We start from the raw sequence: 144,179 nt of genomic DNA on the forward strand, positions 1-144,179 counted from the left end.
ACAATAATAAAACAGCCTTTTTTGGAACAGCTTATCTTTGATATTTTGTAACTCTTCACTATATTATAAAACTTTCAGGTTATTACAAAGTTCCTATCATCTAGGGTATTGACCTTCAGATTTGATGAAACAGGTAACGTCCAACTTAATGTAATATACTTTTTATATAATAGATTAGTTCATTCAGTATATATTAATTGAAAACAAGCTATGTGTTAAGTGTTCTGCTATGCTCTGAGGATACAATAGTAAAAAGGCAGGCCAGGCAGAGGCCTTAAATACCCAGCCTAGTGGATGAAGGACACTCCTTGATCTGGATACAAGGAAGGACAAAAACTTGAGTACAGCTACAAACAGACTAAAAGGTGTATGAGCATTCAGAGCATAGAAGGCTAACCTTCATGTTACCAAAGCCTAATTTTATTGCAAAACACTTTTCTGAAAGGCCTGATAGCTCCATAAAATATTTATATTCTAACACATTTTAAATAGGACACAATTATATACCAAAATATAAAGTGGTTAAATCTACTCATAAAAATAAAGCAGCATCAGTAAAGTCAAGGAAGACCAGAATATCAAACACTTCAAACTGTTAAATGCTGATTAGATATTGAGAACAGAGAAAAGTTTGTTGGATTTGGTGACTGTCTAGACAAAGGCTTTCAGCAGTTATGGGATCCTAAACCAAATTCAGAGAATAAAGAATATGGGTGGTGAGAAAATGGAGGACAAGAGATAGAGACTAAACATTAGAGAAGTTTGGTAAAGAGAAGAGACATTTCTAGAATGGGTGATTAAGCTAAGTAAAATTATGGTTTGTTGCCGCTTGTTGTTTTCCTAGCTAAGAAAGACCTAGATAAGTTTAAAGATCTGCTTTTAAATAGGATGCATGCAATTTTTGGTTGAAAAAAACAATGCTTAACATGTATACTTTCCTAAAAAATATAGAAACAACAGCCTCATGATTATAAATATTAAACTTCACATTCCTCAGGGAATGCTCTTCTCAGTGGTCATTAGTCCTCTGATCTAAATAGTACCACAAGGCAAAAGCTATTTAGTCATATGATAATGAAATGAAGACTGCTTAGTTCTAGAAATGAGACTGTTTGGAAAGGTTAAACTAGGTAGAAGTTATTTATTTCCTAACTAGGTTTGTTTGGAGAACACGCAGATAGTATAATTTTAATATCACCATGACTTTTGAACTATTATTTGGGATCCATTTGCTTCAATGTCATTGCTTCTTCTAAACTAGGTTATGTTGGGAAAGGAAGATTGGAAAAAGCCACCATTCTTTCTAGTTTTTTTAAAATTTTGTTTAATATAAATTTCTTCCCCTAACTTAACTTGCAATCTGCATAATTCACCTATCTGTACTTTTACTTCTCATTCATCATAAAAATTTTGGTAATGAATGTTTTCCATTAATTAAATGTAATACATTTTAAACACTTTAAAATGTTGGGGGAGAGGAAAGATGGCAGAGGAGTAGGGGACCCTATTTCAACTGGTCCCCCAAATTGAGCTGGATATCTACCAGACCACTCTGAGCACCCATGAAATCAGCCTGAGATGTAAGAGATCTGGATCTCTATAAACAGAATATTGCAGGCAGTTGGTTTTGAGGTACGAAACGGGGAGCCATGATTCTGTGGGCAGATATCGGAAGATAAACGGCAGGGGGAGGGTGTCTGGCCATGGGAATCCTACACCACCGGTGAGTCACAGCCTCATTCACTAGGTCGGGGCACAGACTAACAGACCAGTAGCAGTGGGGAAAGGACTTTAAGGAAGCTGCCGGGGCAGAAACCTGGAGCGGTGGGGTCGTAGGTGCAAACTGGGAGTGGCTGGTGGTTTTAGAAGCACAGAGCCCCGACCTGAAGGCAGGACTGGAAGTTCTGTGGGGGCAGGGTGCACAACCCAGGACCCTGCAGTTTATAAGAGCATGGAGAGAAATGGAGACAGTGTGGTCTGGAGAGCTCACTGAAGAACAGACTGTGATCTCTCTGCTCTGAGGCAGAGGGTGGGAAACGCTCTCTTCTGCTCTGACTCACAGAAGAGACACAAAAAGCCACCAGGGAAAGCCACCAGAGAACAAAAGACCCCAAAACTGATTCCCACGGAGGCCATCCTCCACCACAGGGGGGCAGGGCAACTCTGCCCAAACAGGGTTGCCTGAGTAACAGTGCGGCAGGCCCCTCCCCCAGAAGATAGCCTGGGAAAAAAAGATGCCAGCAACTCTAAGGTCCCTAGAAAACAGGTGCATCTTGCTTGGGTTCTGGTCAATAATTTGATCTATATACATTCCCTCAACCACCGATCAACAGAATGACTAGGAGGAGGAACCCCCAAAATAGAAAAGACTCAGAGATTATGACTTATGCTGCAGATTTACAAATGGATGCAGATATAACCAAGATATTGGAGATGGAATTCAGGCTAGCAATTGTGAAGACAATAGCTAGAATGGAGAAATCGATTAATGGCAACAGAGAGTCTCTAAGGGCAGAAATGAAAGCTGAATTGGCAGAACTTAAAAATGCTATCAGTGAGATCCAACCCAATCTAGATAATCTAACAGCTAGGGTAATTGAGGCAGAAGAACGAATAAGCAACCTGGAAGACAATATAATAGATAAAAAGGGAAAAGAGGAGGCCAGGGAAAAACAACTCAGAATCCATGAAAATAGAATCAGAGAAATACGTGACACCATGAAGTGTTCCAATATAAGAACAATTGGAATCCCGGAGGGAGTGGAGAGAGAGATAGAGAGGACTAGAAGATGTATTTGAGCAAATCGTAGCTGAGAACTTCACTAATCGGGGGAATGAAACAAACATTCGCGTCCTAGAGGCAGAGAGGACCCCTCCCAAGATCAAGGAAAACAATTCAACACGCTGGCATAGAATAGCAAAACTTACAAATCTTAGAACCAAGGAAACCATCTTAAGGGCAGTTAGGGGGAGGAGATTCCTTATGTACAGAGGGAGGAATATCAGAATGATGTCAAGCCTATCCACAGAGACCTAGCAAGCCAGAAAGGCCTGGCAAGACATAATCAGGTACTAAATGAGAAGAACATGCAGCCAAGAATACTTTATCCAGCAAGGCTGTCATTTAGAATGGATGGAGAGATGCAGAGCTTCCAAGACCAGCAGAAATTGAAAGAATATGTGACCACTAAGCCGGCCCTGCAAGAAATATTAAGGGGGGGTTCTATAAAAGGAGAAAGACCCCAAGAGTGATATACAACAGAAATTTACAGGGGCAATCTATAAAAACAAGGTCTTCACAGGCAACATGATGACAATTAATTCATATCTTTCAATAAACACTTTCAAAGTGAATGGCCTAAATGCTCCCATGAAACGGCATAGGGTTGCAGATTGGATAAAAAGACAGGACCCATCCATATGCTGCCTACAAGAGACTCATTCTGAACCTAAAGATACATCCAGACTGAAAGTGAAGGTATGGTGGTCCATCTTCCATGCCAGCAGACCTCAAAAGAAAGCTGGGGTAGCAATTCTTAAATCAGACAAATTAGATTTTAAACTAAAGTCTGTAATTAGAGACACAGAAGGACACTATATCGTTCTTAAAGGGTCTATTGAATAAGAAGATCTAACAATTGTAAATAGCTATTCCCCCAGCATGGGAGCAGCCATCTACATAAGCCAAATGTTAACCAAAATAAAGAGTCCTATTGATAACAATATGTTAATTGTAGGAGACCTCAATACTCCACTCTCAGCAATGGACAGATCATCTCAGGAGAAAATCAACAAAGAAACAAGAGCTTTGAATGATACACTGGACCAGATGGACCTCAAAGATATCTACAGAACATTCCACTCTAAAACAATAGGATACACATTCTTCTTGAGCACACCTGGAACTTTCTCCAGAATAGACCACATACTGGGTCCCAAATCAGGTCTCAACAGAAACCAAAAGATTGAGATTATCTCCTGCATATTCTCAGACCACAAGGCTTTATATTTTTTATTTTATTGTTTTAGACCACAATGCTTTAAAAACTGGAACTCAATCACAAGGAAAAATTTGGCAGAAATTCAAACACTTGGAAGTTAAACAACACTCTGCTCAAGAATGTGTGGTTCAACCAGGAAATCAGAGAACTTAAACAATTCATGGAAATCAATGAAAATGAAAACATATCGGTCCAAAACCTATGGGATACTGCAAAGGCGGTCCTAAGGGGGAAATACGTAGCCATCCAAGCCTCACTCAAAAAAATAGAAAAATTCCGAATTCACCAACTAACTCTACACCTTAAAAAAGTAGAGAAAAAGCAACAAATGATGCCTAAGCCATGCATTAGAAGAGAAATAATGAAATTAGAGCAGATATCAATGAATTAGAAACAGAAACACAGTATATCAGATCAATGAAACTGGAAGTCAGTTCCTTGAAAGAATTAATAAGATTGATAAACCACTGGCCATACTTATCCAAAAGAAAAGAGAAAGGACCCAAATTAATAAAATTATGAATGAAAGGGGAGAGATCACGACTAACACTAAGGAAATAGTTATTAGACAGTTATTAGGAATTATTATCAACAACTATATGCCAATAAACTGAGCAATCTGGATGAAATGGAGGCCTTCCTGGAAACCTATAAACTCCCAAGACTGAAACAGGAAGAAATTGACAACCTGAGCAGGCCAAGAACCAGTAACGAGATTGAAGGAGTGATCAAAAACCTCCCAAAAAACAAGAGTCCAGGGCCTGATGGATTCCCTGGGGAATTCTTCCAAACATTCAAAGAAATAATACTTATTTTACTGAAGCTGTTTGAAAAAATGGAAACAGAAGGAAAACCTCCAAACTCATTCTATGAGACCAACATTACCTTGATCCCTAACCAGGCAAAGACCCCATCAAAAAGGAGAATTTTAGACTGATATCCCTGATGAATATGGATTCCAAAATCCTCAACAAAATCCTAGCTAATAGGATCCAACAATACATTAGAAGGATCATCCACCACAACCAAATGGGATTTATCCCCAGATTGCAAGGGTGGTTCAACATTTGCAAATCAATCAGTGTGATAGAACACATTAGTAATAGGAGGGAGAAGAACCATATGGTCCTCTCAATTGATGAAGAAAAGCCATTTGACAAAATACAACATCCTTTCCTGATTAAAACTCTTCAGAGTATAGGGATAGAGGGAACATTCCTCAAGTTCATAAAATCCATCCATGAAAAACCCACAGCGAATATCATCCTCAATGGGGAAAGCTGAAATCCTTTCCCTTAAGATCAGGAACACGTCAAGGATACCCACTCTCACCGCTATTGTTCAACATAGTACTAGAAGTCCTAGCAACAGCAATCAGACAACAAAAAGAAATAAAATGTATTCAAATTGGCAAAGAAGAAGTCAGACTCTCTCTTTTCGCAGAGGACATGATACTTTATGTGGAAAACCCAAAAGATTCCACCCCCAAATTACTAGAACTCACACAGCAATTCAGTAATGTGGCAGGATACAAAATCAATGCACAGAAATCAGTTGTGTTCTTATACACTAACAACGCAACTGTAGAAAGAGAAATTAGAGAAACAATTCCATTTCCAATAGCACCAAAAACCATAGGATACTTTGGAATAAACCTAACCAAAGAGGTAAAGGTTCTATACTCTAGGAACTACAGAACACTCATGAAAGAAATTGAAGAAGACAAAAAAAGATGGAAAAATATTCCATGCTCGTGGATCGGAAGAATAAACATTGTGAAAATGTCTATGCTACCCAGAGCAATCTATACCTTCAATGCCATCCCAATCAAAATTCCAATGGCATTTTTCAAAGTGCTGGAACAAACAATCCTAAAATTTGTATGGAATCAGAAAAGAGCCTGAATCTCCAAGGAAATGTTGAAAAAGAAAAACAAAGCTGAGGGCATCACATTGCCCGATTTCAAAGCTATATTACAAAGCTGTGATCACCAAGACAGCATGGTACTGGCACAGAAACAGACAAATAGATCAATGGAACAGAATAGAGAACCCAGATATGGACCCTCAACTCTATGGTCAAATAATCTTTGACAAAGCAGGAAAAAACATGCAATGGAAAAGACAGTCTCTTCAATAAATGGTACTGGGAGAATTGTACAGCCACATGCAGAAGAATGAAACTCGACCATTCTCTAACACCATACACAAAAATAAACTCAAAGTGGATGAAGGACCTCAATGTGAGACAGGACTCCATCAAAATCCTAGAGGAGAACATAGGCCGTAACCTCTTTGACATCGCCCACAGCAACTTCTTTCAAGATAGATCTCCAAAAGCTAGTGAAACAAAAGCAAAAATGAACTTTTGGGACTTCATCAAGATAAAAAGCTTCTGCACAGCAGAGGAAACAGTCAACAAAACAAAGAGGCAACTCACAGAATGGGAGAAGATATTTGCAAATGACACTACAGATAAAGGGCTGGTATCCAAAATCTATAAAGAACTTCTCAAACTCAACAGCCAAAAAACAAATAATCAAGTCAAAAAATGGGCAGAAGATATGAAAAGACACTTCTCTGAAGAAGACATACAAATGGCTAACAGACACATGAAAAAATGTGCATCGTCATTAGCCATCAGGGAAATTCAAATCAAAACCACATCGAGATACCACCTTACACCAGTTAGAATGGCAAAAATGGACAGGGAAAGAAACAACAAATGTTGGAGAGGTTGTGGAGAAAGGGGGACCCTCTTATACTGTTGGTGAAAATGCAAGCTGGTACAACCACTTTAGAAAACTGTGTGGGGGTGCCTCAAAAAATTAAAAATAGAGCTACCCTATGACCCAGCAATTGCACTTCTGGGTATTTACCCCAATAACACAGATGTAGTGAAAAGAAGGGACATATGCACCCCAATGTTCATAACAGCAATTTCTGCAATAGCCAAACTGTGGAAAGAGCCGAGATGCCCTTCAAAAGATGAATGGATAAAGAAGATGTGGTCCATATATAGAATGGAATATTACACAGCCATCAGAAAGGATGCATACTCAACTTTTACATCAACATGGATGGGACTGGAGGAGATTATGCTCAGTGAAATAAGTCAAGCAGAGAAAGTCAATTATCATATGGTTTCACTTATTTGTGGAACATAAGGAATAACCTGGAGGACATCAGGAGAAGGAAGGGGAAAATGAAGGGGGTGGGGAATCAGAGGGAGAGATGAACCATGAGAGACTATGGACTCTGAGAAACAAACAGGGTTTTAGAGGAGAGGGGGTTGGGGGGATGGGTTAGCCCAGTTATGGGTATTAAGGAGGGCACATATTGCATGGAGCACTGGGTGTCATATGAAAAGAATGGATCATGAAACACTACATCAAAAATAATGATGTATGGTGACTAACATAAATAAATAAATAAATAAATAAATAAATAAATAAATAAATAATAAAAATAAATAAACATTTTAAAATGTTGATCTTCCTATTAAGTTAGTGAGTTAGAAGGAGAGCTATGTAGTATTTTATAATATTTCCTTTTTATTTGAAGTTTGAGTTTACTTCCAATTCTGAGTCAGATAACTACACAGTTAACACAGGAGTCTTAATATATAGTAGATGTGCATAACATTGAATTTATAATGTGCTAGTATTCCACAATGCAATAATATAGGGAAAGGAATAAAGAAGAAATAATACTCTGAAATTAAAGGCTCTATTCTACTGACTTTCCCTGTTAAATTCCAAAGAGTACACATATCTACAATTCTCTTGAAAAGAAACAATGGAAAGATGAATTCATTTGTAGAAGGACATCTAGGCCTTATTCAATTAGAATCTTTGCAATTATATATATATATATATTTTAAAAATTCATGTGTCAATAAAAAGAATACCTATCCAATTAAATCAATGGGAAATAAATAAGGGGACTTCCTTCATTTTAGCTATTTTTGAAAAAAAGTGATCACAATATGATTTATACTGTTTTTTACTTATAGATTTTAACTTTATTAAGGATTGCTAAAAGAATGACTAGAATGTTAAATCAGTTACGTCACTGAATACCATGTTAAAAATAGAATCGTGAATGTTTTTGAGCAAACACTGTGGTGATATTGTGATGCATATGCAGGTATAGATGTGAGATACTGTTTCTTTAACACTTTATCATTTTATGACATTTTAATTTCCCTGTGAGTATGATTAATACTACTTGGAAATAATTTATCACTAACACTAATTCAAATGGTGGATCATTTCTAAAAATCAGTTGGCAATGAAACTGATATCCCGCTGATATCTTACTAGTTTAATGCATGAACATACACTTTCATTAATACCATATTTATCCTTGTTGACAGGTATTACATTTGTTGACTTAAAAAAAAAAGTCTCCCTTCCAGTTCAAAGACATCTTGGTCTTTAGAAAACTAAAGTATGCTAAAGCAAGAAAATGATGCATACAAGCTTGTTCTTAGCCATATGTTTAAAGCAATCAAAAAGTTGAAGTTACATCTCTGCAGTGTTTACTCTGCTATAAAAGGACTAATATAATGAATCATGTGGCACTGCAGAGAAGGAAGCTTTCCTTTTTTGTCTTCATTTTCTATTAAACTTGGCTTGCAATTTCAATGACACTGAAATTAGGTTATACATATAAGCTGAAATCAGGAATCACTTGCGAGGAAATCTACGTATGTACATGATTTAAATATCCCGTGTTGTTTATCTTTAGAAAATAAACTTTTCTTCTTGCTTCCATCCAGAAGGTTGGTCTTTTAAAAAAATATATCAATATACATTATAAGGTGCCTCCTTTCATAAGACAAAGATTCTCTGAAAATGTCCCAATGCTTCCAAAATCCATTTGCAACTAAACATCCTATACAATATGAACAGAAATAGATAGGCAATAATGCCAGGCTGATGTAAAAATTTTAAAAAGGGGACAAAAGGAGCCAAATTGTAAGATTGACTCATTTTTTCATGTATATGGCATTTAGTTGCAATGTTTTCTTTTTCTATCCATGTGGCAGGCTCAGTCTTTCACATGGTACTGCTAGCTGTAATAAATCCACCAAAGGTGTCATGAAGGAACTGAGACCCTGTACCTTCCCTCATTATTTCTAGGTATTAGTATTAATTGTTATAGTCAGTCTGTATATCAAAACCATGGGATGTCTGCCTTCCTCTCTCACAATAATGGCAATGATTTTTTTTTTTTTTGCAATTGTGATCTTTTCACCTTTTAACATACTTTAAGTTCTTTCCACATACATGGCACTGTGTTAGTTGTCAAGGATAATAAAACAATTAAGATATGGTCTGTAATCTTAAAGAGTTCTCTGATATCTAACTTCCTAAAACCACCTAATAATGGAGTAGAATAGAAGTACTAGTGATCAAGCAATATTAACAAATGGCATGTAGTGTGATTCAAAACCATGTTATGGTCTTCTGGTTAAGTCCCAACCTCCTCCAAAGACATACTCACCAAATGTAATTCCCTTTGCTGCAGTACATCACAACATGAAGGCACTTGAGAAAGGGAAACCATTTATTATTAGATTCCATGTTATTTTCTTCTAAATCTCATGCAGCAAGGCCTATTCACACCACCTAAGGTAAATTGGAATAGAATTTCCAGAAAGTTATCTTGAATTTTGGGTGTAAAACTTGAGCTGATCCATATTGAAAGATGTCATATGACTCAAGTTAAGTACCACTGAGTCAGAGGAAAATCTAACCATCAACACAGCTGGATCTAGGCTGCAAGGCTCAGAAGAGAATACTTGATGGTGAGGTCTAATAAGAATTAGTTACTGGTGGTTCCATCTAATAAAAGCCTGTGCTGTGATAATTTCTGAAAACTTACTGGGAATGTTAATATTTGTGCAATTCACACAGAAATGTGAAAGTCTACTCTTTGCTAGGATAATCAGTTAGCTCTTCCTCATTAATAACCCCTAAAATAAAATAGGTATGTCACATAGAAGAAATGTTTAACTTCCATTTATTTCAGACCTATTTTCATATATACATATATTACATTTAATCTTCATATATCCTCATTTTACAAAGGAGAAAGCTGAGGCTCTGAGAAGTCAAGTAAATTCTAAGCTCTAGTTTCAGCTAGTAATTGATGGGCCTGGTATTCTGCCAGTTTGGTCTGACAATAAATCCAAAGCTTTTTCCACTCTACCATGATGCATTGGAAAGAATGGTGGGCTGGTAGAGAGTGTCCCGGTCCTGCAATTCTTGCAGAAATGTGAAAGACTAATCTTTGCTAGTCACTTCTAAATGCCTTCATCTCTCATTTTGTGGTAAAAGAGAATTTGGGGAAATAATTAGAGCCTGCCCAGTTTTGGGCATTATATATTAATGTCTGGAAAGGGACAAAGAGAATTTAGTTTGTGGTGGGCAAAATAACGGTCTCCCAAAGAAGTTCACACTTCAATCCTGAGAACTTTTGTGTCACAGAGAGAGGTGACTATGTTTCAGAGAGATGTCATTGACATCTTTGAAGATGAAGGAAGGCGGACAAGAGTGAAGGAATGAAGATAGCCTATAGAAAATGGAAACAACCCTCAATTGACAACCAGTAAGGAAATAGGAACCTCAGTCATATAATGAAACACAAAGAATTTGGATAATCATGAAAATAGATTCTCCCTTAGAGCCTCTAGAAGGGAATGCAGTCCTGTCAGCATGCAGATTTTGACCCTATAAGATCCACATAAGATTTCTAACCTACATAATTGTTAATTTTTAAAAATATATTGTATGTTGCTAAATTTGTAGTAATTTTTTATGTGAGCAATAGAAAACTAAAACATAGTTATTCTTTCACACACACTCATCTTCCCCACATCCATATACATGCTGCTCTTTCTCCCACCCCCTCAATATGGTTATATTGTTTTAGTTGGTTGAATAGTTAGTGTTTACATTTTGTAACTTTGTAAATGCTACTAATAGCCGAGCCATGGAATGGATTTTATTTTTCCTTTCCCATGCAGTTAATTTCTTGTGCCCATAGTTAACTATCTACCTCTCTCTCTCTCTCTCAGCCTTTCTTCCCTTCTTCTCCCTCACTTTCTGCCTCTCTTTTTCTCCTTTCTTTTTCTCTCTCTTCTCCTCTCTTTGTCTATGTTTTTCCCACCAATTTGTCCATAAAGCAACTCCCCCAGTTTTGTAAATCTCCAATTAACATGTGCAAAAACAAGTATTTTATCAAAGTCATTTTCTTGCAGAAGTTTCTCCTGGAGCATTATGAAATATTTTTTTCTAATAAATACATTTATTGTAATATGAACTATAAAAATGCAAATATGTTAACGGCAAGGTTTGGCAAATTTTGTCTACTGAACACAACTCTATAATCATCGAAAACAAAAATATAGAACATTCTCATAACCACAGAAAGTTCCCTCATGCTCTTTACTGTCAATCTCTCCCTCCAGTCCAACCCCCACCTGAGGCAAACCCTGATCTGATATCTATAACCATAAATTAGATTATCTTTATGTAAATGAATACATACTTTATGTATTCTTTTATATTGGGTCATTTTCACTCAATACAACATTTATGAGATTAATGCATTTTATTGTGTATTTCAGCAGTTCATTCATTTTTTTTCTTTATCCCCCAGCTTGAGATATAATTGACACATAACATTGCATAAGTTCGAGATGTACAACATGTTGATTTGATACATTTATATATTGTATAATGATTACCACCATAGCATTAGCTAACACCACCATCCTAACACATAATTACCATTTCTTTTTTGTGGTGAGAAAATTTAAGATCTACTCTATTGGCAACATTCAAGTATATGATACGGTATTATTAGGTATAATCACCATGCTGTACGTTGCATCTCCAGAACTTGTTAACTTTATAGCTGGAAGTTTGTACCCTAAGCAGTATCTTCCCATTTCCCTCAGCCTCTGACAATCACCATTCTACTCTGTTTTTCTGAGTTCAACATTGTTAGAATTTGAATGTAAGTGATATCATACCTTATTTGTCTTTTTCTGTCTGACTTACTTCACTTATATTGCACTCAAGTTTCATCAAGTTGTTACAAATGGCAATATTTCCTTTTTTTTATGCCTGAATAGTACACACACACACACACACACACACACACACACACACACACACACATCTTCCTTATCCATTCATCCATTGGTGGGCACTTAGGTTTTTTCTATATTTTGGCTACTGTAAATAATACTGCAATTAACATGAGAGTGTAGATATCTCTATGAAATCTTGAATTCAATTCTGACATATACCCAGGAGTGGAATTACTGGATACTATGGTTTCTACTTTTTTATTTTTAATTTAAATTCCAGTAAGTTAACATACAGTGTAATGTTAGTTGCAAGTATACAATACAGTGATTCTAAATTTCAATACAACACCTGGTGCTTATCATAAGTGCACTCTTAATCCCCATCACATACTTAACCCATCCACCCACTCACCTCCCCCTTGATAACCATCAGTCTGTTCTCTGTAGTTAACAGTGTGTTTCTTGGTTTGCTTCTCTCTTTTTATTTTCCCCATTGCTCGTTTGTTTTGTTTCTTAAATTCCACATGAGTGAAATTATATGGCATTTGTCTTTCTCTGACTGACTTATTTTGTTTAGCATAATACTCTTTACCTCTCCATGTCATTGCAAATGAAGAACCCAATCTTTTTCATGGCTGAGTAATATTCCATTATATATATATATATATATATATATATATATATATATATATATATATATATATATATCTACCTCTTCTTTCATCATCTATCAGCTGATAGACACATGGGCTACTTCCATAATTTTGCTACTGTAGATAGTTCTGCTATAAATATTAGGGTGCATGTATCCTTTCGAGTTAGTATTTTTGTATCCTTTGGATAAATACCTAGCAGTGTAAATGTTGGATCATAGGGTAATTCAACTCAAATTTTGTGGAACCTCCACTGTTTTCCAGAGTGGCTACACCAGTTTGCAATCCAACAAACACTATAAGGGGGTTCCCCTTTCTCCATATCCTCACCAACACCTGTTGTCTCTTCTCTTGTTGATTTTAGCCATTCTGACAGGTGTGAGATGATATCTCATTGCATTTTAAATTTGTACTTCCCTGATGATCAGCGATGTTGAGCATCTTTTCATGTGTCCATCAGCCATCTCTTTATCTTCTTAGGAAAAATGTCTATCCGTGTTTTCCTCCCATTTTTTAAATTTAATTATTCATTTCTTCAGCATTGCGTTTTATAAGTTATTTATATATTTTGGGTACTAACCGTTTATCAGATATGTCGTTTGAAATATCTTCTCCCACACTGGAGGTTGCCTTTTAGTTTTGTTGATTGTTTCTGTGCAGAAGCTTTTTATTTTGATGAAGTCCCAATAGTTCATTTTTTGTTTGTTTTTTCCCTTTGCCTCAGGAGACATATCTAGTAAGAAGTGGCTACAGCTGGGTGATGTCAAAGAGGTTGTTGCCTGTGTTCTCCTCTAGGATTTTGATGGTTTCCTGCCTCACATTTAGGTTTTTCATCCATTTGGAATTTATTTTTGTGTATGGTGTAAGAAAATGGTCCAGTTTCATTCTTTTACATGTCGCTGTCCAATTTTCCCAACACCATTTGTTGAAGAGACTGTACTTTTTCCATTGGGTATTCTTTCCTGCTTTGTTGAAGATTAGCTGACCATATAGTAGTGGGTCCATTTCTGAGTTTTCTATTCTGTTCCATTGATCTATATGACTATTTTTGTGCCAGTACCATACTGTCTTGATCACTACAGTTTTGTAATATAACTTTAAGTCCAGAATTGTGATGCATCCAGCTTTGCTTTTCTTTTTCAAGATTGCTTTGGCTATTTGTTTTTTGTTTTTTTTTATGGTTACATACAAATTTTAAGATTGATTATTATAGCTCTGTGAAAAATGCTGGTGGTATTTTGATAGGGATTGCATTAAATGTATGGGTTGCTTTGTGTAATATACACATTTTAACAATATTTGTGCTTCCAGTCAATGAGTATGGAATGTCTTTCCATTTCTTGGTGTTGTCTTCAATTTCTTTCATCAATGTTTCAGAGTTTTCAGAGTATATATAGATCTTTCGCCTTTGTGGTTAGGTTTATTCCTAGGTATCTTGCAGTTTTCGTTGCATTTGTAAATGGGATTGATTCCTTAATTTCTCTTTCTGCTGCTTCATTATTGGTGTATAGAGATGCAACAGACTTCTGTACATTGATTTTTGTATCCTGAGACTTTACCGAATTCATGTATGGGTTCTAGCAGTGTGTGTGTGTGTGTGTGTGTGTGTGTGTGTAGTCTTTGGGTTTTCTATACATAGTATCATGCAAATAGTGAAAGTTTTACTTCTTCTTTGCCTGTTTGGATGCCTTTTATTTCTTTTTTGTTTTCTGATTGCTGACTTCCAATACTGTGTTAAATAACAGTGGTGAGAGTGGACATCCCTGTCTTGTTCCTGACAAGAAAAGCTCTCAGTTTTTCTCCATTGAGGATGACATTAGCTGTGGGTTTTTCATATATGGCCCTTATTATGTGTTGAAGTATGTTCCCTTGAAATCTACTTTGTTGAAGTTTTTTTTTTTATCATGAATGAATCTTGTACTTTGTCAAATGCTTTCTCTGCATCTATTGAAAGGATTATATGGTTCTTATCTTTTCTTTATTAATGTGAAGTATCATGTCAATTGATTTTCAAATATTGAACCACCCTTGCAGCCCAGGAATAAATCTCACTTGATCATGTGAATGACATTTTTTAATGTATTGTTGGATTCAGTTTGCTAGTATTTTGTTAAGAATTTTTTCATCCATGTTCATCAGGGTTATTGGCCTATAATTCTCTTTTTTACTGAAGTCTTTATCCATCTGGTTTTGGTATCAAGGTAATGTTGGCCTCATAGAATGAATTTGGAAATTTTCCTTCTTTTTCTATCTTTTGGAATAGTTTGAGAAGAATAGGTATTAACTCCTTTTTAAATGTTTGGAAGAATTTGCCTGTGAGGTCCTCCGGCTCTGGACATTCATTTCTTGGGAGTTTTTAACTGATTCAATTTCTTTGCTGGTTATCACTCTGTTCAATTTTTTCTTTCTTCCTGTTTCAATTTTTGTAGTTTATATCTTTCTAGGAATTTATCCATTTCTTCCATATTGTCCAATTTGTCGTCATATAATTTTTTGTAATGTCTCATAATTGTTTGTATTTCTGTAGTGTTTTTATTTCTTCTCTTTCCTTTGTCATTTTATTTATTTGGGTTCTTTCTCTTTTCTTTTAATTTTTTGAGGAAACTTCATACTGCTTTCATAGTGGCTGTACCAGTTTGCATCCTTATCAACAGTGCAGTAGGATTCCCTTATCTTTATGCCCTCACCAACACTTGATATTTCCTGTTTTTTTGATGCTAGCTTTTCTGACAAGTGAGATGTGATATTTTGTTGTGGTTTTGATTTACACTCTCCTGATGATTAGTGATGTTGAGCAAATTTTATGTACCTGTTGTCCATCTGTATGTCTTCTTTGGGGAAAAAAAATGTCTGTTCAGTTCTTCTGCTTATCTTTTTTTTTGAAAGATTTTATTTATTTATTTGAGAGAGAAGGAGTATGAATGGGGAGAGGAGCAGAGGTAGAGGGAGAGGGACAAGCAGACTCCATACTGAACACAGAGCCATAGGCCTTGATCCCACTACCCTGAGATCATGATCTGAGCCAAAACCAAGACTTTGATGCTTAACCAACTGAGCCACCCAGGTACACCTCTCTGTTTAACTTTTAATCAGTTTGTTTGTTTTCTTGCTATTGAGTTGCATGGATTCTTTATATATTTTGGATATTAACCCCTTATCAGGTATATGATTTGCAAATATCTTCTGCCATTCCATCGATTGCCTTTTCATTTTGTTGACTGCTTCTTTTTGCTGTGAAGGAGTGTTTTAGTTTGACATAGTCTCACTTATTTACTTTTGCTTTTGTTGCCTGTGCTTTTGGTGTCATATCCAGAAAATCGCTGCCAAGACCATTGTCAAAGAGATTTTTCCCCAGTGTTTTCTTCTAGGGGTTTTATGGATTCAGGTCCTAAATATAAGTCTTTAATCCACTTCCAGTTCATTTTTTGTGAGATGTGTAAGATAGAGGTCTAAATTCAACCTTCTGCTTGTGGTTATCCAGTTTTCCCAACACCATTTATTGAAGAGACTATCCTTGCCCCATTCAGTATTCTTGGATCCTTTATCAAATATTACTTGACTGTATATGATGAGAGGTTTACAACTGGACTCTTTATTCTGTTCCATTAGTCTATGTGTCTTTTTTTTATGTCAATGCCATACTGTTTTAATTATAATGGCTTGTAAAGTAGTTTAAAATATGAAACGTGATCCCTGTAGCTTTGCTCTTTTTTCTCAACATTGATTTGGCATTTTGGGGTCTTTTTTGGATCCTTACAAATTTTAGGGTCTATTTTTCTATTTATAAGAAAAATGTTATTGGAATTTTGATAGGGATTACATTGAATCTATAGACAGTTTTGGATAATATGGGCATTTTAACAATATTAATTCTTCCAATCCATGAACACAAGATATCTTTCCATTTGTTTGTGTCATTAATTTTTTCATCGAAATCTTATAGTTTTCAGTGTAAAGATATTTCACCTCCTTAGTTAAATTTATCCCTATTTTATATTTTTGATGTTATTTGAATGGGATTTATTTTTTTTCCCCCAGGGGTGCCTGGGTGGTGTAGTTGGTTAAGTGTCTGACTCTTGGTTTTAGCTCAGGTCTGATTTCAGGGTCGTGAGCCCATGTTGAGCTCCACATTCAGTGGAGAGTCTGCTTGAATTTCTCTCTCCTTCTTCTTCTGCCCCTTCCCCCTGAACTCTCTCTCTCTCACTGAAATAAATAAAGAAATCTTCAAAAGTACCTTTTTTCCAGATAATTAGTGTGTAGGAACACTTTTTTTTAAAGATTTTATTTATTTATTTGACAGGGAGAGACACAGTGAGAGAGGGAACACAAGCAGGGAGAGTGGGAGAGGGAGGAACAGGCTTCCTGCTGAGTAGGGAACCCGATGGGGGGCTCGATCCCAGGACCCTGGGATCATGACCTAAGCCGAAGGCAGACACTTAATGACTGAGCCACCCAGGCACCCCAACATGACTGCTTTTAATGTTGATTTTGCATCCTGCAAATTCACTAAATTTGTTGATTAGTTCTGGCAGTTTACTGATGGAATCTTTAGGGTTTTCTATATAAGAGATCATAACATCTGCAAAAAAAGACAATTTCACTTCCTTCCTTCCAGTTTAGATGCCCTTTATTTCTCTTTCTTTGCTCTAGTTAGGACATCTAGCATTATTAAATAGGACTGGTGAGAGTAGGCACCAAAGTCTTATTACGAATCTTAGAGAAAAAGCTTTCAGCCTTTCACCACTGAGTATGACATTTGGCTGTGGTGTTTATCATATACGGCCTTTATTGTTTTGAGGTATGTCCCTTGTATACTCAATTTGTAGAACATTTTTATCGTAGAAAGATGTTGTATTATGTCAAATGCTTTTTCTACATCTATTGATGTGATCATATGTTTTATATCTTTCATTCTATTAATGTGGTGTATCACATCTATCAATTGGTACATGTTGAGACATACTTGCATCCCAGGGATAAATCCCACTTGATTGTGGTGAATAATCCTTTTAATATGCTATTGATTTTCATTTGGTAATATTTTACTGGAAATGTTTGTATCTATATTCATCAGGGATATTGATCTGCAATTTTTTTTTTAATTTCGTGGTGTTTTTATCTGTCTTTTATCTATCAGGGTAATGCTGGCCTTATAAAATGAGTTTGTGAGTGTTCACTCCTCAATTTTCTGGAAGAGTTTGAGAGGGTTAACATTAGTTCTTTTAAATGTTTAATAGAATTCATCAGTGAACCATCTGGTCCTGGGCTTCTCTGTGTTTGGAAGTTTTTGGTTACTGATCCAATCTCCTTGCTCATTTTTGGCCTATTTAAATTTTATATTTCTTCATAATTCAACCTTGGTAGCTTGTAGATTTCTAAGTATAATGCATTTCTTCTAGGTTACACTCTTTGTTAATGTATCAATTCCTTATAGCAGTTACTTGCAATCCTTTGTATTTCTGTGATGTCAGTATAATGTTTCCTCTTTTATTTCTTAACTTATTGGATCTTCTCTTTTTTTCTCGGTTAATGTAGCTAAAATTTTGCCCATTTTGCTTATCTTTGAAAAAAACTCTTAGTTTCAACAATCTTTTCTATTGTTTTTCTGGTCTCTATTTCATTTTTTCTGCTTGATATTTTTACTCCCTTCCTTCCACTAGCTTTGGGGTTTGTTCTTCCTCTTCTGGTACCTTGAGGTGTAAGTTAGTTTATTCATGACATTTCTTTTTCTTCATGTAGTTGTTTATTGTTATAAACATCCCTCTTAAAACTGCATTAGCTGCATTTCATAAATTTTGGTATGTTGTCTTTCAATATTTGCTTGTTTCAAGATTTTTTTTTAATATCCATTTTGATTTCTTTTTTGTCCCATTGGTGGTTCAGGAGCATGTTGTTTAATTTCCACAGATTTGTGAATTTTCTAGATTTCTATACATATCAATTAAGTCCATTTGTTAGCGTTATCCAAGTCTTCTATACACTTGCTATGTTTATGTCTACCTGTTCTATCAATAACTGAGAAGGGAAGATAATAAAATCTCCAACTGTGTTTATGGATTTAATTTTTTTTCTTTAGTTTTGTTAGTTTATGTTTAATGTGTTTTGAAGCTCTTTGATAGCTGAAAACACATTTAGGATATTTATGTGCTCCTATTGAGTTGACTCTTCCATCAGTATAAATTTTTGTTTATATTCAGTAATATTCCTTTCTGCTTCTTTTTTATTTCTACTTTTAATCCACCTTGTTTTCAAATCTAGAGTACTTGTCTTTTAAACAACATATAGTTAGGTCTTCTTTTTTATTCAATCTAATGATATCTGCCTTAATTAGTGTGTTTGATCCATTTGTTTTTAATGTAATAATTGATATAGTGATTTCCAGTCTACTATTTTTTCTATTTGTTTATTTGTCTCATCTGTTTCTTTTTTTTCTATACTTTATTACTTTGGTTTTGTTTTTTTCTAGGTATCAACTATTTCTTAACATTATTTCATTGTATTTCCTATATTATCTTTATAGTATAATTCTTCTTATTATTAATTATTAGCTTTTGCTCTGGGGATTACAATATGTATTGGTACCAAAGTTTACTTAGAATAAAATTCTACCACTTTGCAATTCAATTTTACATTTTACAAGTATAAGAAACTTAAAACATTATAATTTCATTATCACTCCTTATCATTTGTGGTATTATTACACATTTTAATTTTCTATTTTGATATAAACATGACTTTACAATAATATTATGTTTTCTTTGAAAAGCCATTTTATTGATAAGGAAATTGATGTGTTATTAAAAGGAGTAGGAACACAAGTAATGCTGAACTTCTCATCAGTAACAATAGTGGCTAAAATACAATGCAATGACATCTTTAAGCAAAGAAAGCCAAAGAAAAGCCTGTCAAAACAGAATTATATTGAATTTAATGAATTTAATATTCTAATTCTAATGAATTCTAATGAATTTAATATTCATTAAAAATATCAATTGAAAATAAGGGTAGAATATGAAATTTTATCAATAAATATGATCTGAGATAATTTGCTGCCTACAAATTATGTTCGATTAAATATTTAAGGGAAGTTTGTCAAGCTGAAAGGAAACATTTGATGTCTAATTCAGATGTACAAAGAGGAATATACAGTAGTAGGTAAGGAACATAGCTGATGATAAATACACAATATGAATTATTTCTTTCCTCTCTTAACTCCTTTAAAAAGCAAATGAGAGGTTACTGCTTATGTTATCCTCTAGGGTATTGATGGATTCCTGTCTCACATTGAAGTTTTTCATCCATTTTGAGTTTATCTTTGTGTATGGTGTTAAGAGAATGGTCAAGTTTCATTCTTCTGTATATAGCTGTCCAATTTTCCCAGCACCATTTATTGAAGAGACTGTCTTTTTTCCATTGCATATTTTTGTTTCTGCTCTGTCGAAGATTATTTGACCATAGAGTTGAGAGTCCATATCTGGCCTCTCTATTCTGTTCCATTGGTCTATGTGTCTGTTTTCGTGCCACTACCATCCTGTCTTGGTGATCACTGCTTTATAATATAGCTTGAAATCGGGTAACGTGATGCCCCCAGCTTTATTTTTCTTTTTCAACATTTCCTTGGCGATTTGGGGTCTTTTCTGATCCCATACAAATTGTAGGATTGTTTGTTCCAGCACTTTGAAAAATGCCATTGGAATTTTAATCGGGATGGCATTGAAGGTATAGATTGCTCTGGGTAGCAAAAACATTTTAACAATGTTTATTCTTCTGATCCATGAGCATGGAATGTTTTTCCATCTTTTTGTGTCTTCTTCAATTTCTTTCATGAGAGTTCTATAGTTCCTAGAGTAGAGATCCTTTACCGCCTTGGTTAGGTTTATTCCAAGGTACCTTATGCTTTTTGCTGCTATTGTAAATGGAATCGTTTCTCTAATTTTTCTCTCTATGGTTGCATTGTTAGTCTATAAGAAGGTAACTGATTTCTGTGCATTGATTTTGTATCTTGCCACATTACTGAATTGCTGGATGAGTTCTAGTAATTTGGGGGTGGAGTCTTTTGGGTTTTCCACATAAAGTATCATGTCATCTGCGAAGAGAGAGTTTGACTTCTTCTTTGCCAATTTGAATACCTTTCATTTCTTTTTGTTGTCTGATTGCTGTTGCTAGGAATTCTAGTACTATGTTGAACAATAGTGGCAAGAGTGGGCCTCCTTGACGTGTTCCTTATCTTAAGGGAAAGTCTCTCAGCTTTTCTCCATTGAGGATGATATTCGCTGTGGGTTTTTCATAGATGGATTTTATGAACTTGAGGAATGTTCCCTCTATCCCTATATTCTGAAGAGTTTTAATCATGTAAGGGTCCTGTATTTTGTCAAATATTTTTTCTGCATCAATTGAGAGGGCCATATGGTTCTTCTCCCTCCTCTTATTAATGTGTTATATCACACTGATTGATTTGCGAATGTTGAACCACCCTTGCATCCCAGGGATAAATCCCACTTGGTCATGGTGGATGATCCTTTTAATGTATTGTTGGATCCTATTAGCTAGGATTTTGTTGAGGATTTTGGAATCCATATTCATCAGGGCTTTCAGTCTGAAATTCTCCTTTTTGATGGGGTCTTTGTCTGGTGTGGGGATTAAGGTAATGCTGGCCTCATAGAATGAGTCTAGAAGCTTTCCTTGTTTCTATTTTTTGAAACAGCTTCAGGAGAATAGGTATTATTTCTTCTTTGAATGATTGGTAAAATTCCCAGGGAATCCATCAGGCCCTGGACTCTCGTTTTTTAGGAGGTTTATGATCACTGCTTCAATCTCATTACTGGTTATTCTAGCAACTTCTTTCAAGATACATCTCCAAAGGCTAGTGAAACAAAAGCAAAAATGAACTTTCGGGACTTCATCAAGATAAAAACTTCTGCACAGCAAAGGAAACAGTCAACAAAACAAAACGGCAACCCACAGAATGGGAGAAGATATTTGCAAAGGACACTACAGATAAGGGGCTGGTATCCAAGATCTATAAAGAACTTCCCAAACTCAACACCCAAAAAACAATTTTTTTTTGACAAAGAGAGACACAGCGAGAGAGGGAACACAAGCAGGGGGAGTGAGAGAGGGAGAAGCGGGCTTCCCGCAGAGCAGGGAGCCTGATGTGGGGCTCGATCCCAGGACCCTGGGATCATGACCTGAGCTGAAGGCAGACGCTTAATGACTGAGCCACCCAGGCGCCCCCAAAAAACAAATTATCAAGTCAAAAAATGGGCAGTAGACATGAAAATACCCTTCTCTGAAGAAGACATACAAATGGCTAAAAGACACATGAAAAAATGTGCATCATAATTAGCCATCAGGGAAATTCAAATCAAAACCACATTGAGATATCTACCACCTTACACCAATTAAAATGGCAAAAATTGACAAGGCAAGAAACAACAAATGTTGGAGAGGTTTTGGAGAAAGGGAAGCCCTCTTACACTGTTGGTTGGAATGAAATTTGGTACAGCCACTTTGGAAAACAATGTGGAGGTTCTTCAGAAAAATTAAAAATAGAACCACCTTATGACCCAGCAATTGGGCTCCTGGGTATTTACCCCAAAGACACAGATGTAGTGAAAAGAATGGCCATATGTACCCCAATGTTCATAGCAGCAATGTCCACAATAACCAAACTATGGAAAGAGCCGAGATGCCCTTCAACAGATGAATGGATAAAGAAGATGTGGTCCATATATACAATGGAATACTACTCAGCCAAAGGATGAATACCCAACTTTTACATCCACATGGATGGACTGGAAGAGATTATGCTAAGTGAAATAAGTCAGGCAGAGAAAGTCAATTATCCTATGGTTTCATTTATTTGTGGAACATAAGGAATAGCATGGAGGACATTAAGAGAAGGAAGGGAAAAATGAAGGGAGGGAATCCTAGGGAGAGACCAACCATGAAAGACTATGGACTCTGAGAAACAAACTGAGGGCTTTAGAAGGGAGAAGGGTGGGGGGATGGGTTAGCCCAGTGATGGGTATTAAGGAGGGCATGTACTGCATGGAGCACTGGGCATTACACAGAAACTATGAATTGTGGATCACTACATCAAAAACTGATGATGTATTGTATGGTGACTAACATAACATAATAAAATAGAATTTTTTAAAAAAGCAATTGAGGGGCGCCTGGGTGGCTCAGTCATTGGGCATCTGCCTTCAGCTCGGGTCATGATCCCAGCGTCCTGGGACCGAGCCCCACCTCGGGCTTTCTGCTCCACGGGAAGCCTGCTTCTCCCTCTCCCACTCCCCCTGCTTATGTTCCCTCTCTCGCTGTTTCTCTCTCTGTCAAATAAATAAATAAAGTCTTTTAAAAAAAAGCAATTGAGAGTAAAATAAAGTCATTTTATTTTTTTTTAAGATTTTATTTATTTATTTGACAGAGAGAGAAAGCACGAGCAGAGGGAGTGGGAGAGGAAGAAGCACGTTTCCCGAGGAAGGATCCTGATGTGGGACTCGATCCCAGGACTCCGGGATCATGAGATGAACTGAAGGTAGATGCTTAACCATCTGAGCCACCCAGGTGCCCAAATAAAGTTATTTTAAATAAAAATATGATTTGTGCAAAGGAAAAAAAAAAACTACCTCACAGTATACACAAAAATGAATTCCAGGTGAATTATAGATCTAAATATGAAAGAGAAAATAAAAGTTCTAGAAGATAATATAGGATTATACCTTCATAATATTCAATAAAATTCCATAAACAAGGCACAAAGAGCAATAACCACAAAAGAAAAAAAATGATAATTTTAATTATATTAGAATAATAATTTCCTTTCTTCAAAATGCATCATTGGAAGAGTGAAAAGGAAAGCCAATGTAGGGAAAAGTATAAGCAGCAAAGGTGCATACACGAAACACATGAAAACTACACATCAGTAAGAACAATTCAGGAAAAGATTTAAGATGGCAGAGTAGTAAAAATAACCCAGGATGTCCTCATGCCTCGAACACAGCTAGAGAAATAACAAATCTTTCTGAAAATCCAGGAAATCTATCTGAGTACTGAAAGAACAAACTACACAACTAGAGGGAGAAAAGTGACCACATTGTGGGAAGTAGGAGAGACAGAGACATAATTTGGGGTAGAAAAGAATCCTGGTGCTGTAGAGGGGAGGGAGCCCTGATCAGGGAGAAAAGAAAGCAGAGAGAGAGTGAACAGAGTACAGGGTATATGAACAAGACAAACAGCTCCTCAAAACCATTAATGGGGAAAATGAGAAAGGGTGATTATTGCAAGTTTTCACAAGTATCTCAGCTCAAAGACTAAAGTTTTGGAAGTATGCACCATCGCCAGGTGAAGCCTGGCAGGTATAGAGGTGCTCCTGTGAAGAAGCATGGCAGAGGCCTAAGAGTAGACAGAGTGGTCTGAGGAATCACCTGAGAGAGACAGTTCCCCTTCTTGGAGTGCATTGGGAGAGGTGGCACTGCCTCTAAGGGGACAAAAGAGCTGTCAGGCACCATTGAACTGCTTCATTCATTAGCATGTGAGCAAAGCTACTTGCTGAAGGAAGCTAACCTGGACTCTGGCTTTTTGTTGTGCTTTACCATAAACTCCAAGCCCCTGTGCATTCCTGCAACTGTCCTTCTGGGACAAACCAGCACCAGCCACATTGCTGTGAAACCATCCCCCAGTGGACCTGCATGGGTCCTTGCTGTTCCTGGTCCTTAAAATTTGGAGTTTTGAAACCCAGCCAGTGTACCTGAGATAAGACACAGAAGCACTGCTCTAGTGGTGGGCAGATGGTTCAAACACAAAGAGCATGAAGGCAAGGATCTGGGGGATGCCTGGTACAAAAAAGGGGAGATTGTATGCTCTTCTGTGAGGCCTTCCTGAAAAGTGGTGGGCACTAACTCCCTTCTCCAGAGATGAAAGAGCCAGCTGACACCTTCTCCCCACCATCAGCCAGGGCTAACTTCAGTAAGTAACACAGTGCCCCAGAGTAAAGGCTTGAGTCACTTACACAAAGTCCCTCCACACTGTGTTCTGCAGGTGTTTCTGAATTAGGGCAAATCTGCTTGAGGGTCAGAGTAGCAGCAGGCCCCTCCCCCAGAAGACCACCACAAACCCCCCACACCAACCAAGCTTACTGACCAGAGAGTGCTGCAATGTTTAAGCTCTAGTGGAAATAGGATCTAACCTCTTTTAACAAGCAGACCAAAACACACCTAGTTAAAATTTGCCAAACACTAAACAAGGTACAAACACACACCACTGCAGGCAAGGAGAAAATCTGCAGAAGACTGACCTGAAGATCAGTGAAACACAACACACAAACAAAACACAACAGCAGAGTGCACATAACATATAAAAGAAACACTTTCTGAAGCACCAGGTCCTGGACAGTATAGGGTCTCTTCTTAATACAGCCATCAGTCTCTGAAGCAGGAAACATAATAGGCTTTCTTAACACACAGAAGACAAAGACCTAGACAAAATGCCAAGATGGAGGAACTGACCCTAAAAGAAAAACCAAGAAGAGGTCATGGTAACGGATCTAATCAAAACAGATATAAGTAAAATGCTGGAGCCAGATTTTAAAATAACAATCGTAGGGATACTAACTGGGCTTGAGAAAAGCATAGAAGACACCAGGAGTCCATTACCACAGAGATAAAAGACCTAAAAACTAAGCAGGCTGAAATAAAAACTGTTGTTACCAAGATGCAAAACTGACTGGATATAATGACCTAAAGGATGGAAGAAGTAGAGGAATGAATAAGTGATATAGAAGACAAAATTATGGAAAATAATGAAACTGAAAGGAAGAGGGAAAGAAAAATATTGGATAATGAATGTAGACTGAGAGAACTAGGTTGACTCCATAAGGCATAATAACATTCATATCACAGGAGTCACAGAAGAAGAAGGGAGGGAAAAGGGGGCAAAAGTTTTATCTGAACAAATCATAGCTGAAACCTTCTCTAATTTGGGGAAGGAAACAGACATCCAAATCCAGGAGGCACAGAGAAATCCCATCAAAATCGACAAAAGCAGGCCAACACCAAGACATATCATAGTAAAATTTGAAAAATAGAGAGATAAGGAAAAAGTCCTGAAAGCAGCGGGAGTAAAGCAATCCCTAACCTACAAGGGAAGACAAATCAGGTAAGCAGCAGATCTCTCCACAGAAACTTGGCAGACCAGAAGACAGTGGCCTGATACATTGAATATATGCAGCCAAGAATATTTTATCCAGCAAGTCTGTCATTCAGAATAGAAGATGAGATAGTTTCTCAGACCAACAAAAACTAAAGGAGTTTGTGACCACTAAACCAACCCATTAAAAAAAAAAAAAAAACAGTTAAAGGGGACTCTATGAATGAGAAAGAAAGAGCAAAATCAACGAAGACTAGAAAGGAACAGAGAAAATCTCCAGACACACCCACTTTACAGGTAATACAATGGCATTTAAATCATTTCTACCAATAATCATTCTGAATGTAAATGGACAAAATGCTCCAATCAAAACACATAAGGGTGTTAGAATGGATTAAAAAAAAAAAAAGACCCATCTATATGCTGCCCACCAGAGACTCATTTTATACCTAAAGACACCTACAGATTGAAAGTGGGGGGATGGAGAACCATCTCTCACGCTAATGGACATCAAAAGAAAGCCAGAGTATCCAAACATATATCAGAGAAAATAGATTTTATTTATTTATTTTTTTAAGATTTTATTTATTTATTTGACAGAGAGAGAGAGAGAGAGCACAAGTAGGCAGGCAGGCAGGCAGAGGCAGAGGGAGAAGCAGGCTCCCCGCTGAGCAGGGAGCCCGATGTGGGGCTCGATCCCAGAACCCTGGGATCATGACCTGAGCCGAAGGCAGACGCTTAACCGACTGAGCCACCCAGGCGCCCCGAGAAAATAGATTTTAAACCAAAGACTATAACAAGAGATGAAGAAAGACAACACATCATAATAAAGGAGTCTATCCACCAAGAAGATCTAACAATTGTAAATATTTATGGCCCCAACTTGGGAGCACCCAAATATATGAATAAATTAATAACAAACATAAAGGAACTCATAGATAACAATACAATAATAATAGGGGACTTTAACACCCTTCTTACAGCAATAAACAGATCATCTAAGCAGAAAATCAACAAGGAAACAATGGCTTTGAATGACACACTGGACCAGATGGACTTCACAGATATATTCAGAACATTTCATCCTAAAGCAGCAGAGTACACATTCTTTTCTAGTGCACATGGAACATTCTCCAGAATAGATCACATACTGGGTCACAAAACAAGCCTCAACAAGTACAAAAAGATTAAGATCATAGCATGAGTATTTTCAGATCAGAACACTATGAAACTTGAAGTCTGCCACAAGAAAAAGAAATTAGAAATACTACAAATCATGGAGGAGGTTAAAAAAAATCCTACTAAACAATGAATGGATTAACCAGGTAATTAAAGAAGAAATTACACTACATCAAAAACTAATGATGTAATGTATGGAGATTAACATAACATAATGAAAAATGTGTAAAATGTCAAAAAGAAATACATGGAAGCAAATGAAAATGAAAACAAAACAGTTCAAATCCTTTGGGATGCAACAAAAATGGTCACAAGAGGGAAATACATACTAATACAGGCCTAGCTCAAGAAGCAAGAAAAGCCTAAAATACACAATGTAACTTACACCTAAAGGAGCTAAAAAAGGAAAAGCAAATAAAGCTTAACCAGTAAAATAAGGGAAATAATAAAAATTAGAGCAGAAATAAATGATACAGAAACAACAATAAAAACCAGTAGAACAAATCAATTAAACAATGAATTGATTCTTTGAAAGAATTAACAAAATTGATAAACTCTTAGCCAGACTTATCAAAAAGAAAAGAGAAGAAATCTAATAAACAAAATCACAAATAAAAGAGGAGAGATAACATCCAACTCTGAGAAATATAAACAATTATAGAGAATATTACGAAAAATTATATGTCAACAAATTGGGCAACCTGAAAGAAATGGACAAATTCCTAGAAAGATACAAACCACCAAAACTGAAACACGAAGAAATATAAAACTTGAACAGACCCATAACCAGCAAAGAAATTGAATCAGTAATCAAAAATCTTCCAACAAACAAAAGTCCAGGGCCACATGACTTTCCAGGGAAATTCTACCAGACATTAAAGATGAGTTAATACCTACTCCTCTCAACTGTTACAAAAAATAGAAATTGAAGGAAACTTCCAAATTTATTGTACAAGGCCAGGATTACCTTGATTCCAAAACCAAAGACCCCACTAAAAAGCAGAATTACAGGCCAATATCCCTGATGATCATTGATACAAAAATTCTCAACAAGATACTAGCAAATCAAATCCAACAGGGCATTAAAAGAATGATTCACCAAGATTAAGTAAGATTTATTAATGGTCTGCAAGGGTGGTTCAATAGTCACAAATCAATCAACACGATAAGTCACATTAATAAAAGAAAGGATAAGAAGCATATGATCCTTGCAATAGATGCTGGAAAAGCATTTGACAAAATATAGCATCCATTCTTGATAAAAACCCTCAACAAACTGGAATAGAGAGAACATAACTGAACATCATAAAGGCCATATATGAAAGACCCACTGTTAATATCATTCTCAATGGGGAAAAACTGAGAACTTTTCCTCTATGGTCAGGAGCAAGACAGGTATGTACATTCTCACCATTGTTATTTAAGATAGTACTGGAAGTCCTAGCCTCAGAAATCAGACAAGAAAAAGAAATAAAAGGCATGCAAACTGTCAAGGAGGAAGTCAAACTTTCACTATTCTTAAATGACATGATACTCTCTATAGAAAATCTGAAAGTCTCCACCAAAAAATTGCTAGAACTGATACATGAATTCAGCAAAATCGCAGGATAAAAAAAAATCAATGCACAGAAACCTGTTGCAATTCATACACCAATAATGAAGTAAGAGAAAGAGAAATCAAAGAATCAATCCCATTTACAATTGCACCAAAACCCATAAAATACCTAGGAGTAAACCTAATCAAAGAGGTAAAAGATCTGTACACTGAAAACTATAGAACACTTATGAAAGAAATTGAAGATGACACACAAAGAAATGAAAAAAAAATCTCATGCTCATAGATTGGAAGAACAAATATTGTTAAAATGTCTACACTATTCAAAGCAATCCCTCATAAAATACACCAGCATTTTTCCACAGAGCTAGAACAAGCAATCCTAAATTTGTATGGAACCACAAAATACCCCAAATAGCCAAAGCAATCTTGAAAAAGTAAAGCAAGGAACTTCCATTCTGTTTTCCACAATGGCTGCACCAGTTTGCATTCCTACCAACAATGTAAGAGGGTCCCCCTTTCTCCATATCCTCACCAACATCTGGTTGTTTCTTGTGTCATTAATTTAGGCATTCTGACAGGTATGAGGTGGTGTCTCATTGTGGTTTTGATTTGTAATTCCCTGTTGATGAGTGACGTTGAGCATCTTCTCATGTGTCTATTAGCTATCTGGATGTCTTCTTTGAAAAAAATATCTATTCATGTCTTCCTCCCATTTCTTAACTGGATTATTTGTTTTTTGGGTGTTGAGTTTGATAATTTCTTTATAGATTTGGATACTAACCCTTTTTCAGATATGTCATTTGCAAATATCTTCTTCCATTCCATAGGTTGCCTTTTAGATTTGTTGATTGTTTCCTTTGCTGTGCTGAAGCTTTTAATCTTGATGAAGTCCCAATAGTTCATTTTTGCTTTTGTTTCCCTTGTTTCCAGAGATGTGTCTAGTAATAAGTTGCTACAGCCAATGACAAAGAGTTAACTACTTATGTTCTCCTCTCAATTTTGATGGTTTCCTGTCTTTTCACCCATTTGGAATTTAATTTGTGTACAGTGAAAGAAAGTAGTCCAATTTCATTATTTTGCATGTTGCTATATTTAATAGATCCATGGGAGTTAAGGGATGCCATTGTTTTTCTTGTTTTTTTGTTTGTTTGTTTGTTTTGTTTTTATATCTGCTTATAAACCTTCTGGTGGAAAGAATTCTACAGAGATTTTTGGGGTTTATTTTTGTTTGTTTTTATTTTTTTTACTTTCTACAGAAAGTGCAAGAATTTCACTTGGGCAAACTGATTTTATCCTGCAAGACCTAGGAGTTCCCTTACAAGATCTTTAGCCTAAGAGCTAATTATTATGCTCATTTCTTAGAGAAACATTTTTTTAGCTAAAATTCATACTGTGAAACTCTCTGGTATTCTGATGGCATATTATTTTACTTCTAATGTCTTTTTCAATGATTTTTTTCAACTTATGAATAACACAAAATTGAGAAGAATATCTAGCATAAAGGGTCACCCAAAGTTTTTGTCTCATATGGTCTAAATTGCTTCATTTATTATGACTGCACTTGCTAAAATACACTGTGCCATTATTATCATCATTCTCCTCCCTTCACTCTCATGTTTCCACCTATTTTTTGTCTTATTTTTTCTTGACTTAAATGTTCTAAATGAATACAGATTTGGGGATAGAAAAACCAATTGGCTTCTTCAAAACAATATATTTGCAATAAAGAAATGGCTACTCAATTTTCTGGTTGATACAGACTCAGGGTAGATAGCACATACTCTTTTATTCTTATTGGTCAAATTCTGTCCTGTTCTGACAATTTGCTAGGATTTTTCTATTTCATGTAGCAAAGCATGATGAATTAATTGATATTGTTTTTCTCACTCCCACTGTCCAGCCATACACTTAGTGTAACCCCTTCCTAGAATGTAAAAATGGAAGGGTTTTTTGTTTTGTTTTTATGGTTTTTATTTTTTATTTATTTTTTGTAGGGAATTTTTTTGGTGGAAGATTTAATTTTGGGCCTGGGTGGTGTTATGGATTCCTTTTTTTTGTTTTTGATTTTTTTCCCTCTATTAGTGTAAACTTGAGAAGAGCTACAAGCTTAAAGACAAAGTGCATGCTTTTGTCATAATCATGAATCAGGTTAGATTTAACTTCATGCTACAGCCAAACATAGCATAGACAACTTGTTTATGTATGTTGTGATATATATGTGTTGTGTTTCTACAAGTACTTTCTTAAAGCCCATCTGCTTGTTATTGGCTTACAATCTTAGAGAGATGACAGTAACATATATCTGCAAATCAAAACAAAGAATTAAACTAGTCAAATAGAAAATTACAGTCACAAATTCAGGCAGAAAGCCTTTAAAAATTAAATAGGTGTTAAGTTCAAGTAGTCGGGTACCAGACATTCTTGGGCCTTGTAAAACTTATGACAATTAAAAAATCTTTTACTGTCCAAAACAGAATACTGAGGTGTAAGGGTCATTGAACTAACCTAGGGAAGCAATTATAACTCTCTTATGAAATCTAAGCATGGCCTATATAGTTTAGGTTAAATTGTGAAACAGCAAAACTCCAGAAAAGCAAGTTAACAGACTTTTAGCTCTAGATGTCGAGCTTGGAAAAATGTCTGAAAGTGGTACACAAGAAGCAATCATAGAATATTGATCTTCCGGGTGAATTGAGGACTCTTATAAACAACATTTGGATAGAATTTTTCTTAATCCTACTTTAAATAGAGAGAATTTTAAGACTCCTGTCCACTACAACGTGAAAGGAATTTTTAGAAATATTCTATAAAAATCATCAGGCAAGATGGGGCACATTCAGGGTGGTGTGGCCATGATGAGAACTGGGTGTTATACACAATTGATGAATTATTGAACCCTACATCTGAAACTAATGGTGTACTCTATGTTGCCTGATTGAATTTAAAGAAAAAAGAGAAAAAATAAAAATAAAAATCATCTTAGCAGAAGGCATTAGTAAGGGGTATTTCCTGTGGTAGGAATTTGACTTGACTGTTCATAAGTATACAAAGTTAAAAGACAGAAACAGAAGTGATTAGAGCAATAGAAATGCAGTGAAGATGAACATGCCTTAAAGACTAAACTCAACACAAATACATAAGGAAATATTGAGATTTGGTTGTGATTATTTTATCAGCTGTAATTCAGAAATGTGACAAGTTCTTTTTCTTTATGTTGTGTGTGTGTGTGTATATATATATATAGTTGTTGCACTTACAGTTGTTAGTTATATAGTTACATATTTTGTATATGTACATAAATACATATGTATTTATATAAACATACATATATATAATATGTAAAAGTATGTGTGTGTGTGTATACAGGAATACTGACTTACCTGGCTCCTTAGGTATTTTAATAGAAAATGGCCAATATCGGGGCGCCTGGGTGGCTCAGTCGTTAGGCGTCTGCCTTCGGCTCAGGTCATGATCCCAGGGTCTTGGGATCGAGCCCCACATCGGGCTCCCTGCTCTGCGGGAAGCCTGCTTCGCTTCTCCCTCTCCCACTCCTCCTGCTTGTGTTCCCTCTCTCACTGTGTCTCTCTCTGTCAAATAAATAAATAAAATCTTTAAAAAAATGACCAATATCTGCAATCAGTCTCTCCCTTGGTGCCCAATTTGGGTAACACTTACCAAGGGAATTAAGAAGATAACTTATTCTCATAGGGTGACATTTCTTATCAGATCTCTCATCCGTTAAACTGTCATTTACCCATGTTCACAATACATATGTGGATCAAGGTATAATATTCAATTTTATGTTTCTTCATGAACAGATTTTTTGTCTTTTCATCCTCAGAGTTGTGCATTCAAAGACGTTTGAGTGGTAATTAATCAATACCATTTTGTTCTAATCATTTTCCCAAGGAAAAACCTGAAAATATTTAGTTTTGTAGGGACTTAAAACGTGTAAAATTAGTTTCTGGTGTCTATCAGGCAATTCTTGTAACAATTGTCCTTTCAGAATTCTGTATCTGCTGCTCCTAAATCATTAAGTAAGCTTTGGAATTCTTAGAAGTCTGGGGGTTACATGAAAGCATCTAGTATATATTGACTCTATGGATTATTGTTTATTTCTGTTTTTTTTTATTGTAGTTGTCACAAAATTTATTTCCCCCAAAACATAGCTTGGCACAAAATACTGTTTTATGGCAGGTATATAGAGTTCCACCCTGCTGCATAAAGCTTAGTGGGACTAAAAATCAGTGGGACTGAGCTTAGAGAGATTATTACAAATAAGCTATCTATTGAGACTATAAAAATGTGAATCTAAATGTTTGATTATGTGCCACAGAGATTGATTTATCATTTCTTGAAAATAGAAGAGATTTAACCCATTATTTGTAAACAGCAAAATAATTCTGTATATTTTTAATTCTAAATTCCTTTTATACTAAGCAAAGGGCACATATATTATCATCCCTTAGGTACATATACAATTCTTTATTTTGGATGTGTAACACAGTATCTTACCTAAAGGTAAGTTGGTGTTGATTTTTTTATCATATGATGGAGGAAGATGAAAAGTTGATATTTTCAGAGGGAGTTTATCACCTGCTCAGAGCACAGCTTTTATTGTCAGTTTGGCTTTATCAGAACCAGAAAGCACTGGAGGAGGTCTAAGATGGCAATATAGGAAAACCTTGAACTCACCTTTTTTCCATGAACACAACAAATTTATTGTTACATATGGGATAATTTTCTTCTAAAAAAGACCTAAAAACTAGATGAACAGCATTCCCACAACAAAAAGCAAAACAGTCACACTAAGAAGGGTACAAGAGACAAGGACATGGCCTTACCCTGGACTCCACAAATAGAATGGGATAAAAAAAAAATCAGAACTTCCTTTCAAGGAGTAAGGTATTTTATCCCACATCAGACACCCCAACTCTGGAGGCTGGCACAAGAAATATGAGCCACAAATATATCTGGTATTGAAAACCAATGGAGATTAAGACCAGAGAATTGTGAATCTATAGGGAATGGGGATCCTGCTCTTAAAGGTTTCTTGTGCAAACCTACTCACCCTGAGATCCAACAGAAAATCAACAAGCTGAAAGGTGCCTAGACCATAGCAGGGGAGAACCACTCATTAATTTGAAAATGGCTGCTGGAGAGGCAGGAAACTTCAGAGTCTATCTTGAGGCAAAAGTTCTGGCAGATGCCATGTTTGCAATCACATCCTAACTTGCTGGTGATGGAGCCAATAAGTGCCATTTTTGGCACTTTCTCTAATTTAGTAGCACTGATTGGTGGGCTCTGCCCTCCTCCTGCAGTAGCTAGAATGTGTGAGCACCCACAACCCACCCATCCCATGCAGCACCCAAGCCACCACGAGGATATGCAGGTATGTGAGTCCTACCCAACATGCAGAAATTGAGCCACAATTATGAGAGGTAAATGTCCCAAACCCCATCTTCCTTCCTTAATGTCTGAGATGCAAAATGTCCAGGCAAACACCCTGAACCCTGACCTCCTCACATAACAGCTGTGGTGTTACCACAGCTAGGGGGCAAAAAGCCCATGTGAGGAATGCCCATAGAGTGCCTGGCTCTGGTGGCTGTGGAAGATTATGTTTCTGGGCCAATGGAAGAGCTCCTACACAAGACCACAACTTCAAGACTGAGGAAAGTAGCTACTTCACTTAATACATATAGACAAAGGCAGAGAAACAGGCAAAATGTAAACAGGAATATGTTCCAAACCAAAATACAAAGCAAAACAAAACAACAAAAACCCAACAACAACAAAAAAATCCCCAGAAAAAGATTTTAATTAAATGGAAGTAAGCAACTCATTTGATAAAGAGTTCAAAGTAATGGTCATAAAAATGCTGACCAATTTTGATGGAAGAATAGATGAACACAGAGAGAACTTGAACAAAGAGATAAAAATATAAGAAAGTGCCAAGTAGAAGTTATACCTGCATGAAAAAATAGAGTAGAGAAGTTCAATAGTAGAATGTATAAAATAAAAACACAAATATGTGAGCAGAAAGATAAAACAAAGGAAAACACCCAAAGCAGCAAAATGATAAAATAAAAATAAAAGTGAGGATATTTTGAGAGACCTCTCAGACAACATCAAGCAGATAACATTCACATTATCGGGGTTTCAGAGAAAGAAGAGAGAGAAATGGCCAGAAAAATTATTTGAAGAAATAATGGTTGAAAATTTCCCTAATCTGAGAAAGGAGACAGACATCCAGGTCCAGGAATCACAGCAAATTTTAAATAAACTCAATCCAAAGAGAAACACATAGAGTCACATTATAATTAAAATGGTAGAAGTTTAAGGATAAAACCCTCTTACACTGTTGGTGGAAATGAAAGTTGGTACATCCACTTTGGAAAACAGTGTGGAGGTGCCTCAAAAAATTAAAAATAGAGCTACCTTATGACCCAGCAATTGCACTCCTGGGTATTTACCCCAAAGACACAGATGTAGTGAAAAGAGGGGACATATGCACCCCAATGTTCATAGCAGCAATGTCTGCATAAGCCAAACTGTGGAAAGAGCTGAGATGCCCTTCAACAGATGAATGGTTAAAGAAGATGTGGTCCATATATACAATGGAATATTACTCAGCCATCAGAAAGGATGAATACCCAACTTTTACATCAACATGGATGGGACTGGAGGAGATTATGCTCAGTGAAATAAGTCAAGCAGAGAAAGTCAATTATCATATGGTTTCACTTATTTGTGGAACACAAAGAATAACATGGAGGACATTAGGAGGAGGAAGGGAACAATGAAGGGGGGGAATCAGAGGGAGAGACCAACCATGAGAGACTATGGACTCTGAGAAACAAACTGAAGGTTTTAGAGGGGAGAGGGGTGGGGAGGATGAGTTAGCCCAGTGGTGGGTATTAAGAAGGGCACGTACTGCATGGAGCACTGGGTGTTATATGGAAACAATGAATCGTGGATCACTACATCAAAAACTAATGATGTATGGTATGGTGACTAACATAACATAATAAAATAAAATAAAATAAAAATAAAATAAAATAAAATAAAATAAAATAAAAAGAAATGCAATTTGCTTCCTGCATTACTAGCAATAAACAATCTCTTATATCATAGAAAAAATCTTAAAAGCAGCAGTATAAAAGCAACATTTTTAAATTATTATTTATTCATTTGAGACACAGAGTTACAGAGAGAGAGAGAGCATGAGCAGGGAGAGAGGCAGAGGGAGAGGGAGAAGCAGGCTCCCGGCTGAGCCAGGAGCCCAATGTGGAGCTTGATCCCAGGACCCTGGGACCATGACCTGAGCCGAAGGCAAACACTTAACCATCTGAGCCACCCAGGCGTCCCCCCAAAAAGCAGCATATTATGTACAAGGGAAACCCTGTAAAACTCAGATTTTTCAGCAGAAACTTTGCAGGTCAGAAGGCAGTATCATGACATATTGGAAGGGCTAAAAGGACAAAAAAAACTGCCAACCAAAAATTCTCTACCTAGGAAAATTATTCAGAATTAATTGAAAGATTGTTTTCCAGATAAGGAAAAGCGAAAGGAACATTATAAGAAATGTTAAAGGGAATTCTCTGAGCTATAAAAGGCAATAATTAAAAGAAGAAAACATACAAAAATAAAAATCTCACGAGAAAAGCTAAATAATATCAGTAGTGAATCACTTATAAAACAAGTATGAAGTGTAACAGACAATAGTAAAATTAATTAATAATATAATAATTAGTTAATGGATATATAAAATAAACATATGTAAAATGTGTTATCAAAAATATAAAATGTGAGAGGTAGAGTAAAAATACAAATCATTAGAATGTGTCAAAAACTAACTTACTCTGAACCTAAAAGAAATTGTTATATGCATAAGATGGTATATGTGATCCTCACAGTAACCATAAAGAAAAAACTTAAATACAAGAAAGAAAAAGAGAAAGGAATCTAAACATAACACTAAAGAAATCATTGAACCACAGAAAAGAAAAATTAAAAAAGGAGCAAAGAGAAACTATAAATTTAGCCAGAAAATAATCAATAAAATGCCAATAAGTACAAAACTATCAATAATTACTTTAAATGTAAATAAACTAAATTATCCAATCAAAAGACATAGTGTGACTGAACAAATTAAAAAAAAAAGACCCTTCTATATGCTGCCTACAAGAGACTCATTTCAAACCTAAAAAACTCACAGAATGAAAGTGAAGGGATAGAAAAAGAAATACTATGTTAATGAAAGCATAAAGAAAGCTAGGGTAAAAATACTTATATCACACAAAATAAGTTTTAAAACAAAGACTAATGAGACAAAGAAGGGCATTACATAATGATAAAGGGGTCAATCCAACAAGGGGATATGACATTTGTAAAATTTTAGGCATCCAACATAGGATCACCTAAATATATAGAGCAATATTAACAGACCTAAGGGAAAAATTGACAACAGTAAAATAATAGTAAAGGCCTTTTTTTTGTTAAGTTTTGAGTATAGTTGATAATGTTACATTAGTTTCAGGTGTATAACTTAGTGATTGGACAAGTTTATACATTATGCTATGCTTACAAGTGTAAGTACCATCTATCCTTATGCATGGTTATTACAATATTATTGACTATATTTCTTATGTTGTGCCTTTAATTACTATGATTAATTTATTCCATAAATGGAAGCCTGTCTCTCCCATTCCCCTTTACACATTTTTCCCAGCCCTCCAACTCCTCCTTTCTGTCAACCAACAATTTGTTCTCTGTATTTGTAAATCTGAATCTACTTTTTGTTTTAATTCAGTTTTAAATTCCACCTTGGGAATTTGAGTGGAATCATATGGTATTTGTCTTTCTTGGTCTCACTTATTTCATTTAACATAATACCATTTAGGACTATCCATGTTCTCTCAAATGGCACAATCTCATCTTGCATAATATTCATATATACATATACATGATTATTTATATATTTACTATATTACTATACTATACACCCAACACTACACTATACACCCAATTATACTTACTATTTACCCAATAGTAAAAACATTAAATCATATGGTATTTCTATTTTTAATATTTTCAGTAACCTTCATACTGCTTTCCACAGTGGCTGCACCAATTTATATTCCCACCAGCAATGCACAAGAGTTCTTTTTTCCTCCACATCCTCTAATACTTAAGTCTTGTCTTTTTTTTATTTTACCCATTCTAATAGGTGTAAGGTGATATCTTATTGTAATTATGATTTACATTTCCCTAATGGTTAGTGATGTTGTCATCTTTTCATGTGTCTGCTGACCATCTGAATGTCTTTTTTGGAAAAATGTCTATTTAGGGCTTCTGTCTATTTTTAATCAGATTGTTTGTTTTTAAATTTTTATTTAAATTCCAGTTAGTTTACCTACAGTGTACTATTAGTTTTAGTGATTCAGCACTTACATACAATACTTAGTGCTCATCACAAATAGACTCCTTAATCCCCAGTACCTATTTAACCCATCTTTCCACCCACTTCCCTTCTGGTAGCCATCATTTTGTTCACTATAGTTAAGAGTATATTTCTTGGTTTGCCTCTCTCTCTTTTTTTTTTCACTATGTTCATTTGTTTTGTTTCTTAAATTCCACATATGAGTGAAATCATATGGCCTTTGTCTTTGACGGACTCATTTCACTTAGCATAATACTCTCTAGTTCCATCTACATCATTGCAAATGGCAAGATTTCATTCTTTTTTATGACTGAGGAATATTCTATTGTATATATATGGGCACTTGGACAGCTGCATAACTTGGCTATTGTATATAATGGTGCTATAAACATCAGGGGCATGTATCCCTTCAAATTACTGTTTATTATTTGGGTAAATACCTAGCAGTACAATTAATAGATTGTAGGATAGTTCTATTTTTAACTTTTTGAGGAACCTATGTACTGTTTTTCTGAGTGGCTGCACCAGTTTGGATTCCCACTAACAGTGCAAGAGAGTTCCCTTTTCTCCACATCTTTGCTAAAACCTACTGTTTCTTGGGTGCCTGGGTGGCTCAGTTGGTTAAGCGACTGCCTTCGGCTCAGGTCATGATCCTGGAGTCCTGGGATCGAGTCCCGCATCGGGCTCCCTGCTCAGCGAGGAGCCTGCTTCTCCCTCTGACCCTCCCCCCTCTCATGTACTCTCTCTCTCTCATTCTTGCTCTCTCAAATAAATAAATAAATCTTTATAAAACCTATTATTTCTTGTGTTGCTTTTAGCCGTTCTGACAGGTGTGAGGTGGTAGCTCATTATAGTTTTTTTTAAAGATTTTATTTATTTACTTGAGAGAGAGAGAGAGCAAGCACAAGAGGGGAGAGACAGAGGATGAAGCAGAATCCCCACTAAGCAGGGAGCCTGACGTAGGGCTCAATCTCAAGACCCCAAGATCATGACCTGAACCAAAGGCAGATGCTTAGCTGACTGAGCCACCCAGAAGACCCCTCATTATATTTTTGATTTCTATTTCCCAGATGATGAGTGATGTTGAACATCTCTAACTGGACAGCAACATACAAAAGAATGAAACTGGATCACTTTCTTATAACATACACAAAAATAAATTCCAAATGCATTAAAGACCTAAATGTGAGACAGATTGAAATGGTAGAAAAGGATGCAAGTTGTAACCTCTTTGGCATTGGCCTTGGCAACCTCTTTCTAGATATATCTCTTGAGGCAAGGGAAAACAAAGCAAAAATAAACTAAAAATCAGTGGGACTGAGCTTAGAGAGATTATTACAAATAAGCTATCTATTGAGACTATAAAGATGTGAATCTAAATGTTTGATTATGTTCCACAGAGATTGACAAGATGGGAGAGAAAGAGGCCAACAACCCTAAGGTCCCTAGAAAACAGGTGCATCTTGCTTAGGTTCTGGTCAATAACTTGGACTCTGTACATTCTCTCAAACACCCATTGACAAAAATGCTAGGAGGAGCCCCCAAAATAGGAAAGACTCAGAGATTATGACTTATGCCACAGATTTACAAGTGGATTCAGATATAGCCAAGACATCGGAGATGGAATTCAGGCTAGCAATTGTGAAGACAATAGCTAGAATGGAGAAATCGATTAATGGCCACATAGAGCCTCTAAGGGTAGAAATGAAAGATAAATTGGCAGACCTTAAAAATGCTATCAATGAGATCCAATCCAATCTAGATAATCTAACAGCTAGGGTAAGTGAGGCAGAAGAACGAATAAGCGACCTGGAAGACAATATAATAGCTAGAAAGGGAAAAGAGGAGGCCAGGAAAAACAACTCAGAACCCATGAAAATAGAATCAGAGAAATAAGTGCTCATCCACCACGACACCATGATACATTCCAATGTCAGAATTATTGTAATCCCGGAGGGAGGGGAGAGAGAGGACTAGAAGATGTATTTGAACAAATCATAGCTGAGAACTTCCCGAATCTGGGGAATGAAACAAACAATCGTGTCCTAGAGGCAGAGAGGACCCCTCCCAAAATCAAGGAAAACAGGCCAACACCCCGGCATATAATAGTAATACTCACAAATCTTAGAAACAAGGAAACCATCTTAAGGGCAGTTAGGGGGAAGAGATTCCTTATGTACAGAGAGAGAAACATCAGAATAATGTCAGACCTATCCACAGAGACCTGGCAAGGCAGAAAGGCTTGGCAAAACATATTCAGGATACTAAACGAGAAGAACATGCAACCAAGAATACTTTATCTGGCAAGGTTGTCATTTAGAATTGATGGAGAGATATAGAGCTTCCAGGACCGGCAAAAACTGAAAGAATATGTGACCACTAAGCCAGCACTGTGAGAAATATAAAGGGGGGTTCTATAAAAGGAGAAAGACCCCAAGAGTCATATACAACAGAAACTTACAGGGACAATTTATAAAAACAACGTCTTCACAGGCAACAAGATGACAATTAATTCATTTCTTTCAATAATCATTCTCAACATGAATGGCTTAAATGCACCCATAAAACGGCACAGGGTTGCAGATTGGATAAAAAGACAGGACCCATCCATATGCTGTCTACAAGAGACTCATTTTGAACCTAAAGATACATCCAGACAGAAAGTGAAGGGATGGTGATCCATCTTCCATGCCAGCAGACCTCAAACGAAAGCTGGGGTAGCAATTCTTGTATCAGACAAATTAGATTTTAAACCAAAAACTGTAGTTAGAGACACAGAAGAACACTATATCATTCTTAAATGGTCTATCGAAAAAGAAGATCTAACAACTGTAAATATCTATGCCCCCAACATGGGAGCAGCTATCTACATAAGCCAACTGTTAGCCAAAATAGAGTCCTATTGATAACAATATGTTAATTGTAGGAGACCTCAATACTTCACTCTCAGCAATGGACAGATCATCTAAGCAGAAAATCAACATGGAAACAAGAGCTTTGAATGATACACTGGACCAGATGGACCTCATAGATATATACAGAATATTCCACCCTAAAACAACAGAATACTCATTCTTCTCAAGCACACTTGGAACTTTCTGCAGAATAGACCACATACTGGGTCACAAATCAGGTCTCAACCAATACCAAAAGATTGAGATAATTCCCTGCATATACTCAGACCACAATGCTTTAAAACTGGAACTCAATCACGACAAAAAATTGGCAGAAATTCAAACACTTGGAAGCTAAAGACCACTCTGCTCAAGAATGTTTGGGTCAGTCAGGAAATCAAAAAAGAACTTAAACATTTCATGGGAACCAATGAGAATGAAAACACATTAGTCCAAAACCTATGGGATACAGCAAAGGCAGTCCTAAGGGGGAAATACATAGCCATCCAATCCTCACTCAAAAAAATAGAAAAATCCCGAATTCACCAACTAAATCTACACCTTAAAGAACTAGACAAAAAGCAACAAATGATGCCTAAGCCACATATTAGAAGAGAAATAATTAAGATTACAGCAGAGATCAATGAATTGGAAACCAGAAACACAGTAGTTCAGATCAACAAAACTAGAAACTTGTTCTTTGAAAGAATTAATAAGATCAATAAACCACTGGCCAGATTTATCCAAAAGAAAAGAAAAAGGACCCAAATTAATAAAATTATGAATGAAAGGGGAGAGATCACGACTAAAACCAAGGAAATAGAAAGAATTATTAGAAATTATTATCAACAACTATATGCCAATAAACTGAGCAATCTGGATGAAATGGAGGCCTTCCTGGAAACCTATAAGCTGCCAAGACTGAAACAGGAAGAAATTGACAACTTGAATAAGCCAATAACCAATAACGAGATTGAAGCAGTGATCAAAAACCTCCTAAAAAAAAGAGTTCAAGGCCTGAGGGATTCCTTCGGGAATTCTACCAAACATTCAAAGAAGAAATAATACCTATTCTACTGAAGCTCCTTCAAAAAATAGAAACAGAAGGAAAACTTCTAAACTCATTCTATGAGGCCAGCATTACCTTAATCCCCAAACCAGGCAAAGACCCCATCAAAATGGAAAATTTCAGACCAATATTCTTAATGAATAAGGATTCTAAAATCCTCAACAAAATCCTAGCTAATAGGATCCAACAATACATTAAAATGTCCATACACCACGACCAAGTGTGATTTATCCCCAGGATCAAGGGTGGTTCAACATTTGCAAATCAATCAGTGTGATAGAACACATTAATAAGAGGAGGGAGAAGAACCATATGGTCCTCTCAATTGATGCAGAAAAAGCATTTGACAAAATACAGCATCCTTTCCTGATTAAAATTCTTCAGAGTATAGGGATAGAGGGAACATTCCTCAAGTTTATAAAAATCCATCTATGAAAAACGCACAGGGAATATCATCCTCAATGGGGAAAAGCTGAGAGCCTTTCCCTTAAAATCAGGAACACGACAAGAATGCTCACTCTCGCCACTCTTGTTCAGCATAGTACTAGAAGTCCTGGCAACAGCAATCAGACAACAAAAAGAAATAAAGTGTATTCAAATTTGCAAAGAAGAAGCCAGACTCTCTCTTTTTGGACATGACATGATACTTTATGTGGAAAATCCAAAAGATTCCATCCCCAAATTACTAGAACTCATACAGCAATTCAGTAATGTGGCAGGATACAAAATCAATGCACAGAAATCAGTTGCTTTCTTATACACTAACAATGCAACTGTAGAGAGAAAAATTAGAGAAACGATTCCATTTACAATAGCACCAAAAACCATAAGATACCTTGGAATAAACCTAACCAAAGAGGTAAAGGATCTATATACCAGGAACTACAGAGCACTCATGATAGAAATTGAAGAAGACACAAAAAGATGGAAAAATATTCCATGCTCATGGATCAGAAGAATAAACATTGTTAAATGTCTATGCTACCCAGAGCAATCTATACCTTCAATTCCATCCTGATCAAAATTCCAATGACATTTTTCAAAGTGCTGGAACAAACAATCGTACAGTCAGAAAAGGCCCTGAATTGCCAGGGAAATGTTGAAAAAGTAAAACAAACCTGGCGGCATCACGTTGCCTGATTTCAAGCTATATTACAAAGCTGTGATCACCAAGACAGCATGGTACTGGCACAAAAACGGACATATAGACCAATGGAACAGAATAGAGAACCCAGATGTGGATCCTCTACCCTATTGTCAAATAATTTTCGACAAAGCAGGAAAAAATATACAAAGGGAAAAAGACAGTGTCTTCAATAAATGGTGCTGGGAAAATTGGACAGCCACATGCAGAAGAATGAAACTCGACCATTCTCTAATACCATACACAAAGATAAACTCAAACTGGATGAAAGACCTCAATGTGAGGCAGGAATCCATCAAAATCCTAGAGGACAACATAGGCAGTAACCTCTTTGACATCGGCCACAGCAACTTCTTTCAAGATACATCTCCAAAAGCTAGTGAAACAAAAGCAAAAATGAACTTTTGGGACTTCATCAAGATAAAAAACTTCTGCACAGCAAAGGAAACAGTCAACAAAACAAAGAGACAACCCACAGAATGGGAGAAGATATTTGCAAAGGACACTACAGTTAAAGGGCTGGTATCCAAGATTTATAAAGAACTTCTCAAACTCAACACCCAAAAATCAAGTAATCAAGTCAAAAAATGGGCAGAAGATATGAAAAGACACTTCTCTGAAGAAGACATACAAATGGCTAACAGACACATGAAAAAATATTCATCAGCATTAGCCATCAGGGAAATTCAAATCAAAACCACATTGAGATACCACCTTATACTAGTTAGAATGGCAAAAATGGACAGGGAAAGAAACAACAAATGTTGGAGAGGTTGTGGAGAAAGGGGAACCCACTTACACTGTTGATGGGAATGCAAGTTGGCACAGCCACTTTGGAAAACAGTGTGGAGGTGCCTCACAAATTAAAAATAGAGCTACCTTATGACCCAGCAATTGCACTCCTGGGTATTTACCCCAAAGGCACAGATGTAGTGAAAAAAAGAGCCATATGCACCCCAATGTTCATAGCAGCAATGTCTGCAATAGCCAAATTGTGGAAAGAGCCGAGACGCCCTTTAACAGATGAATGGATAAAGAAGAAGTGTTCCATATATTCAATGGAATATTACTCAGCCATCAGAAAGGATGAATACCCAACTTTTACATCCACATGGATGGGACTGGAGGAGATTATGCTCAGTGAAATAAGTCAAGCAGAGAAAGTCAATTATCATATGGTTTCACTTATTTGTGGAACATAAGGAATAACATGGAGAACATTAAGAGAAGGAACGGAAAAATGAAGGGGTGGAAATTGGAAGAAGAGATGTACCATGAGAGACTATGGACTCTGTGAAACAATCTGAAGGTTTTAGAGAGGAAGGGGGAGGGAGAATTGGTTAGCTCGGCAATGGGTATTAAAGAGGGCACATACTGCATGGAGCACTGGGTGTTATACGAAAACAATGGATCATGGATCACCACATCAAAAAGTAATGATGTATTGTATGGTGACTAACATAACATAACAAAAGTTTAAAAAATAAAAAAAGAGACATATCTAGAAAAATGATTCTGCGGCCAATGTCAGAGAAATTAATGCTTGCGATTTAAGGATTTTTATGGTTTCAGATCTCACATTAGGTCTTGAATCCATTTTGACTGTATTTTTGTGCATTGTGTTAGAAGGTGGTCCAGTTTCATTATTTTACATGTAACTTTTCAGGTTTAACAGCACCATTTTTTCAAGGGACTGTCTTTCTCCCATTATGTATTCTTGCCTCCTTTGTCATTCATTAATCTTCCATATAAGTGGGTTTATTTCTGGTTCTCTATTCTGTTCCATTGGTCTATGTGTCTCCTTTTGAGAGATTATGATATTATTTTGATTATTACAGTTTTGTAGTATATTTTAAAATTTGGAATTGTGATACCTCCAGCTTTGTTTTTTTCTCAAGATTGCTTTGGTTATTTGGGGTCTTTTGGGGTTCCATACACATTTAGGATTATTTTTTCTAGTTCTGTTATAAATATTTTTGGTATTTTGATAGGTTTGAAGTAATTCTGTAAATTTCTTGGGGTGGCATGGACATTTTAACATTATTAATTCTTCAAATCCATGAGAATGAACTATCTTACCATTTGTTTTAGTCATCTTCAGGATCTTTCTTTTTTTATTTTTTATTTTATTATGTTATGTTAGTCACCATACAGTACATCATTAGTTTTTGAGGTAGTGTTCCATGTTTCATTGTTTGTGTATAATACCCAGTGTTCCATGCATTACATGCCCTCCTTAATACCCATCACCAGGCTATCCCATCTCCCCACCCCCTCCCCTGAATACCCAATTTTTGAATTCTTCAATATCTTTCATTCACGTTTTTTAGTTTTCAGAGTACGGGTCCTAAACTCTTAGGTTAAGTTTATTCCTAGGTGTTTTATTTTATAAGGCGATTATAAATGGTATTTTCTGATTTTCTCTTTCTGCTACTTCTTAACGAATGTATAGAAATGCTACTGATTTCTGAACATAAATTTTGTATCCTGCACCCGTACTGAATTCATTTATTATTTCTGGCTGCTTTTTGGTGGCATCTTTAGGATTTTCTATGTGTAGTTTCATATTGTCTGCAAATAGTGAAAGTTTAACATCTTCTTTACCAATGTGGATGTCTCTTATTTATTTTTCTTGTCAGATTGCTCTGGCTAGGACTTCCAGCACTAGAATAAATAAATAGCTTTTTTTTTTCTGTGTCCCAGCATGGCTGGGGCTGGTGCTGTTTGTGGACCCTCAGCTTACTGAGATTGCCAGTTTGCTGTGAAAATTAAACCCTCCAGTTATGGTGACTGGACTGCCAGTTATGGTATCCAGATCCTGTTCCAGTCTGGGCTTTTAAGATGAAGGGGAAGAGAGTGTTCCCATAGTTCCTTGGCCATTTTAAACTGTGTTTTTTTTTTTTTTTTATCCCAGCATGTTAGGGGTTGGTGTGAGCTTGCAGACACTGGGTTTGTTGCAGTCACAAGCTTGCTGTGATGATCAAACTCACCAGTTATTGTGCCCAGACCCTGCTCTGGTCTCGGCTTGTAAGGTGGAGTGGGAATGTAAACCATGTTATTCTCTAGTCCCTCTGGCCTACAGAGTGTTCTCACAGTTCCAACACTGTTTGGCAGAGTTTTAGCATTGTTTCTTTTATATGCTATGGCTTTTCTCTGTGCCTAAAGATACAGGAATCTGTTCTGGTCCTCCAGTGTTATTCCTCCCTACTGCTGTTCATAGCATTGGGGTTGGGGGTTTCCCTTGTTATTATGTTTCCATCTCTCTTACTGTTCTGTTTTGCCATTCTATCTGTGTTTGGTTCCTCAGAAGCTGTTCAGTCTGCCCTCAGTTATTTTTCAGAAGGGATTATTCTATGAAAAGGTGTAATTTGCTGTGATCCAGGACAGATCAAATGTTTGGTCACAAAACATGCCTGAATAAAGTTAACATTGAAATAATATCAAACATCTTTTCCAATAACAATCATATAAAAGTAGAAATCAATTATAAGAAGAAAAGTGGAAGGGGGACCTGTGTATCTCAGTTAGTTAAGCGTCTGCCTTTGGCTCAGGTCATGATCCCAGGGTCCTGGGATCAAGTCCCACATCAGGCTACCTGCTCAGTGTGGTTTCTGCTTCTCCCTCTCACTCTACGTTTGCCCCCTGCTTGTGCTCTCTCTCTCTCTCTCTCAAATAAATAAATAAATAAATAAATAAATAAATAAAATCTTCAAAGAAAAGTGGAAAAAACACAAACGTGGAAGCTAAACAACATGCAATTAAATAACCGATGGGTCAATAAAGAAATCAAAGAATAAAATAAAAAAAAATACTTTGAGACAACTGAAAATGGAAACTCAATGTTCCAAAATCTTTGGGACAGTCCAAAAACAGTTCTAAGAGGGAAGTCCATAGCAATACAGGCTTTATATCAAGAAACAAGAAAAAATAAATCATCTAACTTTACAGTTAAAGGAACTAAAGAAAAAGAACAAAGCCCAAAGTTAGTAGAAGGAAGAAAATAAAGATGAGAGTGTAAAATGAAAAAGAACAATAACAAAAAAATAAAAACAGTAGAAGGGATCAGTGAAACTAAGGGATGGTTCTTTGAAAAGATAAACAGAATCAACAAACTTTTAGTTAGACTCATCAGGAAAAAAGAGAGAGAGCCCAAATAAAATCAGAAATGAAAGAGTAGAAATTACAACTGATATCACAAGGATACAAAGATCAGAAGAGACTATAAACAATTACATGCCAACAAATCAGGCAACCTAGAATAAATCGAATAAATAGAAATAGTCCTGGTAACATACAATCTTCTAAGACTGAATCAGGAAGAAATTGAAAATCTGCATCAACCAATTAGTAATAATGAAATGAATCAGTAATCAAAAACTCCCAACAAATAAAAACCTAGGTCCAGATTGTTTCACAGGTGAATTCTACCAAATATTTAAAAATTTGAATAAGAGTTAATATCTATCCTTCTCAAATTTTACTCCAAAAAAATGAAGAGGAAAGAACATTTCCAAATTCCTTTTATGAGGCCCACATTATCCTGATACCAAACCAGACAAAGACACTGCAAAAAAAAATAAATAAATAAAAATACAGGTCAGTATCTATGATTTGTTGATTTGCTGATTTTCTGCTTAGATGATCTGTCTATTGCTGAGAGTGGAGTATTGAGGTCTTTTACAATTAACGTATTGTTATTAATAGGACTCTTTGTTTTGGCTAACAGTTAGCTTATGTAGTTGGCTGCTCCTATGTTGGGGGCATAAATATTTACAATTGTTAGATCTTCTTGTTGGATAGACCCTTTAAGAATGATATAGTGTCCTTCTGTGTCTCTAACTACAGTCTTTAGTTTAAAACCTAATTTGTCTGATATAAGAATTGCTACCCCAGCTTTTTTTTGAGGTCTGTTGGCATGGAAGATGGATCTCCATCTCTTCACTTTCAGTCTGGATGTATCCTTAGGTTCAAAATGAGTCTCTTGTAGACAACATACAGATGGGTCCTGTCTTTTTACCCAATCTGCAACCTGTGCTGTTTTATGGGAGCAAGGAATTAATATTGCTAAATGTTCATACTAGCCATAGCAATCTACAGATTCAATGTCATCCTTCTTGAAATAACAATGGTATTTTTCACAGAACTAGAACAGATAATCCCAAAACTTGTATGGAACCACAAAAGACCTCAAATAGCAAAAAACAAACTTCAGAAAGAACAAAGCCAGGGGTATTACACTCTCTGATTTCACACTATATTATAAAGCTATGGTAATTGAAACAACAGGGTACTGACACAAAAACAGACACATAGTTCAGTGGAACAGAATGGAGAGCCCAGGAATAAACTCACATTTACATGGCCAATTATTCTACAGCAAAGGAAACAAAAATACACAGTGGGGAAAAGACAGCTTCTTCAACAAATGGTGTTGGAAAGACTGGACAGTTTCATGCAAAAGAATGAAACTAGGCCACATTCTTACACCATATTCAAATATAAACTTAAAATGGTTTGAAGACTGAAATGTAAGACCTGAAATCATAAAACTGCTAGAAGAATAGATAGGCAGTAAACTCTTTGACATTGATCTTAATAATTTTTTTGGATATGTCTCTTCAGGCAAGAGCAACACAAACAAAAATAAACAAATGGGACTACGTTAAACTAAAAAGCTTTTGCACAACAAAAGAATCCATCAACAAAACAAAAAGTCAACCTACTAAATGGGAGGGGATACTTACAAACACTGTATCTGATAAGAAATTGATATCCAAAATATATAAAGCACTCATACAGGGGCACCTAGGTGGCTCAGTCGGTTAAGCATCTGCCTTCAGCTCAGGTCATGATGCTAGGGTCCTGGGATCAAGCCCTGCATTGTGCTCCCTGCTTAGTGGAGAGTCTGCTTCTCCCTCTCCCTCTGCTGCTCACCCTGCTTGTGTACTCTCTCTCCGTCAAATCAATCAATAAAGCCTTAAAAAAAAGCACTCATACAACTCAATAATAACAGTAACACGACAACAAACCTGATTAAAAATGGGAAGAGGACCTGAATAAACATTTTTTCCAAAGAAGTCATACAGTTTTCCAACAAACACAAGATGATGCTCATCATCACTAGTTATCAGGAAATACAAATCAAGACCCCAATGAGATACTATTTCACATCTGTCAGAATGACTATTATCAAAAGACAGATTTATAAATTTTATATAAATAAAATCATATAATAAGTAAAAAAGAAGACAAGAAATAACAGGTGTTGGCAAAGAGGTGGAGTAAAGGGAAACTTACTGCACTTTTGGGGGTAATATAAATTGATGTAGGCACTACGGAAAAAAGTATGGAGGTTCCTCAAAAAAAATAGAACAGTTGTACAATCCAGCAATTCCACTTCTGGGTATTTAAAAGGGGAAAAACACTAATTCAAAAAGATATGTGTACTCCTATGTTCATTGCAGCACTATTGAGAGATATGGGAGCAACCTAAGGGTCCATTGATAGATGAATGGATAAAAATGTGGTGTGTGTGTGTGTGTGTGTGTGTGTGTGTGTGTGTGTGTGTGTTGGAATATTATTTAGCCCATAAAAATGAAACCTTTTCATTTGTGACAACATTGATACACCTGGAGGTTATTATGGTAAATGAAATAAGTCAACTTCATATAATTTCACTTATATCTAAAAATCTAAACATCTAAAAATCTAAACAAAATAACAAAACAGAACAAACAGACTCAGATACAGAGAACAAACTGGTAGGTGTCAGAGGGGTAAGGGGTTGGGGGAGGTACAAAATAGTTGAAGGGGATTAAGGGGCACAAATCTTTAGTTACAAAATAAATCATGGGGATGTAATGTAAGCATATGGAGTATAGTCAACAATATTGCAGTAACTTTGTATATTGACAGAGGGTAAGCAGACCTATCAAGGTGATAATTTTGTAATGCATAAAAGTATCAAATCACAATGATGTACAGCTTAAACAAATACAATATTGCATTTCAACTATAGTTCAAAAAACCTGAAAGCATTATCTCTTGGATTGCAGTTCTATTTTAGGAAATGTAATCTATAGCAAAGGTAAACAATACTATAAAACTACTTGATCATATTCTTGTTATATTTTCTTTCACAACATATACAATATCTTTATTGTAAAAAAATAAATAACAGACTAAGTCTCTGTTTACAACAGATAATGTTCTTACATCAGATAATGTCTTTCTTAGATAATGTTCTAAGAAGTTACACAGTTGAGTAACTATCATGTTTTATGTACATATTTAAATCTCTACAATTGTATTATATATTGAGAAAAGTATTTTAATATTTAAAGTCATCAAGTATCAATCATTTAAAAACCTGCTCATTTATGAACTGTATAAGAAATTGAAATAAAATTTGTAAGTCTTGCATAAGGAAGCTAAAGATTGTGAATTGAGAATTCAAGTTTAATTAATGTTCATTTTGAAGGCAAGATTTATACACCATTCACTGATCAAGTACTCATATTGTTGATAACACATTTGAGTTCACTCTCTAATTTATTTGTTGTTGATGGAAGTTGATTAATATTACTACTTAAGATGATAATAATACTTTCATTCCATAAGGGATAAAAGCATTTACACTGGATTTATAAGATTATACATACGCAACTAGGATATGTGACTCATCCAACATAGAGTCTTATTTTTGGTACAGACACTAGAAATAATGAGCTAAAGAATTGGAATTTTGTCTTATGACCACATGCTGTTAGGGTCAATGACCATCAGTTTTAAAAATAACAACCAAGATTTCCATAATACTTGGAACTTAATAAAGCACTTTAATATATGTTTCATCATAGTTCATTCTCACAATAACTTTATGTGATGTATGGTATTAATAATCCCATCTTATAGGCAAGGATACTGTTATGAACTGAACTTTCATGTCGTGCACCACCCCCCAGCCCAATTCATATTGAAGTCCTCATCCCCAGTGTGATGACATTTGCAAATGGCACCTTTGGGAGGTAATTAAGTTTAGATGAATTCATGAGGGTAGAACCTTGATGATGGGATTGGTATCCTTATACGAGAAAGAAAACAAGGACATCTTCCTCTCCATGCACAGGGACTAAAGACAGATCATGTGAACACACAAAGAAAAGGTGGTCGTTTACAAGCTAGAACACAGGATCTCACCAGACACTGAATGTCTGGGCACCTTAATCTTGGATTTCCCAGCCTCTAAACTCTGAGAAATAAACTGCTTTTAAGCCATTTAGCCTATGATACTTTGTTATAGGAGCTCAAGCTGACTAAGACACATACTGAGGTCCAAAAAAGAATATTAATAGTTCTTTTAGATGCATAGCTATTATGTAATAGAACCAAGACATGAGCTCAAGTTATCTGACTCTACAATAGATGCAGAAAAAAACATTTGACAAAATACAGTATCTTTTCTTGATAAAAACCCTCAACAAAGTAGGGATAGATGGAACATACATCAACATCATAGCTATTAAAGATGCATAGCTATTATGTAATAGAACCAAGACATGAGTTCAAGTTATCTGACTCTACAATAGGTGCAGAAAAAAACATTTGACAAAATACAGTATCTTTTCTTGATAAAAACCCTCAACAAAGTAGGGATAGATGGAACATACATCAACATCATAAAGGCCATATACAAAAGACCCACAGAATAGATAACCCAGAAATGGACACATAACTATATGGTCAACTAATCTTTGACAACACAGGAAAAATATCCAATGGGAAAAAGACAGTCTCTTCAACAAAGGTGTTGGGAAAACTGGACAGAGACATGTAGAAGAAAGAAACTGGACCATTTTCTTACACCATACACAAAAACAAATTCCAAATGGATGAAAAACCTAAATGTGAGAGAGGAAACCATCAAAATCCTAGAGAAGAATACAGGCAGAAACCTCTTTAAACTCGGCTATAGCAACTTCTTACTAGACACGTTGCTGGAGGCAAGGGAAACAAAAGCAAAAATGAACTATTGGGACTTCATCAAAATAAAGAGCTTCTGCACAGTGAAGGAAACAGTCAACAAAACTAAAAGGCAGCTTGCAGAATGGGAGATATATTTCCAAACAACATATTTAATAAAGGATTAGTATGAAGAATAAATGTATAAAAAACTTATCAAATGCAACAACCCAAAAACAAATAATCCAGTTAAGAAATGGGCAGAAGACATAAACAGACATTTTTCCAAAGAAAACATACAGATGGCTAACAGACACATGAAAATATGCTCAACATCACTCATCAGGGAAATACAAATCAAAACCACCATGAGATACCACCTCACCCCTGTCAGAATGGCTAAAATTAACAACACAAGAAACAAAAGGTATTGGCAAGGATGGGGATAAAGGGGAACGCTCTTGCACTGTTGGTGAAAATGCAACCTAGGGCAGCCACTGTGGAAAACAGTATGGAGGTTCCTCAAAGAGTTAAAAATAGAACTACCCTATGATCCAGCAATTGCACTACTAGGAATTTACACAAAGGATAGAAAAATACAGATTTGAATGGGTACATGCACCTTGACGTTTATAGCAACATTATCAACAATAGCCAAGTTTTGGAAACAGCCCAAGTGTCCATCAGCCCAAGTGTCTATATATATATATATATATATATATTATATATTACTCAGGCATCAAAATGAAGTCTTGCCACTTGCAATGACATGGATGGAGCTAGAGTATATTATACTAAGTGAAATAAGTCAGAGGAAGACAAATGGCATATAATCTCACTAATATGTGGAATTTAAAAAGAAAACAGATGAACATATGGGATGGGGAAAAGAAAAAAAAAAGGAGAGAGGGGAACAAACCATAAGAGACTCTTAATAACAGAGAATAAACAGGGTTTATGGAGGGATGTGGGGCAGGGATGGACTAGATGGGAGATGGGGTATTGTATGTAAGTGATGAATCACTGAATTATACTCCACAAATCAATATCGCACTGTATGTTAACTCAAATTTAAATTTAAAAAAAAGTTATCTGACTTTAAATTTACATAGTAATCACAAGCAAAATTAAAGGGCCAGACAGATAATATGAGAAAATTGGTCAGTATTAACTGGAATATTTTAAAAATATAAACATAATTTGTATGTACAAAACATATAAGAACATACTTCACTTTCAAAAAGCAATAGGTGATTGAGGAAAATATGGCAGAGGAGTAGGGGACCCTATTTCAACTGGTCCCTGAAATTGAGCTGGATATGTACCAGACCACTCTGAGCACCCACGAAATCAGCCTGAGATGTAAGAAGATCTGGATCTCTACAAACAGAATATCGCAGGTGGTTGTTTTCAAGGCACAAAGCAGGGAGCCGTGATTCTGCAGGCAGATATCGGGGGATAAACGGCAGCGGGAGGATGCCTGGCCACAGTGATCCTACACTGCTGGTGAGCAACAGCTTCGCTTACTGGGGACGGGATGCAGACTGGCGGACCGGTGGCAGAGGGGAAAGGACTTTAGGGCAGCCCCAGAGGTGGAAACCCAGAGCGGTGGGGTCGCCCACGCGAACTGAGAGTGGCTGGCGGTTTTAGAATCACAAAAGGCAGAGACGTGCCCCAAAGTGGAGGCAGGACTGGGAGCGCTGCGAAGGGGTGCACAACCCAGGACGCTGCATTTTATAGCAACACAGACAGAAACAGAGACACTGGCCTGGAGAGCTCACTGAAGAACAGACTATGATCTCTCTGCTCTGAGGCAGAGGGTTGGAAACGGTCTCTTCTGCTCTGACTCGTGGCAGAGATGCAGAAAGCCACCAGGGAAAGCTGCCAGAGAACAAAAGACCCCAAAACTGATTCCCCCTGAGCCCATCCCCCGCCAAAGGGGGGCAGGGCAACTCCGCCCAAACAGGGTTGCCTGAGTAACAGTGCAGCAGACCCCACCCCCAGAAGACAGGCTCGGAAAACAAGAGCCAGCAACCCTAAGGTCCAGGTCCCTAGAAAACAGGTGCATCTTGTTTGGGTTCTGGTCAATAATTTGGACTCTATATATTCCCTCAACCACCCATCAACAGAATGACTATGAGGAGGAGCCCCCAAAATAGAAAAGACTCAGAGATTATGACTTATGCTGCAGATTTACAAATGGATGCAGATAGGGCGCCTGGGTGGCTCAGTTGGTTAAGCGACTGCCTTCGGCTCAGGTCATGATCCTGGAGTCCCGGGATCGAGTCCCGCATCAGGTTCCCTGCTCAGCAGGGAGTCTGCTTCTCCCTCTGACCCTCTTCCCTCTCGTACTCTCTCTCTCTCATTCTCTCTCTCTCTCAAATAAATAAATAAAATCTTTAAAAAAAAAAAAAAACAAATGGATGCAGATATAACCAAGATGTCCAAGATGGAATTCAGGCTAGCAATTGTGAAGACAATAGCTAGAATGGAGAAATCAATTAATGGCAACATAGAGTCTCTAAGGGCAGAAATGAAAGCTGAATTGGCAGAACTTAAAAATGCTGTCACTGAAATGCAATCCAAACTAGATTATCTAACAGCTAGGGCAAGTGAGGCAGAAGAACAAATAAGTGACCTGGAAGACAATATAATAGATAAAAAGGGAAAAGAGGAGGCCAGGGAAAAACAACTCAGAATCCATGAAAATAGAATCAGAGAAATAAGTGACAACATGAAGTGTTCCATTGTCAGAATAATTGGAATCACAGAGGGAATGGAGAGAGAGAGAGGACTAGAAGATGTATTTGAGCAAATCGTAGCTAAGAACTTCCCTAATCTGGAGAATGAAACAAACGTGTGCATCCTAGATGCAGAGAGGACTCCTCCCAAGATCAAGGAAAAGAGGCCAACACCCCTATATGTAATAGTAAAACATGCAAATCTTAGAACCAAGGAAACCATCTTAAGGGCAGTTAGGGGGAAGAGATTCCTTACGTACAGAGGGAGGAACTTCAGAATAATGTCAGACCTATCCACAGAGACCTGGCAAGCCTGAAAGGCCTGGCAAGACATATTCAGGGTACTAAATGAGAAGAACATGCAGCCAAGAATACTTTATCCTGCAAGGCTCTCATTTAGAATGAATGGAGAGATGTAGAGCTTCCACAACCAGCAGAAATCGAAAGAATATATGACCAATAAGCTGGCCCTGCAAGAAATATTAAGGGGGGTTCTATAAAAGGAGAAAGACCCCAGGAGTCATATAAAACATAAATTTACAAGGACAATGAATAAAGGTAAGGTCTTCACAGGCAACATGATGACAATTAATTCATATCTTTCAATAATCACTCTCAACGTGAATGGCCTAAGTGCTCCCATAAAATGGCAGAGGGTTGTAGACTGGATAAAAAGACAGGACCCATCCATATGCTGCCTACAAAAGACTCATTTTGAAACTAAAGATACATCCAGACTGAAAGTGAAGGGATGGAAATCCATCTTCCATGCCAAGAGACCTCAAAAGAAAGCTGGGGTAGCAATTCTTAGACAAATTAGATTTTAAACTAAAGTCTGTAGTTAGAGACAGAGAAGGACACTATCATTCTTAAAGGGTCTATCCAACAAGAAGATCTAACAATTGTAAATATCTATGCCCCCAACATGGGAGCAGCCATCTACATAAGCCAACTGATAACCAAAATAAAGAGTCCTATTGATAACAATATGTTAATTGTAGGAGACCTCAATATTCCACTCTCAGCAATGGACAGATCATCTCAGCAGAAAATCAACATGGAAACAAGAGCTTTGAATGACACACTGGACCAAATGGACCTCATATATATTCCACCCTAAAACAACAGAATACTCATTCTTCTCGAGTGCACATAGAACTTTCTCCAGAATAGACCACATCCTGGGTCACAAATCAGGTCTCAAACAATACCAAAAGATTGAGATTATTTCCCACATATTCTCAGACGACAGTGCTTTAAAACTGGAATGCAATCACAAGAAAAAAAATGGCAGAAATTCAAACACTTGGAAGATAAAGACCACTCTGCTAAAGAATGCTTGGGTCAACCAGGAAATCAAAGAAGAACATAAACAATTCATGGAAATCAATGAGAATGAAAACATCGGTCCAAAACCTATGGGATACTGGAAAGGTGGTCCTAAGGGGGAAATGCATAGCCATCCAAGCCTCACTCAAAACAAAAACAAAAACAAAAACAAAAAAAAACAGAAAAATCCCGAATTCATCAACTAACGCTACACCTTAAGGAACTGGAGAAAAAGCAACAAAAGATGCTTTAGAAGAGAAATAATTAAGATTACAGCAGAGATCAATTGATTAGAAACCAGAAACACAGTAGATCAGATCAAAGAAACTAGAAATTTGTTCTTTGAAAGAATTAATAAGATCGATAAATCACTGGATAGACTAATCCAAAAGAAAAGAGAAAGGACCCAAATTGATAAAATTATGAATGAAAAGGGAGAGATCACGACTAACTCCAAAGAAATAGAAACAGTTATTAGAAATTATTATCAACAACTATATGCCAATAAACTGAGCAATCTGGATGAAATGGAGGCCTTCCTGGAAACCTATAAGCTGCCAAGACTGAAACAGGAAGAAATTGACAACCTGAATAGGCAAAGAAGCAATAACGAGATTGAAGCAGTGATCAAAAACCTCCTAAAAAACAAGAGTCCAAGGGCTGATGCATTCCCTGGGGAATTCTACCAAACATTCAAAGAAGAAATAATACCTATTCTACTGAAGCTGTTTCAAAAAATAGAAACAGAAGGAAAACTTCCAAACTCATTCTATGAGGCCAGCATTACCTTAATCCCCAAACCAGGCAAAGATGCCATCAAAAAGGAGATTTTCAGACCAATATCCCTGATGAATATGGATTCCAAAGTCCTCAACAAAATCCTAGCTAATAGGATCCAACAATACATCAAAACGATCATCCACCATGACCAAGTGGGATTTATCCCTGGGATGAAAGGGTGGTTCAACATTCGCAAATCAATCAGTGTGATAGAACACATTAATAAGAGGAGGGAGAAGAACCATATGATCCTCTCAATTGATGCAGAAAAAGCATTTGACAAAATACAACATCCTTCCCTGATTAAAACTCTTCAGAGTATAGGGAAAGTGGGAACATTCCTCAACTTCATAAAATCCATCTATGAAAAACCCACAGAGAATATCATCCTCAATGAGGAATAGCTGAGAACATTTCCCCTAAGATCAGGAACACGACAAGGATGCCCACTCTCACCACTATTGTTCAACATACTGCTAGAAGTCCTAGCAACAGCAATCAGACAACAAAAAGAAATAAAATGTATTCAGATTGGCAAAGAAGTCAAATTCTCTCTTTTCGCAGACGACATGATACTTTATGTGGAAAACCCTAAAGACTCCACCCCCAAAATACTAGAACACATACAATAATTCAGTAATGTGGTAGGATACAAAATCAATGCACAGAAATCAGTTGCTTTCTTATACACTAACAATGCAACTGTAGAAAGAGAAATTAGAGAAACGATTCCATTTACAATAGCACCAAATACCATAAGATACCTCGGAATAAACCTAACCAAAGAGGTAAAGGATCTATACTCTAGGAACTACAGAACACTTATGAAAGAAATTGAAGAAGACACAAAAAGATGGAAAAACATGCCATGCTCATGAATCGGAAAAATAAACATTGTTAAAATGTTTATACTATCCAGAGCAATCTATACCTTCAATACCATCCCCATCAAAATTCCAGTGACATTTTTCAAAGTGCTTGAACAAGCAATCCTAAAATTTGTATGGAATCAGAGAAGACCCCGAATTGCCAAGGAAATGTTGAAAAAGAAAAACAAAGCTGGGTGCATCACGTTGCCCGATTTCAAGCTATATTACAAAGCTGTGATCACCAAGACAGCATGGTACTGGCACAAAAACAGACATATAGACCAATGGAACAGAATAGAGAACCCAGATATGGACTCTCAACTCTATGGTCAAATAATCTTCGACAAAGCAGGAAAAAATATGCAATGGAAAAAAGACAGTCTTTTCAATAAATGATGCTGTGAAAATTGGACAGCCAGATGCAGAAGAATGAAACTCGACCATTCTCTAACACCATACACCCCAAGATAAACTCAAAGTGGATGAAAGACCTCAATGTGAGACAGGAATCCATCAAAATCCTAGAGGACAACATAGGCAGTAACCTGTTTGACATCAGCCACAGCAGCGTTTTTCAAGATATCTCTCTGAAGGCTAGTGAAACTAAAGCAAAAATGAACTTTTGGGACTTTATCAAGATAAAAAGCTTCTGCACAGCAAAGGAAACAGTCAACAAAACAAAGAGGCAACCCACAGAATGGGAGAAGATATTTGCAAAGGACACTACAGATAAAAGGCTGGTATCCAAGATGTATAAAGAACATCTCAAACTCAACACCTAAAAAACAAATAAGTCAAAAAATGGGCAGAAGATATGAAAAGACACTTCTCTGAAGAAGACGTACAAATGGCTAACAGACACGTGAAAAAATGTTCATCATCATTAGCCATCAGGGAAATTAATATCAAAACTACATTGAGATACCACCTTACACCAGTTAGAATGGCAAAAATGGACAGGGAAAGAAACAACAAATGTTGGAGAGGTTGTGGCGAAAGGGGAGCTCTCTTACACTGTTGGTGGGAATGCAAGTTAGTACAGCCACTTTGGAAAACAGTGTGGAGGTTCCTCAAAAATTCAAAAATAAAACTACCCTATGACCCAGCAATTGCACTCCTGGGTATTTACCCCAAAGACACAGATGTAGTGAAAAGGAGGGCCATATGCACCCCAATGTTCATAACAGCAATGTCTGCAATAACCAAACTGTGGAAAGAGCCAAGATGCCCTTCAACAGATGAATGGATAAAGAAGATGTGGTCCATATATACAATGGAATATTACTCAGCCATCAGAAAAGATGAATACCCAACTTTTACATCAACATGGATTGGAGTGGAGGAGGTTATTCTCATTGAAATAAGTCAAGCCAAGAAAGTCAATTATCCTATGGTTTCACTTATTTGTGGAACATAAGGAATAGCATGGACGACATTAGGAGAAGGAAGGGAAAAATGAAGAGGGTGATATCGGAGGGAGAGATGAACCACGAGAGACTATGGACTCTGTGACTCAAACAGGGTTTTAGAGGGGAGGGAGATGGGGTGATGGCTTAGCCTGGTGATGAGTATTAAGGAGGGCATGTACTGCATGGAGCACTAGGTGTTATACAAATACAATGGATCGTAGATCACCACATCAAAAACAAATGATGTATTGTAAGGTGACTAACATAACATAATAAAATTTTTAAAAAAGGAAAAAATAATAAATGTGGTTTTTTTTTCTTATTTAAAAAAGGGGAGAGAGAGAGAATTTCAGGCCAATATCCCTGATGAACCTGGATGCAAAAATTCTCAATAAAATACTGCAAATTGAATCCAACAGCACATTAAGAGAATCATTCAACAAAATCATGTTCGATGGTTCAATATTCACAAATCATGTGACATAGCACATTAATAAAAGATAAGAACCATATGATCCTCTCAACAGATGCAGAAAAAGCATTTGACAAGTACAGCATCCACTCTTGATAAAAAACCTCAACTAAGGATAGAGAGAAAATACCTCAACATAACACCTCAACATCACAAAGGTTATATAGGAAGGACCCACAGTTAATATCATCTTCAATGGGGAAAATCTGAGAGCTTTTCATCTATGGTCAGGAACCAGACATGGATGTCCATTCTCACCATTGTTATTTAATATAGTATTAGAAGTGTTAGCCTTAAAAATCAGAACAAAAAGAAATAAAAGGCATCCAAAGCAGCAAGTCAAACTTCCCCTATTTTCAGGCCACATGATACTCTACGTAGAAAACCCGAAAGACTCCACCAGAAAAATTGCTAGAACTGATACACGAATTCAGTAAAGTCTCAGGATACAAAATCAATGTACAAAAATCTGTTGCATTTCTATACACCAATAATGAAGAAGCAGAAAGAGAAATCAAGGAAACCATTTACAATTGCACCAAAAAACCCATAAGATATCTAGGAATAAACTTAACCAAAGAGGTAAAAGATCTATACTCTGAACGTTATGAAACATTTATGAAAGAAAATTAAGATGGCACACAGAAATGGAAAAAGATTCCTTGCTAATGGATTGGAAGAACACGTTTTGTTAAAATGTCTATACTATCCAAAGCATTCTACATATTTAATGCAATGCCTATCAAAATACCACCAGCATTTTTCACAGAGCTGGATGAAATGATCCTAAAATTTGTATGGATCCACAAAAGACCCCAAATAGCGAAAGCAATCTTGAAAAAGAGAAGCAAAGCTGGAGCCATCACAATTCTGGACTTCAAATTATATTGCAAACCTGTAGTAATCAAGACAGTATGGTACTGGCACAAACAGATGCATAGATCAATGTAACAGAACAGAAAACCCAGAAATTGATACACAACTATATGGTCAACTAATCTTCAGCAAAGCTGGAAAGAATATCCAGTGGAAAAAAGACAGTCTCTTCAGCAAATGGTGTTGGGGAAATTGGATAGCAACATGCAAAAGAATGAAATTGGACCACTTTCTTACATCAAACACACACAAAAATAAATTCCAAATGGAAGAAAGCCTAATGGGAAACAGAAAACCACCAAAATCCTAGAGAAGAACACAGGGAGCAACCTCTTTGACATTAGCCATGGCAACTTACCAATAGATACATTTCCCGAGGCAAGGGAAACAAAAGCAAAACTGAACAATCGGAACTTCATCAAGATAAAAAGACCTGCACAGGGAGGAAACAATCAACAGAATTAAAAGGCAACCTATGGAATGGGAGAAGATACTTTCAAATGACATATTTGATAGTATCCAAATCTATAAAGAATTTATCAAACTCAACACTCAAAAACAAATAATCCAGTTAAAAATGGGCAGAAGACATGAATAGACATTTTTCAAAAAAATATGTATGGATGGCAACAGGCACATGAAAAGATGTTCAACATCATTCATCATCAAGGAAATACAAATAAAAACTACGAGATACCACATCACACCTCTTAGAATGGCTAAAATTAACAACAAAAGAAACAACAGGTGTTGGCGAGAATGGGGAGAAAGGGGAACCCTCTTACACTGTTGGTGGGAATGCAAACAAGTGTGGCCATTGTGGAATACAGTATGGAGGTTCCTCAAAAAAGTAAAAAATAGAACTACCTATGATCCAGCAATTGCACTATTATGTATTTACCCAAAGGATACAAAAATACTAATTCAAAGGGATAAAAGCACCCCAATGTTTATAGCAACATTATCAGCAATAGCCAAACTATGGAATGAGCCCAAATGTCCACTAACTGATGAATGTATAAAGAGGTGGTATATATATACAATGGAATATTAGGCATCAAAAAGAATGAAATCTTGCCATTCGCAACAACATGGATGGAGCTAGAGAGTATCATGCTAAGCAAAACAAGTCAGAGAAAGACAAATAGTGTATGATTTCAATCATATGTGGAATTTAAAAAACAAAACAGATGAACATGGGGGGGGTAAAGGGAGGCAAACCAGAAAACAGACTCTAAACTATAGAGAACAGGGCGCCTGGGTGGCTCAGTTGGTTAAGCGACTGCCTTCAGCTCAGGTCATGATCCTGGGGTCCCGGGATTGAGTCCCATGTCGGGCTCCTTGCTCAGCAAGGAGTCTGCTTCTCTCTTTGACCCTCTTCCCTCTCGTGCTCTCTCTCTCTCATTCTCTCTCTCTCTCAAACAAATAAATAAAATCTTTAAAAAAAATAAACTATAGAGAACAAACTGAGAGTTGTTGGAGAGGAGGTGGGTAGGGGACAGGTTAAATGTGTGATGGGTATTAAGGAGGGCACTTGTGATGAGCACTGGGTGTTGTATTTAAGTGATAAATCACTAGAATCTATTCCTGAAACTAATGTTACACTGTATGTTAACTAACTGGAATTTAAATAAAATTTTGAGAAGAAATGAAACTAAAAACTAAAAACTAAATAAATAAATCTCAGTAAGCAATTTGAGCCTGTTAGGAAAGCTAACTATTTTAGAGCCTAGGTTAGCCTTTGATTAAAGAAGATTTTCAAAAACAAAAGTCAGAGAGCTTTTATTGTCTGTGGAGTGGAAAGGTTCCAGAATTTCTTTTTTTATTATTTTAAATTTTATCATTTGAAATACATAACTTCAGTTTGAATTACCTTAATGTGGAACAGTAATTAAATCAGAAATACAGTGTTCAGTGGCACTGTTTTTACATTGAACTAGATTTGAATGTAGTGAGAATTAGGAATATGAAAAAACCTGCAATTTATGAATGTGAGAAAGTATTTAGATGCATGTCTCACATTTAAGATAAACAGCAGGGTTTAAAGGGCTATATATAAAAGTGCCTGGCTGGCTCAGTGAAGTGTGTGACTCTTGATCTCAGGGTCCTGAGTTCAAGCCCCATGTTGGGTGTAAAGATTACCTAAAAATAAAATCTTATAAAAATTTACAAAAAAAGCTAAAAATAAAATGAAAGGCTATATATAAGCATATTCTTTCTAAGAGGAATGGAAAAATTTTTCTGCCTGTGTCCAGTTACCTCAGTTCCTTTGCCTGAGACCAATGTTATAGTCCCCAAATGGGTCAATTAGGTTTGCTTTGTCCATGGTCAAAACCTGCACACAGAACATTGAACAGTTGTCCTCAAATAGCTGTTACTGTTCACATGGAGCTGTCAGCAAGCAAGATCATGTGTTCTATTTAGTGCCACTCAGATCCATGGAATGGATATATATATATTTTTTTACAGATTGTTATTTCAGATATGTCAATTGATCATAACAAGGAAAGAAAATACCTATGCATAAACCCATCATAAAATATAACCTTAACATGTCTTAAATAAATGTTGATGTTAGAGTCGTAAAGGGTGATGTGTGAGCCTTGTTTGCAATACACATTGATCCCTTTCATCTGAAGAATCAAAATAAGTTTTCAAAAGCAATTAAAGAACAAAGGAAACCGATATTTGGCACAAGAGACACACATAGTAAGGTCAATCACTTCCTGAATCAATTATAACTAACCAGTAGATCAATATGTTCTTTTCAAAGTACTAAGATTATATAAAATTTTATGGTAACATTTTCAAATGCATTAATGCTAGGAAACACTTTAGCAAAAATAGCACAATAAAATATAAGGAATTATGGAATAAGAAAAAATGGTAATTAAGTGAAGAAGCAGAAACTCTGGAGACAAAACCATATTAGTGAAATGCCACTGAACATCAAGAGTTCATTGTATCTGCTACAGTGTTAGTAGAAAACTAACTTTTAGTATTTCCCTAGAGCCAAAAAATGCTTGTTTTATGCAAGGTACTTGGGTTAATTTCTTTTCACTTCTTTATCTGTTTTTCAAATTGCTACAGGAAATTGTAGGAAGAATCTGGGGTGGGGAAGAATCACAGCTCTCTAGAAATAAGCAGACTTGGTACATAATCCTGATTCTGTAATTTTCTAGCTGTGAGATTTCAGAGAACTTAAATATGCAGACCTGCCTTCCTTTTTTTTTTTTTTTTTACTTACAGAGTAGAAATAATGATGTCTTCTTTATAAGGTTGTTGTGAGGATTTAATGAAAGTGCATAAAAATTCTTAACATAATGCATAATGATTGCTTGCTTAATTTTTTTAAAGATTTTATTTATTCATTTGAGGGAGAGAGAGAGAGACAGAGAGAACACAAGCAGGGGGAGAGGCAGAGGGAGAGGAAGAAGCAGACCTGCTGCTGAGCTGGGAGCCCAACATGGGGCTCAGTCCCAGGACCTCAAGATCATAACCTGAGCCGAAGGCAGATGCTTAACCGTCTGAGCCACTCAGGTGCCCTGTTTGCTTAATATTAATATTAGAATTAATTAGGATCGATATCTGACTTAATAATAATATTTGCTCTGGTTTTAGATTAGTATTACTGTTACTGTTAATATTAGAACTAGAATTATTTCTTATTTATAATTACAGTCAGTGTTTCCAATTTGGATGGGATTTATCCAGTTCTTTGTAGCTTAGAAATTCCCTCTATAACAACATTAGCAGATGGCATTTTGAAACAAGATATGGAACTTCCTAATTATCCTTGTCAAATTTTATTTTGTTGATTTTATTTTAGGGTAAGGGCACTATTTTCCTCAAATACAGAAATGATTAAATGTGGTATTAACATACTTTAAAGTAAAAATTAAAATGTGAGTGGCATATAGAAATCAAAATCACCAGTTCTGAGGTAAATATATAGAGTGACAAAAAATTAATTTTAAAATTTAGTTTATTCAATTTTTGTTTTTAAACCAGCAACTAAATTTAAGTTTGTCACCTCAAATCATCTCAAAAGTCATCTTTATTTTCTAAAAATGTTTTCACTGTTCAATTCTTTGTATTGTCATTTTTATATGTAAAAAATGCCATTATTTGGCAATTCTCACAAAATGGCCTTTTTTCCCTCTCTCACACACATTTCAAAAATATACAGACTACACTAAATGTAATCGGATATCTGTAACAATTTCCTGATGCTTTCCTATTAGCATGAACTGTTACTTATTGGTTTACACTGTGCCAAGCACTGTGCTATTAGAGTATTTTTATGACAGGTGTTACAGACTAAATGTTTGTGTTCTCATAATATTGACATGTTGAAGCTCTAATCCCCAATGTGATGGTATTTGGAGGTGAGGCCTTTGAGAGGTAATAAGAGTTAGATTTGGTCATGAGGTTGGGGTTTTTATGATGGAATTAATGTCCTTATAAAAAGGGAAAGAAGCATGAGAGCTATCTCTCTGCCATGTGAAGATACTGTAATAAGGCAACCAATTGCAGGTGAGGAAGAGAGCTCTCACCAGACACTGAATGGGCACCTTGATCTTGGCCTTCTTAGCCTCCAAAACTTCAAGAAATAAGTATTTGATGTAAAAGCTGCCCATTTTATGGTATTTGGTTATAGCAGCCTGAGCAGATGAAAACACCAGGATTCACATTTCTGTGTTAGTATTTGAATACTTGGATACTTTCCAAGGGAGTATAAATTAGCCATAAAGAATTTGGAAAATAAGAAAAATTCCAAAAACAAATAAAAAATAACTCATACAAACTGAGGGTTACAGAAGGGACGGAGGTAGGGGGATGGGGTAACGAGGTATGGGTATTAAGGAGGGCAAGTGTTGTGATGAGCACTGGGTGTTATACGCAACTAATGAATCATTGAACACTACATCAAAAACTAATGATGTACTATATGCTGGCTAACTTAACAGAATAAAAAATAATTAAAAATAAATAAAGTTTGAGAAAAAAATAACTCATAAACATTCTTAAAATGTTGGCTTATATTAACTCATTTTTTCTAAATACATCTACGTATACAAAATAGGTATTCACTTAATTGATTTACAAATTTAAAATTACACTGTTCACTGTTATTTTGAAATGCCTTCTTATATACTTAAAATACAAGCATACAAAATCTAAACCTGGACTATCAAGCTCCTCTCCTTCATAGTTTTATGAATGTGATAACTTTATGTATGTACATATATATCTGTGCCTCAGTTTCCATCTGTAAAATGGAAGTAATAATAATACCTATCATAGAGCTTTCATGAAAATTAAATGAATTAAAATCTGTAATATACTTCTAAGAGTTCCTGGCACGAGCAAAACTCTGTAGAAGATAAGCTGTAAACATCAGCATGACCATATTACCATGTCAAAGTTGTATTCTACAATGTAATATTTTCAAAGCCATATAATATCAGTGTAACTTAATGTATTTAAACAATCCATTAACACTGGACATTTCTGATAGTTCGAATTTTTCACTTTTGTATTATAGTGATGAACATCCTTACACCTAAATATTTCCTCATAGAACATATATCAAGCAATAATATGTGGAACTCATAAAAATGTCTGGGTCTCTGCATGATTATCCTGTAGCAAGCCCTACCAGTCTGACTATCACCTATAAAAACAGGGATTCCTGTCATCTTTTTAATTTTTTATTTGTAAATATGGACAGCCAAAGGGGTTAGATTTTATTACTAGCATAAGTACAGTTGATATTATTAAATTATTAACTCTTCCTAGCCAAGTAGAAGTTTTATTTCTCTATATGTTCAATTTGTTATGCATGCCCTGCAGATTTTTCTTTAGGTCCTTTTCATTTCTTATTAAGTACATTCTTAGTAATTTTGGAAAAACAGTTTTTGTTGTTGTATCTTCCCTATTTCTTCTCATCCAGATTTTGCCCTAACTTAAAGATTTCAAGTGTAATTATAGTGTTGCAGATAACTTGAATATCCTTACTGTAAGACAATTGCAAAAAACTCTAAAATGTTTTAAAAATAGTGATGTGACACAATTACAGTCAGTTACAGTGTCAGCTTCTTAAAACTAACATGCAGTAAATAATGCAGCAGCTGAACATTCTTGGCTCTTACAGTTTTCTCTATGCAACAACTGTGTAACATTAAACTCAAGAAAAAGAGAGGAGGAGTAGGGGAGCCTATTCCAACCCAGACCCAGAATTGAGCTGGATATCTACCAGACCACTCTGAACAACCATGAAATCAGCCTGGGATGGAAGAAGACAGATCTGGATCGCTACAAACAGAATATTGCAGGCGTTTGTTTTCGATGTCCTAAGTGGGGACCCATGATTCTGGGGGCAAATATTGGAGGATAAATGGAAGAAGGAGGGAGCCATCAGGTGAGGACTGGGAGCATTGCTGAGGGGTGCACAACCCAGGACACTGAAGTTTATAAAAGCACAAACAGAAATGGAGATAATGTAGCCTGGAGAGCTCACTGAGGAACAGACTGCAATCTCTCTGCTCTGATGCAGAGGGCTGGAAACAATCTCTTCCGCTCCGACTATTGGAAGAGGTGCGGAAAGCCACCAGGGAAAGCCACCAGAGAAAAAAAAGCCCCCCCAAACCGGTTTTCACTAAGTCCATCCCCCACCACAAGGGGCAGGGCAACTCTACCCAAACATGGTAGCCTGAGTAATAGTGTGGCAGGCCCCTCCCCCAGAAGACAGGCTCGGAAAACAAGAGGCCAGAAACCTTAAGGTCCCTATAAAACAGGTGCATCTTGCTTGGGTTGTGGTCAATAATTTGGACTCTGTACATTCCCTCAACCACCACTCGACAGGATGACTAGGAGAAGGAATCCCGAAAATAGGAAAAACTCAGAGACTATCACTTGTGCCACAGATTTACAAATAGATACAGATATAACCAAAATTTCAGAGATGGAATTCAGGGTCGCAATTGTGAAGACAATAGCTAGAATGGAGAAATTGACTAATGACAACAGAGAGTATCTAAGGGCAGAAATGAAACCTGAATTGGCAGAACTTAAAAATGCTATCAATGAGATGCAATCTAGATACATTAACAGCTAGGATAAGCAAGGCAGAGGAATGAATTAGTGATCTAGAAGACCAATTAATAGACAAGAAGGGAAAAGAAGAGGCCAGGGAAAAACAACTCATAATCCATGAAAATAGAATCATAGAAATAAGTGACACCATGAAACGTTCCAATGTCAGAATTATTGGGATCCTTGAAGGGGTGGAGAGAGAGAGGACTAGAAGATATATCTGAGAAAATCATAGCAAACAACTTCCCTAATCTGGGGAATGAAATAAACATTCATGTCCTAGAGGCAGAGAGGACCCCTCCCAGGATCAAGGAAAACACGTCAATGTCCCAGCATGTAATAGTAAAACTCGCACATTTTAGAACCAAGGAAACCATCTTAAGGGCAGTTAGGGGGAAGAGATTCCTTACGTACAGAGGGAGGAACATCAGAATAATGTCAGACCTATCCAAAAAGACTTGACAAGCCACAAAGGCCTGGCAAGACGTATTCAGGGTACTGAACGAAAAGAACATGCAGCCAGGAATACTTTAAATGGCAAGGCTGTCATTTAGAATGGATGGAGAAATGCAGAACTTCCAAGACCGGCAGAAACTGAAAGTATATGTTACCACTAAGCTGGCCTAGCAAGAAATATAAAGGGGGGTTCTATAAAAGGAGAAAGACCCCAAGAGTGATATACAACAGAAATTTACAGGGACGATCTATAAAAACAAGGTCTTCACAGGCAACATGATGACAATAAATTCATATCTTTCAATAATCACTCTCAATGTGAACGGTCTAAATGATCCCAAAAAATGGCACAGGGTTGTAGAATGGATAAAAATAAAGGACCCATCCATATGCTGTGTATAAGAGACTCATTTTGAACCTAAAGATACATCCAGACTGAAAGTGAAGGGATGGAGATCCATCTTCCATGCCAACGGACCTCAAAAGAAAGCTGAGGTAGCAATTCTTATATCAGACAAATAAGATTTTAAACTAAAATCTGTAGTTAGAGACACAGAAGGACACTATATCATTCTTAGAGAGTCTATCCAACAAGAAGATCTAACAATTGTAAAGATATACGCACCCAACATGGGAGCAGCCATCTACATAAGCCAAATGTTAACCAAAATAAAGAGTCCTATTGATAACAATACGTTAATTGTAGGAGACCTCAATACTCCACTCTCAGCAAAAGACAGATCATGTAAGCAGAAAATCAACAACAACAACAACAAAAAAAGAGCTTTGAGTGACACACTGGACCAGATGGACCTCATAGATATATACAAAACATTCCGTCCTAAAACAACAGAATACTCATTCTTCTCGAGTGCACATGGAACTTTTCCCAGAATAGACCACATACTGGGTCACAAATCAGGTCTCAAACAATACCAAAAGATTGAGATTATTCCCTGCATACTCTCAGACTATAATGCTTTAAAACTGGAACTCAATCACAAGAAAAAATTTGGCAAAAATTCAAACACTTGGAAGCTAAAGACCACTCTGCTCAAGAATGTTTTGGTCAGCCAGGAAATCAAAGAAGAACTTAAACAATTCATGGAAACCAATGAGAATGAAAACACATCGGTTCAAAACCTACGGGATACTGCAGAGGCGGTCCTAAGGCTGAAATACATAGCCATCCAAGCCTCACTCAAAAAGATAGAAAAATCCCGAATTCACCAACTAACTTTACACCTTAAAGAACTAGAGGCAAAAAACAAATGATGCCTAAGCCACACATTAGAAGAGAAATATTTAAGATTAGAGTGGAGATCAAAGAATTAAAAACCAGAAACACAGTAGATCAGATCAATGAAACTAGAAGCTGGTTCTTTGAAGGAATTAATAAGATCGATAAACCACTGGCCAGACTTATTCAAAAGAAACAAGAAAGGACCCAAATTAATAAAATTATGAATGAAAGGGGAGAGATCATGATGAACACTAAGGAAATAGAAACAATTATTAGAAATTATTATCAACAACTATATGCCAATAAGTTGAGCAACCTGGATGAAATGGATGCCTTCCTGGAAACCTATAAACTCCCAAGACTAAAACAGGAAGATATTGACAACCTGAACAGGCCAACAACCAGTAATGAGATTGAAGCAGTGATTAAAAACCTCCCAAAAAACAAGAGTCCAGGGCCTGATGCATTCCCTGGGGAATCCTACCAAACATTCAAAGAAGAAATAATACCTATTCTCCTGAAGCTGTTTCAAAAAATAGAAACAGAAGGAAAACTCGCAGACTCATTCTATGAATCCAAAATTACCTTAATCCCCAAACCAGGCAAAGACCCCAACAAATAGGAGATTTTTCAGGCCAATATCCCTGATGAACATGGATTCCAAATCCTCAAGAAAATCCTAGCTAACAGGATCCAACAATACATTAAAAGGATCATCCTCCACGACCAAGTGGGCTTTATCCCCAGATTGCAAGGGTGGTTCAGCATTTGCAAATCAATTAATGTGATAGAACACATTAATAAGAGGAGAGGGAAGAACCATATGGTCCTCTCAATTGATGCAGAAAAAGCATTTGACAAAATAGAGCATCCTTTCCTGATTAAAACTCTTCAGAGTAGAGGGATAGAGGGAACAATCCTCAAATTCATAAAATCCATCTATGAGGAACCCACAACGCATATCATCCTCAATGGGGAAAAGCTTTCCCTTAATGTCAGGAACTAGGCAAAGATGCCCACTCTCACCACTATTATTCAACATAGTACCAGAAGTCCTGGCAACAACAATCAGACAACAAAAAGAAATAAAACGTATTCACATTGGCAAAGAAGAAGTCAAACTCTCTTTTTGCAGATGACATGATACTTTATGTGGAAAATACAAAAGACTCCACCCCCAAATTACTAGAACTCATAAACAATTCAGTAATGTGGCAGGATACAAAATCAATGCACAGAAATCAGTTGTGTTCTTGTACACTAACAATGCAACTGTAGAGAGAAAAATTAGAGAAACGATTCCATTTACAATACAACCAAAAACCATAAGGTATCTCGGATTAAACCTAACCAAAGAGGTAAAGGATCTATACTCTAGGAACTACAGAATACTTATGAAAGAAATTGAAGAAGACAGAAAAAGATGGAAAACTTTCCATGCTCATGTATCAGAAGAATAAACATTGTTGAAATGTCTATACTGCCCAGAGCAATCTAAAACCTTCAATGCCATCCCCATCAAAATTCCAGGGACATTTTTCAAAGGGCTGGAACAAACAATCCTAAAATTTGTATGGAATCAGAAAAGGCCCCTAATCGCCAAGGAAATGTTGAAAAAGAAAAACAAAGCTGGGGGCATCACGTTGCCCGATTTCAAGCTATATTACAAAGCAGTGATCACCAAGACAACATGTTACTGGCACAAAAACAGACATATAGACCAATGGAACAGAATACAGAATCCAGATATGGACCCTCAACTCTATGGTCAAGTAATCTTTGTCACAAAGCAGGAAAAAATATGCAATGAAAAAAAGACAGTCTCTTCAATAAATGGTGCTGGGAAAATTGGATAGCTATATACAGAAGAATGAAACTCAACCATTCTCTAACACCATACACAAAAACAAACTCAAAATGGATGAAAGAACTCAATGTGAGACAAAAACTCATCAAAATCCTAGAGGACAACATAGGCAGTAACCTCTTTGACATCAGCCACAGCAGCTTTTTTCAAGATACATCTCCAAAAGCTAGTGAAACAAAAGCAAAAATGAACTTTTGGGACTTCATCAAGATAAAAATCTTCTGCACAGCAATGGAAACAGTCAACAAAACAAAGAAGCAAGCCACAGAATGGGAGAAGATATTTGCAAACGACACCACAGATAAAGGGCTGGTATCCAAGATCTATAAAGAGCTTCTCAAACTCAACACCCAAAAAACAAATAATCAAGTCAAAAAGTGGAGAGAAGACATGAACAGACACTTCTCCAAAGAAGACATACAAATGACCAACAGACACATGAAAAAATATTCATCATCATTAGCCATCAGGGAAATTCTAATCAGAATCACATTGAGGTACCACCTTACACCAGTTAGAATGGCAAAACCTGACAAGGCAAGAAACAACAAATGTTGGAGAGGTAGTGGAGAAAGTGGAACCCTCTTACACTGTTGTTGGTAATGCAAGTTCGGACAGTCACTTTGGAAAACAGTGTGGAGGTGCCTCAAAAAATTAAAAAAATAGCTACGCTATGACCCAACAATTGCACTCCTGGGTATTTACCCCAAAGGCACAGATGTAGTGTAAAGAAGGGCCATATGCACCCCAATGTTCATAGCAGCAATGTCCGCAATAACCAAAGTGTGGAAAGAGCCGAGATGCCCTTCAACAGATGAATGGATAAAGAAGATGTGGTCCATATATACAATGGAATATTACTCAGCCATCAGAAAGGATGAATACCCAACTTTTACATCATCATGGATGGGACTGGAGGAAATTATGCTTAGTGAAATAAGTCAAGCAGAGAAAGTCAATTATCATATGGTTTCACTTATTTGTGGAACATAAGGAATAGCATGGAGGACATTAGGAGAAGGAAGGGAAAAATGAAGGGTAGGGAAATCGGTGGGGGAGACGAACCATGAGAATCTATCGACTCTGAGAAATAAACTGAGGGTTTGAGGGGGTTGGGGGGATGGTTTAGCCCACTGTTGTGTATTAAATAGGCACGTGTGTGTTATATGAAAACAATGAATCGTGGCTCACTACATCAAAAACTAATGATGTATGGTATGGTGACTAATGTAACATAATAAAATTAGATTAAAAAAATAAAAATTGTGATGCATCTTCAGGTATGCAGTTATCCTATATATTGCACTATGCATGTGCTGTGGTATATTCAAATTAATAATAGAGAAAAATATTGAAGCCATTAAAACTGTTAAATTTAATATAATTTATCATGATTATGAGATTTAATACAAAAATGATTTAGTACACCATAATTTTATAAAACAAATGGCATAAACTTCTGCTTTTGGTTATCCCAGACTTAATTTTATGGTAGCAAATAAAAATAAAATGCCTTAATTAGCCATTCTATTTAGAATCTATTCTAATGAGGAATTTTGACAGTAATCTTGAGACAAGTTTGTTTACACACATGCACGTACACACATGTATATGTGCATGAGTACATTTGCTGGAGTTGTTATGTAAGTATAATTAAATATAAGCTGAGGAAACCCTGAAAAACTAATTCATTTGCATAACTTTTATATTCACATTTCATGGTCTTATACTCACAGCAATCCATTTTATAGGGAAGCGTTGATGTAGGGGGCGCCTGGGTGGCTCAGTTCGTTAAGCAACTGCCTTCGGCTCAGGTCATGATCCTGGAGTCCTGGGATCGAGTCCCACATCAGGCTCCCTGCTCAGCGAGGAGTTTGCTTCTCCTTCTGACCCTCCCCCTTTCATGATCTCTCTCTATCTCATTCTCTCTCTCAAATAAATAAATAAAATCTTAAAAAAAAAGAAGTGTTGATGTAAGTTAATAAACTTGCCCAAGTTCACAAATACAGATGTTGTCAGGGATCATGCACTTCTTAATTCTATGGCCAGAGTTTTTTTATTCTATCTCCCAAGAAACACACAGTTCATATTTCTTCAATCTTATTCCATTAATCTGAAAGCTACCCAGAGTTAATTTTGCAAATTGTCATGTTAATTAAAACTTCATCACAACCATAAGCAGGCTTTTGAAAAATTTTTGATAAATAACTTGAGGAGGATTTTTAAAATAACATGAAGTATTTGATACTAAGAAAAAAACTTGTCATGTTTTACAGAGACATTTCCACATTTTCTGAAGACCTAAATTTGTGTTATGTTCTATCAAGTACATGGAGAATGATAAAGGCTTTATACCTAACACTTTCTACTTAGCTATTGTTATGACTTGAATTTTCTAAACTATACAAATTTACTTGACTCCTAAGTAGGAGGTGTTCATTAATGAAAAATTGCAAGTCAATCCTCAAAACTTATGAGTTACAACTACATAAAAATAGCATCCAATGAGTTCAACATAATTAGTGACTGTGCTGTGAACAAACTACAGAAGTAATCAAAAGTGATTGGACACTTTAAGGAGATCCTAAGTGGCAACTCTTTTTTCAAAGGTAATCATGTTTTTGTTTTTAATTCCAGTAAGTAGAGAAATCTTCAATCATTACGCTAAATGAAGGAAAAAATATACTTCTATAATGAACAAATATTGCCTACAATAACAAAAGAAACAAAATGGACAGCCTAAAAAATTTAGGGCAGGATTTTCTTTTTAAGATAACTAACACTTCAAAAATATCAGTTAAAATTAAATAATTTGTATCTAGTACTCACTTTGTACAAGGAAATGAAATTAGCATTTATTTTCAGCTTTGTGTCTTCCACCCAGAGCTAGAAGCTTCAGTTTTATTAGTAGTACTAACAGTATTTATGAATCTGTACAACTCTTGGAGGTATATGGTATTATTCTGATCATATATCAGAAAATTAGGGCTCAGAGAAATGAGGAAACAAAGTTTTATCAACCTTTAGTACTAAATTTATTATATAGTAATATACATGTTTTTAATCAATGTATAGGTAAGAATATATCTTAGAAAAGCAAATTAAAAATTAATTTGTTTGACATTATAGTGTGAAGGTAGTTGCTGCTTAGTTTGAATAAGGCTGTTAACCTCTGAAGCAACATACATGTCATATTGGGCATCAAATCAATTTTTTTATTTTTATTTTCATGGTTACAAGAGCAGAAAATATTTATTTGCAAAGACATTATCGAAAATGGAATTAAAGCTTTCATATCTGCTTAAAATGCAAGGATAATTTTCTGACAGTGAACACCAAGATTATCTAAGGCTTTTTAGGTTAAATTCCAATTGTAGTAAGCTCTTCCATTCTAACAATCAATGAGTTCATCTTTGGCTAGTTTAACATATTTGATACAGCTTATATCAGAAGAATGGATCAGGAATATTTAATGTTAATGCCATCAGTATAGAAATACTTTTTTGAAAATATTCTGATGTGTTTTCAGGTGTTAGCAGCCATCTCTTTTCAAGTAAACTGACAGAGAGTTTGATATCTTCACTCAATTTTGGTAAAGAATTTCCTCCAGGATTTAAAGTCTGCAAGAATGTCAACCTCTACTCTCTTCTTCCTTATTGGGAGTTTGGCCAAGAAAGTTGTAATGGTGACTTTAAGATCTTGAAAGTTTTGTCTCATTCACATAGTTAAAATATCTGACAGGTGAATTATTCAGTGGGTAAGTTCTTTCTTTCATAGTGATCCAAGAGAATTTTGTTTTAGAAAAAATGAAATTTTCATCCTTTGTTTGAACCATCACTGCAAGACTTGTCTTGAAAGCCATTTAATTTCTACATGGTAGAGTAGAGCATAATATTCTTATTCCATATTTTATGAAAAAAATCTTTACAAATCAAGAAATTCAGAGATGTGCATCTGATTTTATTGATAACACTTATGGTCCTTGACAAAGTGTCATTTATTTTTTTTTAAAGATTTTATTTATTTATTGAGAGAGAGAATGAGAGATAGAAAGCATGAGAGGGAAGAGGGTCAGAGGGAGAAGCAGACTCCCTGCTGAGCAGGGAGCCCGATGCGGGACTCGATCCCAGGACTCCAGGATCATGACCTGAGCCGAAGGCAGTCGCTTAACCGACTGAGCCACCCAGGCGCCCGACAAAGTGTCATTTAATCTTATTGCAAAAGTCTTTGTTGCCAGTGCATGTCTCTGTAACAAAAGCAGTGAGTGGTAATGATATAAAGGGATTCGTATTTTCACGAAAGTAGCAAAAGCAGATGTAATACCAATCATTGCAAAGATCCATCTGTTCAGAGTATGATGCTTTTTTTCCCCAAATATTTGTTTGGCAAAATAACTTTTTATCATTTCCAAACATCAGTAGGTTTTGCAGTATCCAAAATGGACTCACAAAGTAAGATTTCTTCTTTTGAAAGTGTCAGTGTGCATATCATGAACAAAACCGATCTGTTGGCTATATTAGGAGATGTCTATTGCTTCATCTAGTTACACCATCAATGAGAATGTTAAAGTTGCCAATTACTTGATGATCTGCTTCAAGAACAGACCACAGCATTTAAGTAGGGAACCACTTCTGTTTTTTCCCTGTGTAATCTACAAACCATCCTGATGTCTTCCAGTACAAGACACTTTACTAAAGCCTTTGTAATAGTGTAGAACTCCAAATACTGGACAATCCATGGAAGGCTTAGTAACCCCCATGATTTTAAAGTAACAATAAACATATATGATATTTTAATACTGATATGATAGGAAAATATAGGTTATTTTTTTGGTGATAAAATCACAGGCACTACCAATCGTACTGTAGTTTGTTGCTTACATTCATAAGAAAAGAAAGTTAATGGAATACTTGGAATTTATCTGTATGTTTCCTGGGGACTTATAGATCCCAGCTAGGGAAACTCGGATCAAGAGGGATAGCAATGGACAAAACTGTTAGTCGTAATTATACCTCTTTTACATGCAAAGTGTTCTCTCAATTTTCTACAGAAGAATTATTCCTTTTACAGTTATTCACATGACTTTTTCCACTTTTTCTAGTGGGTTTAAGCTTGAAGTGAATTGTTTTTCTAATATATTGTTGGTTTATTTATTTTTTCTATCTAATTCTATTCTAAGATAGGAGAAAAAAGGAAACATTTAAGATTCCTTCCCATATTCAAACTTAGGTTCTAGTTAAGGTATATTTGAATTAAAGAGTTCAATGACCTCACAGGACTATCATGAACTTCAAGCGCATATAAGGATGCAAAATGAAAATTATGTAAAATTATCTAATATTTTTGTTATTTCTTCCCAACATAACAATATGTTGTTTTAACTGTTGAATTTTGTGAATATAAAATTTATTTAAATTCAAGTGTAAGTAGAACATTTTCTAAGTTTAAAAAATTCTTTGTGCAAGCACTTTAACTTTGATGAATCCTTTTCCATTTCTATAAAATGGGAGTAATAATAATGTCTATATCATAGGACTATTGAGATGATTAAATGAGATTATATAGAATTCTAAGCACACTGACTGGAACATAGTCAGTACTCAAAAACCCTATCACTCACTATCATCATAATTCTTACCATTGTTAGTATTACTTAAAAGGCAAAGAGAAGTCGTTGAAATATTTCCATCAGCACACTGAAATTTATGTTTTACAGAAATACAGGTGGTGATAGTGGTAATGGTAGATTTTGGTGATGTTTATATTTATTCTATTTTTAATATCAATGTATTACTAATGGCTGTCATTAGGACATTTTAATACTGTTTTCATTTTGTTTCACCACAAATAATACCAAGATGAATAGATTCATTGTAAAGAATCCTGATCCTAAGAATTTTATAGTTTTGATCCCAAAACATACAAAGAACACTTAAAAGTTAACAATAAGAAAACTATAAATCCAATTAAAATATGGGACAAAACCTCAATAGACACCTCACCAAAAATATATGCAGGTGAAATATAGGCATGTGAAAAAATACTCCACATTATATGTCATCAAGGAAATGCAAATTAAAACAAAACTGAGATACTATTCTATACCTATTAGAATTGAAAAATCTGGAACAGTGACAACAGCAAATGCTGGTGAAGATGTGGGTCAATAAGAAATATATACTTTTTTGCTAGTGGGAATGAAAAATAGTATAGCCACTTTGAAAGAATGCTTTCTGATTTCATATAAATCTAAACATACTTTTAGTATACAATCCAGCAAATTTAGTCCTTGGTATTTGCCCCCCAAAATGTTGTAAATATATCCACACAAGAGTCTGTACATGGATGTGAATAACATCTTTTTCCCATAATTACCAAAACTTGGAAACAATGAAGATGTCCTTCAGTAGAAGAGTTAATAAACTATGGAACATCTAGACAAAGGAATACTTTTCAGGGATAAAAATCAATATATTTCAGATACACTACAAAGTTGTAATAATAAAAACAATATGGTACTGGCATAAAAATAGAAACACAAATCAATGGAACAGAATAGAAAGTCCAGAAATAACCCCCATATCTATGGTCAATTAATTTATGACAAAGGAGGCAAAAATATACAGTGGGGAAAAGACAGTCTCTTCAATAAATGGTGTTGGGAAAACTGCACAGCTACATGCAAAAGAATACAACTGGACCACTTTCTTATACCATACACAAAAATAAATTTAAAATGTATTAAAGACCTAAATGTGAGACATGAAACCAAAAAATTCCTAGAAGACATAAGCAGTAATTTCTTTGACATCAACCATAGAAACATTTTTTTTGATAGGTCTCCTCTCTCAAGGGAAACAAAAGAAAAATTAAACTATCAGGGCTACTCCAAAATAAAAAAAAAATATTCTGCACAGTGAAGGAAACCACTAACAAAACAAAAAGACAACCTACTGAATGGGAGAAGGTATGTGCAAATGACATATCCAATAAGGGGTTTATATCCAAAATGTATAAAGAATTTATACAACTCAATACCAAAAAAAAAAAATTCAATTTTAAAGTGGGCAGAAGACATGAACAGACATTTCTCCAAAGAAGACATACAGATGACCAATGGATAGAAGGAAAGGTGCTCAACATCACTAATCATTAGGGAAATGTAAATCAAATCACAATGAGATATCACTTCACACCAGTCAGAATGGTTAGAATCAAAAAGACAAGAAATAACACGTGTTGACAAGGATGTGGAGAAAAAGGAATCCACAGGCACTGCTGATAGTGTGCAAATTGATACAACAACTATGGCAAACAGTGTGGAGGTTCCTCAAGAAATTTAAAAATAGAAATACCATATGATCCACTAATTCTACGACCAGGTATTTATCCAAAGAAAATGAAACCACTAATTCAAAAAGATATACTCACTCTTTTATCACAGCATTATTTACAATAGCCAAGATATGTAAGCAACCTAAATATCTATTGATAAATGAATGGATGAATGGATAAAGATGTAGAGTGTGTTTATGTTTGTGTAATGGAATATGTGTGTGTGTGTATGTGTGTGTAAAAGAGAATATTAGCCATAATAAAAAGAATGAGATCTTGTCATTTATGACAACCTGGATGAACCTAGAGGATATTATGCTAAGTGAAATAGGTCAGCCTGAAAAAGACAAATGCCGTATGATTCCACTTATATGTGGAATCTAAAAAACAAAACAAACAAAGTACACAGACTCATAAATACAGAGAACAAACTGGTGGTTGCCAGGTGGGAGTGGTGTGGGGAGATGGAAAAAATGAATGAAAGGGAGTGCAAGGTACAGGGTTCCAGTTATGGAATGAATAAATCACAAGTATGAAGCATACAACATAAGGAATACAGTCAATGGTCTTATAATTGTGTTGTATGGTGACAGATGGTAGCTACACTGTGGTGAGCATAGCATACTATGTAGAGTTGTTGAATCACTAGGCTGTACACATGAAACAAATGTAACATTATTTACCAACTATACTTCAGTAAAAAATAAAAATAAATTTTAGAAAACAGTATGGTACTGGAATACAGACATATAGACCAATGGAAGAGAAGATGGATCAGAAATAATTCCTCAAGTATATGCATAAATGTCTTTTATTTTATTTTATTTTTTTATGTTATATTAGTCACCATACAGTACATCATTAGTTTTTGATGTGGTGATCCACGATTCATTGTTTGCATATAACACCCAGTGCTCCATGCACTACATGCCCTCCTTAATAACCATCACTGGTTTAGCCCATCCCCCACCCCCTTCTCCTCTAAAACCCTAAGTTTGTTTTTCAGAATCCATAGTCTCTCATGGTTCATCTCTCCCTCCGATATCCCCCCCTTAATTTTAACAGTGGTTCCAAAAACATTCAATGGGGAAGGGCCAGTCTCTTCAACAATAGGAAAACTGGATACTTACACAGAAGAATGAAGTTGGAACTTGACAATACATACAAAAACTAACTCAAAATAGATCAAACACCAAAATATAAGAGTTAAAACTACATAATTCTGAAAAGAAAAAAATACTGGTATATCTTCATGACATTGGAATTGGCAGTGATTTCTTGGATATGACACCAAAAACACAGGCAACAAAAAAAAGACACATAAATTGGACTACAATAAAATTTTAAAACTGTGCATCAAAGGATACAACAGAGTGAAAAGGCAACCCACAGCAAATAGCATATCTGATAAGGGATTAATATTCAGAATACATGGAGAACTCCTAAAACTCAACAAAAACAATACAAACAACTTGACTCAGTAATGAGCAAAGGACTCAGATAGTTATTCAAAGATTTGTAAAAGGCCAATACACATATAAGATGCTTAATATCACAAACAATTAGGGAAGCACAATTCAAAACTACAATGTGATACCATCTTACACTTGTTAGGATGCTTACCACTTAAAAAAGTTTGTAAAATAAACATTGTTGGCAAGGATGCAGAGAAAATGGAACCCTTGTGCACGGTTGGTGGGAATGTAAAATGGTGCAGCTTCTGTGGAAAACAGAATGGCAGGGGCACCTGGGTGGTTCAGTCTTTAAGTGTCTGCCTTCGGCTCAGGTCATGGTCCCAGGGTTCTGGGATCGAGCCCCACATCGGGCTCCCTGCTCAGCGGGAAGTCTGCTTCTCCCTCTCCCACTCCCCCAGCGTGTGTTTCCTCTCTTGCTGTGTCTCTCTCTGTCAAATAAATAAATAAAATCTTTAAAAATTTTTAAAAAAGAAAACAGAATGACAGTTTTTCAAAGAAAATAAAAATAAAAATTGCCATATATGATCCAGAAATTCCACTTCTGGATATGTGGCCAAAATAATTTAAGGCATGGTCTTTGAAAAGATAGTTGCACACTCATTTTCATAGCAGCATTAATCACAAGGGCCAAGAGCTGAAAAGATTCCAAGTATCCATTGATGGAGGAATAGGTTAACAAAATGTAGGATATACATACAATCAGTATTTATTTGGGAAAGAAATTCTGATTTGTACTACAATATGGATAAACCTTAAAGATGTTTCACTACTTGAAATAAGACAGTAAAAAAAGACAAATACTACATAATTCTACTTTATGTTTCTATTATATGAGGTACATATAATAGTAAAATTCATAAAGATAGAATGCAGAATGGTGGTTGCCAGAAACTGGGGCAAGGGGACCTTGAGGAATTATTGTTTAATGGGTTCAGAATTTCAGTTTTGCAAGATGAAGAGTTCTGGTGATGGATGATGATGATACTTGCACAATATAAATGCACTTAATATTACTAAACTGTACACTTACATGTGATTAAGATGATCAATTTTATGTTATGTGTATTTTACCATATTTTTAATGAAAAGCTCAGTTTACAAATATGTATGTGTCTATTTCTCTTACTAACTGGTTTTGAGCCACTTAATTATGTTATGTCTAGGAGTGATTTTCTTCATGTTACTTGTGCTTGGGGTTTGTTGAGTTGCTTAGATGTTGTGGGTTTATAACTTTAGTATATTTGCAAATTTTTCAGCCGTTATCTCTTCAAATAATTTTCCTATCCTCCCCTCCCTGTCTTCTCCTTTGTGATCCCTATGACTCAGGCCACTTGAAGTTGTTCTATATAAATGCTCTTTTTCATTTAGTTTGAGTCTTACTTTCTCTCTTTTTCATTTTAGGTAATATTTATTGCTTTGTGTTCAGGTTTACTAATGTTTTCTTTTTCAATGTCTAATATCCCATTAATTTCACTGCTTGTATTTTTTTAAATCTCAGCCATTGTGGTTTTCACCTCTGTAAATTTGATTTAAGCATTTAAAATATGTTTTCCATGTTTCACTTTAACTTCCTTAATATTTGCAATATATTTAAATAAATGTTCTGAAGTCCTTGTCTGCTAATAACCACATCTCTGTCAGTGTTGGGTTGGTTCTGACTGCTTGATTGTTCTCCTCATTATGGGTCATATATTCTTACTTCTTCTTAGGTCTAATAAAAATTGATTGGATGCCAAGCATTATGAATTTTACCTTGTTAGGTGCTGTATATTTTTGTATTCCTATAAATATTCTTGTACTTTGTTAAAGGGTGCATTTAAATTACACTTTTATTGCTCTGAATTCAAGTAATTTCCTTACAAACATTGACCAGTCAGTACTATGCTCAATGTTCAAGGATGGTAATACATGGATTTCTAAAGTCCTTTCTCTAAGCACCTCTTCTCTATTACTGTGACCTACAAATTTTATTCACCTTGATGTCTCCAGATTCTCATCTCTCTCTTCTGAACTCAGGCTTCAAGACAAGAAGGTAGAGCAAACATGACATATCCTTTTTATTTTGTTTTGTGTTTTCTCATCTCTTATAGATCACTATCCTGATTTCTTCTAATATCCATTGTCTTATACAACATTGGTTTTTATGTAATTTTGGGATTTTCTCTTTTTTTTCTTGTTTTTTTGGGCACATGGAATGGTGACAAATCCAGTTTCTCTTACTACATCTTTTCCACAGATAAAGTCCCAGTATTTAAACCCTATTAACTTTAAGTAAATTTACACAATTAAATCCTCAAGCAAATCTTTGGAAAAAAAAAAAAAACTTATTTAAAGCATTATCCAGACTTCTGCAGAAAATGGAACTTGCATTTTAATGATTTCTTTTCATTGAAATGACTTGTTCATTAATCCTGGAAAACAGCTATTTGTTTCTTTATCACAGAGATAATTTAAGCAATAATTAATAAATGCAAACAATATACCCCAATGAACAGTCTCCTTTGTTTATTCTATTGGATACTTGCTAGAAAAAGATTCATCTGTGAAATGAGAGCTCAGAATTAGACCAAATGCCAAATCAAAGCAGGTACAAATGAAGAATACACTGTACCCTGTGTAGGCCTGTATTCTCTGGAAAATGGCCTATAATCATGGCATTATATATATGTTTCATACACAAAAATGACAATTTGTAATTTTTCATCAGCAAGTAGAATACTTGCAACTTTCAAATTAGTCCCTTGAATAAACTCAAAGCATCAAAGTTAGTTTGTTTACTGAGAGTAAACTCTAATTTCTGTCCTGTATCACATTAGACTCTTGAATATTTCATTGCTGAAAAACCAAAGGTAAGTAATTTTTATTTTTTGTTATGTTATGTTAATCACCATACACTACATCATTAATTTTTGATGTAGTGTTCCAGACTTCCAACTTCCAGACTTTAGGTTTTAGAGCAATTTTAGGTTAATAGCAATATTGGGCAGGAAGCATAGAAATTTCCCATATTTCCTCCATGCCCATATATGCAAAGACTTTGCCATTATCAACATCCACCAAGAGAAGATACATTCATTTCAGTTGGTGAACCTACACTGACACATGGTGATTACCCAAAGTACAGTTACCTTAGGATTCACCCTCAGTGTTGTACAATTAATGGATTTGTACAAATGTGTAATGACATGTATTCACCATGATAGTATCAGACAGAGTAGTTTTACTTCGTTAAAAATCCTATACTCTATTTATACTGCCCTCCCTCCTAGCCCCTAGAACTCATTATATATTTTACTATCTCCATAGTTATGCCATTTCCAGAATCACATGGTATGTACCTTTTTCAGATTGGCTTTTTTCACCTAGGAATATGCATTTATATTTTATACATATGTTTTCATGGCTTGATAGCTTATTTTTTTCCTCTAAATTTTTTTATTGTTATCTTAATCACCATACATTACATCATTAGTTTTTGATGTAGTGTTCCATGAGTCATTGTTTGTGCCTAACACCGAGTGCTCAACGCAGAACGTGCCCTCTTTAATACCCATCACCAGGCTAACCCATCCCCCCACCCGCTCCCCTCTAGAAACCTCAGCTTGTTTTTCAGAGTCCATCGTCTCTCATGGTTCGTCTCCCCCTCCAATTTACTCCCCTTCATTCTTCCCCTTCTGCTATCTTCTTTTCTTTTTTCTTAACATATATTGCATTATGTGTTTCAGAGGTACAGATCTGTGATTCAACAGTCTTGCACAGTTCATAGCACTCACCATAGCACATACCCCCCAATGTCTATCACCCAGGCATCCGTTCCCTCCCAACCCCCACCACTCTAGCAACCCTCAGTTTGTTTCCTGAGATTAAGAATTCCCCATATCAGTGAGGTCATTTGATAAATGTCTTTCTCTGATTGACTTATTTCACTCAGCATAATACCCTCCTGTTCCATCCACATCGTTGCAAACGGCAAGATCTCATTCCTTTTGATGGCTGCATAATATTCCATCGTGTATGTATACCACCTTTTCTTTATTCATTCATCTGTCAATGGACATCTTGGCTCTTTCCACAGTTTGGCTATTTTGGACATTGCTGCTATAAACATTGGGGTGCACATACCCCTTCGGATCCCTACATTTGTATCTTTGTGGTAAATACCCAGTAGTGCAATTGCTGGATCATATGGTAGCTCTATTTTCAACTGTTTGAGGAACATCCATACTGTTTTCCAGAGTGGTTGCACCAGCTTGCATTCCCTCCAAAAGTGTAGGAGGGTTCCCTTTTCTCCGCATCCCCGCCAACATCTGTCGTTTCATGACTTGTTCATTTTAGCCATTCTGACTGGTGTGAGGTGGTATCTCATTGAGGTTTTGATTTGGATTTCCCTGATGCCGAGCAATGTTGAGGACTTTTTCATGTGTCTGTTGGCCGTTTGGATGTCTTCTTTGGAAAAATGTCTGCTCATGTCTTCTGCCCATTTCTTGATTGGATTATTTGTTCTTTGGGTGTTGAGTTTGATAAGTTCTTTATAGATTTTGGATACTAGCCCTTTATCTGATATGTCATTTGTAAATATTTTCTCCCATTCTGTCGGTTGTCTTTTGGTTTTGTTGACTGTTTCTTTTGCTGTGCAAAACTTTTTATCTTGATGATATCCCAATAGTTCATTTTTGCCCTTGCTTCCCTTGCCTTTGGTAATGTTTCTTGGAAGAAGTTGCTGTGGCTGACATCCATGAGGTTGCTGCCTGTGTTCTCCTTTAAGATTTTGATGGACTCCTCTCTCACATCTAGGTCTTTCAACCATTTGGAGACTATTTTTGTGTGTGGTGTAAGGAAACGGTCCAGTTTCATTCTACTGCATGTGGCTGTCCAATTTTCCCAATACCATTTGTTGAAGAGACTGTCTTTTTTCCATTGGACATTCTTCCCTGCTTTGTCGAAGATTAGTTGACCATAGAGTTGAGGGTCCATTTCTGGGCTCTTGATTCTGTTCCATTGATCGAGGTGTCTGTTTTTGTGCCAGTACCATACTGTCTTGATGATGACAGCTTTGTAATAGAGCTGGAAGTCCGGAATTGTGATGCTGCCAGCTTTGCTTTTCTTTTTCAATATTCCTCTGGCTATTCGAGGTCTTTTCTGGTTCCATACAAATTTTAGGATTATTTGTTCCATTTCTTTGAAAAAAGTGGAGGGTATTTTGATGGGGATTGCATTGAATGTGTAGATTGCTCTAGGTAGCATTGACATCTTCACAATGTTTGTTCTTCCAATCCCTGAGCATGGAACGTTTTTCCATTTCTTTGTGTCTTCCTCAATTTCTTTCATTAGAATTTTATAGTTTTCTGAGTACAGATCCTTTGCCTCTTTGGTTAGATTTATTCCTAGGTATCTTATGGTTTTGGGTGCAATTGTAAATGGGATCGACTTCTTAATTTCTCTCTCTTCTGTCTTGATGTTGTTGTATAGGAATGCCACTGATTTCTGTGCATTGATTTTATATCCTGCCACTTTACTGAATTCTTGTATGAGTTCTAGCAGTTTTGGGGTGGAAGCTTTTGGGTTTTCCACATACAGTATCATATCATCTGCAAAAAGTGAGAGTTTGATTTCCTCTTTGCCAATTTGGATGCCTTTGATTTCTTTTTGTTGTCTGATTGCTGGGGCTAGGACTTCTAATACTATGGTGAATAGCAGTGGTGATAGTGGACTACCCTGCTGCATTCCTGACCTTAGGGGGGAAGCTCTCAGTTTTTCCCCATTGAGAATGATATTTGCTGTAGGTTTTTCATAGATGGCTTTTATGATATTGAGGTATATACCCTCTATCCCTATACTCTGAAGAGTTTTGATCAAGAAAGGATGCTGTACTTTGTCAAATGCTTTTTCTGCATCTATTGAGAGGATCATATGGTTCTTGTTCTTTCTTTTGTTAATATATTGTATCACGTTGATTGTTTTGCAGATGTTGAACCAGCCTTGCAGCGCAGGGATAAATCCCACTTGGTCATGGTGAATAATCCTTTTAATGTACTGTTGGATCGTATTGGCTAGTATTTTGGTAAGAATTTTTGCATCCATGTTCATCAAGGATATTGGTTTGTAATTCTCCATTTTGTTAGGGTCTTTGTCAGGTTTTGGGATCAAGGTAATTGTGGCCTCATAAAATGAGCTTGGAAGATTTCCTTCCATTTCTATTTTTTGGAACAGTTTCAGGAGAATAGGTATTAATTGTTCTTGAAATGTTTGGTAGAATTCCCCTGGGAAGCCATCTGGCCCTGGGCTTTGGTGTGTTGGGAGATTTTTGATGACTGCTTCAATTTCCTTACTGGTTTAGGTCTGTACAGGTTTTCTATTTCTTCCTGTTTCAATTTTGGTAGTTGATACATCTCTAGGAATGCATCCATTTCTTCCAGATTATCTAATTTGCTGGCATAGAGTTGCTCATAATATGTTCTTATAATTGTTTATATTTCTTTGGTGTTGGTTGTGATCTCATCTCTTTCATTCATGATTTTGTTGATTTGGGTCACTTCTCTTTTCTTTTTGATAAGTCTGGCCAGGAGTTTATCAATCTTGTTAATTCTTTCAAAGAACTAGCTCCTAGTTTCGTTGATCTGTTGTACTGTTCTTTTGGTTTCTAGTTCATTGATTTCTGCTCTGATCTTTATTTTTTCTCTTCTCCTGCTGGGTTTAGGCTTTATTTGCTGTTCTTTCTCTAGCTCCTTTAGGTGTAGGGTTAGGTTGTGTATTTGAGACATTTCTTGTTTCTTGAGAAAGGCTCATGTTGCTATACACTTTCCTCTTTAGACTTCCTTTGCTGCATCCCAAAGATTCTGAACAGTTGTGTTTTCATTTTCATTGCTTTCCATGAATTTTTTTAATTCTTCTTTAATTTCCTGGTTCACCCATTCATTCTTTAGTAGGATGCTCTTCAGCCTCCATGTATTTGAGTTCTTTCCGACTTCCCTCTTGTGACTGAGTTCTAGTTTCAAAGCATTTTGGTCTGAAAATATGCAGGGAATAATCCCAATCTTTTGGTACCGGTTGAGACCTGATTTGTGACCTAGGAGGTGATCTATTCTGGAGAATGTTCCATGGGCACGAGAAAAGAATGTGTATTCCATTGCTTTGGGATGGAATGTTCTGAATATATCTGTGAAGTCCATTTGGTCAAGTGTGTCATTTAAAGTCTTTATTTCCTTATTGATCTTTTGCTTAGATGATCTGTCCATTTCTGTCAGGGGGGTGTTAAAGTCCCCCACTATTATTGTATTGTTGTCGATGTGTTTCTTTGCTTTTGTTATTAATTGGCTTATATAATTAGCTGCTTCCATGTTAGGGGCATAGATATTTACAATTGTTAGATCTTCTTGGTGGATAGACCCTTTAAGTAGTATATGGTGTCCTTCCTCATCTCTTATTACAGTCTTTGTTTGAAAATCTAATTTGTCTGATATAAGGATTGCCACCCCAGCTTTCTTTTGATTTCCATTAGCATAGTAAATGGTTTTCTACCCCCTCACTTTCAATCTGGGGGTGTCTTTGGGTCTAAAATGAGTCTCTTGCAGACAGCATATTGATGGGTCTTGTTTTTTAATCCAATTTGATACCCTGTGTCTTTTGATGGGGGCATTTATCCCATTTACATTCAGGGTAACTATTGAAAGATATGAATTTAGTGCCATTGTATTGCCTGTTAGGTGACTGTTACTGTATATTGTCTGTCTTCCTTTCTGGTCTATGCTGCTTTTAGTCTCTCTCTTTGCTTAGAGGACCCCTTTCAACATTTCTTTTAGGGCTGGTTTCGTGTTTGCAAATACCTTCAGTTTTTGTTTGTCTTGGAAGCTTTTTATCTCTCCTTCTATTTTCAATGACAGCCTAACTGGATATAGTATTCTTGGCTGCATATTTTTCTCATTTAGTGCTCTGAATATATCATGCCAGTCCTTTCTGGCCTGCCAGGTCTCTGTGGATATGTCTGTTGCCAATCTAATGTTTCTAGCATTATAGGTTACATATCTCTTCTCCCAAGCTGCTTTCAAGATTTTCTCTTTGTCTCTGAGACTCGTTTTACTATTAGATATCTGGGTGTTGACCTATTTTATTGATTTCGAGAGGGGTTCTCTGTGCCTCCTGGATTTTGATGCCTGTTTCCTTCCTCACATTAGGGAAGTTCTCTGCTATAATTTGCTCCAATATACCTTCTGCCCCTCTCTCTCTTTCTTCTTCTTCTGGGATACCACTTATTCTAATGTTCTTTCATCTTATCCTGTCACTTATTTCTCGAATTTTGCCCTCGTGATCCAATAGTTGTTTATCTCTCTTTTTCTCAGCTTCTTTGTTTTCCATCATTTGGTCTTCTACATCGCTAATTCTCTCTTCTGCCTCATTTATCCTAGCAGTTAGTGCCCCCATTTTTTATTGCATCTCATTAATAGCCTTTTTGATTTCAACTTGGTTAGATTTTAGTTTTTTTATTTCTCCAGAAAGGATTTCTCTAATAACTTCCATGCTTTTTGCAAGCCCAGCTAGTATCTTTAAAATCGTGATTCTGAACTCTAGGTCCAACATCGTACTAATGTCCATATTGAGTAGGTCCCTGGTAGACGGTACTACCTCTTGTTCTTTTTGTTGAGGTGATTTTTTTCGTCTTGTCATTTTGTCCAGAGGAGATTAGATTAATGAGAGGACAAAATGTTAACAGGTTAACAACGTCCCCAGAATATATACTCTAAACAAATCAGAAAAGACCTGAAACTAGGGGAAAAGAAAGGGAAAGAAAGAAAAAAGAAAGAGGAAAAAAAAGAAAAAGATAAGATAAAAACAATCAAAAACAGAACAAAACAAAACAAAAAGGAATATGATCCAATATGATCAGGCTGGTGCATAGATCAGTGGCACACACTAGATTTTGGGTGTATTTTGGTCTGTTAGAAGAAAGTGCCTCCTAAAATTTTAAAGAAAGAAAGACTTATACATATACAAAATAAGGGTTGATACGATGAAGGTTTGGAATATGACTGTAAAGATGAAAATTATAAAAAAAGGAAATGATAAGAAGGTGTTTGGAAAAAGAAAGATTAAAAAAATGAAAGAAAAAAAAGTGGGAGAGTATGGGATCAGGCAGGAGACTAGAACAAAGCCATACACTAGAGATTTAGGGTATATTTTGCTATGTTAGAAGAAACTGTATCTGAAAATTTTAAAGAGAGAACAACTTATATATATGCCAAAATTAATGGTAACTACTATGAAGGGATAGAATTGACTCTAAAAATGAAAAATAATTTTTTTTTTCAAAAAGGGATTGATAAGATGTTGGTTGAAAAAGGGAAAAAGAAAAATTCAAAAAAAATGTTAAAAAAATTAACTTTTAAAAACGAATGAATCATGATAAAAAAGCCATGAATTCTATGTGCAGTATTCCCCTTTCGCTGAAGTTCTCCCATTCTCATTGATCGGTAAACTTGGTCTTGGCTGGCTGTTCATGCTGATCTTCTGGGGGAGGGGCCTGTTGCCGTGGTTCCCAAATGTCTTTGCCGGAGGCAGAATTGTCCCACCCTTGCTGGGCCAGGCTAAGCAATCTGCTTGGGTTTGTTCTTGGGAGTTTTTGTTCCCTGCAAGATTTCCGTACAGCTTTGGATGGCAAATGAAAATGGCAGCCTTCCAGTCTCCACTGGGAGGAGCCGAGAACTCGGGGCCTCGCTCCTCAATGCGCCCCCAGAGAAAAGCAGTCACTTCCTGTCAGGAAATATGATATTACCAAGCACCCAAAATCACCCACCCTCCATCTGGGATTCCCTCCCAAATATTAATCCTTTCATTCCCCCTCAAGGTAACCACTTTCAAGCCTCATAATACCATGGAGAACTTTTTGCTAGTTTGAGGTTTATGCAAATGGAATCAAACAATGTTAACATGATGTATCTGCTTTCTTCTTTTTTTTCATTTTTTAAAAAAGAATCTTTAATCTGAGATCCATTCCATTCTTATTTCTTCATGACAGCCTGTGATCAGCAGTATCGTAGAATAATTATCATGTTTTCCTTTCATATCGCTTATACAGGCTTTGATTTTAGAGCTCATAGATTCTTAAGAATATCTTTTTTCAGAGAAAAATTGAGTAAAGCTTTAAATGGTATGGCTTTTTTAGCATGAAAGAATGCAGTGTGCACCTTCAATTTCCACCCAAATTCTTTAAAGGTGTAAAGATAGTTTTTATCCCCTAAATTACAGTGTTTTTTTTATTATGTTATGTTAATCATCATACATTACATCATTAGTTTTTGATGTAGTGTTCTATGATTCAATGTTTGAGCATAATACCCAGTGCTCCATGAAGAACGTACCCTCTTTAGTACCCATCACCAGGCTAACCCATCCCCCCAGCCCCTCCCCTCTAGAACCCTCAGTTTGTTTTTCAGGGTCCATCGTCTCTCATGGTTCATCTTCCCCTCCGATTCCCCCCCTTCATTCTTCCCCTCCTGCTATCTTCTTCTTCTTCTTTTTCTTTAAGATATAATGTATTATTTGTTTCAGAGGTACAGATCTGTGATTCAACAGTTTTGCACAATTCACAGTGCTCACCATAGCACTGTGGTAGTGCTATGGGTAGATAGACATACCCTTCCCAATGTCTATCACCCAGCCACCGCATCCCTCCCACCCTCCACCACTCCAGCAACCATCAGTTTGTTTCCTGAGATTAAGAATTCCTCATATCGGTGAGGTCATATGATACATGTCTTTCTCTGATTGACTTATTTCACTCAGCATAACACCCTCCAGTTCCATCCACATAGTTTCAAATGGCAAGATATCATTCTTTTTGATGGCTGCATAATATTCCATTGTATATATATACCACATCTTCTTTATCCATTCATCTGTTGATGGACATCTTGGATCTTTCCACAGTTTGGCTATTGTGGACATTGCTGCTATAACATCGGGGTGTACGTACCCCTTCGGATCCCTACATTTGTTTCTTTGGGGTAAACACCCAGTAGTGCAATTGCTGGATCATATGGTAGCTCTGTGCTTTCTTTCACTTAACTGTTACTTTCATTTTTTTAACTTTCACTCATGAATAGTATTACAGTGTGTATATGTGTGTATACATATACACACATATGTACATATATATTTATATACCCACACACTTTAAGTATTTCATTGCTGATGAACATTTAGTTGTTTCCAGTTTTGAACTATTATTAATAATGTTCTGGTGAATATTATTGAACTTTTCATGTGGTGCACATGTGTGCATTTCTTTTGGGTACAGAAGGTAAGATTTAAATTGCAGGATTATGAAGTATGTTTATGATCAGCTTGAGTAAATACTGGCAAATAGCCTTCCAAATTGGCTGTAACAATTTATACTCCATTCTCCCACAATTTGTAGCACTTCCTGATGCTCCATATTTTCACCAACACTTGGCTTTCTCTGTTGTTTGTTTTTACCATTCCGATGGCATACCACTGCATACCTATCAAAATTACATTTTTACCTTCCATTTCCCTGATGCCTTATGATACTGAGTACCTTTACATTTGTTTTTAGCTATTTTGATATTCTTTTTTGTGAGTCACTTTTCAAGTCTATTACCATATTTCTTTTTTTCTTTTAAAGATTTTATTCTTTTATATGATAAAGAGAGAGAGAGCACGAGCAGGGGAAGGGGCAGAGGGAGAGAGAGAAGCAGACTCCCCGCTGAGCAGGGAGCCCGACATGGGGCTCCATCCCAGGACCCTGGGATCATGACCTGACCTGAAGACAAATGCTTAACCAACTGAGCCACCCATGCACCCCTATTGCCATATTTCTATTGGATTGTCCGTTTTCTTTTTATTTTGCTTTTATTTATATCGCAAATATTTAACATATAGTGTAATATTAATTTCAGGTGTACAATATAATAATTCAACACTTCCAGACATCACCTGGTGCTCATCACAATAAGTGCACTCCTTAATCCCCATCACCTAGATAACCCATAATCCTAACCAATGCCCTTCTTGTTCTCTACACTTAAGATTCTGTTTCTTTTTTCTTTCTTTTTTTTAATTTAGTGATTCATCACTTACACATAATACCCAGGGCTTATCATAACAAGTGATCTCCTTAAAGGGGTAGTGGATTATCTTTTTCTTACTGATTTTTAGAACTTCTCTCTGTATTTTGGATACCAGCCCTTTGTTGGTTGTATCTTCCCCCCTCTGTAACTTGCCTTTTTGCTTTATTTTTTTATTTTTTAAAAGATTATTTATTTATAAATTTAATTGAGAGAGAGAGCGCCAGGGGAGGGGGGGATTGAAAGAGAGAATCCCAAGCAGACTCTGAACTCTGCACAGAGCCCAACATGGCTTGGTTTCATGACCCTGAGATCATGACCATCCTGCTTAAGAATGTTTGGGTCAACAAAGAAATCAAAGAAGAACTTAACAATTCATGGAAACTAATGAGAATGTAAACACATTGGTACAAAACCTATGGGATACTGCAAAGGCAATCCTAAGGGGGAAATGCCAACATCCAAGCCTCACTCAAAAAAAAAAAAGAAAGAAAAGAAAGAAGAAAGAAAGAAAGAAAGAAGAAAGAAAGAAAGAAAGAAAGAAAGAAAGAAAGAAAGAAAGAAAGAAAGAAAGAAAGAAAGAAAGAAAAAGACCCCGAATACACAAATTAACTTTACACCTTAAAGAACTGGAGAAAGAACAACAAATAAAGTCTAAGCCATGCACAAGAAGAGAAATAATTAAGATTAGAGCAGAGATCAATTAATTAGAAACCAGAAATACAGTAGAGCAGATAAATGAAACTAGAAGCTGGTTTTTTGAAGGGTTTAATAAGATCGATAAACCACTGCCCAAACTTATTCAAAAGGAAAAAGAGGGCACCTGGGTGGCTCAGATGGTTAAGCGTCTGCCTTCGGCTCAGGTCATGATCCCGGGGTCCTGGGATCGAGTCCCGCATCGGGCTCCCCACTCAGCGGGAAGCCTGCTTCTCCCTCTGCCTCTCTCTCTCTCTCTCTCTCTCTGTCTCTGCCTCTCATGAATAAATAAATAAAAAAATCTTAAAAAAAAGATTTAAAAAAGAAAAGAAAAAAAGAGAAAGGACCCAAATTAATAAAATTATGAATGAAAGGGGAGAGATCATGAGCAACACCAATCTGTAGCTTGTATTCTCATTCTATTAACATTACTTTTGCAGAGCACAAGTTTTTCACTTTAATGAAATCCAATTTATCAATTATTTCATGGATTATACCTTTGATGTTTTATCTAAATAGTTAACACCTAACTTAAAGTCACCTAGATTTTCTTCCATATTATCTTCTAAGTGTTTTATAGTAAATATCTCATATGAGCTCAAAAAGTATATATATCTTTTTTTTTTTTTTAAGAGAGAGGTGGGGTGGCACAGGCAGGGGGGAGAGGGAAAGAGAATCTTAAGCAGGCTCCACACCCAGTGCAGAGCCTGACATGGGGCTCAGTCTCCCAACCCTGAGATCATGATCTGAGCCAAAATCAAGAGTCAGACAATTAGCGGATTGAGTCACCCAGGCACCCCCAAAAGAATGTGTATTCTACTTTTGTTGGATGAAGTAGTCTATGAAATGTCCATTATATCCAGGTCATTGATGACGTTGTTGACTTCAATTATATTCTTAATTTTCTCCCTACTAGATCTGTACATTTCTGAGAGGTATGCTAAAGTCTCCAACTATGATAATGGGTTTGCCTGTTTCTTCTTGCAGTTTTATCAGTTTTGCCTCATGTATTTTGGCACTCTGTTGTTAGGAGCATACATGTTAAGGATTGTTACATCTTTTGGAGAATTGACCCCTTTGTCACTATTTAACACGTCTATCTCTTATAACTTTTCTTGGTCTGAAGTCTGTTCCATCTGAAATTAATACAACTACTTCTGCTTTCTTTTGATTAGTTTTAGCACAGTATATCTTTCGCCATCCATTTACTTTTAATCTATTTGTCTTTAAAATGGGGTTTTCTAGACAACATATATTTGGAACTTGTTTTTGGATACACCCTGCCCATCTTCCATCTTTTAATCAATGCATTTAAATCATTGATGTTCAAAGCAATTATTGATATAGTTGAATTAATATCTACATATTTCTTATTTTTTTCTATTTGTTGTTCTCTTAGTTCCTATCTTGTCTTCTATTCTTGTCTTTTGTGATTTTATTTGAGCATTTTATATTATTCTGTTTGTCTCCTTTTTCAACATATTAGTTATATTTCTTTAAAAAATTAGTGGTTACCATAGAGTCTGCAGTATACATTTACAACTAAACTAAGTCCACTTTCAAATAACACTATATCATTTCACAAGTAGTGAGACTAGCCAATAATTTTTAAAAATCCTAATTTCTAACACTCATTCTTTGTTTCATTGCTATTGTTCATTTCCTTTAAAGATCAACATACATAACCATGTGTGTATATGTATGTATATACCTATTTAAATTGAATGGATGTTGGTATTATTTTGAACACATTGTTATCTATTGGATCAATTAATAATAAAAATAAAATATTTTATTTATTTTATTTTATCTTTGCTTATTTCTTCTCCAGTACTCTTCCTTTCTTTATTTTTTAAGTTTTTATTTAAATTCCAGTTAGTTAACCTACAGTATAATATTAGTTTCAGGTGTACAATATAGTGTATTCTTCCTTTATGTAGACCAAAGTTTCTTACTTATATTATTTTCCTTCTCTCTGAATAATTTCTTTGAACATCTCTTGTAAGGTACCTACTGGTCAAAAATTCCCTAAATTTTGGCTTGTCTAAGGAAATCTATTTCTCCTTAACTTTTGAAGGATAACTTCACAAGTACAGAATTCTGCATTAGTGTCTTTTATCTGTCAGTACTTTAAATATTTCATTGCACTTTCCTTTTGTATGCATGGTTTATAAGAAGACGTTGGATATGATCCTTATCTTTGCTCCTCTTTAGATAAGGTTATTTTCCACCCTTCCGGTTTCTTTCCAGGATTCTTCCTTATCTTTGATTTTCTATAGTTTAAAAATGATGTACCTAAGTGTAGCTTTTTTGGCATTTATATTAGTTGGTGTTTTCTGAGTTTCCTGAATCTATGGTTTTATTTTTGACATTAATTTGGGGGGAAATTCACAATCATTATCATTTCAAATATTTCTTCTTTTTTTTAATTTCTTCCTTCTCCTGGTATTTATATTATGCGTATGTTACATCATTTGTAGATGTTCTTGCCTTTCTTTAATACCTTATTTCGCTTTGGTTTTTCAGTGTTTTTCCTGTTTGCTCGTCGGTGTTAAAGTTTCTATTGTGATGTCCACAAGCTCAGGGATTCCTTTTTTTTTTTTTATCCATATCCAATTTACTAATCAGCCAATCAAAGGAGTTCATTTCTGTTACAATAATTTTGACCTCTAGCATTTAGTTTTGGTTGTTTCTTAGAAGTTCTACCTTTCGGCTTACATTGCCCACCTGTTCTTACGTGTGGTCTATTTTATCCATTAGAGTCCTCAGCATCTTAATCATAGTTGTTTTAAATCTCCAGTTTGATAGTTTCAACATTCCTGCTCTGTCTGAGCTTGGTTCTTATGCTTTTTCTGTACCTTCAAATTGTCTTTTTGCCATTTAATATATCTTGTAATTTTTTTCTTCATACCTAAATATGATTGATGTCTTGGTTAAAAGAAGTGTCTTCCTCAATTTCTTTCACGAGTATTTTATAGTTTTCTGAGTACAGATCCTTTGCCTCTTTGGTTAGATTTATTCCTAGGTATCTAATGGTTTTGGGTGCAATTGTAAAAGGGATAGACTCATTGATTTGTCTCTCTTCTGTCTTGTTGTTGGTGTATAGGAATGCCACTGATTTCTGTGCATTAATTTTATATCCTGCTACTTTACTGAATTCCTGTATGAGTTCTAGCAGTTTTGGGGTGGAGTCTTTTGGGTTTTCCACATACAGTATCATATCATCTGCAAAGAGTGAGAGTTTGACTTCCTCTTTGCCAATTTGGATGCCTTTGATTTCTTTTTGTTGTCTGATTGCTGTGGCTAGGACTTCTAATACTATGTTGAATAGCAGTGGTGAGAGTGGACATCCCTGCCGCTTTCCTGACCTTAGGGGAAAAGCTCTCAGCCTTTCCCCATTGAGAATGATATTTGCTGTAGGTTTTTCATAGATGGCTTTTATGATATTGAGGTATGTACCCTCTATCCCTATACTCTGAAGAGTTTTGATCAAGAAAGGATGTTGTACTTTGTCAAATGCTTTTTCTGCATCTATTGAGAGGATCATATGATTCTTGCTCTTTCTTTTGTTAATGTATTGTATCACGTTGATTGATTTGCGGATGTTGAACCAGCCTTGCAGCCCAGGAATAAATCCCACTTGGTCATGGTGAATAATCCTTTTAATGTACTGTTGGATCCTATTGGCTAGTATTTTGGTGAGAATTTTTGCATCTATGTTCATCAAGGATATTGGTCTGTAATTCTCTTTTTTGATGGAGTCTTTGTCTGGTTTTGGGATCAAGGTAATGCTGGCCTCATAAAATGAGTTTGGAAGTTTCCCTTCCATTTCTATTTTTTGGAACAGTTTCAGGAGAATAGGTATTAATTCTTCTTGAAATGTCTGATAGAATTCCCCTGGGAAGCCATCCGGCCCTGGGCTTTTGTTTCTTGGGAGATTTTTGATGACTGCTTCAATTTCCTTAGTGGTTATAGGTCTGTTCAGGTTTTCTATTTCTTCCTGGTTCAAGTTTGGTAGTTGATACATCTCTAGGAATGCACCCATTTCTTCCAGGTTATCTAATTTGCTGGCATAGAGTTGCTCATAATATGTTCTTATAATTGTTTGTATTTCTTTGGTGTTGGTTGTGATCTCTCCTCTTTCATTCATGATTTTGGTGATTTGGGTCATTTCTCTTTTCTTTTTGATCAGTCTGGCCAGGGGTTTATCAATTTTGTTAATTGTTTCAAAGAACCAGCTCCTAGTTTCGTTGATCTGTTCTACTGTTCTTTTGGTTTCTAGTTCATTGATTTCTGCTCTGATCTTTATGATTTCTCTTCTCCTGCTGGGTTTAGGCTTTATTTGCTGTTCTTTCTCCAGCTCCTTTAGGTGTAGGGTTAGGTTGTGTATTTGAGACCTTTCTTGTTTCTTGAGAAAGGCTTGTATTGCTATATACTTTCCTCTCAGGACTGCCTTTGCTGTATCCCAAAGATTTTGAACAGTTGTGTTTTCATTTTCATTGGTTTCCATGAATTTTTTTAATTCTTCTTTAATTTCCTGGTTGACCCATTCATTCTTTAGTAGGATGCTCTTTAGCCTCCATGTATTTGAGTTCTTTCCGACTTTCCTCTTGTGGTTGAGTTCTAGTTTCAAAGCATTGTGGTCTGAAAATATGCAGGGAATGATCCCAATCTTTTGGTACCGATTGAGACCTGATTTGTGACCTAGGATGTGATCAATTCTGGAGAATGTTCCATGGGCACTAGAGAAGAATGTGTATTCCGTTGCTTTGGGATGGAATGTTCTGAATATGTCTGTGAAGTCCATTTGGTCCCGGGTGTCATTTAAAGTCTTTATTTCCTTGTTGATCTTTTGCTTAGATGATCTGTCCATTTCAGTCAGGGGGGTGTTAAAGTCCCCCACTATTATTGTATTGTTGTCAATGTGTTTCTTTGCTTTTGTTATTAATTGCCTTATATAATTGGCTGCTCCCATGTTCGGGGCATAGATATTTATAATTGTTAGATCTTCTTGTTGGATAGACCCTTGAAGTAGGATATAGTGTCCTTCCTCATCTCTTATTACAGTCTTTGTTTTAAAATCTAGTTTGTCTGATATAAGGATTGCCACCCCAGCTTTCTTTTGGTGTCCATTAGCATGGTAAATGGTTTTCCACCCCCTCACTTTCAATCTGGGGGTGTCTTTGGGTCTAAAATGAGTCTCTTGCAGACAGCATATGGATGGGTCTTGTTTTTTAATCCAATCTGATAGCCTGTGTCTTTTGATTGGGGCATTTAGCCCATTTACATTCAGGGTAACTATTGAAAGGTATGAATTTAGTGCCATTGTATTACCTGTAAGGTGACTGTTAACTGTCTGTTGTCTGTGTTCGTTTCTGCTCTTTGCTGCTTTTAGGTTCTCTCTTTGCTTAGAGGACCCCTCTCAATATTTCTTGGAGGGCTGGTTTTGTGTTTGCAAATTCCTTTAGTTTTTGTTTGTTCTGGAAGGTTTTTATCTCTCCTTCTATTTTCAGTGATAGCCTAGCTGGATATAGTATTCTTGGCTGCATATTTTTCTCGTTTAGTGCTCTGAAGATATCTTGCTAGTCCTTTCTGGCCTGCCAGGTCTCTGTGGATAGGTCTGTTGCCAATCTAATGTTTCTACCATTATAGGTTACATATCTCTTCTCCCGAGCTGCTTTCAGGATTTTCTCTTTGTCTCTGAGACTCGTAAGTTTTACTATTAGATGTCGGGGTGTTGACCTATTATTATTGATTTTGAGAGGGTTTCTCTGTGCCTCCTGGATTTTAATGCCTGTTTCCTTCCTCACATTAGGGAAGTTCTCTGCTATAATTTGCTCCAATATACCTTCTGCCCCTCTCTCTCTCTCTTCTTCTTCTGGGATCCCAATTATTCTAATGTTGTTTCGTCTTATCGTATCACTTATCTCTCGAATTCTGCCCTCGTGATCCTGTAGTTGTTTCTCTCTCTTTTTCTCAGCCTCTTTATTTTCCATCATTTGGTCTTCTATATCGCTGATTCTCTCTTCTGCCTCATTTATCCTAGCATTTAGTGCCCCCATTTTTGATTGCACCTCATCAATAGCCTTTTTGATTTCGATTTGGTTAGATTTTAGTTCTTTTATTTCTCCAGAAAGGGTTTCTCTAATAACTTCCACGCTTTTTTCAAGCCCAGCTAGTATCTTGAAAGTCATGATTCTGAACTCTAGGTCCACATCGTATTAATGTCCGTATTGAGTAGGTCCCTGGCTGACGGTACTACCTCTTGTTCTTTTTGCTGAGGTGATTTCTTTCGTCTTGTCATTTTGTCCAGAGGAGAATAGATGAATGAGAGAACAAAATGCTAACAGGTTTACAACGTCCCCATCAAATATACTGTATACAAATCAGAAAAGACCTGAAACCAGGGGAAAAGAAAGGGAAAGAAAGAAAAAAGAAAGAGAAAAAGAAAAAGAAAAAAAAAGATAAAAACAAAAACAAAACAATACAAAAAAAGCAGAATATGATCAAATATGATCAGGCTAGTGCATAGATCAGTGCCACACACTAGATTTTGGGCGTATTTTGGTCTGTTAGAAAAAAGTGCCTCCTAAAATTTTAAAGGAAGAAAGACATATATGTACAAAATAAGGGTTGATACAATGAAGGGATGGAAGATGACTGTAAAGATGAAAATTATAAAAGATTTTATAAAAGGACTTGGTAAGATAAGTTGTTTGAAAAAAGAAAGAAGATTTAAGAAAAAAAAGAAAAAAAAAGGAAAAAGGGAAAGAATGTGATCAAGCAGGAGACTAGAACAAAGCCATACACTAGTGATTTAGGGTATATTTTGATCTGTTAGAAGAAACTGTACCTCAAAATTTTAAAGAGAGAACAACTTATATATATATGCCAAAAATAAGGGTAACTACTATGAAGGGATAAAATATGACTCTAAAAATGAAAACTAAAAAATGTTTTTTTTTTTTTTTTAAAAAGGGATTGATAAGATGTTGGTTGAAAAAGGGAAAAAGAAAAATAAAAAAAAACAGTCAACAAAAATTAACTTTGATGAAATAATGAATCATGGAAAAAAAAAAAAAAGCAATGAATCTATGTGCAGTATTCCCCTAGCGCTGGAGTTCTCCCATTCTCCTTGATCGATCCACTTGATCTTGGCTTGCTGCTGTTTGGGCTGATCTTCTGGGGGAGGGGCCTGTTGCTGTGGTTTCCAAATGTCTTTGCCGGAGGCGGAATTGCCCCGCCCTTGTCGGTCCGGGCTAAGGAAGCTGCTCCGGTTTGCTCTCAGGAGCTTTTGTTCCCTGCAAGCTCTCGGTACAGCCTTGGAGGACCAGGGCAGAAATGGTGGCCTCCCAATCTCCGCCCGGAGGAGCTGAGAACTCGGGGCCCCGCTCCTCAGTGTGCCCCCAGAGAAAAGCAGTCACTTCCGTGTCCCCGGTCTCGGGCCGCACTCCGTGCTCACCCGGCCTGTGATCGAGCGTTGCTATCTCTGGCACCCGACCCCCTGTGGAGTCTCCAAACCCAGCAGATCCCTGCAGTGCGTTCCCGCACCACTCCTCCCCGGGAAGGAAGGGGAGTCTCCCCGGATCTGCTGCTTGTTGGGTCCCTGCTGGGGGAGCCGTGCCCCAACTGGGCCGCAGATCAGTTTATGGCAACCCCAAGCTGAGAGCCCGCGACTCTGCTCCGTCTCTGCAGCCGGCTTCCCCGCTCTGATACCTGGGAGCTCTGGCACACTCAGTCACCCCCGGTCTCTCTGTGACCCCAAGGGTCCTGAGACCACACTGTCCCGGGAGGATTCCACCCCCCGCTTAGCCACTGCAGCGACGTCCCTCCGCCGAGCCAACTTCTAAAAGGTCCGATTTTGTGCTCCGCGGCTCTATCACTTGCCAGAAGCGGCCGGCGGAGGCCCCTCCCCCGCCGTCTATCCTCCCGAATATCGCCTCGGATTCACTTCTCCGCACGCCCTACCTTCCAGTAAGTGGTCGCTTCTCTGTTCAGAGAGTTGTTGCTACTCTCCTGTTCGATCTCCTGTTGAGTTCGTAGGTGTTCAGAATGGTTTGATCCCTATTCAGCTGAATTCCTGAGACCAGACGAAATCTAGGTCTCCTACTCCTCCGCCATCTTGCTCCGCCCGCCAGAAGCCAAAAGTCTTTAAGTGAATTTTTTATTAATGACTTTAAAACCCCAACATATAGTGAAACATTTTTTGATTCATTTAAAAGACGAAATTCTTCAGTATTAAGTTTAGTGTAGTATATCTAATGCTTTACATTCTTTGATAATCTGTTATGTGAATAAAATCAATTTATAATACTCTATTAAACACAGTATTGGATTAACCAGAATATCCTATTCTTCAACAGCAATGGATTACCAAGGACAAGTGGTCACATCAAACTTTTTTCAGTAAATTTAAATAAAGTAATTCATCTCCTTTTCCACCCAAATAGTATATTAATAATGATGATGTTGATTATGATGACGATGATACTGATATAAAACTAACACTTAAGGCACTCTTCTAAGAGTTTTATATATATCCACTCATTTATTCTCCAGAATTTCCTTGAGGTAGATCTTATTAGCATCCCTGTTTTACAGATGAAAAAATGAAGCACAAAGTTGTTACTTGCCTTGCCTGGGGTCACACATTTAATAAGTGGCAGAGATGAAATGTGAACTTATTTAATGACTCCAAATTAGTGTGAAAGAGATTATAAAAGCCACGTTTTTGAGTCTGATTTATTGCTTCCTAGCCACCTGGCATTCAGCAAGTTATTGAGTCTTTTTCTATTTATTTTCATCTGTTAAGTGGCTATAATAATTAAACTAAATTGTGATTGTGTTTTGTTTTAAATGAAATGTGATTATATTTGTGTCTGTGTGTATAAAGAAAACCAAAATACCAGATCCCATATTCAATAAATAGTATATATTTTTCAAATTAGGGCTTGACCATAACAGTGCTTTTTATTTTCTTATTTTATTTTCTTATTTTTAGTCTGATATATTCTACTAAAAATTTGTCTCCATAACACATAAAAGCAGGAATAATGAAAAGAAAAAAAAAATGAATAAGCAAGTAAGATTGATACTCTGACCTTATATTCCTTTTAGTATTATGGTGCCCAGGTTATGTCTCCATTAAGCAAATAGTTTAGCTGTTTCAATTTGCAGCAACTCATATATTTAACTTTTATAGTGCTATTAATGAACTGTAAGGATAAAATTTGCATTCAAACACCTGAGATTTTCAAATAGTTTCCAGAAATTAGGTCAAAGTCACCAGGGAACAATTTATGAAAATGCTTCTAAGCTCTTAAAGGTCTTCAGCACAGATTCAGTCTAAACTTGTAAGTTCCATCAGGAAAAAAATATTAGAAATTTTGTTTTTTGGTAAAAGACACTGTGTGTGTGTGTATTTGTATGTGTGGAAAGAAAGAGAAAGAGAAATAGAGGTAAGGAAGAGGGAAATGAGGAAAGTATACATGTTGATATCATGTATGTATTCATTACTTGGTTAACAGATAATCTTTTCTTGATAAGTAGCTTTTATTAAATTTATCCACAGTTTTTATTTCCTTGCTCTATGTGTTTTCCCTTGTTCTATGTTGAATATGTAACTGCATTGATCACTTGCCCTGAACATTGTTTGCTAAATATTTTATTTGTTATATTTTGAGGAGAGGAATTTGTACTTTTCCCAACTCTGCAGTTTTGGTTTCCCAAGAGCATAGCCTATATATTCCCTATTATCTCTACTACTTCATTCCAATTCCAGATTTTGTCAACAAATTATTACCTAATCAATTTTGTAGATTTAATTGATAAGCTTAAACACATGTAAGATTTTTTCCTTTAAAATAAATTAAATGCTGTATTTTGGTAGTGGATAACAATGCCAGGTAATTTTACCTCTACTATGCTAAATTTAATTAAGCAAACCTAGTAAACCAAAATGATAAATCAAAAATTTCCTCAAATAAAAAACTCCCTTACTGTATGTAAAATGTAATTTAATTTTCAAAAATTCATGATATGCACAATTCTTCAGGGAAATACTCATTGCAAATGTGAGTCCCACCCATACTTGTTAATTAAGTTCTTCTACAAATAAATTGCGGTAAACTCTGATAACCTTAGAAAGAGGAGTTGTGATAATTTTTAGACTTTTAAAAATTCAAAAATGTATAAAAAGCAGAAGGCAGTTTTTATATCTGTTGTTAAGTACAAAACCCATGTTTTTCCACCAAAACCTTTAAACATAGGATGCCATAACTATTTGAAAATCAAATTTCTGGCTGCTTTTCAAAAGTTTTATGTTCCTTCCAATACATCAGAGGTTTATATTTTTAAAAGACATGTTTTTGGTAGTAAGCTGGAGGAGACAAAATAGTATGCAAAATTACTTACACCTGCAGTTATTGGTCTCAATAGCAAAATCAAGTGGCCATTTAGTTCACCATTCAATCTTTAGCTGCATTTTAAGAATAGCAGGTGCAACTATTACACAGCTTGAACCCAGAATGCAGAAGATGCATTCTGGGTTCAAGCTGTGGATTGGAGTAAAAACCACAAAATCTCCCCAGTGTAACTTTAGCAAATTTTATTCCTCTGGTCAAAGTACTGCAACCTTTCCAATTTCTTTTACCTCACTTCACTACTCCCCACTATCCTGTACAAACAATTATGCTAACAAATGTATTAATATAAAAAATAAATACATTAGGCAACCATATTAAATACCAAACAACTCTTATCAAGCATCCCCTAGACAATTGTAAATTTTGGAGACTGCTTACTTTTAATGTTATACCATAATAGGGTGCCTAGAGTTGCCATATTTCTGAAGATTCTTTTATAATCAAAGTAATGTCATCATTAGCTACTACTTCCTGTCTTTTCTGTAGTTCTTTTTAAGTTATTTTTGAGTAGCTAATCCATGCACATAATACAAAAGATAGTCTTTTACTATCAGTTTTCTTTTTCAGAGGCAATTATTTTTATCCATTTCTTTTGTAAAATAGTTTTACAGAAGAAGTGTATCTATGGATAGCTCATTTTTAAGAAATATTCCTTTGCCTATTACTTTTTATCCTATATATTGTTTTATATTGTTATCTTATATATTGTTTTATATTGTTTAATATAGAATTACCTCATTCTTTTCAACAACTACATAGCTTACATTGTGCTAAGGTACCAGAATTTATTTGACCCATCCTGATCAATGAATTTGTTTTCAGTCTCTTGCTGCTATAAAAATGCTGTAGTGAATATCATTATATATTTTACATATGTGTGAGTATATGTGGAAGATATATCCCTAGAAATGTATGTGCTGGGTCTTGGGACATATGTACCTTTAACTTTAGTATATAATGACAGCATTTTCCAGAGAGATGTGCCAATTTATATTTCCATCAGCAGCATGAAGAGTTCTTCTACATCTTTTTTTAATTTATTTAAATTCAATTAGTCAAGGTATATACATCATTCAGTTTTGATAAAATGTTCAATGATCCATCAATTCAGTATAACACCCAGTGCTCATCCCATCACGTGCCCTCCTTAATGCCCATCACCCAGTTACCACATCCCCCCATGCACCTCCCTTTCTGCAACCTTCAGTTTGTTTCCTGGAGTCAAGAGTCTCATATGGTTTGTCTTCCTCTCTGATTTCTTCCCATTCAGTTTTCTCCCCCTACCCCTATTGTCCTCTGCACTATTCCTTATGTTCCGCATATGAGTGAAACCATATGATAATTCTTCTCTGTTTGACTTACTTCACTTAGCATAATACCCTCTGGTTCCATCCATGTTGATATAAATCGTAGATATCCATTTCTGATGGTTGAGTAATATTCCCTTCTATATATGAACCACATCTTCTATCCATTCATCCACTGAAGGACATCTTGGCTCCTTCCACAGTTTGGCTATTGTGGACATTGCTACTATGAACATTGGGGTGCATGTGCTCCTTATTTTCACTACATCTGTATCTTTGGGGTAAATACCCAATAGTGCAATTGTTGAGTCATAGGGTAGCTCTATTTTTAATGTCCTGAGGGACCTCCATACTGTTTTCCAGAGTGGCTCTACCACCTTACATTCTCACCAAGAGTGTAAGAGGGTTCCCTTTGCTCCACACTTTTGCCAACATTTGTTGCACCCTGTCTTGTTAATTTTAGCCATTCTGACTGGTGTAAGGTGGTATCTCATTGTGGTTTTGATTTGTATTTCCTTGATGGCAAGTGATGTGGAGCATTTTTTCATGTGTCTGCTGTTCATTTGTATGTCTTCTTTGGAGAAGTGTCTGTTCATGTCTTCTGCCCATTTCTTGACTGGAGGGAGATCTTCTACATCTTCACAACACTTCAAATTGTAAATTGTTTAAGAAATTGTTTTCATTCTGATGGATATGAGTAGCATCCGACTGCAGCTTTATTTTGCTGATTACTAACAAGTTTCAGTACTTTTTTTTTTGTACCTATTGGTGATTTGCTTATCTTATTGTGAAATGTCTTTTATTTTTTTCTGCTTGTATTCTACCCCTTTAAAATGAATTTTAAGTTTTGGATAAGAGTTCTTTATTGTTATTATTAATATATCCTTTCATTCCATGGCTTATATTTTCATTCTTTTAATGGTAAATAACAGGAGTTCTTAATTTTAATATAGTTATAATTTATTGATCTTTTCCATTATAGCTAGCACTTTCCCAATGTTTCATAAGATATCCCTGATGTTTTTTCCAAAAGCCATATTATTTGTCTTAAACACTCAGATCTACAATCCATATAATGGGTGTGGGGGAGAGGAGTGTAAGGTGAAATCAAGTATATTTTTTCTTCATAAAAATTCTCCATATGGTTGAACAGCATCATTTTTCAAAAAACAGCATCCTCTCCCTAATGTACTATTGTATAAACTCTGTTATAAATTGTGTACACATATTTATGAGTTTGTGTTTGCATTCTCCATTATTTTTCAGCTATTATTCTTTCATTACAAGAATACACACTCTATAAAAATGATTATATGATGATTTTCCTCTTTTATTCTGATATTGTGGGACACTACACTAATTTTCAAAAACTAACTTAACCTTGTATGCCAAAATAAACCCAACTCTATTTTAGTAAATTATCTCTTTATATCATGGGATTTGGTTTATTCATATTTTGTTTAGGCTTTCCATCCATGTTCACTGGTAAGATTGGCACATAATTTTGCCTACTCATAATGTTCTTTTCAAATGTTACCTATTGCAGCATAACAATTTATACCAATACTTAGTAGATGTTATTAGGGTTCTCCAAACAGTAATAGGATATATAGAGAGATTTATTATAAGAAATTGGCTCAGGGCGCCTGGGTGGCTCAGTTGGTTAAGCGACTGCCTTCGGCTCAGGTCATGATCCTGGAGTCCCGGGATCGAGTCCCACATTGGGCTCCCTGCTCAGCAGGGAGTCTGCTTCTCCCTCTGACCCTCTTCCCTCTCGTGCTCTCTATCTCTCATTCTCTCTCTCTCAAATAAATAAATAAAATCTTTAAAAAAAAAGAAATTGGCTCACACAATTATGGAAGATGAAAATTCCCACCATCTACAGTTTGCAAGCTGGAGAACTTAGAAAGTCAGTGCTGTAAATCAGACCCAATCTGAAGCCTGAGAACCAGTGATGCAAATGGTGTAGACTCCAGTGTGTGTTTGAACGCTTATGAACCAGAAGCACTGAGGATAAGAGATCAATTGCTCAAGCAATCAGAGAGAAAGAAAAGGGCAAATTTTCCCTTCTGTCTTTTGCTCTATTCAGGATCTCAATGGGTTAGGTGATGACCACCCACATTGGAGAGGGCAATCTTCTTTACTGGGTTCACCATTCAAATGCTAATCTCATCCAGAAACACTCTTACAGACACATCCAGAAATAATGTTTAATCTAGGCACCCTATGGACTAATCAGCATGTCAAATTAAACATCACAGTATCCTAAAACAAAAACAGAAAAACTTTGATTTATTATGTTACAGTTTCTATGGTCAGAAATATACATGTGGCTTAGCTGAGTCCTCTGTTTCAGAGTATCTCATGGCTCCAGTCAAAATATTAGCCAGATCTGTGGTCATCTCAAGATTCAAAGGGAAAAAATGGTTTTCAAGCTCACTCACTTGATGGTTGGAAAGATTTCTGAGTGTTGTTCAACTGAACACCTCAGTTCCTTGCTGGTTATTGACTGAAAGCTGCCTGAGTTCCTTGGTATGTAAGCCTCAGGGCAGTTTACAGCATGGTAAGCAGAATATTTCACAGTGAGCAAGTGAAAGCTAGAGAATGTCACAGTCTGAAATCACAGACATTTGTAATGTAATTTTGGAACTGACATTCTATCACTTTTGCCATATTTAGTTGAAGGCAAGTCACTAGATTCAACCCATACTCAAGTGGAAGAGATTATACAAGAGTGAGAATATCACATGGTTATGCTGACCTCGTGAAACATGTTGGAGATAGTTTATTTTTCTATCCTCTGTAATTTTGCATATTATTTGTATGTATTTTCCTCAGATATATTATTTCTTAGTATTATTTTATTCTTTCAGCAAAATATAATAAATATTTCTTTAAATATAATATATGGTCTAGTATATTGATACCTTGACTTAAAGTCTGTTAACCTTTATATGAATAAAAATAAATCTCAAAATATATTATATATAAAAATATATTAAGTATATATGTTTTAAATATATTAAAATATAAAATATAACATTTTATAATATAATAAATATGTTATATTTATAATTACAATTATATAATTATATAATAAATATTCTACGAAGCACTCTGGGCCCAGAGGTGATAAAGTTAACTCATATATCATGAACCACAAAACTGAGGCTTGCCCCAGTGGCCCACTCAAATCTAAACCTAAGTCAACCTGCCCTTACATGAAACTCCTGTCAAGGAAACCTAACCTAACATACACCAATTAGAACCCTCCAACTCAGCTTTAATCAACTTACCTTACCTTAGAAAATAGGACTTACAAACATTATAAGGGAATTCCCAACCTACTAGCCAATCATGCCCTGTTTCTGCATTGCCTCTTCCAACCCCTCAGGAAGAGGACTACTTGTGAGGAACTGTTCTCCTCTAATCCATGGGCTGTTTTCACTTGAATAAGGGATCTCAAGATATCAAATTCTTTTAGTTATATCGTTTGACAAATTGGTGATGAGATGGACCCAAAGACAGCTACTGAAGTTTCCAGGGACAGCTCTTGGCACAGGAGCAAGTCACAGAGCCCTTTTAGTTTGCTGCCTCTTGGGGTGACTGGGTGGCTCAATCAGTTAAGAATCTGCCTTTGACTCAGGTCATGATCCCAGAGTCCCTGAACTGAGCCCCACATTGGGCTCCCTGCTCAGTGGAGAGTCTGCTTCTCCCTCTGCCCCTCCCCCTGCTCATGTTCTCTCTCTCTCTCTCTCTCTCTCTCTCTCTCTCTCAAATAAATATAATCTTTAGTTTGTTGCCTCTTGGGCCACTCTCTGGTATCTCTAGGATCCCCAATAAGCTTCTTTCAGATTGATTTCCACTTACTTTGCATTCAGAGCTCTTCCAGTTAGTTTGTCCTAATCCTTCTGGGTAGATAATTGGGATGTGAGAGAGTCCATATTTTTTCAGGTGAAACGGTGGGCCACAGCTTTTGGGGTAGTGACTGACCTCATCTACACTACATCAATATTGACTTTGAGAGGTGCTTACAAGTCTCAGGAACTGTGCACAGGCAGTTAGAAACAGTAAATCTGGTTAAATTAGGGAGGATTATTAAATTTAAGCTGCCTGAGCAGGTAAACTTAACTTATTCCATCTATCATAAACAAAATTTGAAACCAACTGTTCTTTTATAAACTAGTGAGTTTTGCATTATACCTGTCTTCTATTTTTTAAAAGCTGTATTTGTTTGCAAATGTCTGTATGTTTGCAAATTTCTGTATATTTAATGTACGTCTATGTATGTATATTACAAATGTGCGTGTGTATGTGTATGTTTACCTCTGGATGGTATAGCTAAAACTAATTTGTAAAGAGCTCTATTTAACTGGCTTAAAGAAAATTAAACATTTATATAAATCAAGTGTATCAGAAATATAGAAACTACCCCCAAATGCTTTGAGTTCATGTATTCTAGGCTAATCTTTGATAAACCAAATCTAGTTTAAATTTGCTAGTTTAATTAAAATAGGCAGATTTTTAGAGTTATCAGCATTCAATATAACGCATACAACTTTTGTTCTACCAGGTTCCCTAAAAATCAAATAAGTTTACATTATTTCTGATACAGAATTTGTGAGCAAGAAAGATGACATGATAGTTAACTATTTAATGTCTCATGAAACTTTCACGAATAATTTAAACATATTTGTTAAGAACAAGTACATTAAATAGATGTAAGATAAAAGTCTATAAATTTTTAATAATAATTATGCTTGGTATGTGAACTTAAAAATAATTTCCAAAATCTTTTTGAAAGCTTGAAACTTGAGGTGCCTGGGTGGCTCAGTCAGTTAAGCATCTGCCTTCAGCACAGGTTATGATCTCGTGGTCTTGGGATTGAGCCCCACATCGGGCTCCCTGCTTAGCCTGCTTCTCCCTCTCCCTCTGCCATTCCTCCTGCTTGTGTTCTCTTTCTCTCTTTCTCAAAGAAAGAGAGAAAGAAAGAAAGAAAGAAAGAAAGAAAGAAAGAAAGAAAGAAGGAAAGAAAATCTTTAAAAAAAGAAAACTTGAAACCTTAAAGTTATACTGAGATAAGTTAAATAATGAATATTCATTAAATATCTAGATTATTTACAAATAAGATTAAATACTGAAACATTGATTACTGAACATAGCTTTATCCACTGTTGGCTTCTTATTAAAGAGGAACTAAAGATATTTGGATGAATTAGTAAACTTGTTTTGTGTCACATTGAAAAAGTTACTATGAGGAAAAATACACTTCTAGAAATTATGAAATATACTTTTGAATTTGCCAGTCCACAGAATGCTAGTGTAACAATCCAGAATTGCTTACTTCTTAGTTTTCACTAGAAATTGAGTATTCTAAGTGTTAAGAGTTCTCATTAAGACATGTAATTTAAACTACTAGAAATAAATAAGGAAAACATCTCTACGGGAGGGAACTAGGATGTGTTCTTGGTGAGAGAAGGTATGAGATATGATTTGTATTTGAATATGTGGTCTTTATGACTGGTTTATTTACTTAGCATAATGTTTTCAAGGTTCATCCATTTTGTAGCATGTATTCGCGCTACATTCTTTTTTATGGCTGGATAATATTCCATTGTATGAATATACCAAATTTCTGTTCATTCATTTATCAGTTAATGGATATGTGAGTTTTCCCCCCTATTTAGCTATTATGAATAATGCTATTAACATTAGTGTTAATTTAAGTGTGAACACAGATTTTCAATTCCCTCCACTGTATGGCTAGGAGTGGAATTGCTGTGTCATATACTAACTCTGCTTAGTGTGAAAAGTGTCTCAATTGTTTCCATAGCAATTGAGACATTTTACATTCGCATGAGAAATTTATGAATGATAAAATTTCTTCATAATGTTACCAAACAAGTTGTTTTCTGTTTTATTTTTGTTTCTTGGTTTTGTTTTCATTATAGTGATGCTGGTTGATATAAACTGGTATCTTAGTGTGTTTTTCATTTATGTTATCTAATGACTAATGATCTTGAGCATCATGTCATGTGGTTATTATTATTTATATATATATATATCTTTAGAGAAATATTTTTTCTTGTACAAAAAGGAAAATTAGAAATATTTTAATTTCAGGATGATGAGGCCCCGCCTTCCCGCTTCTGCTGCTGCTTGTTTCCCCGCCACCGCCAATCCCCGAGGATCATCTATCCTTTGGTGCAGGCAAAAAAGCAAGTAGCAATTGGTCAGGGGAACAATGGCATTAAAGAAGATTTCCAGCAACAAGTGCTTTGGAGGATTGCAGAAAGTTTTTGAACATGACAGTGTTGAACTGAACTGCAAAATGAAATTTGCTATCTACTTACCACCAAAGGCAGAAACTGGAAAATGCCCTGCACTATATTGGCTGTCTGGTTTGACTTTCATGGAACAAAATTTTATATCAAAGGCTGGTTATCATCAAGCTGCCTCCAAACATGGCCTTGTCATCATTGCTCCAGATACGAGCCCTCGTGGCTGCAATATTAAAGGAGAAGTTGAGAGCTGGGACTTTGGCACTGGTGCTGGGTTTTATGTGGATGCCACTGAAGATCCTTGGAAAACTAACTACAGAATGTACTCTTACGTAACTGAGGAGCTTCCCCAACTCATAAATGCCAATTTTCCAGTGGACCCCCAAAGGATGTCTATTTTTGGCCACTCCATGGGAGGCTATGGAGCTCTGATTTGTGCTTTGAAGAATCCTGGAAAGTACAAATCTGTGTCGGCATTTGCTCCCATTTGCAACCCAGTGCTCTGTCCTTGGGGCAAAAAAGCCTTTAGTGGATATTTGGGAACAGATCAAAGTAAATGGAAGGCTTATGATGCTACCCATCTTGTGAAGTCCTACCCAGGTTCTCAGCTGGACGTACTAATTGATCAAGGGAAAGATGACAGGTCAATGGCCTTCTTTACTAACTGAAGAAACCCAAAATGTACATTTATGGAAATCGTATAGCTCTCCTAATTTCTGAAAAATTATTAAAGGCTCCTGAAACATATATAAATGCTTAATTACTGTCTTGCTACCCAAATTTATGACCAATCAGACTTATGTTGTTCAATTAGTAGGAATAAGAACTATTAAAAATACCACCAGACTTCTTTCCACTGAAGGAAGATGGGACTCATTAGCCAAAGATTTTTATTGGATTCCAATATCTACTGACATTTGCAAATTCAAGCAAATATATGGATATGCCCTAAACAACAATGGAACTCTAAATTCACTCCAACTCAGCCTATAACAGCTACACCTACACAAACTAACATATGGTATATGGGAAAAGGAAGATTTTTTTTGGAAAGTATTGCAAAACATTCCTGTAATCTCCTTAGTATATTTTTATTTAATTAAATTATTTATTTCCTAAATTTATTATTAGGGGCTTTTTTGGTTATCTATTCCTTTATTGATGGGTAGATAGGTTGTTTTCAGGGTTTTGACTATTATGACAAAAATCAGCTGTAGGTATTTTTTTTATGTTCAGTTAGCCACTGTATGACATCATTTGTTTTTGATGTAGTGTTCAACGATTCATTCGTTACATATAACACCCAGTGCACATCACAACATGTACCCTCCTTAACACCCATCACCCTGTTACCTCTTCCCCCAACCCACTTCCCTTCTGAGACCCTCAGTTCATTTCCCCGGGTCCATAGTCTCTCATGGTTCATCTCCCTCTCTGATTTCTCCGCCTTCAGATTTCCCTCCCTTTCCCTGTAGTCCTCCGTGCTTATGTTCCACATATGAGTGAAACCATATGATAATTGTCTTTCTCTGCTTGACTTACTTCACTTAGCATAATACCCTCCAGTTCCATCCATGTCGATGCAAATGGTGGGTATTCATTCTTTCTGATGGCTGAGTAATATCCCATTCTATATATATACGACATCTTCTTTATCCATTCATCTGTTGAAAGGCCTCTTGATTCCTTCCACAATTTGTATGTTGTGCACATTGCTGCTATGAACATTGGGGTTTGTGTGCCCCTTCTTTTCACTACATCTGTATCTTTGGGGTAAATACCCAAATAATGCAATTGCTGGGTCAGAGAGTATCTCTATTTGTAACATGTTGAGGAACCTCCATACTGTTTTCCAAAGTGACTGTGCCAGCTTGCATTCCCACCAATGGTGTAAGAGGGTTCCCCTTTATCCACATCCTCAGCAACATTTGTTGTTTTTTTTGTCTTGTTAATTTTTGCCATTCTAACTGGTGTGAGGTGGTATCTCATTACAGTTCTGATTTGTATTTCCCTGATGGCTAATGATGTTCAGCATTTTTTCCTATGTCTGTTAGCCATTTGTATGTATTCTTTGGAGAAGTGTCCGTTCATGTCTTCTGCCCATTTTTTGACTGGGTTATTTGTTTTATGAGTGTTGAGTTTGAGAAGCTCTTAAATATCTTGGATACCAGCCCTTTATCTGTAGTGTCATTTTCAAATATCATCTCCCATTCTGTGGGTTGCCTCTTAGTTTTGTTGACTGTCTCCTATGCTGTGCAGAAGCTTTTTATCTTGATGAAGTCCCAAAAGTTCAGTTTTGCTTTTGTTTCCCTTGCCTTTGGAGACGTGTCTTGAAAGAATTTGCTGTGGCCGATGTGGAAGAGGTTACTGCCTATCTTCTCCTCTAGGATTTTGAAGGATTCCTGTCTCACATTAAGGTCTTTCATCCATTTTGAGTTTATCTTTGTGTATGGTGTAAGAAAATGTTCCAGTTTCATTCTTCTGCATGTGGCTGTCCAATTTTCCCAGCAGCACTTATTGAAGAGACTGTCTTTTTTCCATTGGATATTTTTTCCTGATTTGTCGAGAATTAGTTGACCGTAGAGTAGAGGGTTCATTTCTGTAGTCTCTATTCTGTTCCATTGGTCTATGTATCTGTTTTTGTTTCAACACCATGCTGTCTTGGTGATCACAGCTTTGTAATATAACTTGAAGTCAGGCAACGTGATGCCCCCAGCTTTGTTTTCTTTTTCAATTCCCTTGGCGATTCAGGGTCTTTTCTGGTTCCATAGAAATATCAGGATTGTTTGTTCTTGCTCTTTGAAAAATGCCAATGGTATTTTAATTGGGATGGCATTGAAAGTGTACATTGCTCTCAGCAAGATAGACATTTTAACAATGTTTCTTCTTCCAATCCATGAGCATGGAATGTTTTTCCATCTTTTTGTGTCTTCAATTTCTTTCATAAGTGTTCTGTAGTTTTGAGAGTATAGATCCTTCACCTCTTTGTTTAGGTTTATTCAGAGGTATCTTATGGTTTTTGTTGCTGTTGTGAATGGAATTGATTCCTTAATTTTTCTTGCTACAGTTACATTGTTAATGTATAGAAAAGTAACTGATATCTGTGCAGTGATTTTGTGTCCTGCCACATTGTTGAATTGCTGTATAAATTCTAGTAATTTGGGGGAAGACTTTTTGGGCTTTCCACATAAAGTATCATGTCATCTGCAAAGAGAGAGAGTTTGACTTCTTTGCCAATTTGGATGTTTTTTATTTCTTTTTGTTGTCTGATTACTGAGCCTCGAACTTCCAGCACTATTTTGAATAATAGTGGTGAGAGTGGGCATTCCTGTCATGTTCCTGACCTTAAGGGAAAAGTTCTCAGCTTTTCCCCATTAATAATGATATTTGCTGTGGACTTTTCATAGATGGATTTTATGATATTGAAGAATGTTCCCTCTATCCCTATACTCTGAATAGTTTTAATCAGGAACAGATGTTGTGTTTTGTCAAATGCATTTTGTACATCAGTTGAGAAGACTATGTGGTTCTTTTCTTTTGTTAATGTGCTCTATCATATTGATTGATTTGTGAATGTTGAACCACCCTTGCATCCCAGGAATAAATCCCACTTGGTCATGGTGAATAACACTTTTAATATATGTTGGAACCTATTAGTTAGGATCTTGTTAAGTATTTTGGCAACCATGTTCATCAGGGATATTTATCTGTAATTCTCCTTTTTGATGGGATCTTTGCCAGGTTTTGAGATCAGGGTAATGCTGAGTTTGGAAGAGAGAGTTTGGAAGTTTCCCTTCTGTTTATATTTTTTGGAACAGCTTCAGTAGAATAGGAGTGAATTCTTCTTTAAATGTTTGCTAGAATTCCCCTGGGAAGCCATCTGGCCCTGGTCTTTTTTGAGGAGGTTTTTGGTTACTGCTTCAATTTCACTACTGGTTATTGGTCTATTCATGTTGTCTATTTCTTCCTGTTTCAGTTTTGGTAGTTCGTAAGTTTCCAGGAAAGCATCCGTTTCTTCCAGTTTGCTTAATTTGTTGGCATATAGTTACTGGTAATAATTTCTAATAGTTGTTTCTATTTCCTTGGAGTTAGTCGTGATCTCTCCCCTTTCATTCATAATTCTATTAATTTGGGTCTTTTCTCTTTCCTTTTGGATAAGTCTTGCCAGAGGTTTATCGATCTTATTAATTCTTTTAAAGAAGCAGCTCCTAGTTTTGTTGATCTGTTCTACTGTTTTCTGGGTTCTAATTTATTGCTCTCTGCTCTAATCTTTATTATTATTCTCCTGTGGTTTAGGTTTTACTTGCTGTTCTTTCTCCAGATCCCTTAGGTATAAGGTTAGCTTGTGCATTTAGGATTTTCTAATTTTCTGAGAGAGGCTTGGATAGCTATTTATCTTCCTCTTAGGACCACCTTTGCAGTATCCCATAGGTTTTGGACTGAAAGGTTTTCATTCTCATTAGTTTCCATGAATTGTTTAAGTTCTTCTTTGATTTCCTGGTTGATCCAATCATTCTTTAGCAGGATGGTCTTTAACTTCCAAGTGTTTGAATTCCTTCCGGATTTTTTCTTGTGATTGTGTTCCAGTTTCAAGGCATTGTGGTCTGCTAACATGCAGGGAAAAAATCTCAGTCTTTTGGTGTTGGCTGAGACCTGATTTGTGACCTAGTATGTGGTTTATTTTGGAGAAAGTTCTGTGTGTATTTGAGAAGAATGAGTATTCTGTTGTTTTAGGATGGAATGATCTGTATATATCTACAAAGTCCATCTGGTCCAATGTGTCATTCAAAGCTCTTGTTTCTTTGTTGACCTTCTGTTTAAATGATTTGTCCAATGCTGAGAGTAGAGTGTTAAAATCTCCTACTATTAATGTATTATTGTCAATCTGATTCTTTATTTTGGTTAACAGCTGGCTTATGTAGTTGGCTGCTCCTGTGTTGGGGGCATAGATATTTACTGTTGTTAGATTTTCTTGTTGGATACACCATTTAAGAATGATATGGTGTCCCTCTGGATCTCTTATTACAGACTTTGTTTTAATTCTAATTTGTCTGATATAAGAATTGCAGCCCCAGCTTTCTTTTGAGGTCTGTTGGCATGATAAATGATTCTCCATCCCCTCACTTTCAGTCTGGAGGTGTCTTTAAGTTCCAAATGAGTCTCTTGTAGATAGCATATGGATGGGTCCTGTCTTTGTATCTAATCTGCAACCTTGTGTCATTTCATGGGAGCATTTAGGCCATTCACATTGAGAGTTACTACTGAACAATATGTATTTATTGCCATCCTATTGTCTGCACAGTCCCTTTTTCTATGGATTGTCTCTGTAAATTTCTGGTCTATATTACTTTTGGGGTCTTTCTTCTTTTATAGAATCCCTCTTAATATTTCTTGCAGGGCTGGTTTGGTGGTCACATATTCTTTTACTTTCTGCCAGTCCTGGAAGCTCTTTATCTCTCCATCTGTTCTGAATGACAGCTTTGCTGGATAAAGTATTCTTGGATGCATGTTCTTCTCATTTAGTACCCTAAATATGTCTTGCCAGCCCTTTCTGGCTTGCCAGGTCTCTGTGGACAGGTCTGATGTTATTCTGATGTTCCTTCCTCAGTATGTAAGAAATCTCTTCCTCCTAGCTGCTCTCAGGGTGGCTTCCTTTGTTCTAGAATTTGTGAGTTTTACTATTATATGCCAGGGCATTGGTCTGTTATCCTTGATCTTGGGAGGATTTGTGCCTCTTGGATATGAATTCTTGTTTCATTCCCCAGATTAGGGAAGTTCTCAGATACAATTTGCTCAAAAATACCTTCTAGCCCTCTCTCTCTCCCCACCCCCTCAGGGATCCCAATAATTCTGACATTGGAACGTTTCATGGCATTGTTAATCTCTCTAAGTCTATTCTCATGGATTTTAAGCAGTTAGTTCCAAGCCTCCTCCTGTTCTTTCCTTTCTATCAGTTTATCTTCTAGATCACCAATTTGTTCTTCTGCCTCATTTACCCTAGCTGTTAAGAGTATCTAGATTAGATTGGATCTCACTGATAGCATTTTTAAGTTCTGTCAGTTCAGCTCTTGTTTCTATCCTTAGAGATTCTATATTGTTGCTAATGGTTTTCTCAAGCCTAGCTATTGACTTCATAATTGTTACCCTGAAGTCTATTTCTGACATCTTGATTATATCCATATCCATTAGGTCTGTGGGAGAGACAATTGTCTCTGGTTCTCTTCTTTGTTGGGAGTTCCTCCTCCTAGTCATTCTGTTGAGGAGTGGTGTAGGGAATGTACAGAGTCCTAAATATTAACAACAATCCAGGGAAGATGCACCCTGAAAATCTGGAGTGGTTGGAAACCACCACCAAAAAAAATAATAATAATAAAATAAAAAGCCAAAATGAAACCCAGGAATAAAATTTATGAAATTAAAAGATTAAAAAAAATAAAAATTAAAAATTAAAATAAGGTGAGGGTGAGGGGAGGGAAGGCTATACCCACTCAATGTGGGCAAGGTAGTGTGTTTCATTACTTCCTGGGTGTACTTTGTTCTCTTTGTTAGAGAACACTACTTCTCAGAGTTCCAGGGAAAATAAAACTGCTACGTATATAAAGGTAGTATTGAATATGGAAAAAAGGACTACATTGAAGCTTTTATCTATAAATAAACGTGTGTGTGTGTGTGTGTGTGTGTGAAAAAGAACAAGTTAAAAAGCTATTATGAAATATTATGTTAAACATCTAGTTGAAATGAAAAAAGTAAAAAGAAAAAACAGAAGAAACATGAGAAAGATTAAAAGGAAAAATATATATAGGTGGGAAAAAGTACAAGTTAAACAGCTACTATGAAATATGTTATATTAAACATGTAGTTGAAAGGAGAAAAGAGAGGAAACATGAGAAAGAATAAAAAGAAAAAAGTATAGGTGTGAAAAAGTACAAGTTAAAAATCTACTATGAAATATGTTATATTAAATAGCTAGTTGAAATGAGAAGGTAAAAAGAAAAAACAGAGAAGAAATATGAGAAAGAATAAAGAAGAAAGAAAGAAAAAAGTTGTATCTGAGAAATACACCAGCCATGGGGCAACACCTGGAGTTCAATATACTATTTTCCCCTGGTGTTGGGGTTTTACTGTTTTATGGGGACCCTAGGGTTGTCATCTTCTTGTTCTTCCAGCTTGTCTGATGGGAGAGGGGCTTGTTGTGCTGTTTTTCAGGCAACCCTGTTTGGGCAGAGTTGCCCTGCCCCCTATCTGGGGGCTAGGCTCCATAGAAACTGATTTTTTGGGCTTTTGTTCTCTGGTGGCTTTGGTTTTTCATGCCTTTTCGGGGGGTCAGAACAAAGGAAAATGTCTGCACCCAGACCTCCGCCCCAGGGCAGGGAAGCCACAGTCTGCTCCTCTCCAAACCCTCCAGAACTCACAGTCTCCCTTTCTGTAAGTGCCACCAAAAACCACTGCCATCCATGGGCAGTGCACGCCCCCAGCAGCCCTCTCAGCGATTGACTCAGGCATCTGCCTCAAGTGTCTGCCCTTTGTGCTTCTAAAACAGTGAGCATCCCAGTCCACGGTGACTGCCCCAGTCTATGGCAGTGGTGGCAGCAGCCATCGCGGTGGCAGGCCGGGTCCACACTTGCACCCCCTTAGCTCCTGGATCCTGTTTGAGTGCAGTTATCAGGCCCTTCCAATCCCACCGCTACTGCTCTGCAAGTTATTGCTGGTCCCCCAGCACAGGACACTTTTGTGGTTCAGTGTTATATCACTTTCCAGGTGTCAGCTATGTCGGCCCCCTCCACCTTCTATTTATCTTCCAATATCCGCCCACAGATATTGGGCAGATGGTATCACAACTCCATCCTTCATACCTCAAAACCATGGATTTTCTGCTTGTGGAGATCCAGATATATATTCCTTTCCTACATCTCAGGCTGATTTTGTGAGTGTTCAGAATGGTCTGGTAGATATCCAGCTAAATTCAAGGGACCAGTTGAATCGGAGTCCCCTACTCCTCTGCCATCTTGCTCCCTCCTTTTTCTATTTTCTAGAGAAACCTTCATAGTGTACTTTGCTCATTTTAAAACTGGGTTCTTACAGGAAACAACTGAAGATGCCAAGGATGTGGAGAAAGGGGAACTCTCTTACACAGTTGTTGGGAAAGCAAACTGGTGCAGCCACTCTGGAAAACAGTATGGAAATTCCTCAAAAAGTTAAAAATAGAATTCGACCCAGTAACTGCCTTAGTAGATATTTACCCATAGGACACAAAAATACTGATTCAAGGATACATGCACCAAAATTTTTATAGCATCATTATCATTAATAACCAAATTATGGAAAAAGCTCAAATGTCTATTGACTGATGAACGGATAAAGAAGATGGTGTATATGGGGTGCCTGGGTGGTTCAGTTGGTTAAGCGACTGCCTTCAGCTCAGATCATGATCCTGGAGTCCCAGGATCAAGTCCCTCATGGGGGGTGGGCTGCTCAGCAGAGGGTCTGCTTCTGCCTCTGACCCTCCCCTCTCTCATGCTCTCTTTCTATATCTCACTCTCTCTCTCAAATAGATAAATAAAATCTTTTTTTTTTAAAAGAAGATGGTGTATATATATGTATATATATAATGGAATGTTTTTCCACAATCAGAAAGAATGAAATATTGCCATTTGCAACAATGTGGATGGAACTAGAGTGTATTATGCTAAGCAAAGTAAGTCAGAGAAAGATAAATATCATATGATTTCATTCATATGTGGAATTTAAGAAACAAAACAAATGAACATAGGGAAAGGGGAAAAAAAGACAGAGAAGCCAACCATAAGAGATTCTTAATTATAGAGAACAAACTGAAGGTTGATGGAGGGGAGGTGGGCGGGGGGTGGGTTACATGGATAATGGGTATTAAGGAGGCCCCCTTGTTTGTTGAGCACTGGATGTTACATGTAATTGATGAATCACTAAATTCTACTCCTGGAACAAATATTACACTATATGTTACCTAAATAGAAATTAAATAAAAAAGTGGAACAAAATTGCGTTATTTTTTTTAAAGATTTTATGTATTTATTTGAGAGAGAGAGAACAAGCGGTGGGGAGAAGCAGAGGGAGAAAGAGAGAGAGAGAGAGAAACAGACTCTCTGCTGGGCAGGAAGCCCGATGTGGGGCTTGATTCCAGGTCCCAGAAATCATGAACTGAGCCAAAAGCAGATGTTTAACTGACTGAGCCACCCAGCCACCCTAAAACTGGGTTATTTTTGTTGACTTTTATTAATTTATGAACCGTATAAAGTAACTGCCTTATAAGATATATGGCTTGCAAATTTTTTTCCAATTCTGTGAGTTGCCTTTTCACTTTCTTGATAGTGTTTTTTCATGCACAAAGACTTTTAACCTTGATGAAGTCCAATTTACTTATTTTTCCTTTTGATGTTTGTACTTTGGCAATAGTATTTAAGAAACTGTTACCTACTGCAACGTAATGAAGGATTACAAGTATTTTTGCTTCTAAGAGTTTTACAGTTTTAATTCTTATTATTTAGGTCTTTGATCTATTTTGTGTGTATATATATATATATGGTAAAGGTCCAAATTTATTATGGACACTTAATTCTGTTGCACTGATCTATATGTCTACCCATATTCCAGTGCCAAACTGGTTTGATTATTGTAGCTTTGCAGTACATTTTGAAATTAGGAATTATAAGTATTCCCACTAGTTCCTTCTTTTTCAAGGTTGTTTTCACTATTCAAAGTGCATTGATATTTTATATAAATTTTAGGATGATCTATTTCACTACTTCTAAAAAGAAAAAGAAAGCAGTTGGTACACTGATAGGGATTGCATTGAATCCATAGATTCCCTGTAACTATATTAAGTCTTCCAAACCATGAACATGGTAGGTCTTTACACTTACTTATGTCTCAACACAATTGATTTGTGTGTATTGATCTTGTTTGCTGTAAATTTGCTGAACTTCGCTATTTGCTCACATAGTATATTGTGGATTTCTTGGAGTTTTCTACATAAAAAATTTTATCATCAGTGAACAATAGTTTTAATTCATTATTCATCTGAATGTCTTCTATTGTTGTTGTTTTTTCTTGACTAATTATCCTGGCAAGATCTTCCAATATAATGGTGACTAGAAGTGGCAAGAGTGGATATCTTTCTCTTGTTTCTTATCTTAAGGGGGAATCTTTCATCTCAAAAAAATAATTTTAGTTTTGGTAAAACAATAACATATATTTTTATATTTTACCATCTTAGCATTTTTAAAGTGTATAATTTAGTAGCATTAAGTATATTCACATTGTTGTGTAACAGATCTCGAAGTTTTCATCTTGCAAAACTGAAAATCTATACCCACCGAACAATTCCCCATTTCCCACTCCTCCTGATCCCTGAAAACCACTAATTTGCTTTCTGTTTCTATAAATTTGACTAATTGACATATCTCATTTAAATGGAGTCATACAGTCTGTTTTTCTGTGACAGACTTATTCCATTTAGCATAATGTCCTCAACATTTATCCATGTTGTAGCATGTGATAAGATTCCCTTATTTTAGAGGCTGAATAATATGCCATTGTACATATATAACACATTTTCATTATCCATTTACCTATTGATGTGTCACTTGGAATGCTCTATATATGTATGCTAGGTCCATTTTGTCTATAATGTTGTTCAAATTCCCTGTTTCCTATTGATTCTCTGTCTGGATGATCTATCCTTTGTTGAGAGTGGAGTATTAAAGTCCCCAACTATTATTGTATTGCTATTTATATCTCCTTGTAATTCTGTTTAGGATTTGCTTTATACATTTAGGTGTTGCGGTGTTGGGTGCATAAATATTTACACTTTTGTATATCTTCTTGATGAATTCACACCTTTATCATTATATAATGGCCTTCCCTGTCTTTTTTGACAATTTGTAGTTTAAAGTCTATTTTGTCTGATGTAAATATAACAACCCCTTCTTTCTAGTAGGATAGAAAATCATATAGACAGATAGTTTGTGTTAAGTAACTGTCAACTTATATTTTATCTAAATCAATGTTGAATTTTATTAGATCCTTTTTCAACAATTATGGTTATGTTTGTGATTTTTGTCACTTTTTTCCTTATATAATTCATATTAGTAGAATTCCTATCACTGATTTGTTGTTACCTCTCTGCCATGAATCATTTTTGGGCATATATGTTAAATCTTTGTAACATGCTTCTGTTTAGTAATAGTTATGATTTAGCAGTTAAAACAGGCTATAACCTTAATTTGTTATTTTTCTCAGGTTTTTATATTAATGTTATAATTATAAAAGTATTTGAAGGATTTTCTTCTTTTTCTATTTGCTATGGTAGTTTATATAGCATGATGGTTATATTTTTTAAAAGGTTTGGTAGAATTCTGCTGTGAAATCATGCAGGCCTGAGGCTTTTCGGCAGGCTGTGATGAGGGAGAATGTATTTTATTAAAAATTTTTTTTCTTCTATGGAAATTGGACTTTTAAAAGTTTTTATCTATTCTGAGTTCAGTTTTGGTCATTTCCGTTTTCCTAGAAATGAATTCAGATCATTCGGATTTTCAAATGTATCTGTAAACAGTTGACAGAGGTAGCTAGTTATGATAGTTTTTCTTTGTTCAGGTGTTTTAACATTCTGTCTGTTTTGTATAGTTAATGCTTTCTACTCTTTTTCATTCATTAAATGAGGTAATTTCTAGTATATTTTTGCACATACCAAAAATTGAATTCATTTATTAGTTCTGCTATTTTCCAGTTCATCAATTAATTAATTGCTCTCTTTTGATTTTTTTGTTTGTTTCTATGTTTTTGTTCCTGTTGTTAATCTATCACATTGATTTGAATAGTTCTTACAGGATTTGTTTCCATTCTTTTTTTTTTTCCCTCCAGTTTGACAACATGTGGGCCTAGCCTCATGTTGCAATCAGTCCATGTTTTCCCAAATGAGCCTCTTGTTTCAGATCTCTGTTTTATTCCTTTAGTATATATATCTATCCCTGAGCCAATACACACCATTTCAATTCCTTTATTGTGAAACAAAACTTTATCTAAAGAAGCATGCTTTTATTCTTTATTCTTGTCAACATTTTTGCTATATTTAAGTTCTGTAAATTTTAGAATCACCACTTCAAATTCCAAGAAAAACTTAGGATTTAAATTGTAAATACAGTTGACCGTTGAACAAAGAAGGGTTAGAAGCACCAATTCCTGCACAGTCAAAAATCTGTGTATAACTTTTGATTCCCCAAAACCTTAACTACTAATAGCTTACTGTTGACCTGAAGACTTACCAAAAACATAAACAACTAACACATATTTTGTATATTATATGTATTTTACACTTTTACAGTGTAAAGTTAGCTAGAGGAAAAAAAATCTTATTAAGAAAATGCTAAGAGGGGTGCCTGGGTGGCACAGTCATTTAAACTTCTGACTCTTGCTTTCAGCTCAGGTCATGATCTCCATTGTGAGATCAAGCCCTGAGTCGGGCTCCACACACTCAGTGTGGAGTCTTTTAGATTCTCCCTCTCTCCCTCCCACTTGTGCTCTCTCTCTCTCTCTCAGATAAATAGAGAAATCTTTTAAAACATCCTAAGAGAAAATATATTTACAGTACTGTATGTACATTTATTGGGAAAAAAAAATCCATGTATAGGCAGACTGACTAGGCCAGGCTAAGACAGGGGTGATGGCAGTGAAACTAGTCCCAGGATGGTGATGCCCCACAGCCTGGTGGCCTCTGCTTAGAAATGTCAGCTGCAAGGCAGGTCAATGGGCAGCAACAGCAGCCTGGGGACAGAGTAGAGCTACCTCATCTGCTAAGATTTGTACCACCAGCCAGTGAGCATCAACATCTCCAGCTGCAAGTGTGTGTGTTGGCTTCTGGGTGGACAGAGGGCCAAACCACTGCCACGTGGAAGGGTCTGCTCCCAGCTCTAGAGTGGCCTGAGGCCCAGGACCATCCTAGCATAGACCTGAAGCCTGGCACACAGAAGACTCAAGAGGCTGGGACACCAAGCCTGCAGGTCTCCCTGCACAGTGTCATCCCTGCTCTCTTGGCATGTCTCTCCACTTCAGCCCAGCCTCTTGCCCACCAGCCCTGGGCACTTGACCCCACTACCCTGTTGGCATGTGGAACAAGGAGACCTGCAGCCCAGCCCTGTCTTGAGACTACAGGGGCTGCTGAGAGCCTAAGCAAGCCTCCAGGATTCTCAAAGGGCAGCAGGTACAACCTCTGTGCCAGTTGCCTTCAATTAAATCTTGTGAAGATTGGGGTGAGCAGTTGTAAATAAATGCCTTGTAATTTTTGCTGTCAACTCTTTAAAATAATCCACATATATGTGGACCCATGAACTTTGAAACTATGTTGTTCAAGGGTCAGCTGTACATTAACATTTGAATAATTGATTTTTAAAAGAGACTGTAGATCTATTCAGGTTTTTAATTTCTTTCTGAGTTGTTTTTTTGAAGCAAAACACTTGCCTAAATAAATCCTCAGAGTATATGTCCCTAATTGGTATACTGAGAAACATAAGGTGATTTTATTAAAAAAAATAATTTTTTGAAAAAAATAAATTTAATTGTGTGACAATTTTGAAAATTGGACTATTTTTCCGTTAGTTTTATTGAGATATAATTGACATACAAGTATTGTATTAGTTTAAGCTGTATAGCATACTGACAACTTTCATATATAGTGAAATAATTACCACAATAAGTTTAGTTAGCATTTATCATCTCACATAGATACAAAAGAAAAAGAAAAAGTATATCTTTTCCTTGTGATGAGAAATTTTAGGATCTACTATTTTTAAATTATTTTTATTTGAATTCAAATTAGTTAACATATAGTGTAGTATTGGCTTCAGGAGTAGAATTTAGTAGAATTAATTCATCACATATATAACACCCAGTGCTCATCCCAACAAGTGCCCTCCTTAATGCCCATCATCCATTTAGCCCATCCCCCCACTCCTCCCCTCCAGCAACCCTGTTTGTTCTCTATATTTAAGAGTCTCTTATGGTTTGCCTCCCTTTCTGTTTTTATCTTATTTTTCCTACCATTCCCCCATGATCATATTTGGCTTCTTAAATTTCACATATGAGTGAAATTATATACTTGTCTTTTTCTGACTGACTTATTTTGCTTAGCATAGTACACTCTAGTTCTATCCATGTTGTTGCAAATGGCAAGATATCATTCTTTTTGACTGTGTTCCATTGTGAGTGTGTGTGTATATATACCACCTCTTCTTAATCGATGGACATTGGGCTCTTTCCATAATTTGGTTATTGTTGATAGTACTGCTATAAACATTGAGGTGCATGTACTCCTTTGAATCAGAATTTTTGTAACCTTTGGATAAGTACTTAGTAGTGCAATTCCTGAGTCATAGGATAATTCTAGTTTTAACTTCTTAAGGACACTCCATACTGTTTTCCAGAATGGTTGCACCAGATTGCATTCACACCAACAGTGCAAAAGGGTTCCCCTTTCTCCCCATCCTCGCCAACAGCTATTGTTTCCTGAGTTTATATTTTAGCCATTCTGACAAGTGTGAGGTGGTATCTCATTGTGGTTTCGATTTGTATTTCTCTGATGCCGAGTGATGTTTAGCATCTTTTCATGTGTCTGTTAGCCATCTGCATGTCTTCTTTGAAAAACTTCTATTCATGCCTTCTGACCATTTCTGAAATGGATTATTTGTTTTCTGGGTGTTGAGTTTTATAAGTTATTTATATATTTTGGATACTAACCGTTTAGCCAATATGTCATTTGCAAATATCTTCTCCCATTCCATTGGTTGCCTTTTAGTTTTGTTGATTGTTCCCTTCACAGGGCAGGAGGTTTTTATCTTGATGAGTTCCCACTCATTCATTTTTGCTTTTGTTTCCCTTGCTTCAGGAGACGTGTCTAGTAAGAAGTTGCTGAGGCCAAGGTCAAAGAGGAGGCTACCTGCATTCTACTCTAGAATTTTGATAGTTTCCTGTCTCACATTTATATCTTTCATCCATTTGGAATTTATTTTTGTGTACAGTGTAAGAAAGTGAATTCTTTTGAATGTAACTGTCCAGTTTTCCCAACAACATTTGTTGAAGAGTGTCTTATTTCCATTGGATATTCTTTCCTGCTTTGTCGAAGATTAGTTAGCCATACAATTGTGGGTCCATTTCTGGGTTCTCTATTCTGTTCCATTGATCTTTGTGTCTGTTTTTGTGCCAGTACCATACTGTCTTGATGAATACAGCTTTGTAATATAGCTTGAAATCTGAAATTGTGATGCCTCTTGCTTTGCTTTTCTTTTTCAGTGTTACTTTGGGTATTCAGGGTCTTTTCTGGTCCCATACAAATTTTAGAATTCTTTGTTCTAGCTCTGTGAAAAAGGCTGGTGTTATTTTGATAGTGATTGCTTTGAATGTGTAGATTGCTTTAGGCAATATAAACATTTTTAAACAATATTTGTTCTTCCAATCCAAGAGTATGAGATGTTTTTCTATTTCTTCATGTCTTCTTCAGTTCCTTTCATAAGTGTTCTCTAGTGTCCAGTGTACAGTTTTTACCTCTTTAATTAGGTTTATTCCTAGGTATCTTATGGTTTTTGGTGCAATTGTAAATGGGATCAATTCTTTGATTTCTCTTTCTGCTGCTTCATTATTGGTGTATAGAGATACAACAGATTTCTGTACTTTGATTTTATATGCTGTGACTTTGCTGAATTCCTCTATGAGTTCTAGCAAGTTTTTGGTTGAGTCTTTTGTGTTTTCTACATAGACTATCATGTCATCTATGGACAGTGAAAGTTTGACTTCTTCCTTGTTGATCTGAATGCTTTTCATTTCTTTTTGTTGTCTGATTGCTGAGGCTAGAACTTTCAGGACTAGTACTATATTGAACAACAGTGGTGAGAGTGGACATCCCTCTTGTGTTCCCGACCTTAGGAGAAAAGTTCTCAGTTTGCCCCCATTGAGGATGATATTAGCTGTGGGTTTTTCATATACAGCCTTTATGATGTTGGCATTTGTTCCTTCTATCCTTACTTTGTTGAAGGCTTTTATCAAGAAAGGATGCTATATCAGGTGCCTGGGTGGCTCAGTCGTTGAGTGTCTGCCTTTGGCTCAGGTCATGATCCCAGGGTCCTGGGATCGAGTCCCACATCAGGCTCCCTGCTCAGCAGGAAGCCTGTTCTCCTTCTCCCACTCCCCCTGCTTGTGCTCCTGCTCTTGCTGTGTCTCCCTCTGTCAAATAAATAAATAAAATCTTAAAAAAAAGGAAGGATGCTATATCTTGTCAAATGACTTTTCTGCATCTATTGAGAGCATTGTGTGGTTTTTATCCTTTATTTTATTAATGTGATGTATCACATTAATTGATTTGGGGAAATTTAACCACCCTGGCAGCCTAGGAATAAATACCACTTGGTCATGGTGAAAAATCCTCTTAATATACAGTTGAATTCGATATTCTGGTATCTTGTTGAGAATTTTTGTATCCATGTTCATCAGGGGTATTGGTCTGTAATTCTCCTTTTTAGTGAGATCTTTGCCTAGTTTTGGAATCAAGATAATGTTGGCCTCATAGAAGGAGTTTGAAAGTTTTCCTTCCATTTCTATTTTTTTAACAACTTCAGAAGAATAGGTATTAATTCTTCTTTAACTGTCTGGTAGAATTCCCCTGGGAAGCCATCTGGCCCTGCACTCCTGTTTGCTGGGAGATTTTTGGTTACTGATTCAATTTCTTTGCTGGTTCTGGGTCTGTTCAAGTTTTCTATTCCCTCCTGTTTCAATTCTGGTAGTTTATATGTTTCTAGGAATTGATCCATTTCTTCCAGATTGCCCAATTTGTTGGCAAATAATTGCTCAGAATATTCTCTTATAATTGTTTGTATTTCTGCAGTGTTGTTTGTGATCTCTCCTATTTCACTCATGAATTTATTTACTTGGGTCTTTTTTTATTTTTGATAAGTTTGTTTAGGGGTTTATCAATTTTATTAATTCTTTCAAAGAACTCGATCTTAGTTTTGTTAATCTGTTCTACTGATTTTTAATTTATATATCATTTATTTTTTCTCTAATCTTAATTATTTCTCTTCTTCTGCTGGCTTTAGGCTTTACTTGCTGTTGTTTTTCTGCTCCTTTAAGTGTAAGTTTAGGTTGTGTATTTGAGACTTTTCTTGCTTCCTGAGGAAGGCCTGTATTGCTGTGTACTTCCTTCTTATGACCACCTTTGCTACATCCCAAAGGTTTTCGACTATTGTGTTCTAATTTTCATTTGCTTCCATGTATTTTTTCTTTTTTTAATTTCCTGCTTATCCCATTCATTCCTTAGTAGGATATTCTCTAACCTCCATCTATTTGTGGTCTTTCCAAATATTTTCATGTGGTTGACTTCAAGTTTCATAGCATTATGGTCTGGAAATATGCATGGTATAATCTCAATCTTTTTGTACTGGTTGAGGCCTGATTTGTGACCCAGTATGTGATGTATTCTGGAGAATACTCCATGTACACTCAAAAAGAATGTGTATTCTGCTGCTTTAGGATGACATGTTCTGAATGTGTCTGTTAAGTCCATCTGGTCCAGTGTGTCATCCCTTGTTGATTTTTTGCTTAGATGAATTACTTTGAGTGGGGTGTTAAAGTCCCCTATTATTATTGTATTGTTATCAATGAGTTTCTTTAAGTTTGAAATTAATAGATTTATATATTTGGTGCTCCTCAGTTGGGACATAAATATTTACAGTCGTGAGATCTTCTCGTTGGATAGACCCCTTTATTATGATATAGTGCCCTTCTTCATCTTTTATTACAGTCTTTGTTTTAAAATCTAGTTTGTCTGGTATTAGTTTGGCCTCTGTGGCTTTCTTTTGATGTCTATTTGCATGATAGATGGTACTCCATCCCCTTACCTTCAATCTGAGGTGTCTTTGGATCTAAAATGATTCTTTCGTAAGCAGCATATTGATGAGTCTTTTTTGTTTGTTTGTTTGTTTTTAATCCATTCTGATACCCTATGTCTTTTGATTAAAGAACTGAGGCCATTTACATTCAGAGTTATTATTGATGAATTCAGTGCCATTGTATTATCTCTAAAGTCCCTGTTCCTGTAGATTGTCTCTGTTCCCTTATAGTCTTTGTTACTTTTGGTCTCTCTTTCCCACTCAAAGGATTTCCTTTAGTATTTCTTGCAGAGATGGTTTTGTGTTCATGAACACCTTTAGTTTTTGCTTGTCTTGGAAATTCTATTTCTTCTTTTATTCTGAATGACAGCCTTGCTGGATAAAGTATTCTTGGCTTCATATTTTTTCCCATTTAGAACTTTGAATATATCATGCCACTCCTTTCTGGCCTGCCAAGTGTCTGTGGACAGGTCTGCAGTTATCCTTATTTGTCTACCCTTGTAGGTTAAGGACTTTTTTCCCTAGCTGCTTTCAGAATTCTCTCTTTATCTTTGTATTTTGCAAGTTTCACTATAATATGTCTTGGTGTTGACCTGTTTTTGTTGATTTTGAGGGGAGTTCTCTGTGCCTCTTGGACTTGAATGCCTGTTTCCTTCCCCAGATTAGAGAAGTTCTCAGCTATAAATTGTTCAAAGTAACCTTCTGTCCTTTCTTCTCCACTCTTCTTCTTCTGAGACTCCTATGATATGGATATTATTGTGCTTTGTGGACTCACTGAGATCCTCAAGTTTATACTAATGATCTAATATTTTTCTCTCCCTCTTCTTTTCATCTTCATTATTTTCCATAACTCTATCTTCTATATCACCTGTTCAAGTCTCTTTTCCTCCATCCTCATTGTGATTACCTCCCATCAGTTTTGCATCTCAGTTATAGCATTTATTTTTATTTTGGACTGACAAGTATTTAGGTCTTTTATCTCTGCAAGCAGCATTTCTTTGGTGTCTTGTATGCTTCTTTCAAGCACAGATAGTATTCCTATAACTGTTGTTCTAAATTCTTGTTTGTATATATTGTTTGTATCTTTTTCAAGCGAATCCTTAGCTGTCAGTCTTTTTGATCTTTCTTTTGGGGAGAATTCATCCATCTTGTCATTATGTCTAGGTTTTTGTCTTTTCCATATTATGAAAGTTTGTTTTCTTCTCCTGAAAGTAATACTATATTAAGCAGAGGTCATACACTGTCCATGGCCTGGTGTTTAAGGAAGTGTTTCTGTTTTATGTGGTGTGCACTCTTCTGTTGTGTTTTGGCTGCTCTTTCTCACAGGTCAGTCCTCTAAAGAGTTCCTCCTTGCTTGCAGTGAGGAGTATTTGGACCTTTACCTAAGTGTGCTTTGACATAAGCCTGGAAGGAAGAAAACAAAAAAAGAAGTCTAATCCAAAAAATGAGACAAGGAAATACACAAACAAATAAATGAACAAAAATGTATAAGCCTGATATCAAAAGAAAAAAAAAGAAATAAAAAGTAGAAAAAAATAAAATAAATATATAAGAAAGAAAAGAGAAAAAGTAAAAAAAAAGAAAAAAATAAATAAAGGAAACCTGATCCTATTTCTACCAGAACAGAAGCTTTGGAGTACTCTATATATAATCAGTAGATTTGGTATGTGCAGGGGGCTGTGCTGGTCTTCTGAGAGAGACGCCCACTGCACTGGCTCACAGTCAGGCCTGAACCTTGGAAAGATGTCCCAGCAGGTTGCAGGGGTATAGGGTTTGGTGTAAGCAACTGCAGCCTCTACCATGGTGGAGCTGTGTTTAGCTCTGAATTCTGACCTTGTTGGTGGGCGGAGGGGGCAGTCAAAGATGGCATCACCCCACTCTGGGGAGGGGAACTCAAAGGTGCTCCTATTCAGGAGGCACTCACAGCAAAGCAAACAATCTCATTTCCTGTTTCCCAGGCCTTTATCAGATCCCTGCCCTTAACCTGTCTGTGCCCGGCTGTCTGCACACCCAGCACCTCAGTTCTCCTGTGTCTTATCTCTGGCTGGTGGCTAGGATTCAAAACTCCAAGTCTTAAAGGCAAGGTGCAGACCCACTCCCCACCCCCAGAGGAGAGACTCATGGTGCACCTGGGACCCATTCTGTCCCAGAAAAGCAGTTGCATGGTGCATGCACAGTGGCTTGAGTCTATTGTGGCAGATTATCTGCCCTCTGCATACATGCCTCTGTCCCCTGCTGTTGAATGGCTATTCAACAGCTCCCGGTGGGCCTTTTGTCCTTTAATAAGCAAAAAAACCTTTTCCAAATGTACTCCAGGAAGGGGAGCCATTTCTCCCAGTGGGACCCAGGGGATACCCTCACCAGAGTGTCTTGTGTGAACCCTATGCACTGTTCTCTTTCCCACTCTCTTCCTCCCTCTCTGACCTTACTCCACCAAAAGGTTTCCTTCCCCACACAACAATTCATGGCTCTGAACCTCGTATCTGCCACATTCTCTCCCTCCAGTTGTGCAGATTGTTTTCTTAATCCTCAGATTGATTTTCTAGTTGTTCAAAATGATTTGATGTTGATCTGGCTGTGTTCAAGGGATGAGGCAAGCTCAGGGTTCCCCTACTATTCTGCCATTTTTACTCCTCCCCCCAGGATCTACTCTCTTATAACAACTTTCAAATATATCATACAGCAGTATTAGCTACAGTAATCATGGTGTAAATTGACGTTCCTAGTACTTGTCATAACTGAAAGCTTTTACCTGTTGACCACCTTTATCAAATTCTCCCACCTCCCACTCCCCTACCTATGATAACCAGAAATCTAATGTCTTTTTCTATGAGTTTGATTTTTTTTTAGATTCCACATATAAATGAGATCATACAGTATTTGTCTTTCTCTGTCAAACTTATTTCACTTACTATAATGTCCTAAAAGTCCATCTCTGTTGTCCTGAATGGCACTATTCCTTTCTTTGAATGAATACATTCCAGAGTATGTGTATGTGTATGTGTATGCATATATACAAACCTCATATTTTTTATACATTCATCAACTAATGGATGCTTATATAGTTTCCATGTCTTGACTACTGTAAATAATGCTGCATTGAACATTGGGGTGCAGATATCTCTTCAATATAGGTATTTTTTTTCCTCCAGAAAGAGACCCAGAAGTGGGAGAGCTGAATCATATGATAGTTCTATTTTTAATTTTTTGAGGAATATCTGTAATGTTTTCCTTAATGGTTGTACCAATTTACAATGCCACCAACAGTGTACAAGTGTTCCTTTTCCTCCACATATTTTCCAGTCAACATTTATTACCTCTTGATTTTTTGTTGATGGCCATTCTACCAGGTATAAAGTGATATTTCATTTTGATGTGTTTTTTTTTAAGATTTATCTATTTTAGAGAGAAAGAGAACACTAGCAGTGGGAAAGGGCAAAGGGAGAGGGAGGGAGAGAATCCTTAAGCAGACTCCCTGCTGAGCATGGAGTCCAACACAGGGCTCATTCCCAGGACCCTGAGATCATGACCTGAGCTGAAATCAAGAGTTGGCCACTTAACCAACTAAGCCACCCAGGTACCCCTCATTGTGGTTTTGGTTTGCATTACTCTAATGATTAGTGATGTTGAGCATCTTCCACCCATTGGACATTTGTATGTCTTCTTTGTAAAAAATGTCTATTCATGCCTTTTGCCCATTTTAAAACTGGATTACTTGCTTCTTTGCTATTAAGTTGTACAACTTCTTTATATATTTTGGATATTAATCCCTTATCAAATATATGATTTACAAATACTTCCTCCCATTGCGTAGGTTACCTTTTCATTTTGGTGATTATTTCCTTTTGTTGTGCAGAAGCTTTTTAATTTGATAAGGCCTGACTTGCTTATTTTTATTCATTTTTTAAAGATTTTATTTATTTATTTGAGAGAGAGAGAGAGTGAATGAGAGAGAGCATGAGCAAGGGGAGGGGCAGAGAGAGAGGGAGGAACAGACTCCCCACTGAGCAGGGAGCCTGACATGAGGCTCAATCCCAGGACCCCGAGATCATGACCTGAGTTGAAGACAGACACTTAACCGACTGAGTCACCCAGGAGCCCCCTTTTTTAGAGATTTTATTTATTTATTTGAGAGAAAGAGAGAGATTTATTTCTTTAGTTAATCAGTTAGTTCTCTTATTGCTTGTGCTTTAGGTATTATATTAAAAAAAATCATTGCCATGGTCCATGTCAAGTTTTTTCCTGTTTTCTTCTAGGAATTTTATGGTTTCAGGTCTTACATTTAAGTCTTTAATCCATTTCAAGTTTATTTTTGTGAGTGGTTATAAGACAGGTATCTAATTTCATTTTTTTACATGTGAATATCCACTTTTCCCAGCACTGTTTGTTGAAGAGACTCTCATTTCTGTATTGAGTATTCTTGGCTCTCTTGCCAAATAATAGTTGACCACAGACGCATGGGTTTATTTCTGGGCTCCTAATATCTTCCATCAGTCTGTGTATCTGTTTTTATGGCAGTACCATACTGTTTTGATTATTATACCTTTATAAAATAGCTTGAAATCGGGAAGTGTGATGCCTCCCACTTTGTTCTTTCTCAGGATTACTTTGGTTGCTCAGGGTCTTCTGTGATTCCATATGAATTTTAGGGTTGCTTTTTTCTATAAAAAATGCTGTTGCAATCTTGACAGGGATTGCACAGAATCTATAGATGTCTTTAGGTAGTTTAAACATTTCAACATTTTTCTTCTCATCAGTGAACACAGGATACCTTTCTGTTCATTTGTGTCTTTTTTTTTTTTAATCAATGCTTGCTAGCTTCCAGTGTAGAGTTCTCTCAACTCCTTGGTTGAATTCATTGCTAAATATCTAATTGTTTTTGATGCTTTTGTAAATGGGATCACTTTATTTCTTTTTCAGATAATTTGTTATTAATGTATAAAAATGCTACTGATTTTTGTATGTTAATTTTGCTTCCAGCAACTTCACTAAATTTGTTGATTAAATCTAGCAGTTTTTTTGGTGTAGTCTTTAGGATTTTCTATACATAAAACCATGCCATTAAAGAGGGCACATTCTGCATGGAGCACTGGGTGTTATGAACAAACAATGAATCATAGAACACTACATCAAAAACAAATGATGTAATATATGGTGATTAACATAACAACAAAAAATTAAAACCAAAAAAAAAAAAAACCATGCCATCTGCAAATAGAAATGATTCTGCTACTTCTTTTCCCATTCTGACGACATTTATTTCTTTTTCTTATCTAATTTATCTGGGGAGGACTTCCAATACCATTTTGAATTCCATTCTTTCTCATCCATTAATATATATTGAAAAGTCCAAAATTTCCTTTGAGAACTATTTATCTGCATCCTCTCTGGTCAGATATATAGTACTTTCATTCCCATTATTCTCTAGCTATTCTGTAATTATAGTTTGTATTTCTTTAACTCAGATGTTGAAACTTTTCATTTTTATACTTCTAGGTGTTAAGGCTTTATTTTCTGATTTAGTTATTAATTATAAATTTCACCAGGGGGCGCCTGGGTGGCTCAGTCGTTAAGTGTCTGCCATGGGCTCAGGTCATGATCCCAGGGTCCTGGGCTCGAGCCCCACATCGGGCTCCTTGCTCAGCAGGAAGCCTGCTTCTCCCTCTCCCAATCCCCCTGCTTGTGTTCCCACTCTCGCTGTCTCTGTCTGTCAAATAAATAAATAAATAAAATCTTTAAAAAAATTTTCACCAGTAATATTTTGGGGGTAATTTACTACTCATGGGTGTTTATTTTTAGTTTCTGTTCGGCCTAATAGCTGGTAAAATTTTGTGCAAATTCCATAAGCAATTTATATAAGGTCTTGCTCTCTGATTTTATCTATGTATCTATTAGATTTAACTGATTATGTATGCATTTAGGTCTTCTATAATCTCACTTATTTTTGTTCTTGAATTGTAATGGAAGAGATTAGTTAGATTCTACTAATAATATTATCGATTTCTCTTTGCATTTACTAAAGTTTTTATTTATTTTCCTTTGTTTTGTTTTTGCTTTATGTGCTTTTAAGTGTATCTTATATGGAAAATAACTGACACACTTTATGTTAAATTATACTGTATTAATATGAATTGTTCTCTGTGTAATGATTTGTACCCTGGACTTTAATTCATATTACTATCTCCAGTATGTTGTTTTTAAGTACCTGCCTGGAGTACATTTACCTTTTATTTTTAACCTTTCTGTGCCACTTCATTTCCTATGGTTCTATCGTGTATAGTCACATTTTGCTCTGTGGTTTAAACAAGAAAATATATGGGTGTTTCTTTTTCCTTTTTGCTAAATTGTTTACCACATTTGCAGATATTTGTAGGTCTCAATTCTGTCACAATATTCTATATATGTATTATCTGGTTTTATCTCTTTATTAATATTCTTTATTTTGTGTTTGGTGTTTTCTTTTCTTTTTGTTTAAGATTTTATTTATTTATTTGACAGAGAAAGACACAGCGAGAGAGGGAACACAAGCAGGGGGAGTGGGAGAGGGAGAAGTAGGCTTCCTGTGGAGCAGGGAGCCTGATGCAGGGCTTGAACCCAGGACCCTGGGATCACAACCCCAACCAAAGGCAGACACTTAATGATTGAGCCACCCAGGCTCCCCTGTGTTTGGTGTTTTCTTTGCATTGTTTATCTGTATATATTCCTTTTAATAATATGAAAGTTTGAGTTTTGATTTGTTTTTAGGGTTTTTTATCTATAATTTTAACATTAATACTTTATTTTATGTGATAGTACCTATAGGACTCCATCAATAATAATGGCAGAATTATTGTACATTTACTTTTTCTAATTTATTATACCTTTCCCACCATAGGATTTTAATCTCTTTTTTTTGATCCCCCTATATTTGGCATTATATCATCATATATGCAATCTATTACTTGATTCATTACCTTTAAATTACATATTTGATCCTCAAGCTACAAAAAACTAAGAAATCTATTTGCATTACTTTCTGTTTTCTCCTTTGCACCCCAGTCCAATTTTATCTGGTCAGAATATGACTATAGTATCATGATTTATAAAATTTAAATTCTGGTCTGAAACAATAATCTTTTCAGTTTTAGTTTTAGAGCTATGGTTTAATGGGTTTAATGCTCACTCCCTCTTTGTTTAACAGATTCTTTTTCATCCTTTGTCTGAAATTCTTTTTCTATTAGTTTAGTTCAATAGGATGTATGTGATCTCTTCTTCATGAGATATTGCATATTCAAAAATAACTCTTTGTTATCATTATATTTGATTTAATACTGAGCTCAGGATAAAATTCAGGTAACTTTCTTCCATGAGTAGATTCTGTGAACATTGTTCTGGTGGTTTCTAATATTGCAAGTTGATATGAAAAATTTTGAAACATGCTTGGTTTCTTCTCTTTATAGGTGTTTTTACATTTTTATTCAGAGTCCAGAGGATCTTTTTTTTTTAATCTTTGAGCCCATAAAGTTTATTACAATTTGTTTTGGTCTTGATTGTTGGGTGTCAATTTTCCCTCCCTCTGGGGCACAGTGGGCCCTTAAAAATGTGTAAATTAAAATCTTATTTTTAGAAAAGCTTTATAAATTATACCTTTAAACATTGATTTTTTTAAAGATTTTTTATTTAGGGCCACCTGGGTGGCTCAGTTGGTTAAACATCTGCCTTCAGCTCAGGTCATGATCTCTGGGTCCTGGGATTGAGCCCAGCATCAGGTTCCCTGCTCAGCAGGGAGTCTGCTTCTCTATCTCTCTTTCAAATAAATAAAATATTTTTAAAAATGCTTTAAAAATAATTAACAAAATATTTTTTATTTATTTGTCAGAGAAAGAGAGCACAAGCAGGGGGATGCCCAGGCAGAGGGAGAAGCAAGTTCCCCACTGAGCCAAGAGCTTCATGCAAGCCTCAATCCCAAGACCCAGGATCATGACCTGAGCCAAAGGAAGATGCTTAACTGACTGAGCCACCCAGGCATTCCTACGCATTGATTTTATGTTCTATTTATTTGATTATCCTCCTCTGTGACACCAACTATACATAAGTTGGCTTTTTTGTTTTTCAGTATTTTTCATTTTATTTTTTAATTTTTATTTTTTTAGGTTTCTATTTAAATTCCAGTTAGTTAACATACGTGTAATATTAGTTTCAGGTGTACAATATAGTGATTCAGCACTTCCATGCAATACCCAGTGCTCATCACAACTAGTGTCCCCCTTAGTCCCCATCACCTTTTTCCCCCATGCCTCCATCCATCTCCCATCTGGTAACCATCAGGTTTTCTCTGTAACTAAGAGTCTGTTTCTTGGTTTGCCTCTCTCTCTCTCTCTCTTTTCACTTTGCTCATGTGTTTTGTATCTTAAATTCTACATATGAGTGAAATCATATGGTATTTGTCTTTCTCTGACTGACTCATTTTGCTTAGCATAATACTCTCTAGCTCCATCCATGCCATTGTAAATGGCAAGATTTCATTCTTTTTATGGCTAATATTCCATTGTATATATATACCACATCTTCTGTATCCATTCATCAGTCGAAGGACATTTTCACTATTTCCATAGTTTAGCTATTGTAGATAATGCTGCTATAAACATCAGGGTGCATATATCCCTTTGAGTTAGTATTTTTGTATTCTTTGGGTAAATATCTAGTAGCAAAATTGCTGGATTGTAGGGGTATTTATCATTTTAAACCAATTTTTTAAAATCTTTTTCATGTCTATGTCTTTTCTCAAGTCACATTTCCACATTCCTTGCTGTGTTTTCAACAGTTTACTTTTCTTTATGCTATTTCAAATTTAAGATGGTTTTGTTTTTCTCTTCTGTTTTCTTCTTTTGAATTCTGCTGGATCATATTTTATCTTGTTCTATTGTATTACTACATATTCTTTTATAATCCTGCTTTGGACTCCTGTTTTATTTTACTTTTTCCAGCTTTACTGAAATATAATTGACATATGTTATTGTGTAAGTTTAAGGTATACAAAGTGATGCTTTTATATATTCATATATTGTGAAGTAGAGCTCCTATTTTAAAGATATAATTGCTTTACTGGGTTACTTGAATTTATAATAATATATTTAATTATGTCATCTGTTAATTTATAGTATTTTTCTTGTATTTTTTCTCCTACCATTTGTTTTCCTGTTCTTTTTATTATATCATTTTTATGGGATATTTTAATAGATCTTTTTCTGGTTCTTCATTAGTGATTACTTGTCTTTGAATAAACCAGTTGTCAATGGACCATCAACTTAAGGGGTTTATGTGGAGGAGGGGCAAGTGTAGTTTGTTTTTTTAACTGAAGACACAGAGTTGTGTGTCAGTTATTAAAATGTTACTTCTTCCCAAACAACCATAAACTATTTATTGTTTAATATTTCAATAAACCTGGTTTCTTTTTATGCTTAATGGAATACAGGAAATACAGGAAAATACTCTGTAAATGTCCATACTCTTCTTTCTAAACAACTGATTTGCAATTTTAGCTGTAACTCTTTTAAATTTGTAGCTGCAGACTTTCTTCCTATGTGTACTTCTAGGTGTCTTCTGAGTTTCTTTGTCAACTCTTCCTCACATCTTGTGGTATAGAGTTACAGAAGTCTTCCAATTTTAGTAAAATGTGCAGGTTTTTTACAAGTATATTGTTTTGCAATGGTTTTTTATAGCAGTAGGCATTGCTTTTTTTAGCTACTATGATCTATTTTATTATTTGTTAATTACAATATAATGTATTATTTGTTTCAGGGGTACAGGTCTGTGATTCACAGTCTTACACGATACCCAGCACTCACCACAACGCATAACCTCCCCAATGTCCATCACCCAGCCACCCCATTCTCCCACCCCCCCTCCCCTCCAGCAACCTTCAGTTTGGATTTCCAAAGATTAAGAGTCTCTTATGATTTGTCTCCCTCTCTGGTTTCATCTTGTTTCATTTTTTCCTCTCTTCCACTATGATCCTCTGCCTTGGTTCTTAAATTCTGCATATCACTGAGATCATATGATAATTGTCTTTCTCTGACAGACTTATTTCACTTAGCATAATACCCTCTAGTTCCATCCACAGCATTGCAAATGACAAGATTTCATTTTTGATGGCTGCATAGTATTCCATTACACACACACACACACACACACACACACACACACACACACACCCCACCTCTTCTTTATCCATTCATTTGTTGAGGGACATCTGTGCTCTTTCTGTAGTTTGGCTATTGTGGACATTGTTGCTATAAACATTGAAGGGCAGGTGTCCCTTAGGATCACTACATTTGTATCTTTGGGGTAAATACCTAGTACTGCAATTGCTGGGTCATAGGGTAGCTCTATTTTTAACATCTTTAGGAACCTCTATACTATTTTCCAAAGTGGCTGCACCAGCCTGCATTCCCACCAACAGTGTTGGAGTTTCCCCTTTCTCCACATTCTTGCCAACATCTGTCATTTCCTGACTTAATTTTAGCCATTCTGACTGGTTTGAAGTGGTATCTCTTGTGGGTTTTGATTTGTATTTCCCTGATGCTGAGTGATGTTGACCACTTTTTCATGTGTCTGTTAGCCATTTGTGTGTCTTCTTTGGAGAAATGTCTGCTTATGTCTTCTGCCCATTTCTTGATTGGATTATTTGTTTTTTGGGTGGAGAGTTTGATAAGTTTTTTATAGATTTTAGATACTAGCCCTTTATCTGATATGTCATTTACAAATATCTTCTCCCATTCCATACATTGTCTTTTAGTTTTGTTGACTGTTTCCTTTGCTGTGCAAAAGCTTTTTATCTTGATGAAGTCCCAATAATTCATTTTTGCCTTTGTTTCCCTTGCCTTTGGAGATGTGTCTAGCAAGAAGTTCCTGTGGCCAAAGTTGAAGAGGTTGCTGCCTGTGTTCTTCTCAAAGATTTTGATGGATTCCTATCTCACATTTAGGTCTTTCATCCATTTTGAGTCTATTTTTGTGTATGGTATAAGGAAATGGTCGAGTTTCATTCTTCTGCATGTGGCTGTCCAATTTTCCCAACACCATTTGTTGAAGACTGTCTTTTTTCCATTGGATATTCTTTCCTGCTTTGTCAAAGATTAGTTGACCATAGAGTTGAGGATCCATTTCTGTGTTCTCTATTCTATTCCACTGATCTATGTGTCTGTTTTTGTGCCAATTAGTAAGCATTGCTTTCTTTATTCCTTCTTAAAACTAGCTGTCTGGAAGACTTACATCATTTACATTTTGAAACGTCTATACTTTAGAGAGTTCATTTACTTAAAATAATTATCTCTTTATGTGTTTATAATAAATGTTGAATAACATTTGCATTAGGAACTTCTTGATTATTTTAATGTTCAGATTTTTTAAACATGCTACAAACACTTGTCAAAGATGTTTATTTCTGGTAACTTTAGGCTATATTATTAACCTTCTAGTTTACTCAAGCTTACTCAGTTCATCAAGGAATGTGTAGTTTTGCAAATTATAAATAATCTTTTCAACATTGTAGATAATTTTTGCAGTATCATCTACAGACTCTTAGTTTCTTAATACTATTGCATAGAATTGCCTAAATTTCTATCATCTACAAGTTTATAATAAACTCTGTGTGATAAGCACTGTATCAAATCACTTCATTAGCAGCTTTACCAATTGTTTTTTTCATTATTTCTTTCCATCATTGATGTCAACTGTGGCCTAGTTCCAAAATGTCATTTAATAACATAAAACTGCTTGGGGCAGTGAGATAGATTTTTAATGATTAAAGATCTTCCTTTAATAACTAAATGTAATTCTACTGCCAGTAAGTCTATATGTAGTGGCCTATGTGTATGATTGTAAAGATGCATGTGTGATTACAGATATAGATATGTAGGTATGTGGATATAAAATGATTGATGTAAATAGATTAATAGAATGATCTGTGTTAAATGCAAGCATAAAAACAAACATTAAGCTCATTATTACATGCAATCCCCACTTTATAAATGAACTGGGTTCTGTTGGATTTGATTACTTTAATAGATGGAGTGTAGAATTAGTTATATTGTGTAACAAATAATATAGATTTCTGGGGTGCCTGGGGGTTTTTGTCGGTTAAGTATCTGCCTTTGGCTCAGGTCATGATCTCAGGGTCCTGGGATGGAGCCCTGCATCGGACTCCCCACTCAGTGGGGAATCTGCTTCACCCTCTCTCTCTGTCCCTCCCCCCACTCATTCTGCTCTCTCTCAAATAAATAAATTCTTTTTTTAAAAAATCTAGATTTTCAAGTCCAGATAATAAAAATCCATATGACCAATATAACTCAGCACTGAATTAAAGTATTTGAGATACCACTTGATGGAATAAGTTATGGAATGGGTTTATTTTCAAATTAAAAAATATGGTTTAAAATAAGGTTTTGTTTGTATTCCTCCCAAAGATGTTTATCAAAGTGTTGTTTATAAAACATAGTCTGGAGGGCGCCTGGGTGGCTCAGTTGGTTAAGCGACTGCCTTCAGCTCAGGTCATGATCCTGGAGTCCTGGGATCGAGTCCCATATCGGGCTCCCTGCTCAGCGGGGAGTCTGCTTCTCCCTCTGACCCTCTTCCCTTTCGTGCTCTCTGTCTCTCATTCTCTCTCTCTCAAATAAATAAATAAAATCTTTAAAAAAAAAAACATAGTCTGGAATGGTAGCTAATGAAATAAACCTGTATGTATTAAATTATGTTTACATAGAGTCCTAATATCCTAGAGAAAAGCTTATTGTAATAACTTTAAAGAAAGATACAGATCATAAAAGTAGATAGTAGTGGTGATGGTGGTGGTGGTGATGATGGTGGTGGTATTATTACCAGTAGTAGTGACAGCAGAAGCTAATATTCACTGGGTGAATTTAAATTTGGATTTATTATAATCCAAAGACTATGAGATTGTTGCATGGATTATTTTATTTTATCTCCACAATAACTTGGAGGAGTGCATGGTAGTGTCATTGATTTTAAAGATATGAAAATAAAGATCAGAGAGGTTATGTGACTTACTCAAAACTTAGAAAAAGAGACAAAGAGAAATTAAATCCAGCTGATATAATTAAAAATGCATAAGTTTTGTGAATGTTGAACCATCCTTGCCTCCCAGGAATAAATCACACTTGGTCATTGTGAATAATCTTTTAATGTACTGTTGGATCCTATTGACTAGTATCATGGTGAGTATTTTGGCATCCATGTTCATCAGGGATATTGGTCTGTAATTCTCCTTTTTGATGGGGTCTTTGCCTGGTTTTGAGATAAGGTAATGCTGGCCTCATAGAATGAGTTTGGGAGTTTTCCTTCCATTCAATTTTTTGAAAGAGCTTCAGTAGAATAGGTATTATTTTTTCATTAAATGTTTGGTAGAAGTCTCCTGGGAGGCCTTCTCGCCCTGGACTCTTCTTTCTCGGTAGGTTTTTGATTACTGTTTCAATTTCCTTGCTGATTATGGATCTGTTCAGATTATCTATTTCTTCCTGTTTCAGTTTTGGTAGTCTATAAGTTTCCAGGAAGTCATCCATTTCTTCCAGGTTGCCTAATTTGTTGGCATTTAGTTGCTCATAATATGTTCTTACCATTGCCTGTATTTCCTTGGTGTTGGTCATGATTTCTCCCCTTTATTTGTAATTTTATTAATTTGGGTCCTTTCTCTTTTCTTTTGGATAAGTCTGGCCAGAAGTTTATTGATCTGATTAAATATTTCAAAGAACCAGCTTCTAGGTTTGTTGATCTGTTCTACTGTTTTTCTGGTTTCTAGTTAATTGATTTCTGCTCCAATCTTTATTATTTTTCTTTTCCTGCTTGGTTTAGGATATACTTGCTATTCTTTCTCCAGGTCCTTTAGGTGTAAAGTTAGCTTCTGTATTTGAGATTTTTCTAATTTTTTGGAGAGGATTGTATTGCAATGTACTTCCATATTAGGATCACCTTTGCTGTATCTCAAAGGTTTTGAACAGTTGTGTTTTCATTTTCATTTGTTTCTATGAATTTTTTTAATTCCTCTCTTATTTCCTAGTTGACCCATTCATTCTTTAGTAGGATGCTCTTTAACTTCCAAGTGTTTGAGTTCCTTCCAAATTTCCTCTTGTGGTTGAGTTCAAGTCTCAAAGAATTGTGGTCTGAAAACATACAGGGAATAATCCCAATCATTTGGTATTGGTTGAGACCTGATTTATGACCCAGTATGTGATCTATTCTGGAGAAAGTTCCATACGCACTTGAGAAGAATGTGTATTCTGCTGCTTTAGTATGAAATGCTCTGTATATATCTGTGAAGTCCATCTGGTCCAATGTGTCCTTCAAAGCCCATATTTCTTTGTTGATCTTCTGTTTAGATGACCTGTCCATTGCTGTGTGTGGGGTATTGATGTCCCTTACTATTACTGTATTATTATCAATGTGTTTCTTTAATTTGGCTGTTAATTGGTTGATATAATTTTCTACTCCCATGTTTGGGGTATAAATATTTATAATTGTTAGATCTTCTTATTGGATAGACACTTTAAGTATGATATAGTGTCCCTCTTCATCTCTTCCTACAGTCTTTGGTTTAAAATCTAATTTTTCTGATATGAGAATTGCTACCCCAGCTTTCTTTTGAGGTCCATTAGCATGATAAATGTTCTCTACCCCCTCACTTTCATTCTGAAGGTGTCTTTAGGTCTAAAGTGAGTCTCTTGTAGACAGTATTGGAGGGGTTTTGCTTTTTTATCCAATCTGATACCCTGTGTCTTTTGATTGGAGTGTTTATTCCATTTACATTCAGAGTAACTACTGAAAGACATGAATTTAGTGTCATTGTATTGCCTGTAAAGTCCCTGTTTCTGTAGATTGTCTATTTCTTTCTGGTCTATGTTACTCTTGGGCTCTCTCTTTCCTTACAGGATGCCCCTTAATATTTCTTGCAGGGATGGTTTCATGGTCACATATTCTTTTAGTTTCTCTCTCTCCTAGAAGCTCTTTATCTCGCCTTCCATTCTGAATGACAGCCTTGCTGGATAAAGTATTCCTGGCTTCATGTTCCTCTCATTTAGTACCCTGAATATATCATGCCAGCCCTTTCTGGCCTGGCAGGTTTCTGTGGGTAAGTCTGATGTTAGTTAGATGTTCCTCCCTCTGTAGGTAAGGAGCCTCTTGTCTCAAGCTGCTCTCAGAATTCTGTATTTTTCTCTAAAATTTGCAAACTTCACTATTATATATTGGGGTGTTGATCTATTTTTATTCATTTTGGGAGGGGTCTTTTCTGCCTTTTGGACATGAATCCTTCTTTCCTTCCCCAGATTAGGGACGTTCTCCATTATGTTTTGTTCAAATATACCTTCTGTCCCTCTTTCTCTCTCTT

The 144,179-nt window shown here is 36.1% G+C and overlaps 1 pseudogene; it reads left to right on the forward strand.

Annotated features, from left to right (window-relative positions):
• The first annotated feature begins 110,758 nt into the window (after window positions 1-110,758).
• On the forward strand, window positions 110,759-111,565 carry LOC114223746 (S-formylglutathione hydrolase pseudogene; annotated as a pseudogene).
• Window positions 111,566-144,179: the final 32,614 nt, after the last annotated feature.

Source organism: Eumetopias jubatus, unplaced genomic scaffold (genome assembly GCF_037043125.1).
Source record: "Eumetopias jubatus isolate StellerSeaLion01/CBP00866 unplaced genomic scaffold, mEumJub1_p1.0 scaffold_11, whole genome shotgun sequence".
In the NCBI taxonomy this organism is placed as follows: Eukaryota; Metazoa; Chordata; class Mammalia; order Carnivora; family Otariidae; genus Eumetopias; species Eumetopias jubatus.